This window comes from Bos grunniens, chromosome 1 (genome assembly GCF_055505025.1).
Source record: "Bos grunniens cultivar Pamir isolate PY7600 chromosome 1, Bosgru_T2T1.0, whole genome shotgun sequence".
NCBI lineage: Eukaryota > Metazoa > Chordata > Mammalia > Artiodactyla > Bovidae > Bos > Bos grunniens.
In genome coordinates this window covers 134,582,771-134,726,949 of record NC_141165.1, presented here as the reverse complement: position 1 = coordinate 134,726,949, position 144,179 = coordinate 134,582,771, and the positions used below count along the sequence as shown (strand labels likewise).

Genomic DNA, 144,179 nt, shown 5'->3' with positions numbered 1-144,179 from the left:
AGAGGAGAAGGGGACGACTGAGGATGAGATGGTTGGATGGCATCACCAACTCAATGGACATGAGTTTGAGTAAACTCCAGGAGTGATGGTGATGGACAGGGAGGCCTGGCATGCTGCAGTCCATGGCGTCGCCAAGAGTTGGACATGACTGAGCGACTGAACTGAACTGAATGATAAAGCCAAGTGTTAACAACCATGTGGTTCAATTAAAGCACTATATGGCATGGATAGGAGCATAAATTGGAGAAGGAAATGGCAAACCACTCCAGTATTCTTGCCTAGAGAATTCTGTGGACAGAGAAGTCTGGTGGGCTGCTGTCCATGGGTTCGCACAGAGTTGGACAGGACTAAGGCAACTAAGCATGCGTGCGTGCCTTGGAGAAGGAAATGGCAACCCACTCCAGTGTTCTTGCCTGGAGAATCCCAGGGACAGAGGAGCCTGGTGGGCTGCCTTTTATGGGGTTGCACAGAGCTGGACACCATTGAAGTGACTTAGCAGCAGCAGCAGGAGCATAAATTTGGTAAAATCACTCTAACAAACAATTTGAATTCATTTTATCAAGCCAGTGCAGTTCAATTCAGTTCAGTCACTCAGTCGTGTCCAACTCTTTGTGACCCCACGGACTGCAGCACCCCAGGTCTCCCTGTCCATCACCAACTCCTGAAGTTTACTCAAACTCATGTCCATTGAGTTGGTGATACCATCCAACCATCTCATCCTCTGTCATCCCCTTCTCCTCCCACCTTCAATCTTTCCCAGCATCAGGGTCTTTTCCAATCAGTCAGTTCGTCGCATCAGGTGGCCGAAGTACTGGAGTTTCAGCTTCAACATCAGTCCTTCCAATGAATATTCAGGACTGATTTCCTTTAGGATGTACTGGTTGGGTCTCCTTGCAGTTCAAGGGACTCTCAAGAGTCTTCTCCAACACCACAGTTCAAAATCAATGTAACACATGAATTTTTCATGAAGATAATTTGATTTATTCTCAAAGACTGTCTTTTATTATAATGGCATTTCTTTTCTTCTTTTTAATGCTGAAATAAATTCTTCCATTTACGGGGGAAAAAAAAGCATCAATTCTTCCGCGCTCAGCTTTCTTCACAGTCTGGCTCTCACATCCATACAAGACTACTGAAAAAAACCATAGCTTTGACTAGACGGACCTTTGCTGGCAATGTAATGTCTCTGCTTTTCAATATGCTATCTAGGTTGGTCAGAGCTTTTCTTTCAAGGAGCAAGCGTCTTTTAATTTCATGGCTTCAGTCACCATCTGGAGTGATTTTGGAGCCAAAAAAAATAAAGTCTGTCACTATTTCCATTGTTTCCCCATCTATTTGCCATGACGTGATGGGACTGGATGCCATAATCTTCGTTTTCTTAATGTTGAGTTTTAAGCCAACTTTTTCACTCTCCTCTTTTACTTTCATCAAGAGGCTCTTTAGTTCTTCTTCGCTTTCTGCCATAAGGGTGGTGTCATCCATGTATCTGAGGTTAATGATATTTTTCCCAGCAATCTTGATTCCAGCTTGTGCTTCATCCAGCCCAGCATTTCACATGATGTACTCTGCATATATATTAAATTAGCATGGTGACAATATACAACCTTGACATATTCCTTTCCCGATTTGGAACCAGTCCGTTGTTCCATGCTCAGTTCTAACAGTTGCTTCTTGACCTGCATATAGATTTCTTAGGAGGCAGGTAAGGTGGCCTGGTGTTCCCATCTCTTTATGAATTTTTCACAGTTTCTTGTGATCCACACAATTAAAGGCTTTGGTATAGCCAGTAAAGCAGAAGTAGATGTTTTTCTGGAACTCTCTTGCTTTTCCGATGATCCAGTGGATGTTGGCAATTTGATTTCTGGTTCCTCTGCCTTTTCTAAATCCAGCTTGAACATCTGGAAGTTCACGGTTTATGTACTGTTGAAGCCTGGCTTGGAGAATTTTGAGCATTACTCTACTAGCATTTGAGATGAGCGTAATTGAGTGGTAGTTTGAACATTCCTTGGCATTGCCTTTCTTTGGATTGGAATTAAAACTGACCTTTTCCAGTCCTGTGGCCACTGCTGAGTTTTCCTAATTTGCTGGCATATTGAGTGCAGGACTTTCACAGCATCATCTTTTAGGATTTGAAATAGCTCAACTGGAATTCCATCACCTCCACTAGCTTTGTTCCTTGTGATGCTTCCTAAGGCCCACTTGACTTCACATTCCAGGATGTCTAGTTCTAGTTGAGTGGTCACACCATCATGATTATCTTGGTCGTGAAGATCTGTTTTGTACAGTTCTTCTGTGTATTCTTGCCACCTCTTCTTAATATCTTCTGCTTCTGTTAGGTCCCTACCATTTCTGTCCTTTATTGTGCCCATCTTTGCATGAAATGTTCCCTTGGTATCTAATTTTCTTGAAGAGATCTCTAGTCTTTCCCATCTATTGTTTTCCCATATTTCTTTGCATTGACCACTGAGGATGGCTTTCTTACCTCTCCTTGCTATTCTTAGGAACTCTGCATTCAAATAGGTATATCTTTGTTTTCCTCCTTTGCCTTTCACTTCTCTTCTTTTCTCAGCTATTTGTAAGGCCTCCTCAGACAAACATTTTTGCCTTTTTCCATTTTTTTTTCTTGGCAGTGGTCTTGATCATTGCCTCCTGTACAGTGTCATGAACCTCCTTCCATAGTTCTTCAGGCACTCTATCTATAAGATCTAATCCCTTGAATATATTTGTCACTTCCACTGTATAATTGTAAGGGATTTTAGGTCATACCTGAATGGTCTAGTGGTTTTCCCTACTTTCTTCAATGATATATGAATAAATGGATTCATATATATAAATGAATTATAAACATTAACAAAGATTTTATCACTTATAAACATATAAATGCAAAAATAAAGCAACTATAATGTAATAATCTCCTATGAGATTAGCAAATGTTAATAATATGCAGCACTGGCCAGAAGGCAGGGAAGGGCTGGTGCTACTGTTAAGTCACTTCAGTCGTGTCCAACTCTGTGTGACCCCATAGATGGCAGCCCACCAGGCTCCTCCATCCCTGGGATTCTCCAGGCAAGCACACTGGAATGGGTTGCCATTTCCTTCTCCAACGCATGGATGCATGCTAAGTCGCTTCAGTCATGTCCGACTCTATGTGACCTTATGGACAGCAGCCCACCAGGCTCCTCTGTCCACAGGATTCTCTAGGCAAGAATACTGGAGTGGGTAGCCATTTCCTTCTCCAAGGGAAGGGCAGGAGCATATAAAAATTTATATACAGGAGGGTAAACTGGAACAGATTTTTGGAGGACAAACTAGAAACACCTATCAAAATACTTATTGAAAATTCAAGTTTTTAACTTCTAATAAGTGAAATGCAGAAATAATCATAGAAAAAGGGAATATAGATTCAGAAAGATTTCAGTGGAGAATTTTAAGAGCAGCAAGCTAGAAAAAACACAACCATCCAATAATACCCAAGGATCTGACTGATAAATTACAGAACATTAGTGTAGTAGATAATTACATAGCTTTAGACTGCAACAGAATTTGTATAACAACACAGAAAGATACTTAGTATACATTATTAAGGAAAATATGCAAAATTACTGAATAATATATATGATCAATCTGCTGTTTAAAAAATGTATAGTTATGTATGTCTGCAGAAAAAAATCAAGAAAATCTACCATTATGGGGAATTTGGATTGTTTGAAGGGGGAAAGTTTTCTAATTTTACATACTACTGCATTGTTTAATTTTGTTTTACAACAAGCTATAAGAAGAAAATATTTTCAGTTGGATTAAATTTAGAGAAAAAAATTTCACATAAAAAAATGAGAAATCTAGGGCAATAGTGTATTTCACCTAATCCTCTGAGCTCACCATTTTCATGAATAAAACAACTCATAGCTAACACTTGAAATTCTTAAATATATGGCACTGAAATAAGTTTAAATCTATTTCCTAGAATAGTGCAAAATAAATTTTTAGGAAAAGTGCAACTAATTTTGTTAAGAATATATTTAAAAGAGTCCTAAAGTTAGTCTAAAAAGAGTTCAACGTAGACTGCATACAAGTATTATTTTCTTTATAGAAATCTTGGCCCCTTAGCAACTACATCTGTCTTTTATTGCAGAAAGAAAATAAAAGGCTGAATCATTCCCTTTAATGCTTGGAAATAACAGTCAGGAAAAAAGGGCATAAAATATTATCTAAAATGTCCCCTTTCCATTAAGGTAAATCTGTCTCTGAAGCAGTTATCACACTTAAAATTTGTATGACTATTTTAGAAACTAGTTGTTAAATATCTGGGCTTCTCCAGCTAAGTTATAAGCTCCCTGACTTAAAGAATTCTTTCACCTTGGTTCCTTATTGTAAGAAATGGTAGATATAGAATAAATATTTTATTTAGAGAAAAGGTCAGAAAAGAGAAGGAAGGATGGAGGGAGAGGATTCAGGTACAACATTTTAGAAGAAAAGTGACTCTCCAAGGCCATCTCTGTGGGAAGAGATGTAATTAACCTCACAGAGCTGGCCCTGAAACTCTCTTCTAATACCTGGCCCAGAATAATTCCTGTTCTACCAGGCAACAGATGCTATTCTGTTTCAAGTTTATAGACTTAACCCCAGTCTGAACCAAAAGAGTATCTTGATATACTTAGTACAGCCAGTGCGGTAAAAATTAGACAAACCTTCCAACACTTATTACTAAAATCTCAGATAAGTTGTTGTTAAAAGATTTAAATCAGAAATTCTGAACATTTCACATCCCTTCCCTTCTCACCTCTGTCTTCAACCTCTATGTAGTTAAGGCTAGAATGCTATTTTGCACTTCTCTTAAATTTTTTTCTGTATGTCAGGTAAAAATTTAAGCCCCAAACTTTGTATTTTGTGTATGTGTGGGTGTGTGTGTGCTCAGTCTCTCAGTCGTGTTGCACTCTTTGTGACCCCATGGACTGTAGCCCACCAGGCTCCTCTGTCCATGAAATTTTCCAGTGGGTTTCCATTTCCTACTTCAAGGGCTCTTCACAACCCAGAGATAGAACCCACATCTCCTCCATCTCCAAATTTTTGTTATGGAAAACTAAATAAATTCTTTGTAAAAGACTATGCTTCTTAAGGTTTTCTTTGTTGAAAAAGAGAAAACTACCTGAAAATTGATATATGATTCTAGAATCCATATTAACTCCTTACTGAATGTTCCAGCTGTTGAAAATTATTTTTAACTATAAGGACATGGTTTTATTCATGTGCTTCAAAGCCATATCTAAAAGTTGATCTTGCTGTGGCTACATACTCTTGAGGGTTGAAGAACATTGAAGACGACAAAGAAGATTAGACTACTGAAGTGCCAAATCATAAAGCATAATATAATTTAGGAAGCCAAAGACAGTTTAGGTTTATAACTATCATCTGAATTCAGAAAATACTAGAAAGAATAAATAATGGATGTCATCTGCATTAAAAATAAGATATTAACTTACTCATACTTTGGAAACAAAAAATTGAAAACCATACAAGAACACAAATCTGTGTGACCATAACTTGTTTTTTGAAGATGGAAATCATTCATTAATTCAAAACATATTACTATGTGCCAGGGAGTTATTCACAGAATTATTAAATGTAGGTCACAAAGTAAATCACACCCAGAAGATGAGTAAAACTAAATGAAAAAAAGAACCTCAGGATGTTGAATCATTTCATTGTTATTTAAAAATTGTAACTGTAGTAACTGGGGGCTTTCTGTTAGCTCAGTAGTAAAGAATTCACCAGAAATGCAGGAGATGCTTGTTATATCCCTGGGTCAGGAAGATCTGGAAAAAGAAATGACAACCCACTCCGGTATTCTTGCCTGGGAAATTCCATGGACAGAGGAGCCTGTCAGGCTACAGTGCATGGGGTTGCAAAGAGTCAGACATGACTTAGCAACTAAACACCAACAAAAAACTACAACTGTAGTTAATTACAAAACTACATATTATAGTGTTTAATAACTGCCATGAATTGAGCTGTGTTCCACTGAAAGTCTTAAGTTGAAGCATTAACCCCCCATGTGACTTTACCTAGAGATAGGGTATTTAAGAGGTTAAGATTAAATGTGGTTAGAAGGGTGGGGCCCTAATCTAAAAGGACTGTGGTCTTAAAAGGAACAGAAAGATCTCTCTCACTCTCTCTCTCCACCCACCACTGCCTTCCCCCATCCCCCCGCTGCTTCCCAAGCATGTATGGATACAGTGAGAAGGCAACCATCTGCAACCCAGTATGAGAACACTCAACAGGAACTGAATTGGCTGGCACCTTGATCATAGACAACTGCCAGAACCACTATGCAAAAATACATTTCTATATAGATCAATGGAACAAAATAGAAAGCCCAGAGATAAATCCACGCACATATGGACACCTTATCTTTGACAAAGGAGGCAAGAATATACAATGGATTAAAGACAACCTCTTTAACAAGTGGTGCTGGGAAATCTGGTCAACCACTTGTAAAAGAATGAAACTAGAACACTTTCTAACACCATATACAAAAATAAACTCAAAATGGATTAAAGATCTCAATGTAAGACCAGAAACTATAAAACTCCTAGAGGAGAACATAGGCAAAACACTCTCTGACATACATCACAGCAGGATCCTCTATGATCCACCTCCCAGAATATTGGAAATAAAAGTAAAAATAAACAAATGGGACCTAATTAAACTTAAAAGCTTCTGCACATCAAAGGAAACTATTAGCAAGGTGAAAAGACAGCCTTCAGAATGGGAGAAAATAATAGCAAATGAAGCAACCGACAAACAACTAATCTCAAAAATATACAAGCAACTCCTACAGCTCAACTCCAGAAAAATAAATGACCCAATCAAAAAATGGGCCAAAGATCTAAATAGACATTTCTCCAAAGAAGACATACAGATGGCTAACAAACACATGAAAAGATGCTCAACATCACTCATTATCAGAGAAATGCAAATCAAAACCACTATGAGGTACCATTTCACACCAGTCAGAATGGCTGCGATCCAAAAGTCTACAAATAATAAATGCTGGAGAGGGTGTGGAGAAAAGGGAACCCTCTTACACTGTTGGTGGGAATCCAAACTAGTACAGCCACTATGGAGAACAGAGTGGAGATTCCTTAAAAAACTGGAAATAGAACTGCCTTATGATCCAGCAATCCCACTGCTGGGCATACACACTGAGGAAACCAGAAGGGAAAGAGACACGTGTACCCCAATGTTCATCGCAGCACTGTTTATAATAGCCAGGACATGGAAGCAACCTAGATGTCCATCAGCAGATGAATGGATAAGAAAGCTGTGGTACATATACACAATGGAGTATTACTCAGCCATTAAAAAGAATACATTTGAATCAGTTCTAATGAGGTGGATGAAACTGGAGCCTATTATACAGAGTGAAGTAAGCCAGAAGGAAAAACACCAATACAGTATACTAACGCATATATATGGAATTTAGAAAGATGGTAACGATAACCCTGTATACAAGACAGCAAAAGAGACACTGATGTATAGAACAGTCTTATGGACTCTGTGGGAGAGGGAGAGGGTGGGAAAAAGAAAAAAAAAAAAATACATTTCTATTGTATAAGCCACCCAGTCCATAGTATTTTTTAATAGCAGTCCAAACTGACTAAAATAAGATAGTTTCTTTGCTTACTTTCAGTAAGACAGACCTATCTTCAAATTCTGCCTTAGCTCTCTAAATCTTAGTTCCCTATCTTTAAAAAGTTGTTAACCTATCCCCAAATCAAGTTTTAGAAATGCAGCTTATAATACTATAAAGCAGTTATTATAGAATTAATGATAATTATTATTTTGATTTATAAATCATTTAAATAAATTGTTTAGCAAGTCAGACTGTTATAACTTTAAAAGACTTTAAATGATATATATTTACATACAAATTTATCGATAATGAATGGTTTTTCAGAAAAAAGTGATTTATTTCTCATGAGTAGAGTCACTTGTTTTGAATCTTTAAGTTCAAGGTAGTATAGTCTGACTGGCTTCATTGCAGAAGACACTAATGCTCAAGATAAAAGAGTAACATTATTTTATCAGGTTGTTGAATACACTGCTTATGTAGCATTTGGTGAAAAAAATTAAAGATATTATCTTATTGCTTGTACAAATTTTTATATTATTACTTTATAAAAGTAAAAATTGCCCTCAGTCTATGCAGAATTTGACAACAGATGGGCAATCGGTAAAATTTCATGGAATGAATGGATAAATCCAATTGTTTTATCAATGCTAAAAATATGTATGATGACCTTCTCCAACACACATTCAATCACTCACTCAAAAGCATCTAAAAATGAGGTATGGTATGCTGTGGAAATATGAACATAAGCCAGACATGATCATAGGCTGTAAGCAGTTGAGTGTTCCTAAAATTTAGTAAAAGGTCTTCAGTTCAGTTCAGTTCAGTCGCTCAGTCGTATCCGACTCTTTGCGACCCCATGAATCGCAGCACGCCAGGCTTCCCTGTCCATCACAAACTCCCGGAGTTCACTCAGACTCAAGTCCATCGAGTCGGTGATGCCATCCAGCCATCTCATCCTCTGACGTCCCCTTCTCCTCCTGCCCCCAATCCCTCCCAGCATCAGAGTCTTTTCCAATGAGTCAGCTCTTTGCATGAGGTGGCCAAAGTACTGGAGTTTCAGCTTCAGCGTCATTCTCTCCAAAGAAATCCCAGGGCTGATCTCCTTCAGAATGGACTGGTTGGATCTTACCTACATCCTATTATATCCACTCCATATTTACTACTTATTTACTTATTCATTCAGTTAATATATTTTAAGCAGCCACAACGTATTTAGCATTCACTGTTTAAGAAACTGGGAATACAACAGAGAACAAGGTATCATAGGCCCTTCTCTCATGGAGGTACCATTCATAGTCTCTACTGTAGGTTCTTTCCTTCCTTGTCTTCCTTTGTCTTGGGCACACATACCACCTACCAAAGTTAGTAGAACACAGTAATAAATAGTGCAATTAGATGTAGGACTAGCATGTGTGCCATACTCCCATATCCAGATCCATGGTAGAAACTGTTAAAGAATTATGGCCCTTATTACCCAAGAGTTTGAATGTGATGTCAAAATACTTTTCATCACAATATTCAAACCAGTCATGCCTCATCAGTTAGAGTTAACAAACAAACTAAAATATCTGTCTATTGAATCTGGTGAGTAGATTGCAGACTATAGATACAAGCCATAACCCCCATGTTAACCATGTTAACAAATGGGAAAAAATGCATTCACTGGTAAGTAAAATTTATAAAGACACCAGAGCAGTTAGGAAGCAAAGAAGAAAAGACTATTTCCAGAGTTGGAACATGTCTTCTCAGCAAGATGAGATCAGCAGTAATTATTCATTAGGACATTTGTCAAATCTGTGATTTGAAGATGCAATTAGACTTGAGTAGATGAACTCTACTAGGAGAAAAGAGAAACAAAGCTTTGGGTAGTCACTGGAAATGTAGCATGAGTGCTAGGGTGGTGTAAAAACTCTTGCTTTCAAGCAATACTTAGGAGACAAAGCCCTTCTAGGGATTTTCAAAAACAAAAGAAATGTCTCTACCTAAAATATATGAAACCCCCAAACCACTAAATTTATTTTAACCTACAATTCAGCCCCCATCAAGCTAAATTTCCAATTGAACTGAGGTAATCTGCCCTCGGTCCATGTGTATAACAGAAGAGCCAAATACTGACTGAGGAAAAATAAGGTCAACCTTTCTCTCTATGGTTTATGGCATGCTAAAACAAATATGAGAAATCTGAAAAAGCAGGAAAATGTAACTGAAAATAAAAATTAAAATAAAATGATATAAGATTCTCCATTCTTGCAATGTCATTGGAATAAACAGATAAGAGCTTTAAAATAAATAACAAGAATGATTTAAATAATGTACAAAAGGGAAAGAATAAAAAAAAGATTTCCAGTACACAATTAGAATCAATATAAAATTGAGACATTATAAAACTGAAAAAAATATATATATGAACTTAAGAAATTATGGAATGTGCTCGATAGCAGACGACACACAGTAAATAGCAGACTTACACAGCAAAGACAAATAGTGAGCATAAAAATAGAAAAAAAAATTCAAAGTGAAGAACTCATAGAAAGAATATGAAGAAAAACAGAATTTCATATTAGACTCTAGAACAGAAAATAATCAGGAATGAATATATGTGCAACTGGAATCTCCAAAGAAAAGGTAGAGACAATATTTGAAGAGATATGATGATTTTTCCAACCGTGATGGCAGGCATTAACCAGAGATCTAAGAATCTCTGTCAACCCAAGAAGGATAAATGCAAACAAACTGTACATGGAAAAACGCAGTTTAAATGCTCAAATTATCAAGAAAAAGAATGTTTTTATCAGGCAGAGGAAAAAAAAGACATTGCTGTCAAAAAGTAAAAATGAGATTTATGACTGACTTTCCAAAACAATAAGAGACAAAAGCAATGGAATGCCATTTTTAAGTCATTGAGAAGAAAAATTACAACTGCCAATTAAAATTCTATATTCAGTGAAAATATTCTTCAAAAATGAAGGTGAATTAAAGATGTTTTCAGCCTCTCTTTAAAATACCTAAAAGAATGTGTTACGAATGAACCAGCATTATAAGAAATATTAAAGAAATATTTTCAAGTTGAAATAGTCAAAGATGAAAGCATAAAAGAAATGAACACTATAAAAACTAAAGTTAAATCAAAAGCATATTAATGATGTAAAAATAGTAATAACTACTGTGGGGCTAACCACATACACTACATACCAAATATGACACAGCAATAGTTCAAGGATGGAAATGTAAAGAAACTCTAATCACATTTAAATAAATGTAAAGCAAAAGTGTAACATCTTCTTTTTGCCATCTAAGTGGAAATTGTTTGCTCTCCCAAAAATAATATGTTGAAATTCCAACTTTCAGTACCTCAGAGTGTGACCTTATCTGAGAGTAGGATTGTTGCACATATAATTAGGTAAGATGAGGTCACAATGGAGTAGAATGACTTCTCAATCCAATATTACTGATGTTCTTATAAGAAAATGACCATCTAAAGATACACTAAGACATAGAGAGAAATGTCATATGATGACAAAGGCATGAGCTAGCTGTTACTAAGAGTGGTATGCTAAAATGTTCATCTCTGGTTCTGGGTTTTAATGTTTTTCCTGTATGTGTTTTTTAAGCTATATCAGTTATAGCTTTATATATTTTAAAGCTTTGTTTAGGCATATGCAAATTTAAGATGGTTGTTATCCTTTATTATCATGAAATACTCATTGTTACATTTAATAATGCTTATTGCTTCAGAGTCTACTTTGTCAGAAGGCCAGAATCAGAGTGTAAAATTTAAGGAGACACTGGTCACTGATGCCAGCTCTTCACTTTCATTCTTATTTTCATTCTATTAATTGACTACTTATAGCTTTTATGGTTTTTTATTTAGGTTGCAAATATTTATATTTAGAGGAGCTCTCTGTTAAGTAAGGAAGTTAATCTTTTTTGTACAATGTGCAGGTTTAATATTTCCCCAGTTTAAAATCTGTCTTTTGACTTCATGTATATTTATATACGGTATACTCACAAGATGGTGGAGTAGAAGGAATGCTCATCTTCTGCGAGAACTCCAAAATTACAACTCTCTGCTGAACAATGATAGACAGGAGTATGTTGGATCTGCCCCAAAAAAGATACCTCATGGTAGAAAGATACCCTTCTAAAACTAATACCCCAAAAAGATGTCCTTTTCATCATAGGGGCAGGAATGCAAAAGTAGGAAGTCAAGAAACATCTGGACAAACAGGGAGGTTTGGCCTTGGAATATAAAATGAAGCAGGGCAAAGGCTAATAGAGTTTTGCCAAGAGAACACACTGGTCATAGAAAACACCCTCTTCCAACAACACAAGAGAAGACTCTACACATGGAAATCACTGAAATCAGTCAATGGTCAATACCGAAATCAGAGAGATTATATTCTTTGCAGTTGAAGATGCAGAAGCTCTATACAGTCAGCAAAAACAAGACGTGGAGCTGACTGTGGCTCAGATCATGAACTCCTTATTGAAAAATTCAGACTTAAAGAAAGTAAGGAAAACCACTAGACCATTCAGATATGACCGAAATCAAATCCCTAATGATTACACAGTGGAAGCGACAAATAGATTGAAGGGATAAGATCTGATAGACAGAGTGCCTGAAGAACTGTGGAAGGATGTTCATGACACTGTACAGAGGCAGTGATCGAGACCATCCCCCCAAAAAAAGAAATGCAAAAAGACAAAATGGTTGTCTGTGTAGGCCTTACAAATAGCTGAGAAAAGAGAAGTGAAAGGCAAAGGAGAAAAAGATATACCCATTTGAAGGCAGAGTTCCAAAGAATAGCAAGGAGAGGTAATAAGAAAGCCTTCCTCAGTGATCAACGCAAAGTAATAGAGGAAAACAATAGATGGGAAAGACTAGAGATCTCTTCAAGAAAATTAGATACCAAGGGAACATTTCATGCAAATGGTACATTAAGGGACAGAAATGGCATGGACCTAACAGAAGCAGAAGATATTAAGAAGAGGTGGCAAGAATACACAGAAGAACTACACAAAACAGATCTTCATGACCCACATAATCATGAAGGTGTGAACACTCACCTAGAGAAAGACATTCTGGAATGTGAAGTCAAGTGGGCCTTAGGAATCATCACAAGGAACAAAGCTAGTGGAGGTGATGGAATTCCAGTTGAGCTATTTCAAATCCTGAAAGATGATGTTGTGAAAGTGCTGCACTCAATATGCCAGCAAATTAGGAAAACTCAGCAGTGGCCACAGGACTGGAAAAAGTCAGTTTTCACTCCAATCCCAAAGCAAGGCAATGCCAAAGAAGGCTCAAACTACCACACAGTTGTACTCATCTTACACGCTAGCAAAGTAATGCTCAAAATTCTCCAAGCCAGGCTTCAACAATATATGAACCATGAACTTCCAGATGTTCAAGCTGGATTTAGAAAAGGCAGAGGAACCAGAAATCAAATTGCTAACATCCGTTGTATCATCAGAAAAGCAAGAGAGTTCCAGAGAAACATCTACTTCTGCTTTATTGGCTACACTAAAGCCTTTGATTGTGTGAATCACAATAAACTGTGGAAAATTCTTAAAGAGATAGTAATACCAGACCACCTTACTTGCCTCTTAAGAAATCTGTATGCAGGTCAAGATGCAACAGTTAGAACCAGACATGGAACAACAGACTGATTCCAAATTGGGAAAGGAGTATGTCAAGGTTGTATATTGTCATCCTGCTTATTTACCTCATGTGCAGAGTACACCATGTGAAATGCTGGGCTGGATGAGGCAAAAACTGGAATCAAGATTGCTGGGAGAAATATCAATAACCTCAGATATGCAGATGACACCACCCTTATGGCAGAAAGTAAAGAAGAACTAAAGAGCTTCTTGATGAAAGTGAAAGAGGAGAGTGAAAAGTTGGTTTAAAGATCAATATTCAGAAAACTAAGATCATGGCATCCAGTCCCATCACTTCATGGCAAATAGGTGGGGAAACAGTGACAGGCTTTTTTTTTTTTTCTCCAAAATCACTGCAGATGGTGTTTGCAGCCATGAAATTAAAAGATGCTTTCTCCTTGGAGGAAAAGCTCTGACCAAACTAGACAGCAAATTAAAAGGCAGAGACATTAATCTGCTGACAAAGGTCCATCTAGTCAAAGCTATGATTTTTCCAGTAGTCATGTGTTGGGGGCCAGAGTGAGGTACTCCGCCCGTGACAAAGGTCATGAGGAAGGAGGCTCGACATACGCAAAGGCGGGATCGAGCCTCAGGAGTCCCCCTGGAACTCCTCGAGCATCTACCCCCATAACCAGAGCCTGCCTACTTTACCACTTTGTGCTCTCACCTACATCTCTGACTTTACGGGGGGCTGTCCCCCACCACCTCTTTTGGAGAAGGAGTTAACCTAGAGCTCCAGTTAATAAAAACTCCTGGGTGTGACAAGAGTGTTTTAACCTACAAACTCCTCTGAAGGTTCTCTAGCCTGCCTGACAGGCTTGTCCGGCCACATGTGATTGCTCACAGCCTGCCAACCGTGAGAGGTACGAGATGCTTTAAACCTTCTAAAAACAGGTTCCTTAGAAAAGTTAGAAAACTATTAGTATAAGTATAATGGGCTGATTAGAAATTGTATTGGTGAAGGGTTTTTCATTTGTTGAGCCAATGTTTGTTGCTAAGTCTCCATATCCCCTGCCCTTACACACATTAATGAATATATAGAATTAACCTTTGATATTAATCACGTTAGACCTTAGGCTAAGTAAATTCTTTCCTTAACTAAAACCCACTACATCCTCACCCTGTAGGAATGTAACTTTATTTGGGTGGCGTCTGTTTTGAGAATAATCAGCCCTGGAGAAATAAGTGTCCTGGTTGACTGACCGCTGTCACAAGGAGAGGGTCGTAAATTGTCAGCAGGCCTCCCTGGCCAGAAGATGATGTAACACCCCTAAGACCTCTGTATACATTTGTGTGAAGCACCTGACTTTGATAAAAGTCAGGACTGCTGACCCCGCGTGACTTTTGCATAACATCTCAGTGTATAAAAGTAGACCATGGAAAATAAAGAATTGGGATCAGTTTCTCGAAATACTGGTCTCCCCATGTCGCTCTCTCTCTCACTCTGGCTGAGTCTCCATCTGGAGCGCGGAACCCACCATGCTTACTAATTATGCCTGGGCTTCTAAGATCCGACCGGGGAGGCCTCAGTGTCTCCTCTCCTTCGGGAGAACGGAAGGACGCCTGTGGCCTACGTAAGTGGTGCAAACTTCTTGTCTTGAAGTTTTATTGGTCTCCCGCGTAAACCAAGCCACTCAGCCTCTTTTCTCCACTGAATTTTCCTACTGAGCTATCCTCATCCTATTACTCTTTATATCTTTGATAAAATATTTAAATAAATAGGTCGCCGACGCCGTCCCCGCTTCGAATACCCTGGATCAGCCGGGGCAGGACCCCAGCAGTCATGTATGGATATGAGAGTTGGACTATAAAGATAGCCAAGCACCAAAGAACTGATGCTTGTGAACTATGGTGTTGGAGAAGAATCTTGAGAGTCCCTTGGACTGCAAGGAGATCAAATCAGTCAGTCCTAAAGGAAATCAGTCCTGAATATTCATTGGAAGGACTGATGCTGAAGCTGAAACTCCAATACTTTGCCCAACTGATGAGAGAACTGACTGATTGGAAAAGACCCTGATGCTGGGAAAGATTGAAAGCAGGAGTAGAAGAGGATGACAGAGGATGAGATGGTTGGATGGCATCACTGACTTCGATGGACATGAGTTTGAGCAAGCTCCGGGAGTTGGTGATGAACAGGGAAGCCTGGCTCATTTCATGGCATCGCAAAAAGCTGGACATTTCTGAGCAACTGAACTGAATTGATATTTATATATGAATAATTTTAAATTCTCTAAATCAAATTTCTCTCTTTTTTTGGTCATTTTCATTTTGCTTTATAATTACCGAGTTTTAATTTGAAATATCTCTTCCAACCTCAACTTAATGAAAAAAATTACATCTACTTTTTGAATTAAATCTTTCATCCAAGTCCAATTTATCTTAATGTTAAATATCTCTTTTTATGGTTAATGACATAAATAACCAATTGTTCCAATAAACCTTAATGTATAATCCATCTCTCCCTTTCCCCTCCTTTTAAAGGAAATGCCTCTTTCGTCTTTGGTCTATTTTGTATTTCCTCTGTAGTACAAATTTGTTTTGATTTTTGTAGATTTGTCATTTGTTTTAACATGTGGAAAGGTTATTTTCTCATTAAACTCTTATTCTTATATTCCAAATGACTTCCTTTCACTTTGTCAAGTTATAAAATATCCATCTAGCATTGTATTTGATATTTCATTGAAATTAAAAATATAAGAAGAACTGGCATCTTTAAGTAATAACCCCCTAGCACACAAGTTATGTCTCTATCAAATCCAAGCAAAAGGTGCAGGTATGGCTTGGAGGTATGACTAATAATTAGTATGGGGAAAAAATGAATAAGGGGATTCCGAGGCATCTTTTCAGAGCAAATAGCAAGGAAACAAGCAAAGCCTACTAGGGTTGTGTTAAAAACACTCAAGTATGAATTTTGAAGAGGCTGCCACTGAATACTAGTTATGTTCTTAATAGTAGAGAATTATTTTAATATTCAGGTATCCTCATGGCTCAGTGGTAAAGAATTCTCCTGCCAATGCAGGAGACGTGGGTTTGATTCCTGGGTTGGGAAGATCCCCTGGAGAAGGAAATGGCAACCCACTCCAGTATTAGTATTCTTGTTTGGTAAATCCCATGGACAGAGTAACCTGATGAGCGACAATCCATGGGGTCACAAAGAGTTGCACACAACATAGCGACTGAACAACAAAAATGACATTATTTTGTGTATATTTGAAAATTATTAATTTTTAAAGACACATTGAAATACTAGGGCTTCCCTGGTGGCTCAGACAGTAAAGAATTTGCCTGCAATGCAGGAGTCTGGAGTTCAATTCCTAGGATGGGAAGATCCCCTGGGGAAGGGAACAGCTAACCACTCCAGTATTCTTACCTGCAGAATTCCATGGACAGAGGAGCATTGAAATACTTAAAGATAAAACGATATATCTATCTCCTATATGCTTCAAGCTAATATGAGATGGGAAATGGGTGGAAACAGATATGAAACATGATTAGTCGCTAGCTGATAGTTACTGAAACTGGATGAGGTGTGTGTGTGTGCTTAGTTGTGTCCGACTCTTTGTGAGCCCATGGATCATACCCCACCAGGCTCCTCTGTCCATGAAATTTTCCAGGCAAGAATACTGGAGTGAGTTGCCACTTCTTACTCCAGTGGATCTGCCCAACTCATGGATCGAATTCACACGTCTTGTGTCTCCTACATTGGCAAGTGGATTCTTCACGACTAGTACCACCTGGGATGAGGTACATGATAATCAATTTATATATGTTTAAAATTTTCTATCATAAACTGATTGAGTTTTCCTGTCCAAGAAAGTACTGTCTTTTCATTTACTTAAATACACTGTTCTAGTCTTAGGGAAATTTGAAAGTTTCTCCTTTTATTTTTATTTTTTTTAATTTTATTTTATTTTTAAACTTTACAATATTGTATTGGTTTTGCCAAATATCAAAATGAATCCGCCACAGGTATACATGTGTTCTCCATCCTGAACCCTCCTCCCTCCTCCCCATACCATCCCTCTGGGTCGTCCCAGTGCACCAGCCCCAAGCATCCAGTATCGTGCATTGAACTTGGACTGGCGACTCATTTCATATATGATATTATTCGTATTTCAATGCCATTCTCCCAAATCATCCCACCCTCTCCCTCTCCCACAGAGTCCAAAAGACTATTCTATACATCAGTGTCTCTTTTGCTGTCTCGTATACAGAGTTATTGTTACCATCTTTCTAAACTCCATATATATGCGTTAGTGTACTGTATTGGTGTTTTTCTTTCTGGCTTACTTCACTCTGTATAATAGGCTCCAGTTTCATCCACCTCATTAGAACTGATTCAAATGTATTCTTTTTGATGGCTGAGTAATACTCCATTGTGTATATGTACCATAGCATTCTTATCCATTCATCTGCTGATGGACATCTAGGTTGCTTCCATGTCCTGGCTATTAGGATTTTATCTTTTTTTGTTTGTTTGTTTCTACTCTAACTGGGATCTTTCCTGCCATATTTTTCTAACTTGCTATTGTTTGCAAATAGAAAATGTATTTGTGTGCAATATTATTAAAGGGACCCACCTATTCAATTCCTATTATTTCACAGATATTTTTGGTGTGCTCATATATAATTGCTGTAAACTGAATGTTTGTCTTTGTGCACCACTCCCACCCATTCAAATATAGAAACTAAACCCCAGTGTGATGGTATTATGAAGTGGGACTTTAGGAGGTGATTAGATCTTCAGAATAGAATCCTTCTGAGTGGGGTTGAAAGTGAAAAAGTGAAAGTGAAAGTTTCTCAGTCATGTCCTACTTTTTGTGACCCTATGGACTATACAGTCTATAGAATTCTCTAGGCCAGAATACTGGAGTGTGTATCCTTTCCCTTCTCCAGGGTATCTTCCCAACCCAGGGATTTAACCCAGGTCTCCTACATTACGAGCAGATTCTTTACCAGCTGAGCCACAAGGGAAGTCCAAGTATACTGAAGTGGGCAGCCTATCCCTTTTCCAGGGGCTCTTCTCCACCCAGGTATTGAACCTGGGTCTCCTGCATTGCAGGCAGATTCTTTACCAACTGAGCTATCAGGGAAGCCTTAATACCCTTTAAAAGAGACTCTAGAGAGTTCCCTTGTCCCTTGCACTCTGTGTTAAGACAGGACAGCTGTCTATGAACCAGAAATCAGGCACTTTCCAGACATCAAATCTGCCAGTGCCTTGACCTTGGACTTCCCGGTCTCCAGAACTGTGAGAAATAAATTGTTTGAGTTAGCCAGTCTATGGTATTTTGTTAGAATGTCTAAATTAATACAATAGTTACATAATTAGAAAATAATCAGAAAGTTGCTTCTTTATTTTCTTCTCCCAACTTATATCTCTATTTTATTTTCTTGCACTAGCTGTTAACTCCAGAGCAATGCTCTATAATAGGTAATGGGTATGCTTGTCTCATTCTCAATTATACTGGTAATAATTCTAAGTCTTGAACTGATTTATTGTTTGGAATATATTTTTGATCATGTGAGAAGTATTAATGTGTTCTTATGCCTTTAAGTTTTTGTTACACTTTGCTTTACTCAGAAATGTATTTTTAAAAGGCAATATATTTATTACTTACTACAGACATATGTAACATATATTTCCACTTAAATTCATTTAAAACTTACAGCCAATATCCAGAATATGAGATATTTTAAAACTCATTAGGAAATATATTTATCCTTCAAAACTCATGAAGTATAATAATTAGATTCTTAGAAAAAAAAAACATTGGCATCAACTTTTTATTAATAGTTACAAACCAAATTTATTTCTTACCAATATCTCTACATGAAAAACCTTCATGTAATAAATTTTTAGTGCCCAGAAGATAGAAATAAATGGAACCATAACAGTATAGCACAAGGAAAAAAAGATATGCATACTCTGGTTCATTAAATGAGACTTGTCCTGTTAACAGCATACTTTTAACATAGGAATAATCTTTTATATTCAAATATTATAGTGTTTCATACAATGTAAAAATGTTATACACACTAGGTTGTAATTTCAATACACTTACTCTTTTAATAAATGTGCAGAGAACTGGATCGATTTTCCACTCAATGAATTTTTCTTATATAGATGAGGGGAGAGAGAAATAAGTATGGATTAAACAACAACAAGGGCTATTTGTCTTTTGAATTACATTGATATGTTGTAACAGTTTATTATTTGCAATGATTTTCCTAATGCACATTCATGAAGTAATAATGTGAATTATTGGGATATGTAGACAATTTTCACTCTACCTGCTGCTACTGCTGCTGCTAAGTCACTTCAGTCGTGTCCCACTCTGTGCGACCCCATAGACGGCAGCCCACCAGGTTCCCCCGTACCTGGGATTCTCCAGGAAAGAACACTGGAGTGGGTTGCCATTTCCTTCTCCAATACATGAAAGTGAAAAGTGAAAGTGAAGTCGCTCAATCGTGTCTGACTCTTAGTGACCCCATGGACCGCAGCCTACCAGGCTCCTCCATCCATGGGATTTTCCAGGCAACAGTACTGGAGTGGGGTGCCATTGCCGTTTCTGTTCACTCTACCTAGTATTTTTAAATAGTACCTACCTCTAATCACTAAATTGAAAGTGCGTTTAATTTATTAAGAGAACAAACACTAATTAAGAGCATAATTTTCTTGCCTTAGTTTGGCCTTTTATTTTTCTCTATAAATAAAGGGGTAGGTCCACATTGCCCTCTAGGATACTTTCAAGGTATGAACTTCATTTGGTTATCCACTTAAAAGTCTCTAATAACACAGACAACTGCATTCGCTAAAAAACTTACAATGTGACAATTTGGAAGTTTTTAGTCTATCTCATTTATATTTATAAATATAAAAACTGATCATAAATTTGCCATATTTTTTGGTTTTGCTGCTTCTTTTCTTGATATATTTTTAATACATGGATTTTAAAAGTTTAATTTTGATATATATTGACACTCCTTTATGAAAAACTAAAATAATGCATATTTTTATCTCACTTATTCTTAATAACCTATTTCTTTTTTATAAATGTTATTATTTTTTGGTCTCTCAGGAAGTTGCCTTCATGAACTTATATAATCTACTTATGCTTCTATTTCTTAAATTCTCCATTCTAAACAATACTTACTAACTCCCTGCTAGGAAAAATGAAGAAATCAGTATATCCACACTTCTTTCCATATTCCTGCCCTCATCTTTACTCTCCAACTCTGGTATTTTCTGTTATTAATAACATTACTATAACCCTGAGAATCAACCAGGTTAGTCTCACTGCTGCTGCTGAGTCGCATCAGTCATGTCCGACTCTGAGCGATGCCATAGACGGAAGCCCACCAGGCTCCTCTGTCCCTGGGATTCTCCAGGCAAGAACACTGGAGTGGGTTGCCATTTCCTTCTCCAATGCATGAAAGTGAAGAATGAAAGTGAAGTCGCTCAGTCGTGTCCAACTCTTAGCGACCCCATGGACTCTAGATAGTTCCTATTAGCATGGGTGTGTTGCAGGAAGAAGGCAATGACCAGTGCCTGCTGCAATTAATTAATCTTCCTGATTTGGTCTAATCTCTTGTCCTGTCTCTCAAACTTCCACCTGATGCTTTATGATCCAGCGGCTCTGATCTAGGGCTTCCCTGGTGGCTCAGACGGTAAAGAATCTGCCTGCAATGTGAGAGACCTGGGTTCAATCCCTGGATTGGGAAGATCCCCTGGAGGAGGAAATGGCAACCCACTCCAGTATTCTTGCCTGGAGAATCCCATGGACAGAGAACCTGGCAGGCTACAGTCCATGGGATCTCAAACTGTCGGACATGACTGAGAGGCTAAGCACACAGCACAGCTCTGATCTATGAGATTGCCTTCTGCTTCTACACTCTTGGTAATACAGTTCCCTCATCCTGAAATACCTCCAACCAACTGCTTCTTATTATCCCATCAACCTCTCCCAGCCCCTTTCACTCTTCAAAGTACTCTTAGGCATATTATCTTCCACTGTCTTCTCTTCAAGATAAAATTATACAGACTTTATTCAGTACTGTTTATCCCCTATGGCCATACCATAATTATGTTATATACCATAGTAAATTACATTTATGTATCTACCTTCTGTCTCTCCTTCTGATTGTTACCAGTGGCTAACATCGTGCTCAGTAAGTGTGAAGATGATCATTATACTTAATAATATTCATGGATTGTTTGAATTATGCATTCTTCGTAAGGAAATGGTAGTGAATACTACTCACTAAAAATACACATACTTTTTATTCTTTACATTACAAAAGATTTTTAAAATACCACCTAAGTGAAGAGAACATTATAATGAATCCCCATTAACCATAACATATTCAATAACCATCAACATTTTTTTTTTTTTTTTTTTTTTTTTTTATACTTCTGTGAGCGCCCCCAGGCATCTGCCGGAGCCCTCAGCAGCTTCACCCCGGGTAGCCTACAGAAGCCTGGCCACCGCCCATCAACATTTTCACATACATTTTTTAATCGGTTAGAAAGCTAGTTAGAAAGTCATTGGCCGATTATTCTCCTAGCAGGTTGACTTGCTGTCAACACGGATCGTCTGACTTACAACTAAGGTGAGGAAATAGAGTTCAATTCTCCAAGATCATAGTTCTGATGAATGTTAACATTAGTAACAGACAAAACAGTCTCTGAAGGAGCCATTATGTATAAGCAGTGACAAAGAAGGGAGAAAAATCGGGTTTATTGAAGACTAGAACCAGAAAAACACTTCACAAGGGTCCCAAATGGCCGTGGCATGTTATGGGATTTGTACATAAGAACAATTCCTGCCACTTAGGACTTAACTCAAGAGAACGTTAAGGTATCTTGTTTACATTTTTGTTTTTAACGTCCCTCGGTTTTAGCGATAGAGAAAACATATCCCTACTCCTTTGGTTAAATCGCACTGACTGAGGGTGCTCGAATACATTTTTTTCCCAAAAGAAAAGCAAAGGAGTGAGGTTCTTATCCGAGTTCCAAGGTAGCCCGCCCAGTCACCCTCTAGGCTTGCACTGTGACAGAGGCTCTTCTAAAGGATGCTGTGGGCGGGGAATGGGAGACATTTAAGAACCCACATCTGGAATCTAGATCCCAAGCAAAAAAGCACGTTTCAAAAGGTAGTAAGAACGAAATAACAAACGCTGGAACCTGGGCCTGGTTAGGGACATCATCCCAAAACGCCAAAACCAAACAGTCCTCACTCTCCCGTAGGCGAACGGGGAGTGAGAGGAACTACACCTCCCAGAATGCAGAGCGGCGAGGCGGTGCTAAAGAGATGGCCTTTTACCTCACGTTTGCTTAGAAACTCCAGTCCCTCTTCTTAGTACTCCGCCATCCCAGCGTAATTGGCTCTGTAGCCCGTGCGTGGGAGGGCGGCTCAGGCGTCACTGGCAGCGGTTGAATGGGGGCCCTAATCCCCGCCTCCTCACGGGAAATGAAGTCCTTTCTAATAGTTTCTCTGACCGAGTCAGAGCAATAGGACTACATTTCCCAGAAGAGCGCGGGTCTGCCAGGGGGCTTGGGGGCGGTGCCTCACGTATGTTACAGTCATCGCAAGCCTCTTCGGCGGGACTGTGATGGCCGGAGAGATGACGATCTTAGGTTAGTAACTAGGAGGGTTCTTTACGCTGTCGCGGGCACCGGAGCGGTTGAGGGAAGCAGGGATGGGTCGGGATCGTTGTTGCAACTGCTCGATCCCGCTGGCGTGGCGGGAAAGGCGTCAGAAAGGTGCCCTTGAGGCGGTTTAGGGCTGTTCCTGACGCCGGGTTGGGGGTCGCCTCTAGGAATGCCCCGGCCGCTGTAGGCCCGGGTAGGGCCGGCGGCGACCCTCTGCATACATTTCAAGGATGTTGGAACTCAGAAAGTGTTCTTATCCAAGGAATGTCGATTTTTGAATCCTTGGTTGAATCGGGGTCTTTGAGAGGCCTCTAGAATATGCATTCCCGAGACTCCTTTGTGGAGGAAGGGGGAGGAGCACTAGCAGCATCCCGACGTGTAGGCTCGTGGGATGCTGGATTTTGAGAGACCCAGGGCTCTTTAATGTGTAGGCCAGTGTTTCCACCAATCCGGGTAGGAATTACCCTCTCCAGACGAGAATGTGATAAAATGTTTCTGAAAATGAGTCTGTAAGAGCCAGTGGAAGGTGGGAATGGGAGTTGATTTCATTTCATTACGTGTTGATGAGGATTTTTGTTATTTCTTATTGAGTAATTAATTGTTACGAAGCTAAGAATTAGTAAAAGAGACTCCTTTAGATTGGCATTTTGAGTTGTATGTAACCTGAGTGGACACAGGTGTATAACACAGCCTCCTGAAACCAAGTAACAGATTAACTATAAATTCGAAGTGGCTTCTTTCTCCTTCACTTAAGTTTACAGGCAGTGTAACATTTGTACATATTTGTTTTTTTCATAATTAACATTTATTGGCAAGCTTCTGTTAGCTAGGAACCATTTGTGCAGGGGATGTTAGCATCAACTTACACACTTCTTTCTCCTAAATATCACCGCTGCAAGATGTCCTTCATTCATATTTAATACAGAAAAGGTTAAGTGTGTTCTGTTATGAAGTGACAGTTTAATATCTAAGCAACTTCCAAAACTGTTTCGTTCCAGTTTATCCATTTCATCCTTTTGAAAAGAAAAAGGAGAGGGGAGATAAAAGAGTTTCAGCATTACAATATCAGGGGTTTTGGTGTGGAAATGTTAATAATAGAATTTTGTTTTAATATTGATATCTAAAGCTAATTATAAAACTATAAAATCTAAATAGCAAACTTTGGACAATTCTGAAAGAGATGGGAATACTGGACCACCTGACCTGCCTCTTAAGAAACCTGTATGCAGGTCAGGAAGCAACAGTTAGAACTGGACATGGAACAACAGACTGGTTCCAGATAGGAAAAGGAGTATGTCAAGGCTGTATATTGTCACCTGCTTATTTAACTTATATGCACAGTACATCATGAGAAATGCTGGGCTGGAGGAAGCACTAGCTGGAATCAAGATTGCCAGGAGAAATATCAATAACCTCAGATGTGCAGATAACACCACCCTTATGGCAGCAAGTGAAGAAGAACTAAACAGCCTCTTGATGAAAGTGAAAGAGGAGAGTAAAAAAGTTGGCTTAAAGCTCAACATTCAGAAAACTAAGATCGTGGCCTCTAGTCCCATCACTTCATGGGAAATAGATGGGGAAACAGTGGAAACAGTGGTAGACTTTATTTTGGGGGGCTCCAAAATCACTGCAAATGGTGAATGCAGCCATGAAATTAAAAGACGATTACTCCTTGGAAGGGAAGTTATGCCCAACCTAGATAGCATATTAAAAAGCAGAGACATTACTTTGTCAACAAAGGTCTGTCTACTCAAGGCTATGGTTTTTCCAGTAGTCATGTAGGGATGTGAGAGTTGGACTATAAAGAAAGCTGAGTGCCGAAGAATTGATGGTTTTGAACTGTGGTGTTGGAGAAAGAGAGTCCCTTGGACTGCAAGGAGATTCAACCAATCCATCTAAAGGAGATTGGTCCTGGGTGTTCTGGAAGGACTGATGTTGAAAGTGAAACTCCAATACTTTGGCCACCTGATGTGAAGAGCTGACTCATTTGAAAAGACCCTGATGCTGGGAAAGATTGAGGGCAGGAGGAGAAGGGGATGACAGAGGATGAGATGGTTGGATGGCATCACTGACTCAACGGACATGGATTTCCGTAGACTCTGGCAGTTGATGATGGACAGGGAGGCCTGGCGTGCTGAGGTTCATGGGGTCACAAAGAGTCGGACATGACTGAGCCACTGAACTGAACTGGGTTACATTCTGACTTTTGCTCCAGATAAATGACTTTTCCTGTCAATATTAGTACAAGTATTACTGAAATGTTTCTTTTTCAGCCCTTTACTCATCCTTAAGTACACTAACATACAGGGTTTTTTTTTCTTTTTTGTTACTTCATTTTAATGGTATTATAGTCAGTTTGAATTGTGAAAAACATGATGTTTGAGAAATGTTATGAGTAAAAAAGAAAAAAATTTTGAGACTTTATAGTCTAGTATTGAAGAGTGATTTTAGTGTTGTAATTTATCAAATTATACTAGTTTAATAAGACATAACTTTTAATTTGCCTGTATTTCAGGATCAGCTGTTTTGACTCTCCTGTTGGCTGGCTATTTGGCACAACAGTATTTACCATTGCCTACTCCTAAAGTGATTGGAATTGACCTTGGCACTACGTATTGTTCAGTTGGGGTGTTTTTTCCTGGCACAGGAAAAGTAAAGGTCATTCCAGATGAAAATGGTCATATCAGCATACCCAGCATGGTATCCTTCACTGACGACGATGTTTATGTGGGGTATGAAAGCTTAGAGCTTGCAGATTCGAATCCTCAGAACACAATATATGATGCTAAAAGATTCATAGGCAAAGTTTTTACCCCGGAAGAACTGGAGGCTGAAATTGGGAGATACCCATTTAAGGTAAGTTAAGGTGAAATGTATTTTTAGTTCAGCACACTGTTTCAATTAGTTCTTTGGCTTCAAGTTACAAAAATTTATGTTTCAATGGACTCAGTTTGTATGGAAGTTATATTATCTCATTCAACAAGCAGTCCTACAGCGGCTCCTGGGTTGGTTAATTCGCTGGTCCCACAACACTGTTGAGGACTTAGGACACTACCATCTTCTCACTCTGCCATCTTCAAAATGCATTGTTCTTTTATTGTTCTTCTCACTCTGCCATCCTCAAACTGCATTGCTTTTTTTATAGAATGCATTGTAGCAGGTGGCTAATGAAGTCCCATATACCTATAGATAGGTGGATGGATAAATAGATACTCTCTTTGTGTGTGTGTGTATATGTATTTGTATATAGAAAAAGAGATCATACTAGGCATGCTGTGTTTTGACTTCTTTGAAACTCATCAATATATCATATATATAGTTTTACATCATTATCTTTCATGGTTGTGTGGAACAAGTGTTCTACCGTTTAATTGTCCAGTCTCTGTATGTTTTATTTTTTCCCTAGTTTTCCACTGTCATTGGAACTTCAGTGAATATCATTGTTTGTACATGTGTATTTTTACACTTGTTTGATAATTTCGTAAATTTTATAGGCCAAATGGTTGTATGTTTTTAAGGTTTCTGATTTGTATTGCCAACTTTGGGCACCGAAAAGTTTACATGCTCTTATCTGTTTTTCAGACTGCCTATGTCTTCAGTAGTTATTATTTTTCAGTCTTTGCCAGTAGATAAGTAAAAAATAGTAGTAATTTGCATTCCTGTGATTTCTAGTGAAGTCAGACTTTTAAAAAAATCAGTTTATTGCTTTTTTCTTCAGTGATCCATTTCTCACCCTTTGTCCTATTTTCTTTTGGGATGTTTATCTTTTTTGAATGACTATAAAAATACATTTGTGACATTTAAGTATCCCCCCCTTTTTTTTTTAACTAACTGATGTATAATTTTGTTTTTTAATTGTCTAGAGTATTAGATTTTTATGTGGTAAAATCATCTCAATAATTCCTTAAAAACGTTTTTAGAGTCTTATGCTACTTACAACAGCCTTTCCTATCCTATCCACTTGTATTTTTTTTCTAATGCTTTTATATAAGTATTTGTAGGTTTGGGTTTTGCTGGGCTTTTTCTCTTAAATATTTAGATATTTATGTAGGGTTTTTCTCCTTTTTTTTTGGTAAATTATGAAATAGGATTCTAATAGTTTTGAAGTTAGATGATTGTATCAGTGTTGCTTATTGAATAACCCATACATAAAAGCTCTGAAATTTTTATTCATCTTTCAGAGGAGAAAAAAATTTCTCCAGGTATGTATTTGGTTTATTTCTTTGCTTTTCTTTTAATTTTTTGTTTTCAGTTCAGTTCAGTCGCTCAGTCCGACTCTTTGCGACCCCATGAATCGCAGCACGCCAGGCCTCCCTGTCCATCACCAACTCCCAGAGTTCACTCAAACCCATGTCCATTGAGTCGGTGATGCCATCCAGCCATGTCATCCTTTGTCGTCCCCTTCTCCTCCTGCCCTCAATCTTTCCCAGCATCAGGGTCTTTTGTTAAGACCCTTTATTAATTTGTAATTTTTCTTTTGTAATGATAAAATTGTATAAAGCTATACATTTTCCTCTAAATTGCAGCTTTGGGTACATTACTTATTGATCCTAGAGTTATTTTAAGATTGTGTGTGTGTGTGTGTGTTTTAAGTTTCTCAGTGATCCAATTTTTTTGTTGTTTCTCTTATGATTACTCTGAACATACTGGAATTAATCTAATTTTTAAAAATGTACAAATATACATTTACATTAGCAAGGATAGTATACTAATATACGTTTTCATGGAAATAGGAATGTGAGTGATATTTGATTCTTAGCAAAAATAGTGAAGTATTAAAATTATTCTTGTTAATACGTACCAGCACATTCTTTCAATTATCTATTATGTTTGGAAATAAATTAGTTTTTTGAAAAAGAAGATCTTGAGTCACATACATGATTTAGCAACTGTTATTCCTTCTATTGGGCTTTCCTAGTAGCTCAAACAGTAAAGCATCTACCTGCAATGCAGGAGATCCAAGTTCCAATACCTGGGTCAGGAAGATGCCCTGGAGAAGGAAATGGCAACCCACTCTAGTATCCTTCTGAAAAGTTCCATGGACAGAGGAGCTTAGCAGTCTGCAGTCCCTGGGGCTGCAGACAGTCGGACACGACTGAGTGACTAAATTCGCTCTATCTCATCATTCATTTTTTTCTTACATTTGACATACGTATTGAGTTCTAGTTATATGCTGCTGCCAAGTCGTATCCGACTCTGTGCCACCCTATAGATGGCAGTGCACCAGGCTCCTCCGTCCCTGGGATTCTCCAGGCAGGAATACTGAAGTGGGCTGCCATTTCCTTCTCTAATGCATACTTAATGATAAATTTTATTTTTCTGCTATTATTAAAAACTAGAGTAGATTCATTTTATAATTTTAAAGTATATCTTTTAATAGCCTCTAATCTTTGTACATGCACTTGCTAGATAACAAATGAAATTTTATGACCTTTTCAGGGTAAGTTTTGATTGAATACATTCAGTGTGTGTGTGTATATATATATATATATATTTATGTGTATTAGTATATGTGTATGTATTATATGTATGTAGATATAAATACACACTCATATATAGTGTTTTCATCTTTGCAAATCTTATTCACAGGTTTTAAACAAAAATGGAATGGTTGAATTTTCTGTAACAAGTAATGAAACCATCACCGTTTCCCCAGAATATGTTGGCTCTAGACTGTTGTTAAAATTAAAAGAAATGGCAGAGGAGTATCTTGGAATGCCAGTTGCCAATGCTGTTATTTCCGTACCAGCAGAATTTGATCTAAAGCAGAGAAATTCAACAATTCAAGCTGCTAACCTTGCAGGTAATATCACTTGCCTGAGTTGCATTTTTCTCAAAATTTTCTTAGGCTGAAAATCTGTAATGAAGTGTATTATTTTGCCATCCACTTGATTAGGCGCCTAGACAAACTATATGGTAGATAAACAATTAAGAAGGCCCCATGGTACAATGTAAAATATGTATATTCTGACAGCAACCCCGCAGGTATATGACCAAGGCTGAGAAAGAACATGGACACATAACAGTGAGGAATTTGTTCTCCTGAACTTGTTTTAATGTGAAGATGAATATAATACAATGTTTTTTAAAAATCTGAGGTGGGAGAAAATTTATTTGATACCATTCAGCAAATACTCATTACCTAGGTAAACAGAACTGGTAAACCCTTTTTCTCATGGAGCTTATATTCTATTGGAGAAAAATCAGTATCGAAGATATAGTGTTCTTACCTTTAGCATTCTGTCATTTTTGAGGTTGTACCCAAGTCTGCATTTTGGACTCTTGTTGATTACAAGGGTTACTCCATTTCTTCTATGGAATTCTTGCCCACAGTAGTAGATACAATAATCATCTGAATTAAGTTCGCCCATTCCTGTCCATTTTAGTTCCCTGATTGCTAAGATGTTGATGTTTATTCTTACCATCTCCTACTTGACCACATCCAATTTACCTTGATTCATGGACCTAATATTCCAGGTTTGACGTCAGAGGTTGAGATGGCTGGATGACATCACTGATACAATGGATATGAACTTGGGCAAACTTCAGCAGATGATGAGGGACAGGGAGGCCTGGCGTGCTGCAGTCCATGGGGTCGCAAAGAGTCGGACATGACTTGGCGACTGAACAACAACCCTTAGCATTATCGACATGTTAGCCTGAATAATTCTTTGTTGGGGAACTATCCTATGTATCGTAGGACATTTTGCAGCATCCCGTAATCTGTACTCACTAGAAGCTAGCCAATAGTACCCTCTCTACCAAGTAGTGATAATTTTATGTCTCTGGACATTGCTAGATGGCTTTAGAGGAAGAAAATGATCTCTGGTTGAGAGCCTTGATACAGTATGTATCAGAAAGTAACATACTATGGGAGAGGAAGATGGGATAGAGTTTTAAGAGGAAGGGGATATATACATACATATGGCTGATTCACTTCGTTGTTCAGCAGAAATTAACACAACATTGTCAAGCAATTCTATGCCAAAAAAAAAAAAAAAGTAATATTCTCTGGCTATGACCAACCTAGATAGCATATTAAAAAGCAGAGCATTACTTGGTTGACAAAGGTCCGTCTAGTCAAAGCTATAGTTTTTCCAGTAGTCATGTATGGATGTGAGAGTTGGACCATAAAGAAAGTTGAGCACCGAAGAATTGATGCTTTTGAACTGTGGTGTTGGAGAAGACTCTTGAGAGTCCCTTGGACTGCAAGGAGATCCAGCCAGTCCATCCTAAAGGAGATCAGTCCTAAATATTGATTGGAAGGACTGATGCTAAAGCTGAAGCTCCAATACTTTGGTCACCTGATGGGAAGAACTGACTGATTGGAAAAGATCCTGATGCTGGGAAAGATTGAAGGTGGGAGGAGAAGTGGATGACAGGATGAGATGGTTGGATGTCATCACCAACTCGATGAACATGAGTTTGAGCAAGCTCTGGGAGTTGATAATGGACAGGGAAGCCTGGCGTGCTGCAGTCCATGGGTTGGAAAAGAGTCGGACACGAATAAGCAACTGAACTGAACATGTTATAGAAAAAAAGACAGGATAAAGGAATGGGCTTGCTAGGTGATCAGAGAGTAGGGGGACTTGCAGGTTTTGAAGAGAGTGATCAGATAGACCTCAGTGAGAAAGTGATATTTAAGCAGAGTTGAAGGAAGCCAGGTAGTGAGCCAAGCAGGTGCATGGAGGAAATATGTTGCAGGGGAGAGAGTGGCCAGTGTAGCGGCCATAAGATGAGAATTTAGAAAACAGAGGGTTGGCCAGTGTGACCAAAGGCGAGTGAGTGATGAAGTCAGAAAGCTAAGGGGAATAGTATTATGGTCTTTGAATAAATTCTTCAGAGTTTGACTAGTTTTTATGGCTCTTGATACAGAAAGTCATACTACTTTCAAGGCCACTCATTATATGTGGCAGTTAGTTTAAAGCAGAATTTTGTTCAAGGAAATTTTGATCTTTTGTCTGCACATCTACTGTTTAGCATTACCTTGAAATCAGATTTTGCTGTATATTTCAGAGTTGCTTTCAAGGATCTTGCATTTTAAGTTCTTTTTAAAAATATCATTGTAGCTATTAAAGCATATCTTCTAAGATTTTTCTTTTTATCATTTTTCTATCTATTCATCTGTTCTTTTACAAAAAAGTCATTTTTAAAAAATGAGCACCATAAGCTTATTTCTATAGCTATTTGTTATAGTATATGGTTAATGTTTCCTTTCCCAAGTAAAATATGAAATTTAGAAGAGGCTGAGGGATCTTTTAAAATTAAGTATTAAAAAGAATAGAGTGATGTATTTCACTGAATCTGAGCCTTTATTTCTTTATACTGTAGTCATCTTTTAGAAAAATTTTAATGATATCTATTCAGAAGAACCAATATTTGTCCTTCCCGTTTCATTGTTTTTATTTGGCTTGTGACTGTTCTTTCTTATTATTACTTAGTGGAGTTCATGTTGGAGAAGATACTAATATGTTGTAGGATTAAGTGAAAAAAAAATTCCTTAATCATGTCCTTTAATGATTGTTCTTCTCTCCAACCAATTTTACAGGACTGAAGATCTTAAGAGTAATAAATGAACCCACCGCAGCAGCTATGGCCTATGGTCTCCACAAAGCTGAAGTCTTTCACGTCTTGGTGATAGATTTGGGTGGAGGAACTCTCGATGTGTCATTGCTAAATAAACAAGGAGGAATGTTTTTAACTCGAGCCATGTCTGGTAAGAAAACTGTAGGGAGTGTTCATGAGATTCAGGCATGTTGACATATCTAATGTTTAAAGTGTTCATTTTTCAGTGTTTCAGTATTCTTCGCATTCATTTTGGTAATCTTCTGTACTTGTGATCTTAATGCCACCACCTATTTTATTTATAGCAAAAAGTTAAGTCTCAAAAAATGACTGGATATCCTGTAAGTCAGATATTGTAGCTCACTGAGCCAGTAGTTTTCACCTCCATTGTGAAGGGAACAGAAGGAAAGAAATCATTTAAAATGAAGGATGGTCAGTTTACTTCATTTAATAATCTATTTCACTAAATAGCTATGTTTAAGAAATCTAGTAATAGTATTTTGCATTCTAAGTTTTTTTACGGTTTTTGTTTTAGTTTAAGGAATTAAGCCTATGGAACTTAAGTTATAGGTAGTCTAACTGGACTCCATTTAGAAGCAAGTTCAGTGATGGGAATTTATATCACATTACTCTTTTCCTTATTAAATTATTTTTTCTACTTTTTAGCTCTTAATCATTTAAAATGAATTTTTTTTTAAAGATAAATGCTTACTGGTACTTTTTATTGTAAGAAACACGTCTTTCTTTTGAGACTAATGCTGCTTTTTGTTTCTGAATTGCTACTTAAAGCCCAGTCTGTGTTCTCAATTTCTTATTTTCCGAAAAAGTATTTGATATCACTGAGAGACTTCCTTTTACATCATTTGAACCCAGATGTGCACTGTATTTTAATAGTGTACTTTTGAATTAAACTGCTTTTAACCCAGTTATTTTTAATCAGTCTGTATATGAATAAAATCTTAATAATACATTAAATAAGTATTTAACATTCCCAGAATATCATTTATACATACATACTACACAGATACATGCATATGTAAACACATACATATAGTCATAATATAAACTTTTTTATTTTTAACTTAGGAAACAATAAACTTGGAGGACAAGACTTCAATCAAAGATTGCTTCAGTACTTATACAAACAGATCTATCAAACATATGGCTTCCTGCCCTCTAGGAAAGAGGAAATCCACCGATTAAGACAAGCTGTAGAAATGGTCAAGTTAAACCTGACACTTCATGAGACTGCCCAGATGTCAGTATTACTAACAGTGGAGGAAAATGACAGAAAGGGACCTCCGACTAGTGACAGTGAACTGCCAAAGGACAAATTTTCCCAAGCAAATGACCCCCATGTGGACAGCATGTTTGGAGCTAACCTATCTGAAAAGAAAAATGGAGAGGGTCAGGTTTTATTTGAAACAGAAATATCACGAAAGCTCTTTGACACCCTTAATGAAGATCTTTTCCAGAAAATACTTGTACCCATTCAGCAAGTGTTGAAAGAAGGCCACCTGGAAAAGACTGAGATTGATGAGGTGGTCTTGGTTGGGGGCTCAACTCGTATTCCTCGAATCCGCCAAGTCATCCAAGAGTTCTTTGGAAAGGACCCCAACACATCTGTAGACCCTGACCTGGCCGTGGTGACAGGAGTGGCTATCCAGGCAGGGATTGATGGAGGCTCTTGGCCTCTCCAAGTCAGTGCTTTAGAAATTCCCAATAAACATTTACAGAAGACCAACTTCAACTGAAGTACTAAAGGATGGCTGTTTGAGATCTTGTCTAATGATCTCTTCCTCTTTATCAGACCACCTCCATCAGCCAAATAAAGTCTCGAAAATGTCTCACACATTTACCTGAAAAATAACGTTTATATATATGAAATTTTGCATAACATTTTAAGATTGAATGTGACCAGATCGATCCTTCTTGATTTTGGAGAGATCCCATTCCAACAAGTACTTCTAAAATGATAGAATTGAGGTACAACTCTCTTACTGGATTATAGGTGACTGTATTTTCTGGATTCTGGAAGTAGACATCCATGTGCACTTAAAACTATATTCTGTAAACATTGCCTAGTGCCAATTATATGATTCCCAGTTCTTACTAAATTGTATTAGCAGGGGCTGGCAATTTATTTACTTGGTTATCAGATGTAATTCTTAATTTGAACTATACTTGAAGGACAGTGTTGATGTCATGTACTTATATTCACTAGGAGATAGCAGTGTTATTTATATAAGCTGCATATACAATGTTCAGTAACAGCCATATTATATGACAAAGTTAACCTTCACAAAGTCAGTGTCCTGTTATGTGTCCTATTCATGTAACCTGCATTCTCCAGAGTTTTAAAATATATTTATTGAATCAGTTTGTTTTCTTTCTAAAAAGCTACAAATTTATTCAAATATTTCATTACCAATTTATATTTTATTTCTTTAATCTGCTATCATTCTCTGCTTCGATTTCCATGATTCTGCATGGTTAGAAAACAAAAGAGAATTATTAATTACATTTTAAAAATGTGTTTGTGTCACAATATTTATTACTATAATTTTTTGGTTATTTAAGACCTTTGTAGATGTTGATAAGGGGCTTTCCTGGTGGCTCAGTGGTAAGGAATCTGCCTGTCAATGCAAGAGACACAGGTTCAAGCCCTGGGTTGGAAAGATACCCTGGAGAAGGAAATGGCAACCCTCTCCAGCATTCTTGCCTGGGAACTCCCATGGAGAGGAGCCTGGGGCTACGGTCAATGGGATTGCAAAGAGTCAGACACACAACTTAGCTATCAAACAACAAGACATTGATAAACAGCAGTAATTAGGTACAGTATTTATTTATTTTATGTTTTTTTTTTTTTCAGTGTTTATTGTCAGTAAGCCCTGGAGAATTTAGCTTGCGTTTGATTCAGTTTTACTGACGTTTTTCCCCATATTTAGTTGTGAATGAGGAAAATTGTACTCATTTGCAGAATCCTTGTTATTTGTTTCCTGCCGTCATTTAAAAATAATCAGACTTGGACTGTTTTAACCGTAAGGTTAGTTTGTGATAAGAACAAAAAATTCATGAATACTGGAAGTAATATGGAAATCTCATGGAAGGCAATGTTAAAAAATGTCCACAAATCAGCTTATAGTAACATTGGTATAGTGCAGTAGTTTTAGTTTGTTTCCTTTTAGAAAAGCTGCAGGAACCAAGAAAGGAAACATAGTGGTTTTATTTGTTATGCCCCTATTATTTGAAGATTTTCTTTTTCCTTAATAGAGGCTACTTCCTCTCAATATTCAAAAGTTATACTCTGGTCAACATTTTTGCTAATGTAAAATATGTCTCTTTACCCATTGCTGAATTTGAAAGGATGTTGAATTTCCAATCACTGAAAAAAAGAAATAAGCAAACGCATTTCAGCAACATCAAAACATTTCTGCTTCTCATAGTAAAATCTTAAGTGTTTTTGTAGATTATAAAGAAAATATTTCTTAGCAATGAAATTGCTGTTAAAACAATTTCAATCAGATACTTTTGTGAATAGAAAATGTCTGTAGTAGATAAGTAGAAAAATATAAAATGTCTGTTCACATGTTTTATTTTAGAACTGAATGGAGAAATGCCAAAGAGGAAGCCTTCACTGCATTATAAATATATTCAAGTGTTCTTTTGAACTTTATAAAAATTTTTACTAGACTTGAAAAAGATCTTTGTGCAAAGGTCTTTTAAGAGAAAAGTGTTCAATTTATCAAAATCTCTATATATAGTACCAGCTTTAACTAAAGCATTTTAAGATTTTTTTTTTAAAGTTCGAATTTCTCCGATATATGAGATAGTTCAGGACAGTCTGTTAAGAGTTCTTAGAGGAAACGATTTGCAAGACAGAATGGCTAATCTCATACTCTAAAATTGGAATTTAAAAAATTTGATTGTGTCTGAAAAATAGAATGGCAGTGTTGGAATTTGGAGCCAATAGTTCAGCATATTCTCTAGAATAATACACTTTAAAAAAAATTGTGTCTGTCTTCAATCATATTTAGGAGGCTATGTATAAATAGTCTTGAAGTCAATGTAGTTTATTTAAAAGGTAAAAATGCATTCTGAAAGGGATCATTTATATATAATAATCTGAAGACATTTTCCATAAAACTATATTTTGGTTGGTTGTACATCTTGCTAGTGTTTTTTGAAGTACATAACTTTTAAAATATTAGCTGTCTTCTATGATTAGAATATGTGAATGAATGTTTGGTGTCAGGAATGTTTCGGTACCACTGTTCTCACGGGAACCACTGATGTATCGGCAGATACTATTGTGTATGACGTGTTCTGAAGATCATAGTTGCTGTGCGTAACATTGTGCCTCTTAACTTTGTGTGCACACAGGTGGTTTACATTTTAATGTAAATAAATGCCACTTTGCAGTTTGTTTTTTAAACTGTGTCCTTTATTTTCTATTTGAGACTATACCAGAGTACATTATTTGATGTAAATAAGAAAGGAAGTGGGAATAGAGCTGATCTGATGCTTATAGCACATGACCTCAGCAGGTATGGCCTAATTTCCTGCATCCTGAATGTCCCTGAAATTGCTTACTTTTCTACTTATTTCTTTATTTTTTAATTAATGTTTATTGGAGTATAGTTTCTTTACAGTGTTTTGTTTCTTCTGCAGAGCTAAGTGAATCAGTGATACGTGTACATATATCCCCTCTCTTTTGGATTAGCTTCCCATTTAGGTCACTGTAGAGCACTGACTAGACTTCCCTGTGCTATATAGTAGTTTGTCATTAGTTATCCATTTTATGTATAGTATCAGTAGTGTATATATGTCAGTCCCAATCTCCCGATTCTTCCCTCCTCCCCGCTTATCATACATTTGTTCTCTCGGCCTGTGTCTCTGGTTTTGCTTTGAAAATAAGCTCATCTGTATCACTTTTATAGATTCCACTATAAGCAATATAATGTTTGTTTTTCTAGATTAGTTTTGGCTCCATTATAGTCAGAAGCCATGAATTGATATTTAGAATTCTGGGTATCCTATTCATGATACAGGAAATGTCTCTTCTAATTTAAAGAAATGACATATACCCAAAATTCTGAATACCAATATATGGCTTTTGACTAATGGAGACAAAACTAATTTAGATAGTTAATAACCCTGCTTAATAAACAACTGTAATCCTTTGGTTGGTGATTAATACTTGATAATTCTCTAATAAAGTTTTTATTATTCTTTGGACAAAAAAATTTAATATATATTTTTTAAAGAAGTTCATTCGATTCATGTAGTCTTTTCAAATGAGCCCTTAAAAACAGATGTGGCTTTCACTAGTTCCTGTGATTCTTTCATTGTTACTTTAACTACCATTGCTGGGAGATTCAAATATATGAGAAAATAGAGTGATATGTCCATATTTTATTTCACTAAACAGACATATACAGTGACCTATTCAGGTAGGCAGCTTCTAATGTAACTTCCAATACTCAGGCCTGGTATTCAAGTCTTCAAATGCTGTAGCCACAGTTCACATTTGAATGTAATCTTTTGAGAGACTCTTAAGGCAGAATCACTGAGCTAAGCAGTTTCCAGATTCCCGGTTCACAGAAACTAGTACCCTTTTTTCATTTGTTTTAAGCTTTGTTCAGTTGCTTAGTTGTGTCTGACTTTGCTACCCTGTGGACTGCAGCATGCCAGGCTTCCCCATCCTTCACTATCCCCTGGAGTTTACTCAAACTTGTCCATTGAGTCAATGATGCCATCCAACTATCTCATCCTCTATCACCCCCTTCTCCTGCCCTCAAACTTTACCAGCATCAGGGTCTTCATGGTTCAATTAACATCTCTACATGACTACTGGAAAAGCCACAGCTTTGACCATATGGACCTTTTTTAGCAATAGATGATACAGTGCTTACTATGTACCTGGAGTTTTCTAAGTGTTTTAATAGTACAAATTTTGTTCTAGCAGACTTATGAGTAGTTACTGTTACCCTGGGCTTCCAGGTGGTATTAGTGGTAAAGAACCCGCCTGCCAGTGCAGGAGACGTAAGAGACATGGGTTTGATCCCTGGGTGGAATAAATCCACTGGAAAAGTAAATGGCAACTGAATCCAGTATTCTTTCCTGGAAAATCCCATGGACAGAGTATTCTGGCAGATAGAGACACGACTGAAGCGACTTAGCATGCGCACACTGTTAACCCATTTTCAGGTATGTAAATTAAGGTACAGATGTGTTATGTAATTAATACAACATTACACAGCTACTTAAGTAGCAGAGTTATGATTCAAATCCAGTCCATGGACAGAGGAGCCTGGCGGGCTGTAGTCTATGGGGTCACAAAGAGTTGGACACGACTGAGTAACTGAGCACACACACATTTAATTCTTCACATTACTGAGAAATTTGAATTTACAGATTTTTCAGATACAAAATGAAGATAATAGTACCTAATTCATTGGGGTTTTGTAACTGCCTGGCACAGAAAGTGCCAAGTACTATGAATGGAGATGATACATAATTGACCATAAGAAACATTGAAACAAGTTGCAGTGACTTGCTAATTTTATAAGAATTATAAGAAAATGTCACAATAATGTAGGTTATTTTCCCTAGTATACTCAAAGCCCTAATTCTATGAGTCTAGAAGATAAATTTGCCATGGTAAAGCATTTATTTAATTTTGGAAAGAATTAATAGCTTGCCTCACCTCAAGTTATTTGGATGTTAAAAAAGTAACAAATGCAGTTTATTTTATACCTCATTGAATTAACTATGCTTTGGCTTACCTAAAAAGACATTTAAAATGTTTTAAATAGCTTACCTAAAATATGTAACACAACTTTGATGTGGACTTCTTTTTTTTTTTAAGTTATTGAATTTGTTACAATATTGCTTCTTAAAATCCTTAACCCAAGGGATCTTAGCTCCGTGACCAGGGATCGAATCCACACTCCTGCATTGGAAGGCAAATTATTAGTCACAACGTTATATATATATATATATGTATACATACATATATATATATATATAACAATGTAAATACATCTGTTAAGAGTTTATCCATTCACCTTAAATTGTTTGATGTGTCCTATGTAGTACTGGAAACTAGAAATTGGATCTTAGTTGTAAATACTACCCCTCCTTTGTCTCCCAAGTAACTAAGAACATTTTGTCAAGGTTGAAAAATATTAATACTTTGTAACACTCCAAAGAATTGATGCTTTCTAATTGTGGTGCTGGAGAAGACTCTTGAGAGTCCCTTGGACTGCAAGGAGATCAAACGAGTCAGTCTTAAAGGAAATCAACCCTGAATATTCACTGGAAGGAAAGATACTGAAGCTGACGCTCCAATACTTTAGCCACCTGATGTGAAGAGCCGACTCCTTGGAAAAGATTCTGATGTTGGGAAAGATTGAAGGCAGGAGGAGAAGGGGTCATCATCAACTCAATGAACATGAGTTTGAGCAAACTCCAGGAGATAGTGAAGGACAGGGAAGCCTGGCGTGCTGCAGTCCGTGGGTTCGAAAAGAGTCATACAATTTAGTGGCTAACAACAACAACAAAAAAAGTGGTCATGGCAGATCCTGCTAAATGCTACTACAATATCTTTTCTATTCATTCTTCAGAAGTGAGTTTTTTTGGAGAGGCGTGACTTCACTTTCACTTTTCACTTTCATGCATTGGAGAAGGAAATGGCAACCCACTCCAGTGTTCTTGCCTGGAGAATCCCAGGGATGGGGGAGCCTGGTGGGCTGCCGTCTCTGGGGCCGCACAGAGTTGGACACGACTGAAGCGACTTAGCAGCAGCAGCAGCGGCAGCAACATCCCCTACTTTAAAAATTATTTTCCAGCTTCCTCTGCAGCTAGGGATGAGTATGTGACATAACTCTGACCTGCTGCTGCTGCTAAGTCACTTCAGTTGTGTCCAACTCTGTGCAACCCCATAGACGGCAGCCCACCAGGCTCCCCCATCCCTGGGATTCTCCAGGCAAGAACACTGGAGTGGGTTGCCATTTCCTTCTCCAATGCATGAAAGTGAAAAGTGAAAGTGAAGTCGCGTCCGACTCCTAGCGACCCCATGGACGGCAGCCTACCAGGCTCCTCCATCCATGGGATTTTCCAGGCAAGAGTACTGAAGTGGGGTGCCATCGCCTTCTCTGTAACTCTGACCTACCTTCTTGAAATACAGACATGAGGCTGGAGATAAAGCAATGGGTTTGCAACTAACAATCAACAGACATGTAATGGGTGGTTGAGCCAAAGGCAGAAAGAAACAGCCAGTGGTGTCATGTAACTGCTCTGGCCATCTTTGTCCTTTCTACCTTGGGACCTATTTCTACCTAAGAAAAACAAGCCCTTAGTTGTTTACACTTCTTTGTTTTCCTTCTTTCTGTTTTTGAACCTTTGACCCTTAATTTATGGTTAAACATTTTGTCAAATTGTCATTTGTTGGACTTCTGCTTCTGGCCAAGATGGAATAAAAAGGAAGTGGTTTAAGTAAAAAGTAGAAGAAAATACATGAAACAGTTTTTTCAAGACCTTATGCATCATGGTTCACATTAATTCTTATCTGTTATTTCTGTAAAATCATGGCTCTGGCAATACAGAGAAAGTAGAATCTGTTGTGTAATACCTGGAGATTGTTGCACAAATGCTCAGAACAGAAAGCCAGAAGCAAATGTTCAGACAGAATTACTGTTGACTAAAGCTGGATTAATATTTATGCCTAGTTCCTGTGGTACTCCACTGTAACACATTCTCAATCATTCATTTAGTCTTATTCTCTGATGTTTTCTATTATGTCTATCAAGAGTTGAAAAATAGCAATAAGCCCATAATCATCCCCAAGTATATTAATGATAAGCTGAGTGCTATAAATATGAACTCAAAATCAACCCTGTATCCCTTCCTTTGACACACAAAAATGCATATGTGTCATTTTCCTTTTAAATGTTTTAGAAACATATTTTTCAAATTTTTCACAAATATCACAGATAATTTTTTAGTTAATGATATTATTTTTACATTTTGCTCATATGCCTATTCATTTTTATTTTTCTCTTGTGCTGCCCTCATGAGATAAAATGTTACTATCATTGATCAGCTATAACTAAGCACGGGTTCAATCTGGTCAGTATGTAAATAGCAAGTGAGCAAGCTTGGTTACCTAGTCAGCAATCATTAACAAGAGAAGCTGAAATGGAGCAGGACCCTATGGATCCTTGTCCCCCAAGTCCTCTGCCTGAATTTTGTCTGTGGAAAAACTTTTACCAAAGAATAAGCCTAATCAGAGATGTGAGAACATACAGATACAAAGGAAAACAGTCAAAGGAGACCAAATAATAAAATGTATTCATTAAGCATAGTCAAGGACTTTTAGTTTCTTCTCACATCCTGTGAGCTGTTTTATAGATACTTAAACCACCCCACCAGGTGGAGAAGTTAACTACATGATGATCTGGCTTTAGCCATGACATAAGCTGGCAATTCTGAGAACAGGTCTCAAGAAATGGAAACAAAATGGCCCTGGAATTGAAGATTAACTGTACTTAAAACAATCAAGATGATGCTGGTCAGACCACTGACCAATTTCAAAGTGACTGTCAGAGCTAGCTATGCTGTTTCTGTTATTTAGCCCCCTCCATCTATAAAAGCTCTTGCTCCCTGATTGTTGGAGCTGCGGGGAATTGGCCTTTGGACAGGAGTCTGTCCTCCCCCTGCCCCCAATTGTCCACATACAAAATAAAGCAAACTTTCCTTTACACCAACCTTGACACTTTATTGGCTTTTTGAGAGGTCTGCAGCCAGACCCCACTTTTGGTCACAAAACTAATCAGCCTTTAAAACCAGGTTTGTTACCCATTACCTTGGCACCATTAACCCAATAGCGTAGCAGTTGCCATGCAAACTACCGAGGTAGTCTTCCATTTTCATGAAAAAGATTTAGAGAAAAATGGCTCAGAATATTGCCGGAAGTCCTGATTTCTATATTCTACAGATGGTCTACTTGCTTGGAAAATGACAGCTAGAAAAGCAAGAGCTAGGATAACTGGAAGGACTAGAAAGAGATCTGCCCTGCTACTGCCTTCTCAATGTTGCTTGATCTCACCAAGATCATATTGTACACAACTGAGGACCGTATCTTATTTAAATATCGAATTATCCCCAAGTTGCTGTGTATACAATAGACTATCATAAATATTGGCTGTCTCACCCTTTTTGTTTAAAACTGTGTCCTATGTGATCTTGTTTGTAAACATGAGACTATGTATAACTACAAGAAACTATGAATGTTAATATTTAAGTGGTTATTAAATATTTCTACATTCCAGAAAGTGTTCTATCTGTCCTAATGTTATGTCATCTCATTTAATTTCCAAAAAAGAAACTTTTAAGGGGTAGATAAAATTCTTACACCCAAATAAGTTCAAAGAAATAAGTTAATTTGCCCAAGTTTGCACATCCAGAAAGTTGTGGAGTTGAGATTTTACATACATATTCTGTCTCTAGATTCTGAACTCTTTTAACTACAATAAAATTTTCTTATTTTAATTTTGTTGATTATTTTTCCCAGAATAAAAGCCCTCTAGATCAATTAGAACTATTTGTTATTTTCATGTGTATTAAAATACTTCATTACATCTCTTAACACTAACTTAGATATCAAAGTTAAATTGAAAACTATATGAAATTGCCTTTATTCAACCATTTTTTAACCTACAATGATAACAAATTCATTTTGGTTTAACTAATATTATATTTGAAGAAGAACCCTGACCCCAAGACAAATACCATTTATCTATTTCAAAGCTACTGGTTTAAAATTCTTCTCTCCTATTCTTTAATTATAGACTCTTTAAGTGGCTCTTCCAGAAATGAGACATATTATTAGAGAACTGAAAAGAGCATCAACACTTTTATAGTCACCTGGGTCTGGATTTTACAATTTGTTGGCTAAGATCCTCTTGGTATCTTATCATGTTTGGTAAAATAGGGTGGGTAGTAATACCTTCCTTATGTTCTTCAGTGAGAATTGAAAATAATAAATTATTCCAGTGCTTTGTACATCACTTGGCATATAGTGGGCTTTCAGTAATAAATATTCTTATCCTAAAATAATTCAACTTAATGCTGCTTAGAATTTTCCTTCTGTTAGCTAAGAAGGAACTGCATGTCAAAAATGATAATTATTCTCTTAATCCATTTTTTAAGTTACAATTTGAAATAAATCAATCATTCAATCAATGCAGGAGAGCCAGATTTCATCCCTGGATCAAGAAGATCCCCTGGAATAGGCAGTAGCTACCCACATCAGGATTCATGCCTGGAGAATTCTGTGGACAGAGGAACCTGGTGCACTACAGTCCATGGGATCACATAGATTGAGACAGGACTGAGCAAAATTTAAATTTACTACTTCTCTATAATCCAGTCTTTTAAATTTCTCTCATTTTGCTTCAAAGACCACTTAAGTAATTGAACAAACTTGATGGACATCGCAGAAATTAGAATGAAATATTAATTTTTTAAAAAACACAATATATTGAGTAATAATAGCAAGAAGGGATAAGCATTCCTCAGTGATCAATGCAAAGAAATAGAGGAAAACAACAGAATGGGAAAGACTAGAGATCTCTTCAAGAAAATTAGAGATACCAAGGGAATATTTCATGCAAAGATGGGCTCGATAAAGGACAGAAATGGTATGGACCTAACAGAAGCAGAAGATATTAAGAAGAGGTGGCAAGAATACACAGAAGAACTGTACAAAAAAGATCTTCATGACCAAGATAATCACAATAGTGTGATCACTCACCTATAGCCAGATATCCTGGAATGTGAAGTCAAGTGGGCCTTAGAAAGCATCACTATGAACAAAGCTAGTGGAGGTGATGGAATTCAAGTTGAGCTATTTCAAATCCTGAAAGATGATGCTGTGAAAGTGCTGCACTCAGTATGCCAGCACATTTGGAAAACTCAGCAGTGGCCACAGGACTGAAATAGGTCAGTTTTCATTCCAATCCCAAAGAAAGGCAATGCCAAAGAATGCTCATACTACCACACAATTGCACTCATCTTACATGCTAGTAAAGTAATGCTCAACATTCTCCAAGCCAGACGTCAGCAATATGTGAACCGTGAACTTCCTGATGTTCAAGCTGGTTTTAGAAAAGGCAGAGGAACCAGAGATCAAATTGCCAACATCCGCTGGATCATGCAAAAAGCAAGAGAGTTCCAGAAAAACATCTATTTCTGCTTTATTGACTATTCCAAAGCCTTTGACTTTGTGGATCACAACAAACTGTGGAAAATTCTGAAAGAGATGGGAATACCAGACCACCTGACTTGCCTCTTGAGAAATCTGTATGCAGGTCAGGAAGCAACAGTTAGAACTGGACATGGAACAACAGACTGGTTCCAAATAGGAAAAGGAGTACGTCAAGGCTGTATATTGTCACCCTGCTTATTTAAGTTCTATGCAGAGTACATCATGAGAAACGTTGGACTGGAAGAAACACAAGCTGGAATCAAGATTGCCAGGAGAAATATCAATAACCTCAGATATGCAGATGACACCACCTTTATGGCAGAAAGTGAAGAGGAACTAAAAAGCCTCTTGATGAAAGTGAAAGTGGACAGTGAAAAAGTTGGCTTAAAGCTCAACATTCAGAAAATGAAGATCATGGCATCCGGTCCCATCACTTCATGGGAAATAGATGGGGAAACAGTGGAAACAGTGTCAGACTTTGTATTTTGGGGCTCCCAAATCACTGCAGATGGTGACTGCAGCCATGAAATTAAAAGACGCTTACTCCTTGGAAGGAAAGTTATGACCAACCTAGATAGCATATTCAAAGCAGAGACATTACTTTGCCAACAAAGGTCCGTCTAGTCAAGTCTATGGTTTTTCCTGTGGTCATGTATGGATGTGAGAGTTGGACTGTGAAGAAGGCTGAGCGCCGAAGAACTGATGCTTTTGAACTGTGGTGTTGGAGAAGACTCCTGAGAGTCCCTTGGACTGCAAGGAGATCCAACCAGTCCATTCTGAAGGAGATCAGCCTTGGGATTTCTTTGGAAGGAATGATGCTAAAGCTGAAACTCCAGTACTTTGGCCACCTCATGCGAAGAGTTGACTCATTGGAAAAGACTCTGATGCTGGGAGGGATTGGGGGCAGGAGGAGAAGGGGACGACAGAGGATGAGATGGTTGGATGGCATCATTGACTCACTGGACGTGAGTCTGAGTGAACTCCAGAGTTGGTGATGGACAGGGAGGCCTGGCGTGCTGCGATTCATGGGGTCGCAAAGAGTCGGACACGACTGAGTGACTGAACTGAACTGAACTGAATGGCTTAGTCATTTAAAATTTTACTTTTTTATTCTTTAACTGTTTTATATAAATATAAATATATATGACATCAATATATAATAATATATGTATTATATAAATATATAGTTTATATTTATAATATAGTTTGTAATATAGTTATAAACTATATTATACATGCATGCTGCTACGTCACCTCAGTTGTGTCCGACTCTGTGCAACCCCATAGACAGCAGACCACCAGGCTCCCTGTCCCTGGGATTATCCAGGCAAGAACACTGGAGTTGGTTGCCATTTCCTTCTCTAATACATGAAAGTGAAGTTGCTCAGTCGTGTCTGACTCTAAGCAACCCCGTGGACTGCAGCCTACCAGGCTCCTCCATCCATGGGATTTTCCAGGCCAGAGTACTAGAGTGGGGTGCCATATGCATGTATACATACTAATGTCACGTCAGTCACCTCCAACTCTGCGATCCTATAGACTGCAGCCCAAAAGGCTCTTCTGTCCATGAGATTCTCCAGGCAAGAATACTGGAGTGAGTTGCCATGCTTTCCAGAGGATCTTCTCAATACAGGGATTGAAGCTGCATCTCTGATGTCTCCTGGATTGGCAGGTAGGTTCTTTACCACTAGCACCACCTGGAAAGCCCATACATGAGATAAATATATAAATCTATCTATCTACATTGTACAAACCCCAAGTATATGGCCTGATGATTTTCACAACCTGAACCAATACTCAGACACAGATCAAGAAACAGTACATAACCATTTTCTAGAAGCCCACCTTATTTACCCTTTCAATCATTACCCATCATTGGAAAAGACTCTGATGCTGGGAACGATTGAGGGCTGGAGGAGAAGGGGGCAACAGAAGATGAGATGGTTGGATGGCATCCTTGACTCAAAGGACATGAATTTGAGCAAACTCTGGGAGACAGTGAAGGACAGGGAAGCCTCGTGTGCTGCAGTTCATGGGGTCGCAAAGAACAGACACGACTGAGTGACGTTACAACACTGGCAACCAAGAGTAACCAGTATCCCAACTTCTAGGAGTATAATTGGCTTTTCCTTTTTTAAAAAACAAACTTTCATATCAATGGAATCGTGGATCATATAAGAGTATTCTTTGTGCTTTACTTCTGTCACTCCACCTTATGCATGTGAGATTCACTGGTGTTATTGTCCGTAGTGGTTGTCCATTCATTCTCACAGCTGTGTAGAATTCCATGGTGTGAAGATACCACAATATATCCAGGTGACTGTTGACATACCATTAGACTGTTAAATTATGCAGTGTCTCTGACTGACTTATTACAGATGTAAAGAAGCTAAGACACAAACTTTAACTGATGTTAATGAAATATACAACTCCTTTCTTAAGAGATTTCAACAAATATTTATTCAATGCCTACTGAACACAAAGCATAGTGGTAAGTACTACAGGAATTATAAAGACAAGACAACACTTTCAGTAGCTAATGTTTTAAGCAAGGAAACTTTATAGATAATGTAGGGTCTTAAAATGTAAGTTAACTTTTCATAAATACCTTTAGGGGATGAAGCAAGGTTATGCAAAGTTGTTAAGGAGAAAAAGAGGATAAAAGAAATGACTGATGAGTCTGAACAGGTTAAAGCATTTTATTAAAATAATCTTGAAAGGAAAATATAATTGAAGTTTGGAAACTTCAAATTTGAAGGGCAATTCAGAGAAATAATGTTGCTTAAAACTACCAAATGAAAAAGCCATTCAAAATATAATTAGTACCACAAATTAATAATTACTTGTGAATGTATACCATCTGATACATAACTCACTGAGCTTTTCAAGTCAAAAATGACATTCCATAGAAAATACTGGCTTTTTACTCAAATAGTAAAAATATTATAAAATATTATTTTTAAATAAAGCACATTATAAAATTCAGTTAACATATACTTTCTCTTTCAAAAAAGCAGCTGAATAACTCAAAGTTTTTTCTGTGATTCCTCCAAAAATTTATATACTGTACAGTAACTCAAAACTTTGTTCATATGTATATAGGTGCCTATACAGTATTACTCTAAAACGCCTAATGATTTATTCTACAAATGTTTGTTGAGTATCAACAATCTGAAAGCACTATGCTAGCAACCTAACATACAAAGATGATAAAACTAGGCACTTGCCTTCAAGTAGCTTTAAGGGGAGGCACACTAAAAATAATTTAAACAGATTTTGGTCCCTGCCATGATAAAGGTATGCAAATAAGGCCAGTCAGAGCATATCAAAAGGGCATATAGATAAGACAGGGGACCAAGGAGAGAAACCAAGAGATACTTTGTGCAGAAGATAACTCCTGAACAAAGTCTGAGACTTAAAGGATAAGTGGCATTTTGCACTTTGGGGAATCAATAAAAGGCAGATATTCAGGAGGGCATGACTGGAAGAAAGAAGGTTGGGCACAGCTCAGGATGGTTAGAACTATGGTGCTTATCTCTATTTGTGCCAACATAGGCCTACTTTTCGACATTTCTCTCCAGTCTTTATTTTTTTCAAATACTATTTTTTTTATTTGGTATAATCCATATATAACTATTTATTTTTCGCCCCCAAGTCTTGTGTTATTCCAGCTTCTGTTAGCATGTCAAAGAAAAGTCCTCTCTTGTGTATCAAATTCTGTGGTGTTTCAAATTCTGTAATTCTTCCAGAGTCTAGAACAAGTACCCTGCAATGTGAAAAGAATCCAGTCAGGTAAACTATAATCAGTATTTCAGTTCATCTTTCTTGTTCTTGCAACTGTAAAGTTTAAATTACTAGGTAAGTTCTGCCAGTACGAAATAAAAGTACAATTTGACTCAGGAAATATATCAAGTTTTCTAATATTCTCTTAGCATTAACGCTTTCCTCTAATTATTTTGTAAAGTATCTTCCATACTATTAGGGGACACTTTGTATCTCTCAGCACAGATAAAATCCATTATTAGTGGCAAGTAATTACTGTGTTTCAGACATGCAATCGCTATCTCTATAGAAATTGTTTTATTTCTGAAAACAAATAAAGCATACCTGTCTGAATCAATGATAGAATGCAGTCTGTGAGCAATTGTCAGGATGGTGCAATCAGAAAACTCCTTCCTGACTGTGGTCTGCACCAAGTTATCAGTCTCAAAATCGATAGAGGCTGTTGCCTCATCCAAGATGAGAATTTTTGTTTTTCTCAGCAAAGCACGAGCAAGACAGACTAGCTGTCGTTGTCCAACACTGTTATAAAAAATAGTAAAATGGTCTCAACAATGGATTTTATGGTCACACACTTCCTATTTTAAAATTCTGATGACATTGTTATTCTCTTCCTAAGCCACATTCATTCATTCTTTAAGAAGTATCCCCTGAGTGATTATACCAGACTCTGGTCCAAGTTCTGCAAATAGAACAATGAATTAAACAGACAAAAGTCTGTGGGTTTTCATGGGGAGACAAAAAATAAACAAGATAAATGATCAAAAGGCATAAGAAGAATTCGAATATACAGAAAGGCAGGATATAAAATGTGGGCATGGGGTGGACATTTTTGAGGAGCATGCCAAAGAAATCCTCAGAGACGACGCCTTTAAATTCAAGACCTGAGGAAAATGAAAAGTGAATCCTGCAGATTTCCAATGGGAACTTGCTCCTGGCAAGGTGATGGGCAGATGTAAAATTCCTGAGGCAGGCAGGAAGTGGCCTGGCATATTCAAGGAACTGTAAGAAGCCAAGGAGGCCAAGGTGGCAGAAACAGAGAGAGGGAGAGCGGGGAGTAAGCAAAGAAGAAGCTGAGTCATGCAGGCTGTGTCTCTTAGGTGCAGAGAGGGTGTAATTGCTTTTCCTTAGGTTTCTGGTCGGAGAAGGAAATGGTAACCCACTCCAGTACGCTTGCCTGGAAAATGCTATGGACTGAGGAGCCTACCTACGTCCATGGGGTCGCCAAGAGTCGGACACGACTGAGCAACTTCACTTTCACTTTTCATTTTCATGCACTGGAGAAGGAAATGGCAACCCACTCCAGTATTCTTGCCTGGAGAATCCCAGGGACAGAGGAGCCTGGTGGGCTGCCGTCTATGGGATCGCACAGAGTCGGACACGACTGAAGTGACTTAGCAGCAGCAGCAGGTTTCTGATCACATAAAGGGACTGTCCTAAGACAATAGTGGTGAAGATAAAGCAGCACTTTGTTGTTGTTCAGTCTTTCAGTCGTGTCTGACTCTTTGCAACCCAACGGACTGGAACATGCCAAGCTTCCCTCCCTTCCTATCTCCCAGAGTTTGCTCAAACATTTCTTTCCGGAAGAAAGCTATTCGGGTAGGAGTCTTTACTAAAGAGGAGTCAGTTAACTAATGACTTTCCACACTGCATTGTTGCTTTCTTTCCCCTTCATTTTCCTTCACCAGCAGTTTTCCAGCTGGTGGCTACCTTCTCTCTCTTCTCTAGAAGGAATCAGCCAATGATGTCCTTTGAACAACAAAACCCATGGTGGCTCAGGAGTGATTTCCCTCTGGGGCCAACTGGTTTCTAAAAAGCCTGGAACGAGTAACTCAGGCAAGCTCTGTTCTTCGCAGCTTACCTGAGGTTTTCACCACCCTCTGAAATCTCATGCAGCAGCTTCTTGGGAAGGGACTGCACAAACTCTTTTAAGTGACATAGTTCCAGCACCTCCCATAGCTCATGATCAGGATACTTGTCTAGGGGATCCAGGTTCATTTGAAGGGTTCCAGAAAATAGAACAGGATCCTAGAGAATAGAACAATCACTGGTAATCTTATTGTCACATGAGGCATGCATACTTTAAATAAGGAAAAAGCAAAATGATGAAAAGCTAAATAGTTACCAAATTCATTTTATATTGAAACCAAAAGCTGAAGGTCAGAATAAGCTGTGTTTGATTAAATCATTATAAACTTCCTGATACTACTTCTTTCTCTAGTTCATAATGTTGACGACAGCTTTCCAACCACAATAATAATGATGATAGTAGTCACCATTTAGTCAGAGATATAATATAATATGGGCTTCCCAGGTGGCTCAGTGGTAAAAGAATCCAGCTGCCAATGCAAGAGATGGGGGTTTGATCCCTGGGTCGGGAAGATCCACTGGAGAAGGAAATGGCAATCCACTCCAGTATTCTTACCTGGAGAATCCCAGGGACAGAGGAGCCTTGTTAGCCACAACCCAAGGGGTTGCAAAAGAGTCAGACATGAGCTAGCAACTAAACAACAATGTAATATATAATATAGAGAAGAATAGAATAAATGTATCTATAGTATGTATATAACATTATCAATTAGTCCACCAACCAGAAATAAGGAAGCAAACACTCTTGTTAGATAGCGAACTAGATGTTTCAAAAGCTCCTGTCCAAGGACACACAGAAAGTAAGTGCTTAAGCAGAATTCAAAGACAAGTCCATGCTTTTTCCAATACATTTACACATCTAGTGAAACTGCATTTTACTACACCTGTTTTGATTTATAAGAAAGGAATGACAGTTTTTTTCTCCACCAATTTTTTTCCCTTCCAAAATTTACTTAAATTTGTTCCAAAGTAAATTCATGAATGCCAGTATATGTTTAAACAATATGACAAAGAGATGATAGCATTTTTAGAAGCAAACATAAACATACTTCATAAATTCTCAGCTCAAATCTTTCAAACACAACTGAATGAGTCATATTTGGCTGTAGAAGCATATTATTGAGCCGATTTGCATACTTGTTAATGATCAAGTTCCTCTGATGCCACAGATGGAAAAATCAAAGGAGTTGGAAAAAAAGATCTAACTGAATTATGGTTCCTTTCATTTTTTAAAAAATACTTCTAAACCTCAAGTCAAAAAGTCAAAAAAATCAAAATTCAACAAAGTACCAACTAAGCAAAAGCCTCACTAATTGCTTTTTTCTTCTAAAATTTCTGGTAAGTGGGATCTAACTGCCAACTAGAGTAAACTTGACTATCGTGGAAGACTTAACGTGACTTTTTCAAACAGATAAATGCACTTAGAAAGAATGCATCAGGGTAGTTTCAGTATGATTTCTTCATTTTAATTTTATTTGTATTTACTATTATGAAGGAAACTTGCAAAGCAACATACTAGTTTTTCAAACAGATAAATGCACTTAGAAAGAATGCATCAGGGTAGAGTATTTAATAGGATTTAATTGCATAGTTATTTTTCACAATATATTTAAAATAATTTGGCTCTCAAATCCAAATGTATAGGCTTGAAAGGAATATATTCTTAAAAAAACAACAAAAAAGAAGAAGTTTACCAGAGGGAGTTAAGAAAGACTAGCAGTAAAACAGTCTTTACCTGTGGAATAATATTGAGTTTGCCACGAAGGTCATGAAGCCCAATAGTAGATATGTCAATTCCATCAATTATAATTTTACCTCCTGATCTTTCTACAATTCGAAAGAGGCAGTTTGATAGTGTTGATTTGCCTGCTCCAGTTCGTCCCACAATTCCAATCTATAATGAATGTATCATAAACAATTTACACCGTACTTTGTGTAAGGGAAGGAGACCTTTGTACTGACAAAAAATACATTATGTGTCTGGTAAATGGGATCTAACTGCCAACTAGAGTAAACTTGACTATCGTGGAAGACTTAACGTGACTTTCAAGGATCCATCTTTATCTAGATACCACTTACTCTGGTGGCTCAGAGGTACAGAACCTGCCTGCAGTGCGGAAGACCTGGGTTTGACCCCTGGATAGGGAAGATCCCTGAAGAAGGAAATGGCAACTCTTTTCAGTATTATTGGCTGGAGGATTCCATGGACAGAGGAGCCTGGTGGACTACGGTCCTGAGTTGCCAAGAGTTGGACCCAACTGAGCAACTAACGCTTTCACTTTACTCACTAGAAAGGCTTGGGCTAATTTGTGTGTTTCCTCTGGTTTTTGAATAGTTTAGTTATCACCCAGCAAAAACTGCCCCAGGCAGAGCAGATCATCCCTGAATCATCCCTGAAACAGCCATTAAATGCGGGGTTGAAAGAGAGACTGATAAAGCGGTTGATTCCATGAGACTTTCTGAATGAGGCTTCTCTACCATTCTTCCTCCAAAACAAACAAGCAAACAAAGGAGATGGGAACCCTTTGCTGAGATAGGCTAGAAAATCTAAAGGAAAGCCTGCAAAACAACTATTGCATCAAAACTACTAAGGGTGGTCACAGATCAAGTCTGGGGATTTTGGACTTTTGGACAAAAGTAATCGGCTTGTCATAAGCATCCAGTGATTGCAGTGTTCCTTTGGCCACGAGATCTGAAGCAACCTCTTCTGGGTGTTGGTTCGTGTCTTGGTGTTAATGGAAACACTGCATGGAGAGAACATTTGGTGCCTGGTTTGCCCTAATTAAAGATCTTAAATCTTAAATCTGACATACTACATCCGAAAAACCAGGAATACACTGAATGAAATAGAATGATTAAAATTCCACAATTATTTCCAAAAATTAATTTGTCCTTGAGGCCACCTCAGTGGACCTGGTTTAGAGGGTTAGAAAAGGAGAATTTGGGGTTATCTGAAACAAGTCTCAGGAAAGGGGAAAGTGGAATACTGCTGTTCATTAAATTTTTTTTATCTTTATTTATTTGTAAAATATCAATCTGATCAGGGAAATAATATATTTTCATAAAACAGTTTGAAAAAATATAGAGGTGAAAATCATCTAAAATCCCAACACCTGGAGAGAATCACTGTTTATATTTTGTAACCATTCTTTTTGCTATTAGTAATATGCCTATCTGTTTGCTTTTTTAAAACACAAAAATGATACACTGTCAAAAGATTTGTATATTGTTCTTATTAACTAAATTACATCTCAAGCATTTTCCCATTTCACTGATAGTCTTGGAAAACATAATGTCACTGACTATACAAATATTCTCACCTGTGTATTACTGGACAGTAACTATTATCTTACTGCCTTATTGTTGCACTTCACTTACTAGAGGAAGTAAAAATAAAATATACTAATAATACTGTATGTGTAGCCAAAGGAAATGAAATTTGTATGATGAGAAATATTCACTCCCAAGTTCATTGCAATATTACAGTAGCCAAGAAAATATCAAAACAACCTAAATATGTGCTATGGATGAATGGATAAAGAAAGTGTATATATATATACATATACATACATACACATATATAATTCTGCCATAAAAAATGTAGAAAATCCTACCATTTGTGGTAACATGGGTGAACCTGTAGGACATTATGCTGAGCAAAAGAAGCCAGACAGAGGAAAACATTTTATGATCTCACTTACATGTGTAATCGCAAAGTGTCAAACTCACAGTACCAGAAAGTAGATAGTGCTTACCAGGGGTTGAGTGGGAAAATGGGATATAAACTTTCAGTTATAAGACACATAAATTCTAGATATCTAAGACATAGCATGGTGACTATAGTTAATAACACAGAAATTTGCTAAGAGATCTTAAGTGCTTAAAATTATGATAATAATTTCACAATTTATTCATATCAAGCTATATACTCTATGTATACTGTACACTCTAAATATATACAATTTTCATTTGTTAATTATACCTCAATGTAGGTAAAAATAGTACAATCATGTTTCATAATAGATTATGAACAATTTAAAATATATATTTTTATTTGTAGAGGAAAAATTTATTCTTTACATACCAACGTCTTTACTATTTTTAAATGAAATTTGAACAAATGACCATTTTATACTCCATACCACAGTATATTTTGGCCTTGAGAATAAATATATTCAGATAAAAGGTAAAGTGAAACTTATGAAATATTTATGGTACCTTCTCTTCCCCATGAGTCTGGAAAGTGATATCTTGTAATGCTAAACCAAGATCATCTCGGTATCGAGCTCGATAATCAACAAACTCCACTATCCCTTTACTGGGCCATTGTGATGGAGGCCTCTTAGACGTTATCCAGGGTGCCTTAAAACAAATAAATACTTTTTAAACTGCAATTACAATAAAAATACCTTCCCTCCAAAAGAAAATAATTCTCAGGCATAAAAACAGAAGTGATGAAACAAAAATGAGGAAAGACAACATTTGTAAATATTATGATTTTTCTGAAAATAGTTTTAAATAATACCAACATAAAACTTCTCATCTAGTTATAAGAAGATTTTATAAATCAATTTTCACTCATAAAAAGGCTTCCCATCTTCTATTAAGTTATCAATAAAAGTCTTCTATAACTTTATAAAGGATATGAAAGTAACCTAGAATTTTAATTGACAGGGGACAGTTTGTCATTTATTTCCCACATACTGAGTGTTTACCGCACCAGTCAATGCTTTAGTTGTTGGAGATTTAGCAGTGAGAAAAACATAATAAATAATAAACATAAACTCTCCCTTCGGGAGAGTACTTGCTGGTGAGGAGAGACAGAAAGAATCATACAGTCTATGCAGAATATCGTTGCTGTTGTTGCTCAGTTGCTAAGTTGTATTCGACTCTTTTGTGACCTCATGGACCGTAGGTCACCAGGCTCCTCTGTCCATGGGATTATCCCGGCAAGAATACTGGAGTGGGTTGCTGTTTCCTCCTTCAGGGGATCTTTCTGACCCCGGGATCAAACCCGTGTTTCCTGCAGTGGCGGGTGGATTCTTTACCACTGGCCGCCAGGGAGGCCCATGCAGAATGTCAGTTGATGATAAAGTTTTGAAGGTCAGGAAATAGGCAGTGTTGGTGTAATTTTAAGTAGGGTGGTTAAGAAAGTCTTGATGGACCTGATTGGGAAACAAGCCATTTGGATATCAGAGGAAGGGCTTTCCAGGTAAAAGAAGCTAGGTGCATAATCTGAGGACCTGAGACACTGGAGGAAGAACAGGAGCTGGAATACAAAGAAGAGTGTGGTGCCTGGCCAGTGAGGGGAAGTGTTTTCATGAAGGGAAGTGATCACAAGCACCAGATGATAGGCTAGGTAGAGTGAAGACTGGGAGGCTGCCACTGGTGATGCTGACCAGGGCAGGCACGGTGCAGTGGGGAGTTAGAGCCTGTGTGAGGAGGTTCCAAAAAAGAAGGAGAAAAGGAGTTAGAGCAAGTACAGGAACTATTCCCAAGAATTTTGCTGTAAAGAGGAGCAGAGAAATGGGGCTATTTTAGAGTAAACATGGTTATTTGGACGTATTTACTTTTTTCCACATCAAGAGTTTTTGTAATGGTATCTCTCACCTTATAAGGCATCAAATTATATAAAGGTAATTTTTAAAAATGTGTGTGCACACACACATTTTATTCTTTTTTTTTGCAAAATAAAAAAATATATATTAATAGCAGAAGGTTTAGAAAATACAGAAAACAACTTATTTTTCCTTTATTTTGTCCATGGCACGTGGCATGTGGGATCTTGGTTTCTAGACCAAGGATCAAAACCGCATTCCCTGAATTGGAAGTGTGGAATCTTAACCACTGGGCTACTAGGGAAGTCCTGAGAATGATAAAATTTTTATATAGTCCTTACATAGCAGTAGGCTGAACAAACTAAATGCTGATAATTATGATTGTTTTTGTGAAGGTAGACTAATCTTTCAAGAAAGTTTTGGGAAAAATGAAGGTAAGACTCAGGCAAGAATCTGGAGGAAGAATCAACATTTAGGTAGAAGTTGGAGTATGCAGAAAATATTTTAGCATACTTGTAGGCTGAAAGGAGCCAAGGGGTTAGGGTGCTGAAGTTAGGACTTAGAGAAGATGGTTAATGGAACAAGGTCTGAGAAAAGACATGAAGAGATGCTACCAAAAATACAACTGGAAATCTGTAGGTTTTTATTTGGAGGAGGAATACACCTTCCTGAGTTATAAGCAAAGGAGGAATTTTTCATGAAGATTTAGATATCTTTATAGTCAGATTGAAGAAGATATAGAAATTCAACATATAACCTTTATCATCTGCCCTATTAATTCATGGAACTGGGAGACAGAAGTAACTGAAATTAACAAAATATGCAGATAATGCAACCATTATACTCGGTCAATAGTCTAATTCTTCTGTCCCTCAAATTATACTTAATTAAAGGGAAAAAAGCAGACTGATTTATTCTCCTCCTCCTTCCCATCCACAGAGATGCTAATGATGAGTAAATGGAACAGAAGGTATAAACAATAAAGGCGTACTTAATTTTTAAATTATACAATCAGACTGTAAATAATTAAGAGCTGACTATATTAAGATACTTCTCAATGTAAAATCTTTACAAAGTTGTAATCAGAGGTTGCATATTTTACTCTACATTGGTAGGGGACAAATCACTGTGCCTCTTAAAAACAGGTGATCATGTTTCATTTTTATAACAAATACAGGTTTGGTTCAGAATTGATTTTCAGAATGTCCATTCAAGGTGTACTGCAATATCTTAAATTCTGTATCTGCTTATTGGTTATTCATGAGTACTTACCTCTTTATCCATAGTTTCATATTCACAAACTCTTTCAATGGAAACTGCATTGGCTTCAATTTCACATGCTTTCCTTACCCAAAAATTCAGGGTTTGAGTAATCTGGGAGTGAAAAACCAAGAGCTTAATGAATAAGTATCAGTCTTTTACACAACGTTAATAATACTTTACAAAGCTTTTTTCCCAGAGTTTTAGTATATTTTATCCCTTTGAATTATTTAACAACTTAATTCAAAGTAAGCATTTTTATCTATAGACACACATATGTGCTGTTTTAGGTTTGTTAAATTCATTAATGCCATAAATAATGGTTATTTGGCAGAAGATAGACTGTTCACTATATATTAAAGGTGCCCATACTTGGTGTAAGGAAAGATGAAAACCAAGACTGATGGGATAGGCCCTAAGAAATGTACATCCTAAGTAGGGAAAAATTTGTGCATATTACCTTTGCCACACTTTACCATTTTCCACTAGAAGAAGGATTCTTCTAATTTTCTGACTACAAGTGTCTCCATTTTTTCCCCCAAATTTTACGTTCTTCACACTCACCTTTCCTCAAAATACACGTTCTCCATGGTTATAACCTCAAATGTAGCTCTGAAAGTCAAAAAGCCCTCACAATTCAAATTTTTCTTGAGTTTGTTGTTAAAAGATTTGATGGCCAACCTGACTTGAACTAAAGTGGGCCTCTTTAAAGTGTTGATTTAATTGACTCATGCTACACATTCACATGTTTCACTGCAGAACAAATAGTTTGATTACAGAGTTCTGCCCAGGCACCCCATATACTATATATATGCATGTGTGCATGCCAAGTTTCTTCAGTCATGTCCAGCTCTTTGCAACTGTATGGAATGTAGCCCGCCAGGTTCCTTTATCCATGGGATTCTCCAGGCAAGAATACTGGAGTGGATTGTCATGCCTTCAGCAGGGGATCTTCCCGATCCATGGATCGAACCCATGTCTCATGTCTCCTGCACTGGCCAGCAGGTGCTTCGCTACTAGTGCCACACCTGGGAAGCATGTATGTATGCCTCATCTGCTTTATTCACCTGCTCTCTCACCTGTCGACTACCACTTCTTCAAGCATCTCCAAAACTTTTTGCTGGGAAAATGCTTCCACAACCAGCGGGAGGCAGCAAATGCACTCCAAGAGTTCATCAGTCCTGAAGCATGGAGTTTTATCCAACAGGAATACACAAACTTATTTCCCATTGGCAAAAATGCATGGATTGTAAAGGTTCCTATTTTGATTAATAAAGATGTGTCAGAGCCTAGTTACAAAGATTTAAAATTCATGGTCTGAGACCACAGTTACGTTTGCCCCAACATAACAGATGGACAGGACATGGTAGAGAAAGGCCCTACTCTTGTTGTGTGCATGCATGCTAAGCTGCTTCAGTCTTGTCCGACTCTTTGTGACCCTATGAACTGTAGCCCTCCAGGCTCCTCTCTCCATGAGATTCTCCAGGCAGGAACACTGGAGTGGGTTGCCATACCACCAGGGGATCTTCCTGACCCATGGATTGAACCTGTATCTCTAACGTCTACCCTGTGTTGGCAGGCGGTTTCTTTACACCAGCACCACCTGGGAAGCCCCTACCCTTATTACACTTTATAATCTGTAAGGATAGGAGAGGATGAAATGTCTGGGTGATGATGCAACACTAGGATCCTGGTCCTCTAGCACTGAGCCTTGGGGATCGGCTTTCTTTCTGTGAACTACCTTAGAACGGCTGAGCCAGCTATTTTGCTAGTAGCAAAAGAGAAAAAGAAATGCGCCTCCAGGGTAATCCAGATTTGTCTCTCATTACTTAGTTACTACCATCTCTTATTCAGACAGGAAAAGAAGAGAGCTTAATTAATTGGATTATAAACATGTCATATACCACACAATCATTATTACTTACATTTAGGGCATAGGATATAGACAAACCAACTATTGCTGAATCTATAGAATTGCCAGCCAGCACAGTAAGCACTGCAGTGAAGAACACCATTAAGTTGCCAAGAAATTCAAGTCTAACAGACAGCCACCTGAAATAATGGAAAATATTCCTGAAATGAGATGCAAAAGCTTTGGCGCACTCAATATGAACTCTCCTCTGGGAAATGAAGACATAAACATCAATAGCTGCTTTCTACTTTTTTCTCACTTAGTTAGAACTCAATCAAACATAGGATGGTTGCAATGACAATAAAGAATTTATCTGCATAAAAACATGCTTTACTTTTGAAGAACTTTGCTTTTAAACTTCAGTTCAGTTCAGTCTCTCAGTCATGTCCGACTCTTTGCAACCCCATGAACCGCAGCATGCCAGGCCTCCTTGTCCATCAACAACTCCCGGAGTCCACCCAAACCCATGTCCATTGAGTTGGTGATGCCATCCAGCCATCTCATCCTCTGTCGTCCCCTTCTCCTCCTTCCCTCCATCTTTCCCAGCATCAGGGTCTTTCCAAATGAGTCAGCTCTTTGCATCAGGTGGCCAAAATATTGGAGTTTCAGCTTCAACATCAGTCCCTCCAATAAACACCCAGGACTGATCTCCCTTAGGATGGACTGGTTGGATCTCCTTGCAGTCCAAGGGACTCGAAAGAGTCTTCTCCACACCACAGTTCAAAAGCATCAATTCTTCTGCGCTGAGCTTTCTTCACAGTCCAACTCTCACATCTATACATGACCACTGGAAAAACCATAGCCTTGACTAGATGGACCTTTGTTGGCAAAGTAATGTCTTTGCTTTTTAATATGCTGTCCAGGTTGGTCATAACTTTCCTTCCAAGGAGTAAACTTAATCAGAATTAAAAAGAAAAAGGAAAGAACACCAGCTGAAATGATGCATTTATTTTAAAATCTCATTGGAAAATCACTTACCTTCCTGATTACATGCACATTTTATACAATAAAATTAATCTCTAAAAGTTAAAATGTGCCCAAGTACTATTTAACATCCCCCCCCTACTGGGTGAAATGTATAGCTTCAAATTCAAAATATTATAAATTGTTGTATGCAAATAAAATTTATGTGCACATACATAAATACAACATAGGGTCATATCTTTAGTAATTCTAATAGCATCCTATGTAACTTTAAAAAAACGTAGGATCTTATATTTACATAAGTAGCATGGACTGTTCATATGGATATAAATAGATGTACTTTAACTTAAATGTGTATTAAATACTAGAAATATTTAAGGTTTTAATATTTTTGATGAAATGTTACTAAAAATACCCTATTTAGAGGTCAATAAACAAAACATCCAGGAAGGGACTAGTCCTGAATTAGGTATGTGGATATGACTTACCTGTTTGAAATCACGTTGTTGTAGAAACAGACCAAGTTCTCATTCACCACCTCTTTGTTTTGCTGGATGAACCTCTGTTCATGTCCAAATGCCCTGATAGTGGACACTCCCAGCAGAGTCTCGCAAAAATGGGAAATAACTGGAGAGTGAGATGCTCCTGCCAATCGTCGAATCTGCCGAGAGCTCGCCATGTAGTATCTCTAACAGGAAAACAGAAGGAGGTGGTCTTGCAGATATAGCCAAAATTTCTTCAGCAGTTTGAAACTGGCAAGATTCGTGTGTAGTGGGCTAATGAGCAGCTCCCAAAATTTAAGTTCAAGTTCTAATCTGCATCGCCTGTGAATATGACCTTATTTGGAAAGAGGATATTAGCAGATGTCATTAATGTCTTGAGATGAGATCCTTAGGGTTGGCCTGAAATCCAGACTGAGTGTTATAAAAAATAGAAAAGGAGAAGACACAGACATAGGGAGAAACCCATGGAGGACAAGATTGGAGTGATGTACCTGGGAGCCAAGGAAAATGCCAGGGGTCACTGACAGTCACCAGAAGCTAGGACAGAAGCATACAACGGAGGCCTACTCCTGGATTTTGCACTTGGGGCCTCTAGGACTGTGAAAGAATACAATTTCTTTACTTATGTAAAGTAACACCAAGTTTGTTATAGGAGCCCCAGGAAAGGAATGTACCTTTGTAACAGTGAAAGTGAAAGTGTTAGTAACAGTAAAAGGCCCAAATTCTGGACAGCACAACTCTAACATAAGTGGGCAAAATTTCACCTTGGTAATGTTCTCAAACAACCATTATTGAGTACCTACTGTGGAAAAAGCTCTATGTTAAATAGTTGAAAGCATGGCCAGGTGGTTAACCTATTAAATGAAGGAAGCCTACCAAGTGCACAAACAATAATATTTTTGTGATAGCAAATGTGTTCAGTCGCTCAGTCATTTCCAACTCTTTGCAATCCCATGGACTATAGCCCACCAGGCTCCTCTGTCCATGGAGTTTTCCAGGCAACAACACTGGGGAAGGTTGCCATTCGCTTCTCCAGGAGATCTTCCTGACCCAAGGATCAAACCCATGTCTCTTGCATTGTAGGCAAATTCTTTACCATCTGAGCTATCTATACCTAACTATAATTATGGAAAATTTTTTCCACTAAAAAATTTCAATATGACCACAGTTATAATTGGTGCTTCCCCTCTGGACAGTTGGGATGAGTAGACTGTGGAGAGCTAGAAGGAGTAAGCCTGAGTTAATTGGACCATCATTCATCAACCCCAAATAGTTGTTATAAACCAGAAATGAAAATAAACAGTTGCCAAATCTTGAAATTTTTTTTCAGGAAAATCTTTTATGTAAAATTCCTGACTTTAAAAATGTCTTCATTTTAGTAAAAAACATTGAGCTAGCTAAATGAAAACATATCTGAAGCCACATGTGGTCTATCATCTTGGAGTTTACAAGCTCTGCTCTATGCTAAGTGCTCTGGAGAATACAAAGGAAGATGGCATTCTGAGCCTGCCAGGGGACTTAAGAGATTGTCCCAAAGAGAGTTTCATAACAGTTCAATGAATTGTTGAAGCCCTGGAGTCTCTCCATAAAATTATAGAGAGCTCTGAGCTTAAGTACCTTTGATCTGGATTAATGCTTGTCATACTTCAGCAAAAATTACCAAAGGATTATAAAAACACAGATTTCTGGGGCCCAATCTGAGAGATTTTTCATCCCCCCACCCCAGCTCTATTAGGGTATGATAAATAAAAATTATACATATTTACTTGCAAAATATGATATTTTTAAAAGAAGAGGTACAATTGGAGATTCTGATTCAATAGGTCCATGGGTCCAGGGACCACACTTTGAGTAGCACTGATCTAAAGCAAACTTCTTATCCTACAGGTGAAAGAAATGAAGGTTGGAAAGGGATGTGATGTACCAAGCACAGGAGTCAAGAAAGTGACTAGAATTTGAGGCTCCTGAATCTATGTCCTGGGTTCAACCTATTAAGTTCCCCTTCACAAAACATGGTTTCTAGACTCTTTTCCATTCCTAGTCACCCTATTATAGTGCACCAACCACAAAATTTTCATTTGTGATACACTTTGTTGTTTTTGGTTTTTTAAGCAGATACAACTGATTCTCAACATCATTCATCAATTTTTTTGGTTATTCTTTTAAACTATAAGACATAGCGTCTGTCCCAGAGCACTTACAATCTTATTGAGGAGACAATTTTAGGTCCACTAAAAAATAAGACAACAACAAAACAGCCTACAAAATAATATAGCATAATATAATAATATACTGTAATAATATAGTTTAATAAGTCCATAATACCTTCACAAGTCATATCTTTGCACTATATTGGTAGAGAATGCTTCACACAGAAAGTAGAATATAACCTATGCATAAAGAGTAAGATCCAGGTGACAGAGAGAAGAGGGGCATCATAAGAAATAGGAACAATAATGATAGTAGACATGTAGAAATGAGCAAATGATTAACAGCTTGGTTTGGAAAAGTTGGTGGCAAGAATACACAGAAGAACTGTACAAAAAAGATCTTCACGACCCAGATAATCACGATGGTGTGATCACTCACCTAGAGCCAGACATCCTGGAATGTGAAGTCAAATGGGCCTTAGAAAGCATCACTACGAACAAAGCTAGTGGAGGTGATGAAATTCCAGTTGAGCTATTTCAAATCCTGAAAGATGATGCTGTGAAAGTGCTGCACTCAATATGCCAGCAAATTTGGAAAACTCAGCAGTGGCCACAGGACTGGACAAGGTCAGTTTTCATTCCAATCCCTAAGAAAGGCAATGCCAAAGAATGCTCAAACTACCGCACAATTGCACTCATCTCACATGCTAGTAAAGTAATGCTCAAAATTCTCCAAGCCAAGCTTCAGCAATATGTGAACTGTGAACTTTCAGATGCTCAAGCTAGTTTTAGAAAAGGCAGAGGAACCAGAGATCAAATTGCCAACATCCGCTGGATCATCAAAAAAGCAAGAGAGTTCCAGAAAAAACATCTATTTCTGCTTTATTGACTATGCCAAAGCTTTTGATTGTGTGGATCACCACAAACTGTGGAAAATTCTGAAAGAGATGGAAATACCAGACCACCTGACTTGCCTCTTGAGAAACCTGTATGCAGGTCAGGAAGCAACAGTTAGAACTGGACATGGAACAACAGACTGGTTCCAAATAGGAAAAGGAGTACATCAAGGCTGTATATTGTCACCCTGCTTATTTAACTTATATGCAGAGTACATCATGAAAAACAATGGGCTTGAGGAATCAAGCTGGAATCAAGATTGCCAGGAGAAATATCAATCACCTCAGATATGCAGATGACACCACACTTATGGCAGAAAGTGAAGAGGAACTAAAAGCCTCTTGATGAAAGTGAAAGAGGAGAGTGAAAAAGTTGGCTTAAAGCTCAACATTCAGAAAGTGAAGATCATGGAATCTGGTCCCATCACTTCATGGGAAATAGATGGGGAAACAGTGGAAACAGTGTCAGACCTTATTTTGGGGGGCTCCAAAGTCACTGCAGATGGTGATTGCAGCCATGAAATTAAAAGACGCTTACTCCTTGAAAGGAAAGTTATGACCAACCTAGATAGCATATTGAAAAGCAGAGACATTACTTTGCCAACAAAGGTTCATCTAGTCAAGGCTATGGTTTTTCCAGTAGTCATGTATGGATGTGAAAGTTGGACTGTGAAGAAAGCTGAGCGCTGAAGAATTGATGCTTTTAAACTGTGGTGTTGGAGAAGACTCTTGAGAGTCCCTTGGACTGCAAGGAGATCCAACCAGTCCACTCTAAAGGAGATTAGTCCTGGGTGTTCTTTGGAAGGAATGATGCTAAAGCTGAAACTGCAGTACTTTGGCCACCTCATGCGAAGAGTTGACTCATTGGAAAAGACTCTGATGCTGGGAGGGATTGGGGGCAGGAGGAGAAGGGGACGACAGAGGATGAGATGGCTGGATGGCACCACCGACTCGATGGACGTGAGTCTGAGTGAACTCCAGGAGTTGGTGATGGACAGGGAGGCCTGGCGTGCTGCGGTTTATGGTGTCGCAAAGAGTTGGACATGACTGAGCGACTGAACTGAACTAGGAATAACTGAACTCCAATAAGAATTTTAAAATTAGGATTTTGAGAAAACATTAAATTACAAGAACTGCATCCTTTCATATAAAGAACTTCAAAACACTATTATATTTAATTCAAACAAGAGTTAAGAAATTTTGTTTTTACACTAGAGCCTCCCCGTGACATTATCTTGGAATTCAAATTGGCTGACTGCATTTTAATTAGAATATAAATGTATACACCTATCATGAGATCTGTTTAGTACTTCTAGCAATGGTTTCTTGATAGTAGGGTAACAGGGCAAAAGGGAATATTTGTTTCTCTCTTGAATCTTCAGGCAAATTGCCTTTCTGATAGAATGTAAATAACACCCGGGTTTTGTGGTGGCCATGAAAATGCACAACTCAGTTCTCTTGTTGCCGGGCACATCGCTGACTGACAGCGAGGCTGCTGCCTTTCCAAATCCACTCCTATTTTAGAATGGAGGCCACTTGTCCCTCAGGTGGCTCCCAGGAAATGACTCAGCAGGGAAGGGGTGTTAAAACAGACTCATTCAGAGGTCACGTGGGAGTATCAATGGGCAGTATTGGTTGTGGATTTTCCCTTCATTCAACCAAACCTCTTATGAAACTGTTCTGCAGTCCGAGACTTCCTACCCAATCCTCTTCGTTTCCCTTCTTCCTCAGACTCCTAACCATCTGAGCCATTAGGGAAGCCCAACTAGTATTTGACTGTGAACTTGGAAGTTATTAAAACATAAAAATCCATGAACTTACCTGTATAGTGAAATAGAGGAAAACCAAGGGAATAACCCCCAGAATGAAGAGTGGTAAAGCTCCCACAATGACCAAAACTGTTCCAATAACATCCAGTGTACAATTCACCCAGGTCCGTATGTAGTAATGGAAACGCATATCAATTATAAACATGTCCTGAAAAATTTGACATCAGATCACTTTATTTTTAACTTTTTATGGTTTAAAATGAGGGGAGGAAGACATATATCAGTCAGTGCAAAAATAAAAATATTTACCCAGAAGTGACAATCTGAATCTTAAATGATTTTTGCCCTCCTCAACTCACCCCCACATATTTTTCAGTTATAACAATTAAGAGGGTTTTATAGTCCCAAGATGTCAATGATCAAGCAATCTGCATTTCCCAATCACAACTACATGACACTTGGTTTATACGGCTGCCGTATTTTAAGGTTATGGCTATGCACAGTCTAATACAGGAGCCACTAGCAAATATATGGCTATTGAGTACTTGAAATGTGGCTACTGCAAATTGAGATATAACCCAAGTCTATAACACAAATCAGATTCTGGAGATTTTGTAAGAATAAAAAATCAAAATATGCAATTAATATTTTTACATTTATTACACTTTAATGTTTCAGATATTCAGATATTCTGTGTCAGATACTCTACACATTAAGATATATTATTATAAATAACAATTTCAACTGTTTCTTTTTAATTTTCTGTTGTTGCTACTAGAAAATTTTAAATTACCTATGTGGTTTGCATAATATTTTACTGGACAATACAATTAAAAGTACTTAGCTGTAAATACGATGGGTAAAACCCTATAGGTAAGCAGAGACATTCTGGGAACCTCTAGCCATTCCTCATTTGTTACTAGTGAGTTGATAGTTTTTTTAAAAGCTTTTTAAAAAGTTTTTTTTTTTAAGTCTTTAAGCAGGCTTAGGGACTTTCCTGGTGGTCCAGTGGTTAAGAATTCACTTTGCAATGCAGGGGATGTGGGTTCAATCCCTGGTCAGGGAACTAAGATCCCACATGCCATGGAGCAAATAAGCCTGTGTGCCATAACTAGGGAGCCCACTTGCCACAACTAGAGAGTCTGTGGGCTGCAGTGAAAAATCTTGCACAATGCAACTTAGACCCAATGCAAAAGAAACAAAGAAAAGAAACAAAGAAAGATATTTTTTAAAAGGTACAATGCTTAAAATCCAGATATCTCAATATAGACTTACATATTTTTCCCCTTCTCTGTCTGATTCTCAAACTCTATGTGTGTAAGAATTGGAGCTATAGACACCAGAGCACATGCACTTCTTGGATTCTTTCAACAATTTTTTAAGAGTTTTAATTATGTGTGTTAGATGTGACTCTGTTATACATCAATTATGAATGTCTCAAGAATTAGAAATTAAACAATGAAATCTACACTGAACATAATCTCGTTTTTTGAGAATGATACTTTTCATAAACGAGATTATAAAGTACTAAATGTGGATCATCATTTATTTACGTATGCCCTCTAATAAGATAGGGTTTCCTTACCTTGGTGAACCTATTGATGACCTGGCCTATGGGATTGGTTTCAAAAAACTGGAGCGGGAGATGCAGCACATTGTCCAACAGCTGAGCATGCAAAACTCGAGAGGCAGCCAAGGATCCCCTGGTGACTACATAGGCTCCAGAGCACACAAAGAGACCTAAACACAAACTGCTATCAGGGACATGTTAACAGCTTAAACTTCAAATTTTAACACTCAAGAAATTGCATATAATAGAACTTATTTTTAATGGAAAACTCAAGTATCAAATTTTAGAATGTGTAACTCTGGACCAAACTAAGTATAAACATACATGGCACACTGAAAATAAATACAGATGCTCTGATGGGGTATCAGAGCAAGGCTCTCTTATTTTTGAGCATAGCTTCTAGAGAAACGCTCTGAAGATAACAGATCAACCAGGTGGATAGAATGTTAGCAACCTATTAACTTTATAACATCCTGAGGGACAATGGTAGTCACTGGTGGTACTAGGCAAACAGTTTCAGTTCTCCTAGCTTCTAGGTCCATGGTAGAATTGTGCTTTTTGGCCCCTTTGTGATTGGAGAGAACAAAGAAATAGTTCTGAACTATTGAGGGAGAAACAACACAGGACACTTCCAGATTAGAGCATTTAATTGTTGGTGTCAGATCTGCTAAAGCTCCTACTCCCTTTGCACGGTGCCTGCCAAAGTTTAAAAAAAAAAAAAAAAAGTTGAGTTGCTTTTTCAACTTGGGCTCTAGAATCAGAAAAATCCCCTTCCCAATCAACAATGCACAAGTGGTGTGAGTGACGAATAAACTTTTTTGGTCTGTCAAGCTGCAGAGATGTGGTTGGTGGAAGGGTTGTTCTTGACGAACTAAAAAGTCAGAAAACATAATCAACATGTTGCTTTAGTGGAAAAGGTTAAAAAACTGTTAACAGCATCTATTGACAACTGTGAGCTGTGTTTGACAAAATACTGAATATAACAAGAAAGAGGCAAGCTCAGAAAAGAGCTTTCCAGGTGTGCAAGAAGAAATGAAAGCACAAAGAATCGCCAACTTGGGGAACTTGTAAGGTTGGAAAAAGAGAATGTTTGGTTATAATGATTGATTCAAAGATGGATAAGTAAGTTGTTTCAAGGAGAGTAATTTCCTGGGTTTCTATGGAGGGAAATTCTTTGAAAGATAACATTTCCATCACCATGTGAAGCTTAAGGATTAAGCCAATGAGGAAAACGAGTAGAACTGATAAATAAAGAGTAGTGGATACTTAGTTTGAGCCCCCTCGATCAAGTGAGTTTAAAGACTTGTGCCTGGACTTCTCCGTTTGAGGCATCAATAAACTTTCATGTTATCTGAGACAATTGCTTTTGAGTATTCTGGGATACACAATTACTTTGTTGATCTCTACTACATAAAATTGTTAATAAAAGTGTGTTGGCAACATGATTCTTGTAGGTATAATGTGTAAAACAAAGCAAAACAAAAATAGTTGACCCTGACCACTTCAAATTATTTTAGCTAGTTCTATTTTAAATAATATCACACACGACTGTTTAATAATGTCTTACTCTTAAATATTTATTATTATTTTCCTACCTCAGTCCCCCTTACTTTCTTCTAGCCCTTCTAAAAATAGGTTGTTGCCCATTTTTCCCTCAAATATTCAGTGTTTACATTACTACTAAACATAATATTCATGAAGTTCACTACATTTACAATGCTTGTACCACTATTTTTCTATGCCATAAGAACTCATCTATTCCCAAACAATTCAGTAGTCAGAAAAATTCTTTTGAATATATTTGAACTCTTCAGATATTCTATTATTTCTTTTATCCTCTTTTGCCCCCTCCTCTTGCAACACAAACTACTATCTTGGAACCCCCTGTATTTCTGCTCTAAACTGGAACATTTGTGGGGACAGACTTCAATTTTCTTCAATTACAGAAAATGTTGTTAAATATTATATAGTTGATAATTTCTATCTGCATTTACTGAAAGTCTTACTATAGGGATGGTGAGCATCCTGGATTGTTACTCAATTTTTCCTTATTTATCATTTACCATCTGTTTCTGGTATTGTACATCTGGGACTCTCTCCTCCAATTTATCTCTTCAAACTTGTACAATCTCTTTAAATTTTTTTAAGAACTTTCTTGCTCTTAGACTGACCTTATTTCAGCAGATTCTGCACTTGCTTTGCTTCTGCCATTTGAATATCTAAAGATACTAATTAGATATTTTAAGCTTCTCTTATATACCAAGTATGAGTATTTTACTTCTTGGTTCCACTGTTCTGTTTGTTAGCTCTTATTTATACTGTTCACTTAATTAAAACGCATGACCATCCATCATGACCAATTTAAACATGCAAGATAAAGATATGGTTAATCAAGAGGTACTTGGTGTGCCCTTCTTCTGCCAGTGTATACATTAATTTCCCCCAACATTTCTCTCCTCTGAATGGAAGTTCCACGTAAGTGGGTGTGACCCTGCAAGTCTTATATGGTGATTTATATGCAGGCTGGAACTTCTTCAAAAGCCACACAAGGAGGCCATCTTTAATATATGTCACACACACTAGTAACCTTCATTCTCTTTTTAAGCATCAGCTCCTAGTTTTCATTGTATTATTACTGTGCCAGTTGGTATATAATAATACATAGCTAGTGCTGGGGATGGGGCTGAGCTTGTAGGAGAGGCTGACAGGCCAGGACAAAGCTCTAGTGAGCCACTTTGATTAATTCTGTGCTACTTAATCTTACTCCCTGTACTTGTGTTTCTCCAGTGGATAGACTGGACCACTTACTATGCTTTTACAGCTTCATCTAGTATTTGTTACAGGTTCTTCTACCCTTGATTATCACTATAATCACTTATGCAGAAATTCATCACTGTGAAATTCCCTGAACCCTTTACTTTTGGATTTGTTCACTGTCATTTCAGTGGAATTTTGTGAGGTAAGTAAAGTAAATGATCCACTCATTCATCTCAAACAGGGAGTAGAAGTGTACTCCTTAAACACCACACGTTGAAAATAAGGTGTCTATATTTTACACACTGGGTTGGAAAAGGAAGTTTCTAACAAGGAGGCATAAAACACAACAGATTAGGGATGTCCAGAGTGTTCCAGAGATTCAGCACATAGCTGAGAACCAGAAATAAAATGTTTAGGGCTATTTCTTTTTCAGAAGATAAGGTAGGATCGTTATTATTGTTATAAAATATAGATGCAGTATTTTCTGCTTCAGTTCTCCAGTTTTGTTTGAATGTCAGCCTTCTATATTATTCATAGCAGGCCTCTGGTATTAACATGTGAAAGTGCTATTTATGCTTTAAAGCTCAAAAATTAATGTAAGCTTTTATGATATCAGTGAATACAGCCTGCTTTTGATTGGATCAGGTTCCAGAGGATGCAGCTGTGGACCACTAATACAACCAGAAATTATAGAGTTTCATTTCTTATGAAATAATTTAAAATTTATAACATAATTACATTTAATAATAAGTCAAAACTTTAAATTTTTAAATGTAAAAAATAAAAATCCAGTCATGAAAAAATCTTTTTGATTAAATTGTATATAATCTGTTACTTTCATTACAAAATACTTTTTATACCTCCTGACAGTTAGTTAAAGTAAACGAGTAAAATTTTGAATACTAAACTTGCATACCTTGCCTAGTATAGGAAAATAACAGTATTTGGTCACTTAAAATATTCTCCAAAGGATACTGAATCTCCCTTAAAACTGCAACATGAGCTCACTAGGTTGGTAAGAGTTTAACTCTCCTATATATGATGATAGACACTGGTATAGAGATGTATATGGGATATTTCTTTTGCTGCTCAGCATTCTATCGATATATCTCTAAATCTACCTTCACCTCATTGAGTTTCAAACCACAAGCCAATAAACTTGACTCACTGGTTTAGAACCAAGCACATTCTAAGTTCCTGAATCTCATTTTAGTTATTAACATAAAAACTCTTTCCCCAATGAGTGTAACAGAATGACAAAACAAGCATAAATTTGCCTCAAAATATTTGTTTACTTTCTGATGGACATACTTATAGGTAGTACTAAGGTGGTCCAACCAGTCCATCCTAAAGGAGATCAGTCCTGGGTGTTCATTGCAAGGACTGGTGCTAAAGCTGAAACTCCCAATACTTTGGCCACCTCATGCGAAGAGTTGACTCACTGAAAAAGACCCTGATGCTGGGAGGGATTTGGGGGCAGGAGGAGAAGGGGACGACAGAAGATGAGATGGCTGGACGGCATCACTGACTCGATGGACATGGTTTTGGGTGGACTCCGGGAGTTGGTGACGGACAAGGAGGCCTGGCGTGCTGAGATTCATGAAGTCGCAAAGAGTCGGACACAACTGAACGACTGAACTGAACTGATGGTGACATAATAAAAGATAAGATGGGAGAGGAGAAAACAAAGCAAGGCCTTGAGTCACATACTTTTAAATGTTATCCTCATTTTCTGTTACCATAAGTATGTATTCTTTCTGTTTTCCCTTATGCACATCCTTAGATGTGCAAGGGAAGCAAGACTTCCATGTAGCTGATTTGTTTTCTTATTTAACTTTATCACTCTCCTTCACGTTATCTTTTCTCCTTATAAATACACAAAGATTGTCTCTAATTTAAAAGACCTTTCCTTTAATGGTTCTGTACTTTTGAGTACTGTACTTTTGAGAATCTTTCTTCTTACTCTTTCAAATCACTTAACTTCTTTGAAGGACAGTGTGAATCTACTTTGCTTACTGGGGGGAAAAACAACAGCAAAATATATCCACACTTCCCACTAAATGTGTTCCAAACTGAATTCATAATTTCTCTGTTCTATCACTTAAGACTCTTCCCCACTGGTTTCTTTATTTTTGTCTTCATTGTTTTCCCAATTACTCGAACTTCAAAATCTCAAGTGATGCTCTCTTCTCACCCACAACAAATTTTATATATCTTTTCACTGCAGTGTCTTTCCTATCCATCCCTTTTCTGCAACCCCACTGCAGTTCTCTGACCCTGCCTCCATTCGTACTTTATTCAGCCTTATTCCATTCACTGCCCATTGGTTAGCACTGGACTAGATGCTTTGGGTGACAAGGAGATGGATCAGATATCTTTTTTACTTGGTTATTTTTATCCCTACCAATCCCAACTTCTCCCTGGTCTCTGACTTTAGTCCCTCCAATAAAAATCCATCTGTTTTTTCATCACACCAAGTTTATTCATATTCTGAAAAATAACTATAAATTCTGTCATTTCTTTTTCCCCCAATTCTCAAAGTTTTCCACTTGCCTTTCCAACCATCGTCTTTAACACATTTCCAAACTACCTTTCTACCTCCAGTTCCCCTCCTGCCCCATCAGTTACCTGAAGATGACTCAGATTGGCATCCTCAGCTATGCCTAGAGCCCCCTCAACTTTCCTATCCATCTTTATGAACATCTTTCTCTGCATGTCTCACCTTCCCTTCTCTGTGATCTCTGACAAAACTCAATCCGTCTTTTCAGTGTCGTCTCAAATGCCAACTATGCCTTGGGAATTATCTTAATCTCTCAACCAAATATAGCTTTCCCCTACTCTAAATCCTTCCAGTGTCATCTTTTACTATTATACAAATATTGCTTGCCATGTAGTATCAAACTTTACTTACAATGCAGTTTTTAACAGACTCACTCACTGATCTTCACATCAGTCACAAGCCTCCCACATAGTGTGACTAGCCATGTCGTCAAGACTTTGAGTCCTGAATGACTTAACAGATAAACCTCCATTTTCTCAGCTGTAAAATGGGGATAATGATACCTTTCTAAATACTTATTGCTAAGATTAAATGAGACAAATTTTTTAGTATGGGTCGTGTAGTTGACACATACAAGTTTCTGTTTATTCTCTCAAATATGGTGAATTAAAAATATATGTATTTGAATTATCAAAGTACATGAATATTATGACGTAGATTAAAAAAAAATGCCTTATGCTTGCATCCAGATCAGTTAGGTTAGAAAAAGAAAAGCAACTGAAAAAAAAAAAGCTAGACTTTTTTTTTAACCTTGCATTAATCCCAGTAATCCATAGATGCTTAATTTCTTGCTTCTTATTTGCTTCCATTCTGTGAAATCATTCATGTGTTTTGCTTCTTTTGCCCAGGTACTAAGCCAGAGATTCTGTCCAGTTCCCACCAAATTCTGCCCCAGGCAAGTGGCCACATTCAGCCACACCCAGAGCCAGCCGAAGGCGTGAAGATACTTCAGAATGACTGAAAACTTCACCTAAAAGCAAAATTGTTTTTAAAAAATGATAAATTACTGTAATTAAAAGTCACACTAAAAGCTAGATTTAAACCTACTGTGATATATTCTAAGCTTTATGACCTTGATTCAAGTTACCAACTCCTCTAATCCTCAGATTACTCATTTATAAATTGGAATAATAATAGTAGCCACCTTATAAGTACAAGCAAAGTACATGCACAGTTCTGAGGACTTTAAAATAAGTGCTCAAATAATGTTAGTTACTATCATTAACAAGAATATACATAGTGAAATATACACAGCTAAATATCTTTAGTAAATAAGAGTATATGCAGCTAAATATACATAGCTAAATAATTAAACATCACTCTAATGTCCGATAGCTCATTTGCTTTAATTTCTTCAAAATATTATATAGCAACTCCCTTCAAATTCAGTAAAAAATAGATGGTATTTGTTAATAATACTTACATGGGAATGGTTAGTAACAAATAACACTAGTTATTTTAGTACTCACCCCACCAACAGGAATCTTTTCTTTTCTCACTGAGAACTGTTTCCTTTGATCCAATAAGGGCCTGATAAAACAAGACAACGTCCTTTTTTTCCTTTAGAGTTTTAGATCAACCAAACATTTTTTAAAAGTTATATATTTTCAATCCCTTTTTTTGCATATTCATCTGCTTCATTAACAGCAACCTGACTTGCCTTGACAATAACTTTGTTTCTTTAATCTTCTGGCAGGGAAATTGTTTATTCTTCCATATCCCACATATTTTAGAGCCAGGGCATACTGCCTGATTTTTTCACCGTTTCTTCTAGAAAATTGCCCTTCAAACTTGAGCCGAACTCCTAGATTGTTTGAGCTATTCCATCTGGCTGGACCATAATCTGTGCCTCCTCAGGTCTTTGCCTCCTGTCCTACCAGAAGACTAGCATCAAGCTAATTCATGCCACCTCAGTCTGCCACCATTCTGGGGGATGGCATAGCTGACAAGGACAACTGTATTAAACTCAATCTCTTCTCAACTTCATGACCTTGATACTTTTAGAGTCTGTCAGCTGCATGCTACATTGGCCATCAGCTTTCATGACCATAAACCATGAATCTTATTACCTGGAACTAATCCACCTTTGAAAACCCAACTCTAATTATTCCAGCCTCTGGCCATAATGTAACCTCTTCTATTTCTAAATCGTACATTCAGTTAGTCTCACTATATTTGGTTCTTATTCTATCGAGACTCTCAGTTTAAAAATGCAACTTTCTATCATCCATGCTCCCTAGGATGATCAATGATCCTGGTTTACCTGGGATCTTCCTGGTTTTAGAATCAATGGTCCCACGTTCAGGAAAACTCTCAGGACTAAGCACATCTATGTCCTGTCTTGAATCTTTTCATTATTCAGCCTGTACTCCATGATTACATTTCGCCCAAATGGTGGTGATATTCTAAACTTTAGTAGTTTTCCTTTTCCTTCTATTAAGCTTCAACATTAGAACTCACAAGTCAGTCCTGATCATACTTGCTCCCTATCTGTGGAGTGCTACTTCAAAAGATCATAAAGCCCTGCAAACTGGCTCCACCATAAATTAGTATCTTCCTTCCATGTGGGTTTTCATAGTGCCTAGAAATTCTTGCATCTCTCAGAAGGGGCCTTGACATCCTATCTGATGGAGAAAGTCAACACAGACAGGGAAGTCAGTTGCCACACTTCCACATTCCTGCATCTCCACTCTGCCTTTTCTGACTCTCTCCTATAAAAAGCAAAGATAGTTCTCTCCTCAGATCCAAGGATAACCTTATGATCCGAATCACATTCTGCCCATTGCCTCAAAATACATTTATTAACTATAATTGTTTCCATACTTTCCTGCTGATGAGTCACTTAACAGTGCTTGATAAAAATGCAGATTGTAAGATTCCCGTCTGGAAACCTATCTTTAAAGGAATGATGCAAGGGATCATTTTATCGTAAGGCAAATTTGAAGATCCTCAATTGTTCTCTCTTTTTTAATCTTCATCTTCCTTTCAAGCATCTCTTTCCCATCAGCCCACAGAGAACTACACATTTTTCTCATCTTATAATTAATACCATCACCACAAAAATGATTTCACCCTCATTCCGGTGTTCAGTTATCCTCTTACTTCCTGCCTTCCTTCTGTAGCCAAATATTTTTCTGCCAAACCACCTTTTTTTTCTCCTTGAACTTTCCAACACCTGGCTGAAAGGGTTTCCAACAGTGGGGCCTTGATAAAGAAAGTACAATACTTACTGCTGTATTCTTGGGATACTTTGAAGATTATCTCACCTAAACTCTTCATAGAAATTAACATCATTGATCATCCCCTTGTTTAAGACATGTTTCCTTTTACTCCCTTACCATCATACCTTTGTGTTTTCTTCCACCTGTCTGGGTTTCCATTAGTTTCTTTGTCTTCTTTTAACATGTATATTTCATGACACTCAGCTCTAGTCATTATTCCTTTCGTATGCTCCTTTTCTGAGCAATCTCCTCCACCCTCAGTTTCAACAAACTTCTTCTCTGTTGGTGACTCTCAAATGGATTTCTCAAGTCCAAACCTCTTTTCTGAGCTCCAGATACATACAGTAAAAAGCCTACTTGCCATCTGCTTCATCTCTACTTGTTTATCTCAATCACCCTGCACTGAACCAGTTATTTCTTACCTCTTCTAAAGCTTACTCTGGCCAAAACACTTCCTCTGTCTCAATCTTGACACATTTCCAACCATCACCATGGAGCTGTCAACTCTTCTGGAATTGTATTGCTGAAGAAATATTTGGAAAATACCGAATAGCACAAAGAAGAACAAGGACAAAGGAGGAGAGAGAAGAAAGAAAACAGAGGAGGAATAGAAGCTGAAGAAAAATACTCATAATGCTAATATTCCAGAGATATCTGGTGCTAAGGTGCTTGTGAGTACTGCTAGAGTCTTTATATGTGTGGTGTGTGTATGTGAGTCTCTCAGTCATGTCCAACTCTTTGTGACCCCATGGACTGTAGCCTGCTAGTCTCCTCTGTCCAAGAGCTTCTCCAGAAAAGAACACTGGAGTGGGTTTCTATTTCCTTCTCCAATATGTGTGGTGTCATAATTCAAATGTTGCTCCATAACCAGTCTTACTTTTTTTTTTAATGTACACATGGTCTTTGCAACTCAATATAAAATGCAGAGACATTTGCCAACAAAGGTCTGTACAGTCAAAGCTATGGTATTTCCAGTAGTCATGTATGAATGTGAAAGTTGGACCATAAAGAAGGCTGAGGGCCAAAATATTGATGTTTTTGAACTGTGGTATTGGAGAAGACTCTTGAGAGTCCCTTGGACAGCAAGAAGATCAAATCAGTCAATCCTGAAGGAAATCAACCCTGAATATTCATTGGAAGCACTGATGCTGAAGCTGAAGCTCCCATACTGTGGCCACCTGATGTGAAGAGCTGACTCATTAGAAAAGACCCTGATGCTGGGAAAGATTGAAGGCAGGAGTAGAAGGGGATGACAGAGGATGAGATGATTGGATGGCATCACCGACTCAGTGGAAATGAGTTTAATCAAGTTCTGGGAGATGGTGAAGGACAGGGAAGCCTGGCATGCTGTAGTCCATGGCGTTGCAAAAAGTTGGACACGAGTGAGTGACTGAACAACAACAAATATAATCAACCTCAAATATCATTCTATAATAACATTTTATTCTGTCATATGGCAACATAAGATTTTATCTTTTTACTAAATTAAGACTTGTTCAACAAAATCAAAAGTTATGCCTGTTGCAGATTTTTCCTACTTTATTATTGTCACAATGCTCATTCTGTTTATACATCTCTCATGGTCCCTTGTAGGGACATAGGAACTTGAGACACGCTAAATTTTAAGTCATTTGATATATGAAATATCAAACTGACCTCTAGAAATTCTTAGCTGAGGTACATGCATGCCCCCATTTCTCCATGCTTCCCATTCTGTTTATCAGAATAAGAAATGGCTATTTGATCAGTTCAGTAGTTGTTCCCTGCCCATCTTTGGCGTTTCTGTCAGGAAACATTCTGTGGAGGTCTTGGTACATGCCCTTTGCCGGATCAGTTTCACCATCAAAAAAAAAGATACACTATTTAACAGACACTTTCATTGGAATAGCTCCTGGTATATGATTTGGGTTAATTACTGTCATCATCCTTCAAGCCCTTGGCATGGCTTCTGTTTGGATAAGCAAATTTAGCATTGGTGTCAAGCCAAAAAATTAATTCTTAATGTAGTGGGATATAAACTGCTATGAAACCCAACTGTTAAAAGGGAATTAAAGCATCCTAATTAGACATAACTAACAAAGACCAATAATTTAATGAACACTACACAAAAAGTTTCAGTTTTTCCAAACTACAATGTTAATTATTCTTTTTCCACAAAAATACTGCATGTGATCCTGGGCATTTTGTTGTGAATAACAGGTTTTATTTGAATTTTAAAAGAGCAAATTATTTTGTGCTGGTAGAGAAGTTTTAAAAATGAGTCTTGTTCTGTCCTTCAGAAACCCTTGGGAAAGTTGGCACAATACCTGTCTGCATATTTTTGTATAAAATATATAAAATTAACATACTGAAACCATTATCCCTGATCTGAGCATACAGTTGTAAAGTATGGAGTATGTATGGGAGGATTAAAGTGATTAATAGAGCCTGACATGAAAGCCAGAAGGGGGCAGTCTAGATGCTAAAATGGCATTTTCAGTTTATTTTATTCAAGGAAGATAGAAATAAGGATTTTAAGGAAATAAAATAATTAATATATACCATACAAAATTAAACCACAAAATGAAGAATAAAATGTTGAAACAGTTCCAATTATTTTAGTCCCTATTTGAAAACAAAACTAACACTAGTAAAGTAATGCTCAAAATTCTCCAAGCCAGGCTTCAGCAATATGTGAACCGTGAACTTCCTGATGTTCAAGCTGGTTTTAGAAAAGGCAGAGGAACCAGAGATCAAATTGCCAACATCCGCTGGATCATGGAAAAAGCAAGAGAGTTCCAGAAAAACATCTATTTCTGCTTTAATGACTATGCCAAAGCCTTTGACTGTGTGGATCACAATAAACTGTGGAAAATTCTTCAAGAGATGGGAATACAAAACCACCTGACCTGCCTCTTGAGAAATTTGTATGCAGGTCAGGAAGCAACAGTTAGAACTGGACATGGAACAACAGACTGGTTCCAGATAGGAAAATGAGTACGTCAAGGCTGTATCGGAGAAGGCAATGGCTCCCCACTCCAGGACTCTTGCCTGGAAAATCCCATGGACGGAGGAGCCTGGTGGGCTGCAGTCCATGAGGTTGCTAAGAGTCGGACGCGACTGAGCGACTTCACTTTGACTTTTCAGTTTCATGCATTGGAGAAAGAAATGGCACCCCACTCCAGTATTCTTGCCTGGAGAATCCCAGGGATGGCGGAGCCTGGCGGGCTGCCTTCTATGGGGTCGCACAGAATCGGACACGACTGACGTGACTTAGCAGCAGCAGCAGCAAGGCTGTATATTGTCACCCTGTTTATTTAACTTATATGCAGAGTACATCATGAGAAACGTTGGACTGGAAGAAACACAAGCTGGAATCAAGATTGCCAGGAGAAGTATCAATCACCTCAGATATGCAGATGACACCACCCTAATGGCAGAAAGTGAAGAGGAACTAAAAAGCCTCTTGATGAAAGTGAAAGTGGAGAGTGAAAAAGTTGGCTTAAAGCTCAACATTCAGAAAACGAAGATCATGGCATCCAGTCCCATCACTTCATGGGAAATAGACGGGGAAACAGTGGAAACAGTGTCAGACTTTATTTTTCTGGGCTCCAAAATCACTGCAGATGGTGATTGCAGCCATGAAATTAAAAGACGCTTACTCCTTGAAAGAAAAGTTATGATCTACCTAGATAGCATATTCAAAAGCAGAGACATTACTTTGCCAACAAAGGTCTGTCTAGTCAAGGCTATGGTTTTTCCTGTGGTCATGTATGGATGTGAGAGTTGGACTGTGAAGAAGGCTGAGCGCTGAAGAATTGATGCTTTTGAACTGTGGTGTTGGAGAAAACTCTTGAGAGTCCCTTGGACTGCAAGGAGATACAACGAGTCCATTCTGAAGGAGATCAGCCTGGGATTTCTTTGGAAGGAATGATGCTAAAGCTTAAACTCCAGTACTTTCGCCACCTCATGCGAAGAGTTGACTCAATAGAAAAGACTCTGATGCTGGGAGGGATTGGGGGCAGGAGGAGAAGGGGACAACAGAAGATGAGATGGCTGGATGGCATCACTGACTCGATGGACGTGAGTCTGGGTGAACTCCAGGAGTTGGTGATGGACAGGGAGGCCTGGCGTGCTGCGATTCATGGGGTTGCAAAGAGTCGGACATGACTGAGCAACTGATCTGATCTGATCTGAACGTCATAAAGTAATTCTAATTCTTAAATTTCAAAGGGAGAGACTCTCAAACATTATTTGGTCCATATTCATTTCCACCTTTTCTCTTGATGGGTAGTCAGTTTTCCTGAGAATCCTTCCACAAGGAAGATTCATTGTTCTATCTCAGTATATCCCCCTGTAGAGAGTATTTGTTGTCGCGATTACTTCCTTGTATCTTCCAATCTCTAGTCTATCTTAATTCTGCACAAATTGGAAAAAATTGAGTATGTTTAAGAAATACAAGTTAGGTTGAAAGTCAGGAAAATTTTCTCCGTATCATGTTGTCTTACCAAAAAGTAAAGCAGATTAAAAAAACAAAAGCTAGACTAGTGATCATATAGAAAGTCATAAAGTAGGAAATACATGGACGTATGTAAAGAAATGCACATATTTTGGAGAAATGAAAATAAGTCTCTGATCTTTCATAGACAACATAAAAATGGTATGGAGGATTCAGGGACCTCCAATAACACTTTTATCACTTTTAATTACTTTTAGTAATTAAAAAGTAAGTTTGAGGCCAGACTGTGTTGACATGAATGTACCATAGTAGAATGAGGTAATCTTTTTGATGTGATCTTTACTGAAGAAGTAACTTTCGGCAAGCTGGTTTCTGTTTGAGCCTCCATAACTTGATAAATGTTTAGAAACCATATCTGTAAACAAACCTCCATAAGGACTAGGGTTCTTTTTTTAAGGAAAAATTTTGCAAAAGTGGTCCACCTGAAACTTTGAGAGGTTCCATTTAGATATAACTAAAGATGACTTTTAAACAAGGAAAATTATTTATTATAGAGGAGAGGGTATGGTTATGTTTACAACAATAATTATGACTTTTTCACTTTTAAGCTTTAAAGCAAGCTACTCATTGAGTGTATGGTGAGACTATATACAAATGAAAACTTTGATCCAGAGATGTGTACAAATGCCACAGCACACAAATTTCAAAGTCTGCTTCAGTGTTTCTGCTTCAGTGGATTTGCTTTTCTTGGATACCCTTAAAAATTGCACTCATATAAATGAAACACTGTTATAATGGTAAGAAAAAATAAAATGATAGTTTAAAGTTCCCTGGGTGTTCTTTCAGTCTCTAGTTATTTATTCATCCGTTCACAATGCTTATTGAACACTAGGTTACAAGCTATTGAGTGTTTAGTTGAAATGTGTTATTTAGATGGCAGTAACAGAGAACAAAAAGACAAAAATTCCTGCTCTTATAAAGCTTAAAACCTAGAGGTGAGAGAAAGACAAAATACAAGCAAATACATTTTCTACTATGCAGGTAATTAATAAAAATTATGGGGAGGAAAGCACAGAAGGGATATTGTGATATAAAATAGGGTGGTTGAACAAGTCTTCATTGATGAGGTGACACTTGAGGAAAGACTTGCAGAAGTTGGGAGAACATAAGCCATATGGATATCTGGGAGAAAAATGCCCTAACTAGCGGGATCCCAGGGAAGGAGCATGTCTGATTGCCCAGGAATAGCAGAGTCAGGGCTGCTGGAATAGAATAGTGAAATGAGCTTTAGGAGGTTCTGAGATTAAAAAGATAAACAGGTTCAGGTCCTCCAAGGCTTTAAGCATATGTGCGTGCTAAACTGCTTCAGTTGTGTCTGACTCTTCGTGACCCCGTGGACTGTAGCTTGCCAAGCTCCTCTGTCTGTGGGATTCTCCAGGCAAGAATACTGGAGTGGGTTGCCATGCTCTCCTCCAGGGGATCTTTCTGACCCAGGAGGGAACCCACATCTCTTAATCTACCTGCATTGGCAGGTGGCTTATTTACCACTAGCACCACCTGGGAAGCCCTTAACAGGCCCTTGTAAAGACTTGGGATTTCACTCTGAGATGTGAACCTTTGGAGATTTGGGACATAAGACTGATATGATCTGACTCATATCTGTGAAACAAACAACTTGATGTATGTTGTGAACAGACAGTACAGGGACAGGCTGTTGGCAGGAAGACTCATAAGAAGACAATTTTGTGATTTGGACAAAGGGCAGCTGTGAAATTGATGAGTAGTGTTTGAATTCTGGGTTATTTGATATATTTTGAAGATAGAGCCAATGGGGATTTGATGATGAATTGGATGTGGAAAAAGAGAGAGGTCAAGGGTGATTGCAAGATATTTTTATCTAAGTAACTGGAAGAACAGTGTTGCCATGAGCTGAGATTAGATGTCAAAGAGGAGGGTCCACCTCTGGGGTTCAGAGGACAAGTTGGGCTGGAGATATAAACTTGGAGTAAAGGTAACTAAAGTCAAGAGACTGGATGACAATACCTAGCCAAAAAAAAAAAAAAAGAAGCAGTCCAAGATCTTTAGGATCAAAGAGGAATAATTTAGTTTACCTACTCATCTAAACCTGGTATACACACAAAGCTCCAATCTGCAGCATCTGTATCATACACACATTCATAGGACTATCAATCCTTTAAAATAATTCAAGGTTGAAACTACAAAATCCTGAGCTATTAGATTCTAAAGTATTCATGTCTCTGTAGTTCATTCCAGCTCTCAACATTAGCAACTTGGACACAAGGCAGCTTTCAGTAATTCTAGCTGCTTATTTTTAAATGACTCATTACTATTATTTCTTTCTTACTTTCAATCTTCTCTTTGCAACTGTTGGGGGTAGATTAGGTTAATTTTCTTTAATCACTGCTCATTTTAGTTACTTATAAAAAGGAAAAATAAGTATAATATAACAATTCAGAGTCAGAGTTTTATTATTTTTTTGTCTCTTTCACTTTCTCATATTCTTTCCTCTCTCCTTCCGCCTCTCCCTTCCTTCCTCTCGTTTTTCTAAATAGATTCATTTGGGGGATATTTTTAGCACTTACACACACAAATCAGAGTAGATTTCTTCTGGTAGAATTTGACTAGAAATTACTAAGACTTACTATGTTTCCCAAACTAAGTCACATACATCTCACTTAAAAACTTCGACACAACCATGTAACTTATAGTTTAAAATTTGGAAACCACTAAGTACATTTTATATCCATCATAACATATAGATCCTTTTTTATAGGATACATTTTAAATGCTAAAAATGTAATTAATTAGTCTGTAATCCCCAAGAGTCGAGTATCGTCCTAATACTCACCTATCATTTTGCACCAGGATTTGGTCTTTCAGTACAGTTCTGGAGTTGATTACACTGACTTGCTTTAAAGCATGAGCTGGGAAGAAGATGGTGAGTGCTTTTATATCCATAAAGGCAACCAATGCACAAAATAGAAATATCATGAAAGATTATACAAATCATTCTTTGTGTTTTGGATTCGCAGGTATACTGGGAGCCCTTCCATTTCCCCCAGTATTTCCCCCTCATCTAAAATGCCCTGTAATGTCTTGATAAAACTAAAATTCTATAATGAAAAAGCCTACAGAAAATTCTTTTTTAGACATTAGAGAGAGTGCTAAGTTGTTTTGGATCTTCCACAGAAGGGTTTAATATTTGCCAAAGTGGAATGATTTTCTTTATTTAAAAGAAACATGGAATATCATCAAGTCTTATTATTGTAAAATGCTATTATGGTGAAAATTGTTAAGGAAATACAATGTAAATTCCCCAAATCTCTGTCTTGTTCTTACTAATTTCAGTAATATTAATAACAGCTTCCTATCTGTCAGCAATATTCTAAATGTTTTACATATTTTAACTCTAATGTTTCAAAATAACCCTGTGAGGAAGATCCTACATTATCCTTATTTTACAGATAAAAAGTACAGAGAAAGCAGGTTACACAAATCAAAGCAGGTTACACAAATCAAAGTCACACATCTAGAACTACAAGAATAAGGTTCAAGTTGTGTGTGTATGAATGTGCACTCAATCGTGTCCAACTCTTTAACACTCAATGGACTGTAGCCTGCCAGGCTCCTCTGTCCATGGGATTTCCCAGGCAGTAATACTGGAGGGAGTTGCCCCTTCCTTCTCTAGAGGATCATCCTAACCCAGGTATCTGTCCCTTGTCTCTTGCATCTCCTAAACTCCAGGCAGGTTTTTTATGAGCTGAGCCACTGAAGAAGCCCTGAGGTTCAAACTTCTGTTAGTGAATTCCATGGGAAACATCTCAGAGTTCGGCAGATTTTTGTCTTTTTTTTCACAGTATAATACTTGAATTTCAGACTTCTTATTTTTAAAAGGAAGAAATTGGAGATTTCTGAGCTCTCTACATGCGTTCTATGCTTTTTGTTTCTAGAAGTAAACATTTGGCCCTTAAAGGAAGCATCTGATTTGCATCAAGTGTCTCTGTGAAACACAGGATTCTATGTCTCACAGAATGAAAATTTGGGGATGTTGTAGCCTCTTCTGCCTAGGGCACATTTTCATCTTCATAGCTGATAATGATAAACATTTACATTTATGTATTTACAATTTACAGAATATGTTCACATACATTGTACAATTTGAGCATCAGAATGACCTGATAAGATAAAGAGAATAAAATAGGTAAGCTTATCCATATTTTTCAGGGAAAAGTAAAATTCAGGACAAGTGACTTGCCTAAAGCCCAAAGTTGTCAAAGAGACAAAGAGGGAGGGGGAGAGAGAGAGAGAGAGAGAGAAAGATTGACACACTCCTTCCTGTCTTTCATTCTAAGTCAGTGGGCTTGTTCCTACAAATTTGATATAATGTATAAGAGCTTGATTGGCCTCTGGCATGAAACAGAGGCAGCGAAGGATTTAAATTCTGCAATTTATCACCTGTCTTAACTTGTGCAAGATACATATTCTTTTTGTAAAATCAGGACCATGCAGCCTCAGGAGGTTTTGGGAGAGATTTAAGCAAAACATTTGTGAATATACTGACAAAATTAATACCCAAGATATCCTAGCTATCATAAGTATTATTAGTATGGATAAGAGCCTAAACTTCTAAATATAAATATGTAAATTCACCTTTGTATTTCACATCTTTTTTGATAAAGTCTTCTCTAACTCTTGATTGATTCTGTTTTATAATATTCCCATGAGGTGACACTTGTAGATTTTTCAGAGCTGGATGGATTTTTAGAGATCTGATGTATCCAAGCCAAATAATAATATAAATTCTACTTGAAAGAAAGTGAAAGTCGCTCAGTTGTGTCCAACTCTTCGTGACCCCATGGACTATACAGTCTATGGAATTCTCCAGGCCAGAATATTGGAGTGGGTAGCCTTTCCCTTCTCTAGGGGATCTTCCCAACCCAGGGATTGAACCCAGGTCTCCCACATTGCAGGCAGTTTCTTTACCAGCTGATTCACAAGGGAAGTCCAAGAATATTGGAGTGGGTAGCCTATCCCTTCTCCAGTGGATCTTCTTGTCTCAGGATTGAACTGGGGTCTCCTGCATTGCAGGCAGATTCTTTCACCAGCTGAGCTATGAGGGAAGCCCATAGATTCTACTTATCTGTCATCAGCTCTGGTAGTGAGAGGGTGAATGATAGGAAAAGAAGAACAAGTGTGTGAGTCATCAGCAGGGAGGAAAGGCAGAGCAGGGACATAGTACAGGACTGGACACAGCTGGCCCAAGTCCAAGGGAAATAACTGCAGGAATGTGACACTAACTGTAACTAGATTTGAAGTTGTTTGGTGGGATGTTTTATTATCAATTTTATATCAGTTAATCTATTTTTTGCCCTGTTCTGTGTAATCAGTAATAAAATGACAATATATATGGCTGACCTTTTACATATATCTATCTAGCATTATCATGAGTAATATTTTGCCTGCTTTTTAAAAGCTTTCATATATTTTTTACTCAGCATCCAAAAAATCAAAATCCCAGAAATATTCACTTTAGAAAACATATTCTATTTCCAGTATAAAAATGATCTCTACTCACCACCTTTCTGAATTGTAACAGAGAAGACACGATACTGAAGTAATTAGAAAACAGTTCCATTTACATTTTTCTAATTATGGCAAATTTCTGATGGTGAAATTGTAACATCTATTAATGTCAGCCCAGCTTCAAGAAAATTTTCCACTTGTTACCGCAGAGGACTGGTGTACTTAAGTTTTATCAGTGCTGGGAAGGAATGATGTTTTTTTCCAAAACTGGAGACTTAAACAAGAGCCACAGCTTTCAAAAGTGTGTTCCATATTTTATGGTAAAGTAAATATTGAACTTAAAACTTACATATTACCTGCTTTTAAAGCTGTATTTCCCAAGGTAATGTAACTTATATTTCATGTGATCTTTAAAATAAATAGCAATACTGGCTCATAGCAATAAATAGCAATACTGGCTCATTACAAATCATTCCATTAACTCTGAAGAGACATACTTTTGGTAGAAGCAATGGAGGCAGATTCATCTGTTTAACAGTTATGGCGTGCCTAGCATGAGGCTACCTAAGTGCTAGGGACAGAGACAATAACAGACTGCATCCTCATTCTAGCCCCTGACCAAGTAGGCAAGGGCTCATTTCCAAAATTGCTAGCCCTTAAGAAAAGATAAGGTGCTTCTCTTACTAAGAATGACCACAGCCATCTGATGATGCATCAGATATTTCTGAATGCATCTACATGTAGAACATTTCAATTTGAGAAAGGAGTGTAAACAAGGAATAAAAAAAAAAGTAGTGCATACCTAATGTATTAGCGTAGAAAAAAAATCAGCAAAATGGCTTTGTTTTTTTTTTATTTCATGGCATTCAACTACTAAATTGCACTGATCCTATTATGAACTGGTTTCATATCTTTCTGACTTTTACATCCAGGTAAAATGTAAAGTGAATTAATAGATAACAGTTCATGCAGAAAATACTAAGACATAACTCTATGTTTCTTTTTAGCCTGGAATTTTGAAATAGTCCACTGATTTTATAGTCATTTCTCAGTGGTGTTCCAGAAAGGGATAGCACAAGGATCCCGATGGTGGTCTGTATGAGAAACCATCCATAGCTGGGAAGAGAGACGATGGCACATCCAGCTTTCCGAGTGAGAGAATGATCGGTCTCTAGAAATAAACCAATGCTAGATTTCAAACATCCTTGTGTCCTAATTACATAAAGATCAAACAGCTTCATTTATACAAACATCTTTGGATCTTAATTTAAAATGCTAACACTATAGAAATAAAAATTAGTAGTAAATAAACTCCGTTGTTGTTTTGTAAAAGTTAGACAACAATTATTCCCCTTTGTCATTCTTCAGATTTTCTTTTCGTTTGTCTCTCTCCCACAACATGCAATAATACATTTTGCAGATTTATTATTTATTTGATATGAATCTAATTTAAAAGAAAGCAGAATGTTTAGATTCATTATATTCTAAACTTGCAGTAGAGTTTATAAATTATCTAATCTCTTATTTCATAGATGAACAAACTGATCCTGGGGAATAACATTTTGCTTAAAAATCGTATGTGAGGTTGATTTTTAGCTGATGTGTCCCAAAGTATTTGTTTCTTTTCTAGAGAAAGGAAGATGTTCAGCTCCTGACTTAATAATCATGAATGAATAAAAATGCAGAGTAAGAAATCAGACAATCAATGGGCTTTCAGAATGGGTTAGCACACTGTATCTTAGGCTTATTTTTAATTGTGTCCTCACCTGTTTCTTGTTCACTGAAGGCCTGAAGCAAATTCGTGAGATTTTTGGTTTTAGCCAGAATTTCCTGGTATGTTCCCATTTGTGCTACTCTGCCACTTTCCATTACAACAATGAGATCCATCTGTGGTAGAAGTGTGAGGTTGTGTGTCACTAAAATTCGAGTCTGAAAAAGAGTATTTTATTCCTTGGGTTACAAAGGATGGTCAAAATGCCTATTTTAAAGAGAGCTTCAGGGCGTCTCTGGTGGCTCAGTGGTAAAGAATCCACCTGACCGTGTAGGGCACGGGTTCGATCCCTGGTCGGGGAAGAGCAACTAAGCCCATGTGCCGTAACTACTGAGCCTGTGATCTAGAGCTGGGGACCACAACTATTGCACTCACACGCCGCGACTACTAAAGCCTGATCACCCTAGAGTCTGTGCTCCACAAGAGAGGCCACCACAGTAAGAAGGCCCGTGCACTGCAGCTAGAGAAAAGACCGCACAGCGATGAAGGCCTAGCACAACTAAAAATAAATACAATTAAAAAAAAGAGAGCTGCAATCATTATTTTTTGTCTTTACTATTTTAGAGTATACTTCTTGGGAGGCACCCATTTAAAATAGCACATAAATATCTCACAGTGAATGATGATACACTACTTGACAGAAACAAAAAAAGTCAGCAAATGTTTTACCCCATTAGTTCAGGTAATCTTCATTCATTAAGAATGAATCAAATTTATGACAAATTAACAACAGTCTTATAACTGTCATTCTTGCGTCCTTTTCTGAAGGTCCTATACTGTTACAAGGGGCTTCCCAGGTGTTGCTACTGGTGAAGAACTGGCCTACCAATGCAGGAGATGCAACAGACCTGGGTTCAAGCCCTGGGAAGATCCCTTGGAGAAGGGCATGGCAACCCACTCTAGTGGGTTCTCTTGCCTGGAGAATCCCAAGAACAGAGAAGCCTGGCAGGCTACAGTCCATGGCATGGCAAAGAGTTGGACACAACTGAAGCAACTTAGCATGCATGCAGTGTTACAAAAACATGTTTAAGTTATAACACGTAGTCTTTATTTTTAAATCTTTCCATATTATTATATAATATACATTAAATTGAATGAGAAGATTTATCTTGGGTTCATTTCAATAAGTAAAGACATTTGTTTATACTTATTATAAATTATATTTATATATAATGTATATAATGTATATTAATGTATAATATATGTTTATATTTATTATAAATTATAAATATTTATTTTGCCATCTTATACATTTACTTTTTCCAGAATTCTCTGTATAAATAAATCTATAAGCACACAATGTGAATACATGCATATGGCTCTGCAGTCAGAGAGACTTTTAAAAATCTCTGCGGTTCTTGGGGTTTCCCTGGCGGCTCAGTGGTAAACAATCCACCTGCCAATGCAGGAGACATGGGTTGCATCCCTAATTCGGGAAGACCCCACATGCTGTGGAGCAGCTAAGCCTGTGCGTACCACAGCTACTGAGCCTGTGCCCTAGAGCTGAGAACCACAACCATTAGCTCATGTGCTGTAACTACGGAAACTCTGCCACAGAGCCTTTGCTCTGCAATAAGAGAAACCACCGTAATGAGAGGTCCGTGCACTGCAGCTAGAGAGTAGACCCTGCTCTCCACCACTAGAGAAAGCCTGCACAGCAGTGAAGACCCAGCACAGCCAAAAAAAAAAAAATTTCTGTGGTTCTTAAATTGGGCAAGCTATATCAAGTCATTATGAGTTCCAAGTTTCTTCATATATAAAACAGGAGTATTGATAACGCTTATCTCAGACTTGCTATAAGAACTAAATGAACTAATTTAGTGTCAAATTAGTCATATTTAACTATGTCAAATATGATATGCACTTGGTAAATATTAATTCCTTTTTCCTTTGTTCCTTCACAGAACAATTGGATTGTTATTAAGGTTATATTTAAAATATCTAATTTTAAGTAAAAAATAATAAATACTATTTTCCATAAAAGTGCTATACAACAAAATTCCATTTTTCCAAAAAAATGGTCAGCTAAACTTAAAACACTCATTTTGATGTGTAAATCACCTTTGAACACAGTATGAGTCAATGAGGTAATAATCACAGAAGTAGAGTAAACTTGTAAAGATTTTAAAATGTTCATTAAAGTCTGTGAAAGAGCAATACACCATCCCATTCTTTATGTGAAATTTGACTACTCTGCATCAACAAATAAAGTATTAGAATCTGGGGCCCAGTGCTACGTAGATTATTCTCCCCTTCCCTCACAAAAGCGTATGTGATGCTATGGCCACCTTGTTCCTTAACATGCCAGAGGATCCGATCACTTTTTCAAAAAGTTGCTTTGCAACATGAGCATCAACTGCAGACAAGGGATCATCTAGGAGGTAGATGTCAGCCCCACTGTAGACAGCTCTGGCCAGACACACTCGATGCTTCTGTCCACCACTTATATTCACACCCTGAAAATGAAGCAGGAGAAAAAAAAATAGGGAAAATGTGTAAATGTCAAAGAACATACGCATGCATGAGTGTGTGCTCAGTCGCTCCAGTCATGTCTGACTCTGCGACACTAAAGACTATTGCCTACCAGGCTCCTCTGTCCATGGGATTCTCCAGGCAAGGATACTGGAGTGGGTAGCCATTCCCTTCTATAGGGGACCGTTCTGACCCAGGGATCTAACCCAGGTCTCCTCCATTGGCAAGTAGGTTCTTTACCATGGAGCCAACTGGGAGGCCCCAAAGAACACATTAGTTATGTCCAAATTCTCTTCTGTAGCAGGGAAAGGTAATAACTCAGGATTGATAGTTCAACCTTTCTTTATCCTGAAATTCCAAAAGCCTCTATTTCCTAGTGCCATTAATTTGTGTAAATTAACAGATATATCTGCTTTCTCTTAATTGCTTGCTTTTAAAAAGTAGATACTAACAGTTATGGAGGAAAAAAATGTCCAATTCCTTACCTCTGAAAGGTTGTGCCTGTGGAATATTAAAGGAAACTTTTGGCTGTCATTTGTATACTGACACTGCTGATTATTTTTAAATTGACATATAGGAAATTGAGAATAATAGCTAAATTATCAAAGCAGTAATCAACATGTCTTATTTTCTTCTGTAGAAAGATTACTACAAGTCTTGTTGGCAAAAGTACAACTCTAAGAAGCAAGAATAAGGAATATACATCACTCTATGTGAGAATTAGAATCGACATGTACAGCCATGTATGGAGAATTATGTGGCCAGGCCCAATTTACTTGATTTATTTTATATTTAGTATTTACAGATCTGGTTTAAAAGCTCTCCATGCAGCACAGAACTTAACCAGTGCCCTATAATTGTAAAATGCCTTTGCTTCTTTGCCTTTCTCATCTTCCCTCTACTCAACAAATATCTCCTATATTCTGCTGCTGCTGCTGCTGCTGCTAAGTTGCTTCAGTCGTGTCCGACCTTGTGCGACCCCATAGATGGCAGCCCACCAGGCTCCCCTGTCCCTGGGATTCTCCAGGCAAGAACACTGGAGTGGGTTGCCATTTCCTTCTCCAATGCATTAAAGTGAAAAGTGAAAATGAAGTTGCTCAATCGTGTCTGACCCTCAGTGACCCCATGGACTGCAGCCTTCCAGGCTCCTCCATCCATGGGATTTTCCAGGCAAGAGTACTGGAGTGGGGTGCCATCGCCTTCTCCATATATTCTGAGAGCTGTTAAAGAATATGAAAGTGCTAGTCTCTCAGTCATGTCCGACTCTTTGCGACCCCACGGACTGTAGCCTGCTTTCCTCCGTGGAATTCCCCAGAAAGAATACTGAAGTATGTTGCCATTCCTTCTCCGGGTGGAGAGCTGTGCTAGCACTTGGGATTTAATGATAAATGAAACTGAGCCTCTGTCATGGGGAGGTCATATTTTAGCAAAGGAGCCAAGAGCAAAAAAAATATATACAAAGTAATATAATACATAAATACAACAAAGTAATATGATACATATATCTGTGAGTATGTGTGATTGTAACAGTCTCCAACTCATGGGTTTGTCATGAGCATTTAATGAGCTTAAAATATCTAGGATGAATCCAATACTGAGTACAGATATAACACACATTGGCTATCGTCACTCAATCACTTCTCTCTCTAATCCATCCTCTGACCTGTCATCGTGTATCCAGCAAAAATGTCATCTTGCTTAGAAATCTTGGATAGCCACATCTTTCTCTTCTCATTATTCATGAGCAACAGCAAATTCCTTAATAGAAATCCAAGACACTTAGATTTTGGCATTAACTCATCTTTCAACCACTCTCCCAATGCTGCCCTCAAGTGACTGACTGACAATCAGACTAGCCTGCCTTTTCCTATCTGCACAGAGAGTGTTCACTCTGCTTGGGTACCCACGCCCTCCCTTTGCAATTCAAAAGCTACACACTGCAAGTACTCTTTGAAATCAATCTTCTACCCAGAGTTTCAGGTAAAGCAATTCCTTCCCTCCCTTCTTGTCTTATAGTTTTCTGTTTACTCATCCATTGCTAGAAATAGCAATACTCATGTCAGCATCTCATTCTCCTACCCACTCCTACCTAGTTTATTCTTGCACTCCCAGCACATAGTGTCCAAATAAATACTGGTAAAGGCAATTGATAACATCACTGGCAGAGATCCAGTTGATTCCAATCCCTTGAAGACAAAGTGATAGCTTTCTTGCTCACCCTTATGTACTCCATTGTAGAAAACAGGCAAATAACAGATTAATAAATATTTGTGTTCAACTGAATTATGTCAAAGAAAAAGATAATAAAGGTGAAGAAAATCCTACATTCATTATCTTTGTCATCTCATTGTTTTAGTTGGTAGTCGAGTCTGACTCTTTGCGAACTCATGGACCATAAACAGCTGTAAACAGATTTCCTTCTGAAATACTCAATTACATTTGTAAGGTACATCATTAGATTGGGAGAAATTTAATTATAAAATATAAAAATCAGAATTTATAAGTGGTAATAACACTTAAGGACTATATTAAATCTATATTTCACATTTTGAATTTTCCACTTTAATTTTTTAGTTACATACGATTAGCTATTTCCATCTTCACAGGTGGCATTAGTGGTAAAGAACCTGCCTGCCAATGTAAGAGACATAAATGATGCTGGTTTGATCCCTGGATAGGGAAGATCCCCCAGAGAAGGGCATGGCAACATACTCCAGTATTGTTGCCTGGAGAATCCCATGGACAGAGGAGCCTGGTGGGCTACAGTAGGGTCGCAAAGAGTCAGACATGACTGAAGCAACTGAGCACGCATGCATGCGTTAGCTATTTCATATTATTAAAGATTGGCTTTATCAGCAAAACGCTCAACATGTATTAACAAGTTTGAAGAAGTCGCATTTCTGTATAATTTTAGCTATGGTGCTATTGCCTAGAGGGATAGTGAAGATGCCAGAAAAAACACAGAGGTTGCAAAAAATTAAATCTACTTAACACTTTGAAAACATACCCCCGCAGAATAACAGGTTATGAATAAAAACAATGTAAGTCTAGTTAAAAGGTAAGATCTACCTTGTCCTAGATTTTATATTTTATTGAAATATAGATGATTTACAACATTGTGTTAGTTTCAGATGTACAGCAAAGTGTACATCCTAGATTTTAAATACTGTCACTTTCTACAATTTCGTTTATAGTTTTCAATTTATATAACAAGACAAATAATAGGAGGCCAGGGTAAAAACGCTTAACAACGTTATGCTAACTCTCTTCTCAGAAATTCAAAACACTAAGGATTATTTACTTATCTTCATAGTATATATGAATTGTAGGCAGAGGCTGCTTTTGCATTCATGTTTAATTAATGGAGATTTTAGTCAAGGGTTGGGGATAATCTCTCGGGGTTCATTATTTGACTTGTGATATATTATTTTGTTTTGTTTTTAACTACAATACACTGGGTAGCATGATACCTATTCATTAACTCGATGAAAATAAATAGAACAAAGAATATGACCTCTGGGAAACAAGCTCCTCCTAAGGAAGCATGTGTGAGCATGGAACAGGTACATGATGACAGCATCGTCTCAGAGTGTTGTTGGAACCTGGTCTTGGTGCCGCCACTGGAGACGGGGGCTCTGCTGCTACTCTCCTAGGCTTGACTTCGTGCACAAGAGATTCACAAGAAACAAAACTACTACTCCCTCATTAGACAGTGAACAGCATTACACCAGAAACCAAGCAAAGCGTTGATGATCCACTTGGTGGGCTTTCACTCCCTGTATAGACACTAACAACAGAATTTCCTGCTGATTTTTAATCTGCTTTCCAAGTAGTCAATAAAAAATAATTATTCATCTTTAATACTGCCATCTCTTTCATAGGACTTCTACAATAACTTTTAAAAATTATGGTTGTGTAGCTCTTCAAGACCTCAGGAAAAGGGCTATAGATGTTTTATTAGTGTAGCTGACTGGAATGTTATTCCTACATAGGATAAAATATATTTTCCTTACTTTTTCTCCAATCTCAGTTTGATCTCCATTTGGTAACTGCTCCAAATCAGGAAGGAGAGCACAGGCTTCCAAAACTCTCTCATAAAGCTGCTTCTGCATGACAGAGCCGAAGAGAATGTTTTCTTGCAAAATGCAATTCTGAATCCAGGCCTGCTGGGAAACATAAGCCACGGAGCCCTAAAAAAGAAATAAATAAAAGAAATACTCTTAACAGGGGAAAAGGAGAACTTGCATGTGCCAGATAAAGGGAACATATTTGTCTGTGGTTTTGCTCCCCTTAAATTGAATTAAAAAAAAATAGATTATTTCTTAAATGTAAATATATTCCATATATATTTTAATCTTATGTCCTATTTTAATCTTATGTATTTTTATTAGAGGCCCCTTCAAATGAATTACTTTGTGTTTTTTATTTCCTTTCAAGTAGCTTCTACCAAGACTTCCCTGGTGGCTCAGACAGTAAAAGCATCTGCCTACAATGCAGGAGACCCAGGTTCGATCCCTGGGTCGGGAAGATCCCCTGGAGAAAGAAAAGGCAACCCATTTCCTTTCTATCAAAGGTCCCTGTGAGATTTTTGGCAGACACCGAGTTTACTAGTCAGCTCTTCCTACCTCACAAGGTACCATGAACTGAGTGGCTTAAACAATAGAATTTTTTTTTTTTCTCACAATTCTGAGATCAAGGTGTTGGCACATGTGAGGAGAGAGTAAATTAGCCAAGATGGTGTGTTCAGACTCTCTCACCCCACATTTTGTAAATAATGATTATGTAACAGCTGAGATCATTTATAGCACTGCACATGCACATCATGAGGTACTTGACTGGTCACAAGCTGTTTGTGCTGTAGGGATATGTGAGCTCCACCTAGAAAGTGGCGGCATTACTGCTATGTCACGGCTGTGTCTGTTGGGTCAGCCGTGAGAGGAGAGAAAATAGCGTGTCTACTGCCACGGCTGCTGTGCCAGCCAGGAGAGAATAAACATGTCTGCAGTTCCTACAGCTCTTTGCATCTTCTTCCAGCCTCTTAGCTTGCACCTTGCCTACCCTGGGTTAAACGAACAGTGTGCACAATGTGAATGGTAAGACAACTGGCATCATGACCAGGACAGCATGGTTGGTTTCTCCTAAGACCTATCTCCTTAGCTTGAAGATGGCTGTCTTCTCCCCAGTCTTCACATGGTCTTTCCTTTGTGTATGTGTCTTAATTTCTTCTCCTAAGATATCAGCCAAAGGGCCCACCCTATTAACCTTATTTTAACTTATGGCCCCCTTGAAGACCCTGTCTCCAAATACAATCACATTCTTAGGTATTGGGGGTTAGAACTTTGACATATGAATATGGGGAGAAGACAATTCGGCCCATAACACTGAAATTGGGGTGCAAGTTGTTTTGGAGGGATGAATTCCTGTGGACTTCTTATGGAAAGGAAATGGAGAAGCAGGATTGGATAGAGGGGCAGGTCACATGGTGACCCAGATCCAAGAAAGATTTGGTCAATCTTCCAGAGAGCTGTGGAAATGTATTACCCAGCAGAGGGATTCTGTTGTTAGGCTGAACTGGCCTGGCCTTTAAGGTTGGAGCCCAGCAGGCCATCACGAAGGTGCTAATGTGTTTGATGTACTCCCAAAGCTGGTGGCAAGCCCCCTAGAAGGGGGCTCTGGACACCACATTCCTTTGTCTTCCATGAACTCACTGCTCTTAAATTCATTTTCTGATAATCTGATGTCTTGACATTATTCCTGAATATCTCTGATGCATGAAATATTCTTTTAACTAACCTTTGTCTTCTAAAGGACTCCCAGTATTTGAACTAGAGACTCACGTTTCAATCTACCCCATGGACTCTAACCAAACACCAACTTGAGTATTCTGATTATTCCTCACTCTAACAATACTGCACATTTAAAGTACTTTCTGACATAGACCTGTAAATAACTACCAGTCTTTTGATTTCTACCAACTGCTTTCAAGAACAAAGATTAACTTTTAATTCTTCTTTGTTGAGCAAGTAAGACACAGAATGGATTTTGAGCCAAAATAATATAATTCGATCTGACTTGATCTTGAACACAAAAGTAATTGCTCTTGAACTACCTCGCTTAGTGAATAACCTTTGATTAGGATAGCATAATAAATCAGTCCTCAGGTGATGGAGATTCTGAATACTTGATATACATCAGGCAAGATAAGGAGAACAGAGGGTGAAGAACACAGGAAAGAAGAATGCAGAACAGGGGGAAACGGTGTATAATATAAAATAGGAACTAAATACTACATTGAGAAATATGGACTTGAGGTATTGGTGTAACAGGAGCTGAAAAAGAGTTGATAAATTTTCACAGAGATGTAAAACTTTCCATGTATTATCATTACATCTCACATACAAATGAAAATGTGTATTTGTTTCATTTCATTCTTAATAATATAACTACAATAGAAGTTTGGTTAATTCAAAAATGGACTCTAAATCTCTGATGTTCCATCAAAGAACACTGAATATTGGATATGCTGCATGAATGATGTCTGATATAAACCTTTGATACTGGGAATAGGGGATCTTAGAATTTGAACACTGTAATGATATGCATCAAACAATTGAGAATGTGAAACCTTGAGAAACAGAAAGATGTAAACAAAAGCACCTTATAAATACTAAATGTTAGGTTGGCCATGCCATTATTATGATTGAAAGTGAAAGCATCAGTCACTCAGTGGTGTCTGTCTTTTTGTGACCCCATCCATGGACTGTAGCCCTCCAGCCTCCTCTGTTCATGGAATTCTCCATGGAAGAATTCTGGAGTAGGTTGCCATTCCCTTCTCCAGGAGATCTTCCTAACACATGGATTGAATCTGGGTTTCCCACATTGCTGGCAGACTTTTTTTTTTACCATCAGAGCCACCAGGGAAGCCCATTACTATTAAATTAGAGATAATCAGATAATATAAATTTAGGATTAGACATGTTTTAGGAAATAACTGAGAGTATGGAATGTGGAATAATTCAGAATGTTAAATAATTAAAATCTTGCCACTGATCCAGACTAATAAGCTTCCTAAAGAACAAAGTGGCCAGTTATATAGACAGATAATATTGTCTCTCTTTCACATCCCTAGCTTAATATAAACAAAGTGAGTCCTCTCTACTTTATGATTAGTAATAGCAGTGTTATTGTTTCTATTATCACCATGAACACTTTCCTAACTATGAATCCTCAAAAGTATCAGAAATAATCTTTAAGTCTTACCACGAGCCCCTCAACAATCATAATGAAGATAACAATAACCATAAAAACTCTCAGGGAGCCAGCTGACTCTGTGCCAAGAACTAGTCTAGGTCTTCGCACATCATCTTATTCAATCTGATCCTTAAAATTTAAGTTTATTATTATCATGTATGTATCATGTGAAACTTAAAATTGATATTGGTTTCATCTTGATCAACTCCTAATCATTTTTCAAGATTAAATAAAAGGCTACCTATTTTGATTATTTTTTTAACTCTTAAAAGCAGAATTTGTTGCTTTTTATACTGTTTCATTTCAAAAATCAAAATATTTATTGTAAATGATCTTAGTATCTCCCTCACTTGACTATGAACTCTTTAATAAAAGTAGCATATCCTATTCATGTTTATTTCCTTGGTACTATGCCAGGCGCATAGTATATGCTCAATTGTTGCTTTGTGAAAATTAAAGAAACTGAATGAAAATAAAATCAATATGTCAATAAAATCATATATCCCACTATTATATTTTTAAAGGATACTTACTGGCCATGTGGGGCCACCCAAGATGGGTGGGTCATGGTGGAGAGATTTGACAGAATGTGGTCCACTGGAGAAGGGAATGGCAAACCACTTCAGTATTCTTGCCTTGAGAACCCCATGAACAGTATGAAAAGGCAAAAAGATAGGACACTGAAAGAGGAACTCCCCAGGTCAGTAGGTGCCCAATATGCTACTGGAGATCAGTGGAGAAATAACTCCAGAAAGAATGAAGGGATGGAGCCAAAGCAAAAACAACACCCAGTTGTGAATGGGACTGGTGATGGAAGCAGGGTTTGATGCTGTAAAGAGCAATATTGCATAGGAACCTGGAATGTTAGGTCCATGAATCAAGGCAAATTGGAAGTGGTCAAACAGGAGATGGCAAGAGTAAACATCGATATTCTAGGAATCAGTGAACTAAGATGGATTGAAATGGGTGAATTTAACTTAGATGACCATTATATCTACTACTGTGGACAGGAATCCCTCAGAAGAAATGGAGTAGCCATCATGGTCAACAAAAGAGTCTGAAATGCAGTCCTTGGATGCAATCTCAAAAATGACAGAATGATCTCTATAATCATTCAATATCACAGTAATCCAAGTCCATACCCCAAACAGTAACACTGAAGAAGCTGAAGTTGAGTGGTTCTATGAAGACCTAAAGACCTTCTAGAATTAACACCCAAAAAAGATGTCCTTTTCATTATAGGGGATTGGAATGCAAAAGTAGGAAGTCAAGAAACACCTGGAGTAACAGGCAAATTTGGCCTTGGAGTATGGGATGAAGCAGGGCAAAGGCTAATAGAGTTCTGCCAAGAGAACACACTGGTCATAGCAAACACCCTCTTCCAATAACACAAGAGAAGACTCTACACATGGACATCACCAGATGGTCAACACTGATACCAGATTGATTATATTCTTTGCAGCCAAAGATGGAGATGCTTTATACAGTCAGCAAAAACAAGACTGGTAGGTGACTGTGATTCAGATCATGAACTCCTTATTGCCAAATTCATTCTGAAATTGAAGAAAGTGGAGAAAATCACTACACCATTCAGGTATGACATAAATCAAATCCCCTATGACGATACAGTGGAAGTGAGAAATAGATTTAAGGGACTAGATCTGATAGACAGAGTGCCTGATGAACTATGGATGGAGGTTCGTGGACATTGTACAGGAGACACGAATCAAGACCATCCCCAATAAAAAGAAATGCAAAAAAAAAAAAAAAAAAAACATGGCTATCTGAGGAGGCCTTACAAATAGCTGTGGAAAGAAGGGAAGCAAAAAGCAAAGGAGAAAAGGAAAGATATGCCCATTTGAACACAGAGTTCCAAAGAATAGCAAGGAGAGATAAGAAATCCTTCCTCAGCAATCAATGCAAAGAAATAGAGAGAAACAACAAAATGGGAAAGACAAGAGGTCTCTTCAAGAAAATTAGAGATACCAAGGGAATATTTCATGCAAAGATGGGCTCAATAAAGGACAGAAATAGTAGGGACCTAACAGAAGCAGAGGCTATTAAGAAGAGGTGGCAAGAATACACAGAAGAACTGTACAAAAAAGATCTTCACAACCCATATAATCACGATGGTGTGATCACTCACCTAGAGCCAGACATCCTGGGATGTGAAGTCAAGTGGGCCTTAGGAAGCATCACTATGAACAAAGCTAGTGGAGGTGATGGAATTCAAGTTGAGCTATTTCAAATCCTGAAAAATGATTCTGTGAAAGTGCTGCACTCAATATACCAGAACATTTGGAAAATTCAGCAGTGGCCACAGGACTGGAAAAGGGCAGTTTGCATTCCAGTCCCTAAGAAAGGCAATGCCAAAGAATGCTCAAACTACTGCACAATTGCACTCATCTCGCATGCTAGTAAAGTAATGCTTAAAATTCTCCAAGCCAGGCTTCAGCAATACGTGAACCGTGAACTTCCAGATGTTCAAGCTGGTTTTAGAAAAGGCAGAGGAACCAGAAATCAAATTGCCAACATCTGCTGGATCATGGAAAAAGAAAGAGAGTTCCAGAAAAACATCTATTTTTGCTTTATTGACTATGCCAAAGCCTTTGACTGTGTGGATCACAATAAACTGTGGAAAATTCTGAAAGAGATGGGAATACCAGACCACCTGATCTGCCTCTTGAGAAATTTGTATGCAGGTCAGGAAGCAACAGTTAGAACTGGACATGGAACAACAGACTGGTTCCAAATAGGAAAAGGAGTACATCAAGGCTGTATATTGTCACACTGCTTATTTAACTTATACGCAGAGTTCATCATGGAAAATGCTGGGCTGGAGGAAGCACAAGCTGGAATCAAGGTTGCTGGGAAAAATATCAATAACCTCAGACATGCAGATGACACCACCCTTATGGCAGAAAGTGAAAAAGAACTAAAGACCCTCTTGATGAAAGGGAAAGAGGAGAGTGAAAAAGTTGGTTTAAAGCTCAACATTCAGAAAACGAAGATCATGGCATCTGGGCCCATCACTTCATGGCAAATAGATGGGGAAAGAGTGACAGACTTTATTTTTTTGGGCTCCAAAATCACTGTAGATGGTGACTGCAGCCATGAAATTAAAAGACACTTACTCCTTGGAAGGAAAGTTATGCCCAACCTAGACAGCATATTAAAGAGCAGAGACATTACTTTGCCAACAAAGGTCCGTCTAGTCAAGGCTATGGTTTTTCCAGTTGTCATGTTGAGTGTTGGACTATAAAGAAAGCTGAGCGCTGAAGAATTGATGCTTTTGAACTGTGGTGTTGGAGAAGACTCTTGAGAGTCCCTTGGACTGCAAGGAGATCCGCCCAGTCTATCCTAAAGGAGATCAGTCCTGGGTGTTCATTGGAAGGACTTTGTTGAAGCTGAAATTCCAATACTTTGGCCACCTGGTGCAAAGAGCTGACTCATTGGAAAAGATCCTGATGCTGGGAAAGTTTGAGGGCCAGAGAAGAAGGGGATGACAGAGGATGAGATGGTTGGATGGCATCACCGACTCGATGGACATGGATTTGGGTGGACTCTGGGAGTTGGTGATGAACAGGGAGGCCTGGCATGCTGTGGTTCATGGGGTCGCAAAGAGTTGGACACGACTGAGTGACTGAACTGAACTGATATGGGCTAGGAAAATGTATAGCCATCTTGATCACCAGAGAAATGGCTGATTGTTGTCATTAAAGAGAACATAAGGAGAAAAGATAGTATATTTTAAGTTAAAAGTAGTGGTATTTATTAAGTGTAATCTTGTCAAAGAAAAAGTCCTTGAAAGTATGCTTGATTCCAAACTAAGAAACTGTATCGATGAGAGAAAAATAAATAAAAAATTAATCACTAAAAACCTGGAATCAGGAAAGATATAAAGACATGAAATTGAACTTGAACTTGGAAGTCGCTCAGTTGTGTCTGACTACAAAGCCCATGGAATTCTCCAGGCCAGAATACTGGAGCAGGTTGCCATTCCCTTCTCTAGCGGATCTTCCCAACTCAGGGATGGAACCCAAATACAACTCCTGCAATGTAAATGGATTCTTTACCAATTAATCACTAAAGACCTAGAATGACTCTTTGCAACCCCATGGAATGTAGCCCACCAGGTTCCTCTGTCCATGGGATTTTCAAGGCGAGAATACTGGAGGGGGCTGAGGTTTCCTTCTCCAGAGGAGAATAAATATAGACACAAGGAAATGATATATCATGAACAAAAATAAAAAGATCTGGAGTTGATTTTTCCTAGAGAAAAAAAATAAAAAACTGTGAAGACGCTAGTTTCATATCCATAGAGCCTCTCCATCTTGTCAGAAGTGAGAAGGAGTGATTAGGTAATATTTTACCTTCTTAGATAGTTAGGTCTAAGGAAAAATTCATTGGTAGCCTAGTACTTCAAAAAAGAAATAGCTGATGAAGAACTTGTTGAATTCTTATTCCTATTGACCTTTAAGAATAGAACAAATGGCTGGAAGTAGACCTCTCCATAGTCCAAAAGCTGAAATTTAAATGTAAGCTATTCATAATTATTATTTTCCTGAGGTTTTCCTAGGTCAGAGATCCTTCTTGTGAGCAACTACACCATTTCTTAGAAATGGAATGGCCGTAATTACTTAGGAAACATTGCAATGAATGATAATTAGAAACCTAATCAAATTATATTATAAACTACATTCGTTTCTCCATAATTGGTTGCAATTTAGTTAATATCATCAAACAATTACCATAAGCATTCCTAAATGATTTGCTGAAGTATATGGATGACAGAATGCTCTGACTAATCCATCCATAGCTAATCAATTTCTGTGGAAATTTAAATGTTTGTTACAAACTAGAAATGCTCATTAAATACTTCGTTCTTCAATTCAACTTGATAAATTCTTATTGACACTAACGATGTGCTGGCTGCAGTCCATTACACTAGGAGATGTGCAAAGAATGCATTGTTGACTTTACCTTTCTTTGGACTATTCCTTTTAGTTTCTCCATTTCCCCCAGAATTGCAGAAAGCACAGATGATTTTCCAGACCCAACTTGCCCTACAACAGCCACTAAAGCTCCTTCTGGAATCTTTATGTTCAAGCTGCACAACAAATAAAGAAAGAGATGATATAGGAAGTTCTGTTATAATTGTTTTTAATGTATATTCCCAGAAAAGTCACTGTATCACAAGTCACTATATACAGGGCATCATCCTTGAAATTGCTGCTATTCACATTGTCCTACATTATTCTACAAACACCCAACCTTTCAAAATGCAAGCAGTAAATGCTGCAAAGAAAATAGAGGAAATGAACAGGGGGTAAAAAGATTGTAAAACAATCATAAAGATGAAAGATGCAGTGAGAGGTTTTTAAAAAAATCTTACAAATTCCAATAGATTCATCTTCTGCTTAAAACCTCTAAAAAATAAACACATGAAGTATGATAGAATCTATGCTAATTTTTTTGTTTTGTTTTTAATTTTCCCCAAATCATGACTTACTCTTTTAATACTGGAATCCCTGTTTTATCCCAGGAAAAGGAAGCATTTATAAAACCAATGGCATGATCTAGGAAGAAAAATAAATACAGAAATGTATTTTAGAATCAATTGTCTTTAGCCCAGAAGTCAAATAAATATTAAGCACAAAAAAGAACTGCTAACCTCCTATGTAGTTTGCTTCAATACTATGTGGAAGAAGTTCCTCAGTGTTGAGAAAGTCTTCCAAATGGACCAGTGATATTCTTGTCTATCAAAATAAACGCAGATGGAATTTTTGGGTTTCAAGAAGAAGTTAAACTAAAAAACATTTTCAAGTTTTTGATGTAAACTGGAGATATTGATATAACTATTCAGCAAGCATGATTTGCATTGTTTTAATGTTTATAAATAAGTCCATCGATAAAGAAAAAGAAGTTTCAAGAATCAAAAATCACAACAAATATATGTATGCAGGAAAACACGAGAAGTTAGAAACCAAAAATTCTCCTTAACATTCTAGCAAAAACATGATAACTGATTAATTAATAATCATAGAATAATTAGTTTTTAAGAGCAACCTCAGGTTGGTTGAATGAAATCTGCTTGTGAGCATAAACAAAATAGCAGTTTTGGCAATGGTAACATTTAACTAATAGAATAGCTATAAATGTTTTGCTACAGATAGGATAAATAGAATCATTTTTCTCCTGACACTCACTTGCATGAAACCTCTAGTACGTTTTTATTCACTTTCTGTTAGGATGTGTCTACTGTTAATGGATAAGATATAATTAAAAGCTGTGATTTTGTTTACCAAGTGTGTCATATCAGTATGCAAGGTTGTTTTCTTTTCTTTTCTTTTTTGACAATTGTTCTCATCTGTTTAGTGACAGTAGTAGCATACCACTAGGAACTGGAAAACACTCTGGGATACCAGACCTTTAGCTAGAATATAATTTCAAAAGCAAAACAGAACTATTATTCTAAGAATTTTTTTTTAAGAGAAGTGTGCTGTGAAATGTGTTAAAAGCATCAATAGTACTTCTATGCCCTCTGCTGGTGATTATTAGCAAAAGAATATAAAAACAGTATTATGGAACAAAAATAGCTTAAGTGCTATTTATTATAGAATTATGTTACTCTTCAGATATAATTTCTATATCTCAATTTATATAAATTAAAAGGAAAAGTTCTTAGATCAAAGAGCTAGTTCCAGTAAGCAAAAATTCACTTTGTTTATGAAACCAGACTTGAAAAAGTTTTGATGGGTGAATATCCAAACTTGATATTGAAAATTTTTAATTGAGAAAATCTAGGGGTAAAGGCAATGGCACCCCACTCCAGTACTTTGCCTAGAAAATCCCATGGACAGAGGAGCCTGGTAGGCTGCAGTCCATGGGGTCGCTAAGAGTCAGACACGACTGAGCGACTTCACTTTCACTTTTCACTTTCGTGCATTGGAGAAGGAAATGGAAACCCACTCCAGTGTTCTTGCCTGGAGAATCCCAGGGACAGTAGGGCCTGGTGGGCTGCCGTCTATGGGGTCGCACAGAGTCGGACACAACTGAAGTGACTTAGCAGCAGCAGCAGGGGTAAAGGGATAAAAGAACTCACTTCTTTGGATTTCCTATGGTTTTAGCTGCCTTCTACTCATCATAGCATCTAAAGAGGCTTCAGTCATTGGAGATTACAATAAAAGCAGGCTAAACCAGATACCTCATACAAGGTTGGTTGGCAGACTGACATTATCAGTGCACTTTTTTCCCTAGTTTATTCTTTCAGCACAGATGAAGTTTTGCTGAACCCTGGGAAAATTCAGACCTAGTACTGTACAAATCACTTACTTAAAATTTTTCAATTGAAACAGAAAATAAACCCTTTGGTGGCATAGTGTCAAACACCAAATTTTAAAAAGCTAAACAAGAGAACTAACACTTAGCAAAGAAAACAATGTCACATGTTGAAATGCTTAAAAGTCATTTTTATAGATGAAAAGCACAGGCAGAGAAGACATGATTCTTTTCATTCTATCATATTCTCTGCTGCTGCTGCTGCTGCTAAGTCACTTCAGTCATGTCCGACTCTGTGTGACCCCATAGACGGCAGCCCACCAGGCTCCCCCGTCCCTGGGATTCTCCAGGCAAGAACACTGGAGTGGGTTGCCATTTCCTTCTCCAATGCACGAAAGTGAAAATTGAAAGTGAAGTCTCTCAGTCATGTCTGACTCTTAGCGACCCCATGGACTGCAGCCTACCAGGATCCTCCATCCCTGGGATTTTTCAGGCAAGAGTACTGGAGTGGGGTGCCATTGCCTTCTCCGATTATATTCTCTATTGCTCATTAATTTAGGGAAATTTTGAAAGCAGCATAAAACAACTACAGAAAACAAAATTAAAAAAAGATTAAGAAATGAAATATGCAAAACTAAAGATTTCAGTAGAGGAATGATTCTCAGTTTAAGGATAATTTGGATGTACCTGGACCACAGCTGAGATCACCATCGGTAAATCAAACAGAGGAAGCCTCAAGATATTAAACAAAGACATAGACGTGAACACTTTAGTGGCTGTTAAAATGTTTTCTTCATCCAGTAAGAAATAGACACCAAATGTTGCCAGGGACACCTTAAAAGCAGACATGTAATTTTCTCCAATGTGCAATTATTAATACAGACTCAAAATTAGGAAAGAAATCTTCAATAACCTTTATTGTTGTTGTTTACCAAAATTTGGTACTATTTAGTACTATTGCTGAAGAATATGAAATAAATGTTTAGTACAGATCATACAATTAAGTATCTTAGATAATGACATCCTACGAACATGTGGTCCAGTGCCCTTCTTTGACATGGCACATTTTCACTGAAGTAATTATCACCATTTAAAACATACAGCAGTTCATTTTTTCCTTCAAAATGGAGTTTTATGTAAATTTTTTCCAGTGATGCATGCATACCTATTGTCTCATATGCAGAAATTTTACTCTCTGTGTCTTAATATTAACTGAAGAAGGTATAAATAAATCATGCTTAGTAAGATTTATATTTACTTGCATAAGTTTCATTTAGAAAAGGCAGAAAAATTCATTTATGCATGAGACTGTATTGACTATTTATCATGTACATAAGACTGTCTTAAGCAAATGCTTCCTGGCTATTTTTACTAAAGTATTCCAAATGTAAATATTGCTTTTACTTTCATAATATCCACATGTTTGTTTAAATAAAAAATAATAATATTTTAAATTAACAACAGGGGAGACATATAGAATGTTTCCTGATCCCATCACTACTGAGAGTGGCTAAAATTGATCCTTCAGTTATACATAGTTTTCTTATTCTTTGGCTTCCAGCCACTGCTTCAATATCTCAAGGCAATTTATACTCTTTAAATAGCATGAGATTCCCAATATTTGCATGAAGTGACAGAAAGAAAGAGACTTCAATTTGTATCAATTCACCTACAAATACTAGTTCTATAACTTTGAGGATATTTCCAAACTATTTCCATTTCCTCTTGTGAAATGAGAAAAGTAATATCTTATTATTGCAAGAAAGAAATAAAATGCATATAACTTGTCTGATACACAGTAGAAACGCTTAATAAATGTAACGTCCCTTTCCAACTCTACGTAGTGTGCCTTTCAGTCTTGCTTAAAAGGGGTTAATCAAGAAAAATAATTGAGCTGAAAAGGAACTCTGAAATATAGGTTATATTTTTTAAGATTGAGGATGGCATGTGTTCAATCTATGAAAATTTTACAAAGATGTAAAATCTGATTAAATACAAAAAATACAGACCAATGAAAATGCACCAAAAATTTTTCCCCATCTTTAAAACTTTCATTCTCTCATCTCTACAGATTAATGACTGCATTTTTTGAACATTTAAATTTAGATATAGAAGACTTCACTTTGGAAACCTTAATTCCAGGGAATTTGAAGGCAAATATGCAAATCAAATTTGAAAATCAAAACAGGAAATAATATACACACTCACCAAGAATGGAATACAAGTTAAAGTTAGCATGGAAAATACAGCAAGATACCCAGCTGATTTTTGAACTTCCAATTCCTGTTCTCGAATTTCAATAATCTTCTTTTTATAGGAGGGTTCCCATGCATAAAGTTTGAGAATCTGTAAAGAAGTCAGATGATGACAATCAATATCATAGAAGGAATAAAAAAACAGGCACACGTACAAATACACACACTGTAACACACACACTCGTAACTGTGAAGGTGAAAACGGTACCCATGAAGTAAATTACTCCTGTTTTCAACTGAGTCAAAATATTTCCTGTGGTGTTTTTCTAGGGTGAGTGGGAGGAGGAAATCACCATTTCCCTACTCATGTCTCTCTTACCCACTACTAGCTTATTCCTGAGCCAGACTTTGACAACATCCCAGCTCCTGGCATGAGCTCCATAGCAGTTTCTGTCTAGCTTGAAAGTGAAAGTGAGAGTCGCTCAGGTATGTTTGACTCTTTGTCCATGGATGCATTATGGACATGTCTGAGCCACCAGGGAAGCCCTCTGTCTAGTTTAATCCTGACAATTTTTCCACTGGTCCAACTCTCAATTCTATTCTTTTCACATCTTTTAATCGTTAAGCTTCTCCCCCGGCCTCCCAATTTCTTGAAAACTTATGTCTTGGGATGTCAAGCCATTTTCTGAAAGGTTACAGGTGTTTTGAGATTGCAAACTATTTTCTGAGATGGAGAATCATGCAGTGGCTTACCACATACTTTTTAGAGATAGACAGACCAACATTCAAATTCCAGGTCTCTTTTGTTGTTCAATCTCCAGGTCTCAGTTGTTCATTCGCTCAGTCACGTCCAACTCTTTGTGACCCCATGGATAGTAGCACACCAGGCCTTCACTGTCTCCTGGAGTTTGCTCAAGCTTTTATCCATTGACTTGATAAAGCAATCCAACCATTTCATCCTGTCATCCCCTTCTCCTCCAGTCTTCAATCTTTCCTAGCATCAGGATCTTTTCAGATGAGTCAGTTCTTCCCATCAGGTGGCCAAAGTATTGGAGCTTCAGCTTCAGCATCAGTCCTTCCAATGAATATTCAGGGTTGATTTCCTTTAGGATTGACTGGTTTGATCTCCTTGCTTTCCAAGGAACTCTCAAGAGTCTTCTCCAACATCACAGTTCAAAAGCATTAATTCTTCAGTACTCAGCTTTCTTTATGGTCCAACTCTCACATCCACACATGACTACTATAAAAACCATACCTTTGACTATGTGGACCTTTGCCAGTAAAATGATGTCTCTACTTTTTAATATGCTGTCTAGATTTATCATAGTTTTCTTTCCAAGGAACAAGCATCTTTTAATTTCCTGGCTGCAGTCACTGACCACAGTGATTCTGGAGCCCAAGAAAATAAAATCTGTCACTGTTTCCACTGTTTTCCCATCTATTTGCCATAAACTGATTGGACTGGATGCCATGATCTTAGTTTTTTGTGATAGTTTTATGTGTAAATTTGGCTAGGTTATGTTGCCCAGTTATTTTATCAAATACCAGTAGATGTTACTGTGAAGGTAATTTTTAGATCTGATTCACCTTTTAACCATTAAACTTTAAATAAAGAAGATTTCTCTCCATTAAATGGGTGGTAACAAGCTACGTTGCTTAAGTTGTATTCAACTGTTTGTGACCCTATGGACTGCAGCCTGTCAGGCTCCTCTGTCTAAGGGATTTTCCAGGCAAGAATACTGCAGTGGGTTGCCATTTGCTTTTCCAGGGGATCTTCCTGACCTAGGAATCAACCTGCATCTCTTACGTGTCTTGCATTGGCATTGACAGACAAGTTCCTTACCACTAAAGCCACCTGGGAAGCCCCTTAGATGGGTGAGCCCAATCTAATCAGTTGAAGCCCTCAAGAGAAAAAACTAAGGTTCTCTGAGATGGAAGGGGTTTTGCCTCCAGACTCAAGGCTGTTGCATCAAGTCCTGCAGGAATTTCCAGCCTGCTCAACAGATTTTAGACATGTCACTGCCTATACTCATAAGCCAGTTGCTTAAAATAAATCTTTGTTTATCTATTAATCTATCTATCTATATGTCTATGAATCCTCTGGAAATCTCTAATAATCTCTTACCAGCTCTGTGAACTCAGGCATGACCCTCAACTGCTCACTTTGTTTCCTTATTTGTAAAACAAAGATGAGAAATCTTTTTCTTTAGGTTTATAAGAATTATATGAGGAAACAGATATAGTGATAAGTACAGTGTGTGACATACAGAAAATGTTTGATAAATGCTAAGCCACTACCATTGTTAGAGAGAGGCTTTATGACACCTGTTTTCAAACACCATGGATGCAAACTGCCCCGACTTTTAAACTGTCCTAACTGATTTCCATTTGGACCTCTTCCAATATTCTAGTGTATTTACTGCTGGGACTGCTATTTTAAATCTTGAACTTTGCTTAGATCTTGAGGAAATTTCTTTTATCTACATTGTCTTAGTCCTACTGATAAAACAAATTTCATTTTATCAATATCAATACTTAACAGCACATAAACATACATCACTGTTTTCTAATGGATGCTGGGGGTCTCAGTTAACCCACAAAGAGGTGCAAGGTGCATCTGGATCATATACTTCGAGGATGTGTGACTTTATAGAATAATCTGAGTTAAATTTCAGTTCAGTTCAGTTACTCAGTCGTGTCCGACTCTTTGAGACCCCATGAATCCCAGCACGCCAGGCCTCCCTGTCCATCACCAACTCCCGGAGTTCACCCAAACTCAAGTCCATTGAGTCGGTGATGCCATCCAGCCATCTCATCCTCTGTCATCCCCTTCTCCTCCTGCCCCCAATCCCTCCCAGCATCAGGGTCTTTTCCAATGAGTCAACTCTTCGCATGAGGTGGCCAAAGTATGGGAGTTTCAGCCTCAGCATCAGTCCCTCCAATGAACACCCAGCACTGGTCTCCTTTAGGATGGACTGCTTAGATCTCCTTGCAGTCCAAGGGACTCTCAAGAGTCTTCTTCAAAACACTGCTCTATACAAAGCCTCCAATTAAAATAAATTTAAATTTAAAAAAATAAAGGGGAAATGATGAAAAAAAAAAAAAAAGTGTTCTCCAGCACCACAGTTCAAAACATCAATTCTTCTGCCCTCAGCTTTCTTCACAGTCCAACTCTCACATCCATACATGACCACTAGAAAAACCATAGCCTTGACTAGATGGACCTTTGTTGGCAAAGTAATGTCTCTGCTTTTGAATATGCTATCTAGGTTGGTCATAACTTTCCTTCCAAGGAGTAAGCGTCTTTTAATTTCATGGCTGCAGTCACCATCTGCAGTGATTTTGGAGCCCCCCAAAATAAAGTCTGACACTGTTTCCACTGTTTCCCCATCTATTTCCCATGAAGTGATGGGACCAGATGCCATGATCTTCGTTTTCTGAATGCTGAGCTTTAAGCCAACTTTTTCCTCTCACCTCTTTCACTTTCATCAAAAGGCTTTTTAGTTCCTCTTCACTTTCTGCCATAAGGGTGGTGTCGTCTGCATATCTAAGGTTATTGATATTTCTCCCGGCAATCTTATTGCTATTCATGGATATCAGTCTCCTTTCAAGGTATCTTCAATTTAACAGTCTTTCACTTCAGTAATTTATATTTTTATAAAAATGTTATACAGCACAATGCAGCATATCATTTACTGATTCTAAGGTGAATCAGTATGTACATACAATGGGTTTATTCTGTGGATTTATTTATACACAATTTATTTATACACAAATACACAAATAATTTATTTGTGTATAAAGAAAGCTGAGTGCTGAAGAATTGATGCTTTTGAACTGTGGTGTTGGAAAAGACTCTTGAGACTGGACTGCAAGGAGGTCAAACCAGTCAATGGCAAAGGAAATCACTCCTGAATATTCATTGGAAGGACTGACACTGAAGCTGAAATCCAATACTTAGGCCACCGGATGCAAAGAACTGACTCATGTGAAAAGACCGTGATGCTGGGAAAGATAGAGGGCGGAGGAGAAGGGGACGATAGAGGATAAGATGGTTAGATGCCATCAGCAACTCAATGGACATGAATTTAAGCAAGCTCCAGGAGTTGGTGACGGACAGGGAAGCTTGGAGTGAGGCAGTCCATGGGATTGCAGAGAGTAGGACATGACTGAGAGACTGAACTGCACTGTAGTTAGTTGCTCAGTTGTGTCCATCTCTTTGTGACCCCATGGACTACAGCCTGCTAGGCTCCTCTGTCCATGGGGATTCTCCAGGCAAGAATAATGGAGTCAGTTGCCATGCCCTCCTCCAGGGGATCTTCCCAACCCAGGGATCAAACCCAGGTCTCCCACATTGCAGGTGGATGGAAATGTCCGATGGAGTTTTAAATGTCAGAAGGAAATTCGATGTGAACTTTGCAAATTTTGTGCTTTAGAAAAATCTGATGAGCTATAATCCAAGTGCAATAGGATTTGAAATTATACACAGATGATCTCTGATATACAGTGATTCAATTTAGGATTTTTCAGCTTTAGGACGGTGTGAAAGCAATATTCATTCAGTAGAAATTGCACTTCCAATTTCAAATTTTGATGTTTTTCCCAGGTTACTTCTATGTGATATAATACTCTGCCATGGTGCTGGGCAACCAGACAATCTAGAGGATAAATGGCCAATATACTACCAACCATTCTGCAACCATATTACCAGTCTGTTTTTCACTTTCAGTACAGTATTCAATAAATTAGTGAACTTTTCAATGCTTTCCCTGGTGGCTCAGATGGTAAAGTGTCTGCCCGCAATGCAGGAGACGCGGGTTCAATCCCTGGGTTGGGAAGATCCCTTCGAGATGGAAATGACAACCCACTCCAGTATTCTGGCCTGGAAAATCCCACAGACAGAGGACCCTGGTAGTCTACAGTTCATGGGGTTGCAAAGAGTCAGACACAACTGAGCAACTTCACTTTCATTTTTATTATAAAATAGGCTCTGTGTCAGATAATTTTGCCCAACTGTAGTCTAATGTAAGTGATGTAAATATATGTTAAACTATGGTAATAAGTATGTTAGGTATATTCAATGCATTTTCGACAACGGTATTTTCAGCTTATGATGGGTATATCAGGATACAAAGCCATTATAAATTGAGGAATGTGGTGGTGGTTTAGTCTTAAGTTGAGTCCTCCTCTTGCAACCTCATGGACTGTAGCCTGTCAGGCTCCTCTGTCCATGGGATTTCCCAGGCATGAACACTGGATGGATTGTCATTTCCTTCTCCAAAATTGAGGAGTATCTCTATGCAAAATTTACAAAGCTTCACTCATTTTATCACAGAGAAAATGTCAGTGGTGTGGAGTGGAGGTAGTTTTTATAGGAAACAAATAATCGGTAACGTACTTTTTATAGAATAGCCAGATAAGTGGCTCAGACAGTAAAGAATCCGCCTGCAATGCAGGAGACCTGGGTTCGATCCCTTGGTCAGGAAGATCCCTTGGTGAAGGGAATGGTAACCCACTCCAGTATTCTTGCCCAGAAAATTCCATGAACAGAAGCACCTTGCGGGCTCTAGTCCATGGGGTGACAAAGCGTTGGACGTGACTGAGCGATGAACACTTTCACTCTTTTTCATAAAATACACTTGTATGACGGCTTCTCTTCTGTATAAAAGAAACAGAATGGCCTCTCCTCACTTTCCCCATGTGTCTACCTCCACACTGATGACAGTGTTCCTGCCACTCTTCCCTGCTTCATTCCAAACTTTCTGTTTTAAAAACGAGTAATATTTTGTGTCTTTTGAGATATTTGTGTTTAGTTGTTGGTTGAGAACAACAAAAAAACACCTTACATTTTATTTGGCTTTATTTAAATGCTATTTCAATGTAAGAAATCTTATACATCTGAAATCTAAATTACTCTCTCAAAATTATACATATTTCATTATTTTGATATTGAGAATGCTAAAAGATTCATTTATTGGTTAACTTATTGCTGTATTCTAAATAGATAAATTAAATGCATATCCTTTTTTTATTACCTTAATTCCATGTAAGATTTCATTGAGCAGTTTTATCTGTTTGTCTTTGTTCTTCCTTTGATTTTTCTATATAATGGAAAGAAAATGACAGTATATTTGATAAAAGTTGCTAATACTTTAATTTACATAACTATTTTTAAAAATGCAATCTACTTCCTCTATTTTATATAATATTCAGTTGATAAAAACTATATTATAACATCTATACATTATTCTGTTAATGTTGGATAACAGTTATAAATACTTTAAAACTTAAAAGTAGCCAGCAGTAAAATAAAAACAAGTTGTACACTTTCCAAAAGAGTAGAAAATATAATATTTATTCAGAAAAATTTTGTTATAAATGGAATAAAAGTATCTATATTCAATCAAAATGGGAAAAATTCCCCAAACTCTATCAATTATATGTATGTAAATCTTTATTCCTGTGGTACTTCTATTATCACAAATATATATACACACACACACACACACATATATATATATATACACATACCAGCTTTTTTTGCAAATATTATGTATTATATAACTTACTATTTATAATGTAAAACTTTATTTATAATACTTATTATCATTTGGTCATTTGGTCTTAAGGATTTTCTCCAATAATATTGCCACAATTATGTTATATGCAATAATAGGTACTTGTATATCTAACAAAGTACACATTTACAAGCTAACATCCTTTATATCGTTTGTGTGATTAAAGCATATTTTTTATTTAGAATACTTGTACCTAATATTGGAGTCTCTTGGATGTTTTAGGGCTCTAGATAAATTCCCGATAATGTAATTCCATTCCTAAAAATTTAACTTACAATTATTTAATATCCAGAATATTAAAAAACATATTTTAAAATTATTCATTTAAAAATCTGTTATTCTAAATACCCATATGTTTAATAATTCATAATTATTTTATAATTATATGTTATTTCCTAGTTCGTATCTTTAAAAACTAGGCTTTTGGGTAATTATTTGAAAAATTCAGAAAAAAGTAAAAGAAGGTATAAATTCTTAGCTTCTAAATGTATTAAAGTAATAAGTAAAAAAATCTTCCCTCCTTCCATTTAATTTCACTTTACAGGTAACTACTCTTAAAAGACTAGTGTTTTATCTCTAGGTTATTTCTATGTTCATACAAATACATTAAAACCTATATTTAGATATCTTTATCACTATATAGTGATATAAATATATCACTTTATATATATTTTTATCATATCCGTGTGCAAGGTATATTCACATTTTAAAAACTGGATCATTATACATATATATATAAATATATATATATACACACACATATATACATATATATACACACCATATAAATTCATGGCATACATATTACACATTTTTGTTGTTTAGTCACTAAGTCATTTCCAACACTTTTTCAACCCCACTGACTGTAGCCCACCAGGCTCTTCTGTCCATGAGATTTCCCAGGCAAGAATACTAGAGAGGGTTGCCATTTCCTTCTCCAGGGCATCTTCCCAATCCAGGGATCGAACCTGCGTCTCCTGCATCTCATGCATCGGCAGGCAGATTCTTTATACTTATATATGTGTGTGTGTGTGTGTTTCTCTTGTTTACGTTTTCCTAATAGTGATTGATTCATTTCCATGTCCATACATAAGATGTTGTTTACCCTTTATTCATTTAAAAAAATAAAATAATTGTCCTAAGCAACACATCTGCATCTATCTTTGTTACTTTAACATGGGAAACCATCTATTTCTCCCATTACAGTGTGATCTCCTTCAGAGAAGTGAACTCTGTCTTGGTCCTGTTCCCCCATTCCTACAGTACAGCATAGTACACACTGTTTTGGAAATAGCAGATGTCAAAAATATATTGACAGTAAGATGACTGACGGAATGTAGAAGAATAATATTAAAATTAATTCAGTTAGGCATTTACTGTCCACTGGCTGCACGCAGCCACTCCTTGCACATTTTAGCTCACTAGCCTTCTTGCTACTTAAGGCAGACCTAGCATATCCCCACCTCTCGGCTGTGCACACACCATTCCGTTTGCTTGATATCTTTTTCTTAGACATCCACATGGATTGGTGCCTTACTCAGCTGATACATCATATCTTTCCTCAGGATGTTCCAGACTTTGTTTGTGAAATGAAATGCTTTGTTACTCTATCACTTTATCCTAATTATCTCTCTTCATACACAAATTAACACCAGGCATTATGCTATCTACCTATTTTATTTATTTGTTTGTTGCCTTTCTTCCCCAATAACCCAAGGAGAGCTGGAACTTGTCAGTTCTCTTCACTGCTATACTTTATGTGCCTGGCACAGTGACTGACAGGATAGATGCTCAATCAATACTGGTTCAATAAATGATTAATTCATATTGTATCCATTTTAAGCCTCTATTTTCTATATTCAGAGAATTAGCTAGGTGTTTAGTATCAAGTCTGGAAACTCAGCTTCTGTTTGACACAGGTAACATGAGGCAATTATTTTCTTACCTTCAGCTTTTTCATTCTATTTGCAACTAAAGCATTCATTGGTATAACAAACACAAGGACTGCCACCCCTGCTAACACGGCTGGACCCAGCTCTTGCCAAAGGAGTGATACGGCCATCAGGATTTGAAAAGGAGCTGACCAAAGAAGATTGATGTTTGTCATCAAGTCCATGAGCTGCTGGGTATCTGTTGCCATCAAGTTAATAATTTCCCCGGTAGAAAACTGTTTTCTAGAAACATTAGATAGAAGCAGGGCCTGGGAAAAGAGAAGCAGAATATTTACAGTTCTGTAGATCATGCAGGATCTTTACAGTCAAACAATGACAACTTTTAACTATAAATAAAAAGTTTTCTAGAACTGAGCTTCCTTTCTGTTCTTTTGCACCCCTACTAAATCATCTAAAGTTCATCAATACAGAGTACACAGGCGAATCAATGAAAATCTAAAGAAAGTATTTTATTAATGATATAGTTTCAATCTTAAAGAGATTTCAGTCTAGTAGTGGAGTACACTCCCCTACTACACACACATCCTACACACAGGCTAATTATAAGGGCTTCCAAGGACTCAAATAGTAAAGAATCTGCCTGCAATGCAGGAGACCAGGGTTCAATCCCTGGGTTGGGAAGATCCCCTGGAAAAGGAAATGGCTACCCACTCCAGTATTCTTGCCTGGGGAATTCATGGACAGAGGAGCCTGGCCAGCAACAGCCCATGGGGTCGCAAAGAGTTAGACACAACTGAGGGACTAACACACACACACACACACACAAGTCTAACAGTAGCTAAGAAGGGCCATGGGTATTTACAGAGGTAAGAGTATTGTTCCATCTTCTCTGTTCTTCCAAGGCCTAATTCTCCCTTTCCTTCTGTATATGTCATTTAATATTTGTATATTGAATTCAATATACCGAAGAATTGATGCTTTTGAACTGTGGTGTTGGAGAAGACTCTTGAGAGTCCCTTGGACTGCAAGGAGATCCAACCAGTCCATTCTAAAGGAGATCAGTCCTGGGTGTTCTTTGGAAGGACTGATGCTAAAGCTGAAACTCCAGTACTTTGGCCACCTCATGCGAAGAGTTGACTCATTGGAAAAGACTCTGATGCTGGGAGGGATTGGGGGCAGGAGGAGAAGGTGATGACAGACAATGAGATGGCTGGATGGCATCACCGACTCAATGGACGTGCGTCTGAGTGAACCCCGGGAGTTGGTGATGGACAGGGAGGCCTGGAGTGCTGCGATTCATGGGGTCGCAAAGAGTCGGACACGACTGAGCGACTAAACTGAACTGAACTGAACTGAAGGTTAAGTATTGGTAATTTCTTACTAAGGCTAATATTAGAAATTCATTTATTTAATTTCCCACTCATTTAAAATTCCCATAAAAATGCATGAAAGTGAAAGCGAAAGTTAGCTGCAGAGTCGTCTCCAACTCTTTGTGATTCCATGGCTGCAGCCTGTCCTGCTCTTCTCTCTGTGGAATTCCCCAGGCAAGAGTACTGGAGTGGGTTGCCATGTCCTTTCCCAGGGGATCTTTCCAGTGGGGATTGAACCCAGGTCTCCCACATTGCCGGCAGATTCTTTACCAGCTGAACCACAAGGGAAGCCCAGAAAGCCCAGAAAAATGCATAAATAACTGTAAAATAAGCAGGAAATTGATATTTATACCAGAAATTAGGTGAAAGTCCCACCATATGCCAAAAGTTTTAAGGAACTCCTACCACACTGATTTAAAGAGAGACAGGATTGAGAACTAGATCTAACAATGATAAATAGGATACAGGGGACACTCAAGTTCTCTTCACTCAATAAATGACTAATAGAAAGCCCAGAGAAAAAGCCCCTCTGGAAAATGAGTAGGCAGGGCCTTCAGTGGGACACTTCTAACATTCCCTAGCTTAAAACCCACGGGCTCAGTGCATATGGCAGTCTATGGGGCCAGCAGAGGAAAGGCACAACCCTCAGAGGTTCACAAGGGATCAGGATCCTCCTAAGCTTGATGGCTGCTGCAATGCTAAATCCTTTAATTTTCTGCTCCTTCCTTCCAAGGTACGGTGCTGATGATACGACAGAATAAATACTGCTCCCATAAGAGTAAATAAAAAAGGAAAAAAATACACTACGATAGTTAAGCTTCTAGCCATGTCTCCTCCAAAGGCAGCTTTTTAATCTCCCCTAATAAGTTACTGACCATTTAATGTGCTCAAGAAAAACAATGGAAATCCAAGAACAGTTGTTCTCATTTCATTAAGACTACACCATTTTTTAAGTGAGATCCATTGATCTCTAATAGCATCCACCTCCAACATACTATTATAAACAAATACAAACATGTTATCCTACTTTTCTAGAAGGAAAATATAAACTGACTTATGTAAAAACTAAAAGACTGGGTAGTTCAAAATAATCAAATTACCCAAGGAATCAAATAAATGCCCCTCCTTTAGGAAAACACACAAAGCACAACTGTCACTAGCAAAGGCCATTAACAATTCTCAGGGAATTCCATAATAAAATTAAGTCTTGCCTTGTTTCCACCACCCCCCCCCCCGCCCCCGCATTTTCCCTAGCACTTAGTCTATTCCCCTTTGCTCACAGGGAGGCCATGTGCAGAGCCTTGCATCTGGCCCTTCACACCAGGGTTCCTCCTGTGAAAGAAAACGGCTGAGCCTACACCTCAGCTGGGCGTCCATGTGCAGAAGCCGTGCGTGACACAAAATCCAAGATGGTAGCTGCAGGCCACGTGCAGAGACGCTGCTCCAGGAACTGCCGTCTGGAGCCTAAGCAGCCCAGCTGCCCCTGCTCCAACTCCACAAGAACCTCACTTTGAGAGATCCTTATAAAGCAGCCCTACCTACTGCCTATTGGGAGAGTGGGTGCTCAAGAAAACAGGCCCACACCTCTTCGTTATCTGATCAAAGAATAAAACCTTCCTTTGCTTCTGACCAGAACTCAGATGCTCAAAGGGCACTGGGCTGAAGGACCCTTGTTGGAGCCCCACTCAGGAAGACAGGTAACACAACCTTGTGACTCCTTAATTTTGAAACTTCATTCATTTCATTGATTGCATTTGCTCTAAAAAATGTGTTAGTTGCTCAATCGTGTTCGACTTTGTGAAAACATGGACCATAGCCCACCAGGCTCCTCTGTCCATGGAATTATCTGGGCAAGAATACTGGAATGGGTAACCATTTCCTTCTCCAGGAGATCTTCCTGACCCAGGGACTGAACCTGAGTCTCTTGTGTCTCCTGTATTGCAGGAAGATTCTTTACCATCTGAGCCACCAGGGAAGCCATAAAAAGACCCAGATAAATCATATGTGGCTCCCAGCCTCAAGAATCCTTTTTACAGACTGGAAATATCTTGTTTATTACTGACCTCAATTCAGTAATGGTTCATTTTGTCATATGATTATGAAATTTGCTTTGCGATTTCACATTCTCCTTCAAATATTTGTTCTTTGCTGATTTTTTTTTGCCACAGCCCTGGTCCATATATTTATTTCTTGAACTATTTTTCCTGACCACCCTAGCTCTGAGTCATAGACATTATATTATTTAGAGCTGGAAGAACCCTAAACATTTTTATCCCAGTGATTCTCAGCAGTTACCATACTTCTAATGAGTCAGGGTGTATGTAAAGGTGAATCCTCATAAATCTATGAGAAATCATTTTCTTCAGCTCTTTTGGATGCAAAAAAGTATGCCAGGATTCTCTTTCTCTCTTCTCCTTCTAATCACATTTAAGTATCTCTATTTTAAAGAATGGAAAAATAATTTTATCAATTTTCTTTATACTGCATTCTTCCCACAATTAAGGAAAGAATATCCTTTAGGCGCAAATGTAGACAGTCTAGATATGGATATTAAATTTAATTAAAATTAAAGATTTACTTCCTTGCTCTTACTTGCCAAGTTTTCAGTTTCAACAGTCATATGTGATTAGTAGCTACCATACTGCATAATGTGGATATAGAATAATTTAAAAATCACAAAAACTTCTACTGGATGGCATTTGTCAGAATGCCCACAGGCTGCCCACATTAAGCACAGGACTAACTGATGCTGCTTTTGAAACATATCTTATTATTAGTCCTCAAAAACTCTCATGGAGCCTGTAATTGGGAGCGAAGGGATAACAAAACTGAGTTTTAAGACCCAAAGACTCATGAAGTGGTCAAGTAGAAAGAGGTCCGTGTTCTTCCCCACAAACCTTAAAAATGAAGTCTCTTGAACTTTACTAGAGTAGCAACAGTCATGCGATTGGGTAGAGATAAAGAGCTTTCTAACACATCCCCTCCTCACCAGGAAAAGGATGTAAGACTAGCTTTACCCAAGTCTAGTAATGAATTCCTGATGAAGGAGTGCCAGTGTCAGATGAATATGAGTTATCTGGTCATCTATGAGAGCTGAAGTTATCGAAACATGATAAACATCAGAATCCTAAAATCTGTAAAGGAGACAAGAGATCTAATAACCACAATTAGTCCCTTTGGAAAGCAGATATAGGATAAGAGATTCAGAAGAAAGACTCCCTTATATTAGTGTCACCTGCATAGGCTACCAAGGGCATCTGAACACTACAGGTCACTAAGTAATGTCTTCTGCTGCTTGTCTGATGGACTAAGAATTAAATCTTAATCCATACTGCAGGACCCACTGAACCCCTCTGATCTTAGAATGCTCTCTGTTGTTAAATAATCTCTAAGGACCCACATAGTCTCACTCCTGTAGATGCTATTCCCTGTTACATTAATTATCTCCAGGGTCTCTTTGCCCTTGTTGTAATGTACTCACCCACGAGACTTGACTTTCCTTTTTATTTCTGATGGTTTGCTTCAATTTCTACTGCTATCTATTCTTTTATGCTTATCAGTTCAGTTCAGTTCAGTCTCTCAGTCGTGTCTGACTCTTTGCAACCCCATGAATCGCAGCACTCCAGGCCTCCCTGTCCATCACCAACTCCCGAAGTTCACTCAGACCCACATCCATTGAGTCGGTGATGCCATCCAGCCATCTCATCGTCTGTCATCCCCTTCTCCTCCTGCCCCCAATCCCTCCCAGCATCAGAGTCTTTTCCAATGAGTCAACTCTTCACATGAGGTGGCCAAAGTACTGCAGTTTCAGCTTTAGCATCAGTCCTTCCAAAGAACACCCAGGACTGATCTCCTTTAGAATGAACTGGTTAGATCTCCTTGCAGTCCAAGGGACTCTCAAGAGTCTTCTCCAACACCACAGTTCAAAAGCATCAATTCTTCGGTGCTCAGCTTTCTTCACAGTCCAACTCTCACATCCATACATGACCACTGGAAAAACCATAGCCTGGACTAGACAGACCTTCGTTGGCAAAGTAATGTCTCTGCTTTTCAATATGCTATCTAGGTTGGTCATAACTTTCCTGCCAAGGAGTAACCATCTTTTAGTTTCATGGCTGCAATCACCATCTGTAGTGATTTGGGAGCCCCCCAAAATAAAGTCTGACACTGTTTCCACTGTTTCCCCATCTATTTCCCATGAAGTGATGGGACCGGATGCCATGATCTTCATTTTCTGAATGTTGAGCTTTAAGCCAACTTTTTCACTCTCCTCTTTCACTTTCATCAAGAAGCTTTTTAGTTCCTCTTCACTTTCTGCCATAAGGGTGGTGTCATCTGCATATCTGAGGTTATTGATATTTATCCCAGCAATCTTGATTCCAGCTTATGCTTCTTCCAGCCCAGCATTTCTCATGATGTACTCTGCATATAAGTTAAATAAGCAGGGTGACAATATACAGCCTTGACATACTCCTTTTCCTATTTGGAACCAGTCTGTTGTTCCATGTCCAGTTCTAACTGTTGCTTCCTGATCTGCATACAGGTTTCTCAAGAGGCAGGTCAGGTGGTCTGGTATTCCCATCTCTTTCAGAATTTCCCACAGTTTATTGTGATCCACACAGTCAAAGGCTTTGGAATAGTGAATAAAGCAGAAATAGATGTTTTTCTGGAACTCTCTTGCTTTTTCCAGCAGATGTTGGCAATTTGATCTCTGGTTCCTCTGCCTTTTCTAAAACCAGCTTTTATAAATCTACCCAAATCCTATACCTAAACTCCAGTGCTTTAATCAATGAATGAAGACCTGTTCCATATGGGCCATATATGGGAAAAAAATGTTAGCATTTAAAGTGATTCCTAGACTCTTTAATATTTGTATTTCATATCTTTTCTCCACATTTGTATTTCTCAGAAGTTACAACCTGTAAAATTACAAACAGCCTATCTGACCCTGTATCTGGGGTGTGTTACACAGAGCTAGTTATACAGGACTTCCCTGGTGGATCAGGTGGTAAAGAATCTGCCTGCAATGCGGGAGACCCAGGTTCAATGCCTAGGTTGGGAAGATCTACTGGAGAAGGAAATGGCAACACACTCCAGTATTTTTGCCTGGAAAATTCCATGGATGGAGGAGCCTGGCAGGCTACAGTCCAAAGGGTCGCAAAGAGGTGAACACAACTGAGCAACTAACACTTTCAGTTTCACACAGAGCTAGGTTTACTGCAAGTTTAGTTATATTCTGGCTCAGTTGGGCTTGGAGCATTCTAGAATCTCTAAAATCACTTGCTGCCTCCATTTTGGCCTAATATGGCCAAATGGTCTGTGACATTTCATATCCAGGTCAACAAATCCTACACTTCTCCCAAAGATTATTTCAAGGCTCCTTTCTATGTGAAACCTTCCTCTGCTGCTGCTGCTGCTAAGTCGCTTCAGTCGTGTCCGACTCTGTGCAACCCCATAGACAGCAGCTCACCGTCCTGGGATTCTCCAGGCAAGAACACTGGAGTGGGTTGCCATTTCCTTCTCCAATGCAGGAAAGTGAAAAGTGAAAGTGAAGTCACTCAGTCGTGTCCGACCCTCAGCGACCCCATGGACTGCAGCCCACCAGGCTCCTCCGTCCATAGGATTTTCCAGGCAAGAGTACTGGAGTGGGGTGCCATTGCCTTCTCCAGAAACCTTCCTCAACTGCCTTCAAATATTGTACATTTCCTGCTCATCTGAATCTTAAAACATCTGCATTTATTGATAGTTTCACACATTTATTATGTATGCTTAATAGTTTCCTAGTTTTGAAGGTAATGGCTCATTTATTCATTTACTCAGTCTTCCAAGTTTTATAAAAATATGTGAAAGCCACTGTCTTAGATGATAAAGGTATAATAGGTAAGTTAAGTTCCTATTCCAAATCTGAAGAACACAGATTGACAGAGGACTACAGAATAAGAAGGCAAAATATACTTTTGACTGAATAACTCAGTAATAACAACAGAAGGGAGAAAGGTTTTTAACTGTTTATAATTATGATGTAAATAGGCTCTGAATGGTAAAGAGGTGATGTTTAAAACTGCATTTTCAAGAAAGGACCAATTAAACTTTAGAGTTATGCTAGGTATAAGGGTCAACCAGCTCTTCGGATGGATAGGAAGGGGCTTAGACTCAAACAGAAATAGATAACAACTCTATAAAGAAGTATGGCTTTGTTTTATGAAAAAGTAGAGTGAGCAGAGGAAGAAGTAAAAGGTATTATGTAGAAGGAAAATGACCATGGAAATTAATTTATTGATACATAAATAGGGACAACCATGAAATAGTCAATTCCATTCATTTTCTGAGGAGGAGTTAAGTGACATTAAGAGTGGACAAAGAACATCATTTAGTTTCAGGCATTAGGGCTGACTAGAAGTTTCAGGAAATATAGAGAGAGGACCCTGTAAAGAAATTGATGTAACTAATATTGATGAGTCAAAGTTATTTTTCAGCAAAATACATGTATATTCAAAGTGCATAATGGAAATTTTTTAAATACTACTTCTATTTTTCCAGATCCCTTATTTTAAAGCATGCACTGGACAGAGTCTATTTAGAAACTTGGAATTTTTTTAATCTTTTACCTTTTTGTAGATCAGTCCAATTACAGCTGTCTTAATTTTTGCTGAAGTGAGCATTTTAAAACGCTGGTATTGCTGAAGGATCAGGGTTTGCAAAAAGACTACAACAAAAAGCGCCAAAGCATAGCCATAACCACTCCAGCCAAAATCCGGGCGTTGTTCACAGAAAAGGATCATTTGCCTGAAGGTCATATACAAATCGAGAAAAGGGAAGAAGTGTTAAACATCCAAAGTAATAAAATACATGTGTGAACTAAGTACTGTCAAAATGTTACACACACACACATACACACACACATTCTTGCCTGCTCTTTTTATCCACTTGCCCAATTTTGCATTCTCGCTCTCTCTATTTTTACTCAAGCTTTATATAAATAAGGCCAGATACAGGAGACCTGAGTTCTGTTCTAGGAGGAAACGGCAACCCACTCCAGTATTCTTGCCTGGCAAATCCTATTCACAGAGGAGCCTGGCAGGCTACAATCCATGGGGTCACAAAAGAATCGGACACGACTGAATAACTGAGCACACACTCACACACAGTCAACACTTAGTTTCTCAGGCTTCTGGGTAGAAAGGTATTTTCTAGTTTTCCTACAGTAATCTCATCAATATTGTACAGGAGGCAATGACCAAAACCATCCCAAAGACAAAGAAATTCCAGAAAGCGAAGTGGTTGTATGAAGAGGACTTACAAATAGCTGAGAAAAGAAGAGAAGCAAAAGGCAAAGGAGAAAAGGAAAGATATATCCACCTGAACACAGAGTCCCAGAGAATAGCATGGAGAGATAAGAAAGCCTTCTTAAGTGAATAGTGCAAAGAAATAGAGGAAAACAATAGAATGAGAAAGGTTAAAGATCTCTTCAAGAAAAATGGAGATACCAAGGGAATATTTCGTGCAAAGATGGGCACAATAAAGGACAGAAATGGTATGGACATAACAGAAGCAGAAGATATTAAGAAGAGGTGGCAAGAATACACAGAAGAACTCTACAAAAAAAGTCTTAATGACCCAGATATCCATGATAGTGTGGTCACTTCCCTAAAGCCACCTCACTGGAAAAGACCCGGATGCTCGGAAGGATTGAGGGCAGGGCGAGAAGTGGGCGACAGAAGATGAGATGGTTGGATGGCATCACCAAGTCTGAGCAAATTCCAGGAGATAGTGAAAGACAAGGAAGACTTGCATGCTGCGGTTCATGGGTTTGCAAAGATTCAGACATGACTTAGTGACTGAACAAAAACAAGGAAGCCCCTTAAAGACTCAGCATCCAGGGTACCCTCTTTCTAACACAGGCTGAAATTCCAAACTCTCAGAAAAAAAAGGAGGAATTCAGCATGGATCATGTATAAAACATGTATAAAACAGTCTGGCCACATCGAACCACTCTTATCAGCTAGGGTAAGTGAGAACTCTCCTGAAATTCAAGTTCTAATTGCCAGCCTGAGGCCAGCCATATAAACAGTCTTTCCAAAGGATGGCAGTCAGGTCTGTTAATTTAATTCTGCAGAAAATCTAATGCATATTTCAAATTTAGCAAATTGTACGCCTTACTCTTTTCTGAGCCTTCTGTATGTCAGTAAATGGTAACTCATTCATCTTGTGACAAACAAAAACTCTGAAGGCACCAGGACTCCTTTTTTCTTCTCTCAACCTACATTCAACTATCAAGGTATAATGTTGACTCTACTTTTAAAATAAAGCCAAAGTCTAACTGCTTATCACCTTCATTGCCACAATCTTGAGGCTGCTATGGACTTCTGCCTGGATTATCAGAGTTGGCCAGTAGCTGCTGCTTCTTCCAGTCTTGCTCCTCTGTACTTCATTTCCTACATAGCTACTAGAGTGATTCCTATGAAACTGCAGTCTAATCATATCATTCTATGCTCACAGTCTTCCAAAGGTTTCCTTTCTAACATGAAATGAAAGCCTGTATCATCACATTCTCTGCGTGTGTGCTGAATGTCTCAGCTGTGTCCAGCTCGTTGCAGTCCCATGGACTGCAGCCTGCCAGGCTCCTCTGTCTATGGAATTCTCCAGGAAAGAGTACTGGAGTGGATTGCCAATTCCTATTCCGGAGATCTTCTTGACCCAGGAATCGAACCCGAGTTTCCTGCATCTCCTGTATTACAGACAGATTCTTTATTGCTGAACCACTGGGGAAGCTCCCCTCACATTCTGTAAGGCCCAGCTAAAAATCTTTTTAGCTGCCCAAACTCTCTGACCTCAACCTTTTTGTCTCCCCATCCCCACAATGTCTCTATTTTTTTTTAATTGGAATATACTTGCTTTACAAGGTTGTGTTGGTTTATGCTTTGCAGCAACACAAATCAGCTATGAGTACACATTTATTAACCTCCCTCTTGAGCTTCCCTCCCAGCGCCCAATCCCATCCCTCTAGCTCATCACAGAGCTGAGCTCCTTGTGCTAAACAGCGGCTTTGCACTAGCTGTCTATGTTACATATGAAGGTGAAAGTGAAAGTTAAGTCACTCAACCGAGTCCGACTCTCTGCGATCCCATGGACTATAGCCCACCAGGCTCCTCCATCCACGGGATTCTCCAGGCAAGAATACTGGAGTGGGTTGCCATTTCCTTCTCCAGGGGATCTTCCGAACCCAGGGATCGAACCCAGGTCTCCGGCATTGCAGGCAGACGCTTTAACCTCTGAGCCACCAGGGAAGCCACACATGTTACACAGGGTAGTGTGTATATCTGACCTCAGTCTTACCACTTTTCCTCTCAGCTTCCCTGCTCCACTCACTTGCCTCCTATGAGTCTTCAAAAATACCAAATATGCTGCTGCCTCATGGCTTTAGCCCTCTTTGTTCTTCCTATTTGCAACAGATATATCTCGGCTTCCTCCCTAACTTCATTCAGAACTGTGTTCAAGTTTCACCATTATAACCAATGTCTTCCCTAATCACCTCACAGAAAACAGCAACTTCCAGTTCCTCAGACCAGTATGCTGTGCCCCACTACCTCACCATACTGTTTTCCTTAGCAGTAATTACCTCTTAATAAAATTTATACGTATTCATTTATTGTTTATCTCTCCCTTCTAGGTGTCATCAGAGCAGGGACTTTTTGATTTTTGGTCAATCCCCATGGTCTACTTAGAACAGTTTGGCATATAGTAAGTGCTTAATAAATATGGGCGAAATATGTGCCTGGATGTGATTTGGGATCTGGCAACTCAGAATTAATTTTATTTTCATGAATTAAATTGTTCTTAAAAACTCCAACTTGAAAACATATTCAAAACAAAAAATATATAATAATTGGTTAATAAAAAAAACTTTCCTTGTACCCTTGGAGGCATACAATCAAAGACTCAGTGTTACTGTCTGCTCATGAATCCTTGCATATGGCCACTATTAGAAATAGAAATTACTTAGATAGTTTCTCTATGCTGCTGCTGCTAAGTTGCTTCAGTCGTGTTGGACTCTGTGCAACCCCAGAGATGGGAGCCCACCAGGTTCCCCAGTCCCTGGGATTCTCCAGGCAAGAACACTGGAGTGGGTTGCCATTTCCTTCTCCAAAGCATGAAAGTGAAAATTGAAAGTGAAGTCGCTCAGTCGTGTCCGACTCTTAGCGACCCCATGGACTGCAGCCTACCAGGCTCCTCCGTCCATGGGATTTTCCAGGCAAGAGTACTGAAGTGGGGTGCCATTGTGCATTATTATGTATTATTATTTGCTTGGCTGATAAAGTTCAATTCCAAAAAGTCACTCAGTTGTGTCCAACTCTTTGCAACCCCATGGACTATAAAGTCTATGGAATTCTCCAGGCCAGAATACTGGAGTGGATAGCCGTTCCCTTCTCCAAGAGATCTTCCCAACCCAGGAATTGAACTCAATACAGGTCTCCTGTTCTACGGGTGGATTCTTTACCAGCTGAGCCACCAAGGAAGCCCACACATAAATACATGCATAAATATATTTATATAGTATTACCTTGGCTGATAAAGTTCAATTCCAAAAAGGTCACAGCAAAGAAAAATAGTAAAGGTATGTGTCATTTCATTTCCTAAACATATAAACTCAAGCCAGATTTCCCAGATTTGTGTTGTGACTCTTGTATTTTCTAGTTGTATGGTCTTAGGCAAATTACAGAGATTTCTTTGTTTCTACATTGTGCTAGTGAGTACAATATTACTTCCTACATTGTAGGATTGTTGTAAAGATTAGATTAGATAATTAATATAAAGATTTTAGAATAGTGCTTAATACATGGTTGTTTCAATAATTACTATATTATCATAATTCACATTCATATCACAAGCAAACTTAATGGAATGCTTGTATCTAAATAAAATCTGTAATATGAACCCACCCCACTCTTTTTTAGTACATTTTTAAAGTGAAACAGTAAACTTCCTTATCAAGTACTTGTGGGAAAGGGAAAAAAAAAAAACAACTTCAACTTACTTCATTATGAGTGGGCTAGTGAAGGACAAAACATCAGCCAATACTTTGAATAATGCAACCTGAATCAGGGCAAACTTAAAAGTGTTCCACAATGCCCGGAGTAGAGATGGCTTCCTGGTGTGTGCCTCTTTATGAAAAGATGACTACATAATTAAAGAAAACAAAAACAATGAGAAAAGAGAACAGAACTAATCCATAAAATATACATAATCATAAAATTAGTAATGTACTCCAAAGATGAAAAAGCAACATGAAAGGAATAAGTTCAATTAAACTTGAAAACAAGGTCCCTGTTATTGGTATAGAATGGTACCAAACCACATGGTGTTATTCATACCATGTGGCATAAACAGGAAAGGAAACCATTTTTTAAATCACTGTTGTGGGTTTTGAAACTGTTTCACTAATACAGTTTTTATCTTCAAATTATATTTTCTTTTTGAGAAGTCTAAAGACTATATACATACATTGTATATATATTCATGTGTGTATGTATGTGTGTGTGCGTGAGGCTACATCTGAAGAGCCTACTCTTGCCCCCTGTAAGTCTTAGCCTTGGCCACTATATGACTTACTTTGACCAATAGATATGATGCTCTGAGATATGGAAACTATCTTTGCTACAATGGATGAGGAAGGATACTGGTGAGAAGCCCCAAATTATATACATATAACACACTTGCTCCTGAGCTTTAAACAGATGCTGAATAATTTGATGACAGAAATTAGCTTTAATAACAGCTAGTATTGTTAGGGAAATGACATGTTTTATAACATATTTAAGGGATTTTCCATATTAACAATAGTATCTCATATTTGGAACAAGTTATGCAGTTAAGTACTAAGGATTTAATAGTTACCTTTACTTTTTGCCTCTCTTGAGTCCTTAAAACTTCCTTCCTCCACTGTTTCTCAAAGATGGGACACACAATATAGGAGGAATCGCCTTCATTAAGTTCAAAAAGATCCTCTCTTTCCAAAGGTTTCTTATAGCCTAAAATAATTATTCTAAAAATGAAAGAGCAAGGAAAACAATTCATCAAAACCAACAATCGTTAAAACAAAACTGCATACATTCGTTTCACTTCTTGATTCATTTTATTGATCAGGTTGGACTCACTAGAATGTGTGTTCGAAAAATCACACAACTCTATCCTGAAGTTCAACAATATATAATAATCCTTTGTAGCTTTTAAAAGGGCTGTTTAGATATCCAATTATTCAGTGAAAACACTAATTGCATTTACTCACCTCATATTGGAGACACCCACCTACTCTATTTCCCTTTACTGTTGTTTAGTTGCTTCAGTCATGTCCAACTCGTTTGCAACCCCATGGACTGTAGCTCACCAGGCTCCTCTGTCCATGGAATTTCCCAGGCCAGAATCCTGAAGTGGGTTTCCATTTCCTTCTCCAGGGAATTCTTCAGACCCAGGGACTGAACGGCATCTTCTGCATTGGCAGGCTGATTCTTTACCACTGCTGCTGCTGCTGCTGCTGCTAAGTTGCTTCAGTCATGTCCAACTCTCTGCGACCCCATAGACGGCAGCCCACCAGGCTCCCCCGTCCCTGGGATTCTCCAGGCAAGAACACTGGAGTGGGTTGCCATTTCCTTCTCCAATGCATGAAAGTGAAAAGTGAAAGTGAAGTCGCTCAGTCGTGTCCGACTCTTAGTGACCCCATGAACTGCAGCCCACCAGGCTCCTCCATCCGTGGGATTTTCCAGGCAAGAGTACTGGAGTGGGGTGCCATTGCCTGTACCACTGAGCCACCAGCAAAACCCACTCTTACCTCCCTTGCTGCTGCTCCTGCTGCTGCGTCGCTTCAGTCGTGTCCGACTCTGTGTGACCCCATAGATGGCAGCCCACCAGGCTCTCCTGTCCCTGGGATTCTCCAGGCAAGAACACTGGAATGGGTTGCCATTTTCTTCTCCACTTACCTCCCTTACTGGAACTTAAATAGCTAATATTCACAGTAAGATATTCACGCCAAAACCCACATTTGATTTTTAAGCTTGTGTGAAAATAGAAATGAATCTGTCCTCTGCTGGGACTATATAGACCCTTTGACACTTGACTTCACAGAGTGTCCAAGTGGAGGACCTGTATCTGCTGCATAAACTTGGGTCTTGGTCACATATGACCTACTTGACCAATAGAACATGAGTCATTATCACAGAGCCGCTTTGGAGCTGAAGCCTTAAGATACTGTCAGCCTCTTAGTACTTCCACATTTCTTCACTCAAAGAGCTTGCTCCAGAGTACATTGTGAGTAATTATGCAAGAACAATAGGTCTAAACTGGGCTTGTCCCAGGAGAACTAAAGTGCATGGTCTAGTTATACCACAGACGTTATTGTTGCAGACAATGATTTATATTTACCTTACATCCCTTCCTTCTGCCTCATCATCTTCCTACTGACTAGAATTTGATATTTATTCAGTTGAAAATCTCTTGAACTCAGAGTAAGTCCATATTCCAACCATAGAGTTATGAACTATGATTGGTCTAAATCAGTCCCTGTAGTTCAGTTCAGTTGCTCAGTCATGTCCGACTCTTTTCGACCCCTGGACTACAGCACGCCAGGCCTCCCTGTCCATCACCAACTCCCAGCATTTACCCAAGCTCATGTTCATTGAGTTGGTGATGCCATCCAACCATCTCATCCTCTGTCATCCCCTTATCTTCCCACCTTCAATCTTTCCCAGCATCAGGGTCTTTTCCAATGAGTCAGCTCTTGGCATTAGGTGACCAAAGTATTAGAGTTTCAGCTTCAACATCAGTCCTTTCAATGAATATTCAGGACTGATTTCCTTTAGGATGGACTGGCTGGATCTCCTTACAGTCCAAGGGACTCTCAAGAGTCTTCTCCAATACCAATTGAAGTTCTTCTCCAATTGATGTTCAAAACCACCAATTCTTCGGCGCTCAGCTTTCTTTACACTCCAACTCTCACATCCATACATGACCACTGGAAAAACCATAGCCTTGACTGGACGGACCTTTGTTAGCAAAGTAATGTGTCCCTGTAATCTCATTACTATTTGCTTGACATTAATAAGTCAGTTAAGGCTGTGGCTCAGACTGAAGAATCTGCCTGCAATGTGGGAGACCTGGGTTCAATCCCTGGGTCGGGAAGATCCCCTAGAAAAGGGAATGGCTACCACTCCAGTATTCTTGCCTGGAGAATTCCATGAACAGAGCCTATAATCCATGGGGTCGTAAAGAGTCGGACATGACTGCGTAACTAATATTTTCACTTCAAAGCTAAAATATCTATTAAAAAAATCTACTGAAGAGACCTCTCTATTTCAAAAGACGACACAAAACAGGGAGTCCCCTGATGTCCTAGTGGTTAGGATTCCAGGCTTTCACTACTGTGACCAGGTTCAACCCCTGATGGGGGAACTGAGATTCCCACCAGCCTCACAAAAAATTTTAAAAGTAAAAAGAAAAGGAGACACAAAACTTCAAAAGGAGAAAAATGTTTGCCTCCCTTTTCCTAAGCTTTTCTCCTTCCTCCCTGTACTGAAGACATGGTGGTCTGAAATGGAGAAGCCATCTTTGCCACCAAGGGTAAATAGCCAAATACTAAGGATGGAGTGGAAAGGTAGAAGAAGCCTGGATAGAAGAAGCAGGGTCAAGGCTGGTGTATTACCCAATAACATAAAAAAGTTTTTTTTAATCTATCTGTTTAAGCTATTATTATTTGAGTATTCCGTTATGTGAAGCACTCCTGAGTCATATAGTTGAGATACACTCCGTTTTGAGCCTGATGACATGACTTGTTCAGTGAGAAATTAAACTTCCATTTAAACCCGGGCCTTCTGACTCTATAGATTCAGTTCTTTTCATTATAAAGTATATTAGTCCAAGTGACCATAACAAAGTATTACACTGCCCCAAACTGGAACTGCTTTCATTGTCATTGTTACTGAACAATCTGAATTGATTGACCCCAGAATGGATTTAAATCCCATGGTAACCAGTCTCCACGGGATTCAATTTCACTTTTATTACACACTACCTAATATCATATTACAATTCATATTTAACAAAAAAGCTTAAATGTACTAAGAAAGGACCTTTTGTAATCATGTTTCTGTTGGCTCAATATGCTGGACATTTTTCTGCAGTGCACTTTTAAAAACATATTAAGCAATAAACTACTTCAATGTCATATTAACTTATTCTATCCCATTCCACAAAATAAATATTCGTTTTCAAAATAAGATTGCATTGATTTTCACAAAAGCATTTTTAATAACATTTACTGCCTCAGCATTTTGAGGTAGAACTATGCAAAACTCAGCAGTTTTGGTTCATGGGGATAAGTGACCCCTGGCTTTCATGCTGAGTCTCCAAATAAAGAACCATCTAAAAGTGACACTTAAGCCGAATTGACTGTGGTGTACTTGGGCTCAGCTGTGACTTCCTTTTACCAGGTGTGTGCTTCTTCCACCTCTTTTGCTCTCTTCTGTGTCTAACTTTTACACATATGAATCCAGGAGAAGAGGAAGTGGTGCTTCTTTAAATCAATTCATAAAGCAGCTTTGGGGAAGCTTCTTGGACCAATAGTTGACCCTCCCAACAATGAAATGCACCAGATCCTACAAACTTGTGGACTTTAGTCCTTAAGCAATAATAAAGGTACATACAAGCATCTTGGTTTTTTATAGACTGATATACTTTTTTCAAAGGACAACTCTCTAAAGCATATAGAGCAATCATTTTTATTGGCTGTTAAACAGCAGGAACTCTAGGGACTGGTCACAGGTTTTTAAACGTGATATACACCAGTACTTACTTACCCAAAGGCATACAATGTCATTAAATGTAATATTTCCACTGTATATTCATTTTTGTTATGTTAGAGAGAATCTTGAGTGTATTTAACATTAACAAGTGTGCATAATATCTTATCCAACTGATAGTAATGGTAGTAGACCAGTGGCAGTTGGCTAACAGGGTGAGATGAAATATACATTTTGCAGATGAGTAATAATCGAAATACTTGGAAAGTATAGATATATGGCAGCACCGTCAATTTCATTATTGCTGTGCTGTGTGTGCTAAGTCACTTCAGTCGTGTCTTTTTTGCGACCCTATGGACTGCAGCCCATCAGGCTGCTCTGTCCAGGAGAGTCTGCAGGCAAGAATACTGGAATGGGTAGCCATTCCCTTCTCCAGGGGATAACTTTCTGACCCAGGGATTGAACCTGGGTCTCCCATATTGCAGGCAGATTCTTTACCATCTGAGCCACCAGGGAAGCCCTTATTATTGCTAATCATCTGTTTAAACATTTCTGGAAAGGGGTGATTATGTAATGGGAAAAGGCAAGGTGTCAGTTGGTACAAAAATCTTAGGATGAGACAAAGTCAGGTAATGTACAAATTTTACTAATACATGAGGAAAAGGTAGGACAGATTGAATAGTGTATCCCCAGTTAAAATAATTCAATTGTGAACTATAAAAATTTTAACTAGATTTTTCCATGTATGTCAAGGGGATCATTCTATGACCATGATTATTATACACTGATGACAGATTATATTTGCTAATAAAACCTTCATAATTATTAATCATCAACATGATTTAGACAGCTACTGCCTTAGGAATTAAGGCTCATAAGCATATAATTTCCTAATCATTTGCATCATCTGAGCACATTTTAATCAAATTATTCATATAATTAGGGGAGCTTGAATTTGGCCTAGGAAATAATTTCTGACTTCATTCTGTAACTCAAAGAACAGATCTGAGAACACAATTAACCAGTGTCTTGAAAGAGACATTCTCTTAACAATAGCTATGATTCAGCTGCAATTGTTTCAGCACCAGATAAGCAACCACATTAGTTTAATGCCAATGATAGCTTCAGATAATGCATGCCATGAAAATATTTCCTATCTAGTTCCGACATGTGAGAGTTAAACAGAAAATAAATGAGATATTAAAAAAGTATAACTTATTGGTTGTTTGATCTAAAATATAGACTTCAAGATATTGAGTTGCTATATTTTAAATTCTGCTGTTTTATTTGATATTAAATTTAATTTCAGCTTCATACTCCATGCCTCCTAAAATTGTGTTTGTAATATTTAACATAAATGCATATTGTTTTCATTTGTCAAAATGCATATAGTTTGATAATAAAAGTTTTTAAAGTACATTTACTTAAAATTATTTGCATCATTTAAATTCTGTTAGCTTGTGACTTAAAAACGACAGTCTGAAAATTTTAAAGCCAGTGTAGACATCACTCTTATTCTCAATTCATGGATGAGACAGAACTCAGGTTTGAAAAACATATCTAAACATACACAAATTTGAAAAACCAAAATCATTAACTGTAAATAGTCCACATTTACATAGTTTCCATTTAAACTTTATTTTTTCTAGTGCATAATTTAATATAGCATATTGTCATAAAATTTCTGCAATCCTCTTTAAGTGATTCATAGATTTGTATAACTTAGAATTTTTGTCATAATTCAACATCTGCCCAATTATTTGCTTATCAAGTATATCAGTTTTCTACTTCAACAACTTTTATAAAGATCACCAATAATTTTTACGTTGCCAAATTCAATGGAGAGTGTTCATTTCTTACTTTAATTTTCAGTATTTGGTCCTATTGGTCACTTAACTTTTTTTTCCTTTTTTGACAGTTTCCCTAGTTTCCAATCACACTGTTTCTTTGGTTTGTCTGTTACATTCTGAATACTTAGCTTCCTTTGTAGACTCTCCCTCCTCTTACTGTTTAAATACTGAGGATTCCCAATACACTGCTTGTTAAATAGATTCTCCTACTTGATTTCAATGACGTTCATGACTACAGATCTACAGTCATTGAGCCTCAAATCCACAACTGTAAGCCTAAGATCTACATCTCCAACACGTGTAAGTTTTTTTTTTAATGGGGATGAGTCAGGCACCAGAAATTGAAACTTTGCTAAACTGAATTCACAAATTTTCACAATATCTGAAACTCTCAGTTATCTGACCCAGAAACCCAACGTTATTCAACGCTTTCCCCAGTTCTTCAATCTCCTCTTCCAATCAACTCTTTCTCTTAAATGTATTCCTTCCTGTTCATCATCTTTATCATTATTATGGTTCAGGTGGTAATCATAAATCTACCAAGATATCCAAAGAGCCTCCTAACCAGTCTCTCTCCATTTTCATCTCTTACATGTATCCACAGAATTGAACAGGTGATTTTCTGAAGTGCAAATCATATGTCACTCTCTGTTTAAAATCCTTCAGGGGCTTCTCACTATCTTCAGGATATCCTAGAGAACTCTTACTGATCTGTCCTTTCAACCTGATCTCTTGACATACCAATGTGGAAGGGTCAGTTCTCCCCTACCTCCATGATTTGTATATGGTGTTTGCTCAACTGGGAATGCCACTTTGGCTCACCCCTATACTTTTTAAATGTTGGGTTAAGGCATTAATCACTTGTGAAACATTCCCAATTGTGCAGACTTGGTTAAATGACATTTCTGAAAATTGTGTTTCTCCATCATGCTTAGACTGCCTTTTTGTGTAATTGATAGTGTACTTTTTAATCTTTTTAATTCTATTATGAATTCCTGGAAGACAAGATCTAGATCATTTATCTCTGCATTTTTAAAGGTTAGCATAATGTAGGACATCTAGCATGCAAAAAACTTTTTTTTTAAAGCATTCATCTACTCTTAAAAACACATTGGGTTAGCCAAAAAGTTCATTCGGATTTTTCCATACTATCTTACAGAAAAATCCAAATGAACTTTTTGCCTAACCTAATATTTGTAGATCAAATTGGGCAATTTTGTTTCTACCAACTATAGAGCAAGGGGCATTAAGTTAGAATGATACATTTAGTTTCACATTATCATAAACTTTCTGTTATAGGAGAAAACATAAAGTTGTTGAATGTATAAAATTAGAAAAAATGAACTCTTCTCATTCAATATGATTTAATTCTTGTGTTAAAGCCCTCATCACATATTATAAATTATTCTGTAAGATAAACCACATTATATGCCTTACAAAATGATGTCTGTGTGTTTTAATAGGAGTATAAATAATTATAAATGAGAAACTTTTCAGCAAAAAGCACAATAGGTGGCTCAGATGGTAAGGAATCTGCCTGCAAGGCCAGAGACCTGGGTTTGATCCCTGGGTCAGGAAATCCTCTGAAGAAGGAAATGGCAACCCACTCCAATATTCTTGCTATTTCCTTCTTCAGAGGATTTCCTGATTCAGGGATCAAATCCAGGTCTCCTGCATTGCAGGTAGATTCCTTACCATCTGAGCAACCCACTGCAGTATTTTTGAGTTTCCCTTGTAGCTCAGTCAATAAAGAATCTGGCTGCAATGCAGGAGACCTGGGTTTGAGTCCTGGGTCGGGAAGATTCCCTGGAGAAGGAAATGGCAACCCATTCCAGTATTCTTGCCTGGAGAATCCCATGGACAGAGAAGCCTGGTAGGTTCTCAGTCCATGGGGATCACAAGAGTTGGACATGACTTAGAGACTAAACCACCACCACTGGTATTCTTGCCTGGAGAATTCTATGGATAGAGGAACCTGGTGAGATACAGTCCATGGGGTCGCAAGAGTCACACACGACTGAGTGACTAATGCTGCACTACATAGATAAGTATAAATGAGAGCATTTCCAGTAAAAAGTAAAATAACAAAACAGAACAAAGAAAGCTTGAAATGTGAACTCAAACTCACTTCTAACATCAGGTCAGTCTGCTCCTCCTACCTAGGTACCTCCTACTTGGATATCAAGCCTACCTGGCTTCCCTCTCCTTGAGCCTCAAATGTCCTCTCTGTAAATGCCTATCTCATAGGGGAAAATTACATGAAATAAAATATATAAAATGGGTAAAAGTAAATAGCAGATACATGATGATTAAACATATATGTGTATATACACGTCTGCTGCTGCTGCTTAGTCGCTTCAGACGTGTCCAATTGTGTGTGGCCCCATGGACTGTAGCCCACCAGGCTCCTCTGTCCATGCAATTCTCCAGTCAAGAGTACTAGAGTGGGTTGCTATGCCCTCCTCCAGGAGATCTTCCCAACCCAGGGATTGAACCCAGGTCTCTTGCACTGCAGGCAGATTCTATACCACTGAGCCACCAGGGAAGCCCCATGTATATGTACATATATATGCATATGTATAAAATATGTATATGTATATGTATATGTTGGAGAAGGCAATGGCACCCCACTCCAATACTCTTGCCTGGAAAATCCCATGGACGGAGGAGACTGGTAGGCTGCAGTCCATGGAGTCACTAAGAGTCCGACACGACTGAGCAACTTCACTTTCACTTTTCACTTTCATGCATTGGAGAAGGAAATGGCAACCCACTCCAGTGTTCTTGCCTGGAGACTCCCAGGGATGGGGCAGCCTGCTGGGCTGCCGTCTATGGGGTCGCACAGAGTTGGACACGACTAAAGCGACTTAGCAGATGTATATGTATATGTTCATTTTCACTTCCTAGTGCTAACAGAGATAGAAATAGTATAAATGGGCAGCCATATTGCAGGAGTATTAACAGTCGTATCTGTGGACCTAATTTGTATGTTACTATTTGTGATATTTTTGGAATAAATCACATGAGAAGAAAACCTTTGCAAAGTTATTTTGTAAAAATATACATGCTTAGATTAAAGGAATAACATGTAAATGTCATTTCACTCAGAATTTTCTCAATGTGTTACACTACAGATAAATTAGTAAAATTCTTACCTACTAAACCAGGAATAGGTCATCTTACTGAAGAATGAAGCACTTTTCTCTGGACTGCATCTCTAAAATAAATAAATAAATAACAGCTAGTGTATGAAGAAAATGCCTTTATTTTACATTTGAAATATCTTTGTCAGCAAGTGGAAAGTAAACATGAAATAATTTATATTTCAGCTATGTTGATAACATAATCTTTAATTAATACAATTATATCCTTGGACAATGCATTAGAGGAAAATTAAGATTTCTTCTAATATTATGGCTTTTACATAGCAAGAAACCATGTAGAAAAGGAAAACTATTCCTAAATTTCCTATTATTTCTTCTTTTTCTCTCTGTGCCTCTCTATATATGAATAACCACACATGTATATATATATAGCCTCTCAAACTAAAATGACTGTGTATATATGTATGTATATACATGCATATATAAATACATAATTTAGCTTACATATATGCACAATAAAAGCTAAATTTAAAATATTATTTGCTAAGTGAAAAACAGTTTTATCTTTCTTCTGATAAGTAGGAAAACAATAGACTATAATAGGCATTTGGTTTACTCACTTCTGTGTAAATGTTTAATTACATAATTTGTATAAATGCATATATACATACATAATTATATATTATCACAATTATATATTATTTGGGAAGATTTATAGTATTTCCATAATTCTCTTTCCATTGACCTGATAAATTTGACCAAAAGAAGAGGGGTTTAAAAGAGAAGGTCTCAGAGGCAATATTCTTACATTTTTTTAAGGTCAGCATCAATCTCTATTTTTACAAAGTTACACTAACCACAAAATTAAATTTCATTGTTAGAAACTGTCCCATATTTAACAATTTTGCATTAATCCTCTCTAATCCAGTTCTGATTTCATATTTACAAACTGTTTACCACATTAAAAAAAATTCTTATTCTAGAAGAATGAAACAATATTTCATCCTGAACAGCAAAATATTCTTGGAGTAGGAAATGGCAACCTACTCCCGTATCCTTGCCTGGGAAATCCCATGGACAGAGGAGCTTGGTGGGCTACAGTCCATGGGGTCACAAAAAGTCAGAGAAGACTTAGCGACTAAAGAATCCACCTGCAATGCAGGAGACCCCAGATTGATTCCTGGGTTGGGAAGAGCCACTGGAGAAGAGATAGGCTACTCACTCCAGTATTCTTGGACTTCCCTGTTGGCTCAGACAGTAAAGAATCCATCTGCAATGTTGGAGACCTGGATCCGATCCTTGGGTTTGAAAGATCCCCTGGAGAAGGGAACAGCTACCCACTCCAGTATTCTTGCCTGGAGAATTCCATGGACAGAGGAACCTGGCAGGCCACAGTCAATGGGGTTGCAAAATGTGGGAGACAACTGAGAGATTTTCATTTTTCACAGCAAAATATCCTGATTCAAGATAAGAAAGCACTCACTCCAAATCTGTTCTCTGAGTTATAGCAAATGATACACTATAAATCATTGCATATATATGTGTGTGTGTGTATATATATATACATATATATATGAAGAAGGAAATGACAACCCACTCCAGCATTCTTGCTTGGAAAATCCCATGGACAGAGGAGCCTGGCAGGTTATAATCCATGGGATCGAAAAGAGTCAGATACAACTTATCAACTAAACAACAACTATATATATATAGAGAGAGTTGACCCTTGAAGAACATGGTTTGAACTGCATGGGTCCACTTATATTTGGACTTTTTTTTCTTACCACACAATCATGGATTGGTTGAACCCATGGATGAGGAACTTTAGAAACGGAGGAACCACATATGTGGAATGAGCACGTGTGTGTGCTCAGTCGTGTCTGGTTCTTTGCAACCCCATGGACTGTAGCCCTCTAGGCTCCTCTGTCCATGAGACTTCCCTGGAAAGAATACTGAAGTGGGTTGACATTTCTTTATCCAGGGAACTTCCTGACCCAGGGACCAAACCTGCATCTCCTGTGTCTCTTGCACTGACAGACGAATTCTTTACCACTGAGACACCTGGGAATCCCACATACGTGAAAGGCTGACTATAAATTACATGCAGATTTTTTAGTTTGAGGAGATTTGGCACCTTTAACCTCTGTTATTCAAGGGTCAACTGTATTTTAACAAATTGCTATATATCCTTACACTGTTGTTTCAAGAAATAAATGCTATGACAAATGTAAAACATTTATCACACGGTGGCCCAAAACAACCATGCCAAGAAGTGAACGATGATGTTGTCATAAATCTTGCTATCAAACACATTATTTGGAAAATTAGTACATATATCAGTGAGGAGAATGTGTGAAAACTCTCTGATTAACTCAGTGGTCACATTTTATTTTATAGGGAGTTGCCAATTTGATAATTGGCCACCAATGTGAAGATCATATTCATATAAAAAATACACATATTTCTGTGCCCAAATGCAAATGGCTGCAAATACTTTGCAGCTTTTCCCATCCAGAGACTGATTCTATTTCCCACTCCTTGAATCTGGGCTAGCATTGTTTCTTCTTTTGATTATGAGAATGCAACAGGAGTGATGTTAAGAGAACTCCAACTCTAAACTTCAAAAGGCTTGCTATGCTTGGAACCCTGAGTGCACCATGTGACTGAGCCCAAGCTAGCCTCCTGAAGGGAGGCTACATGGAGTAGAAATGACTTCTCATCTGACAGCCCATCATCCTGACCAACAGCTTGAAGACTGCCCAACATATGAGGACATTGGTCTTACATTATCCAGCCACCAGCCAACTCTCCAGCTGACAGTACATGTCTGAAAGAGCTCAGCAGAGATTGGCCAAGCTAACCAATTGAGGCCATGATCCAGCTGGGCCAGGGAATCATCAGCTAAATAAAAGAATTTCAGGGCCAAAGTCTTGCAGAGTTAGTAGACAAGGTTACTTTAGCAGGCCAAGGACTGGGTATTTGACATCTGCTCTAGGTCCACTTTTCATGTGAAAGCATCTTATACAAGGTTGTTTGAGTACTCTGGTAAATAAACAGCCTCATTAGATGAAGGCCAGGCATCTTATACTGAAGTTATTACAGTGAATTCCAAGCATATTTACCTTCCAGAAGAAGTATCAGGCAGGCAAAATATCTAGTAGAGGTAATTAAATCTTACCAAGTACCAGGCTGGGAGGGATTGGGGGCAGGAGGAGAAGGGGACGACAGAGGATGAGACGGCTGGATGGCATCACTGACTCAATGGATGTGAGTCTGAATGAACTCCGGGAGTTAGTGATGGACAAGGAGGCCTGGCGTGCTGTGATTCACAGGGTCGCAAAGAGTCGGACACGACTGAGCGACTGAACTGAACTGAACTGAACTGAAGTACCAAGAATGTACACATAGCTTCTCAGTAAATAACTACTGAATTCATAGCATGGGTCTCACTGAGTATATTATCAACATATTGCTGCAAAGCAACATCTGTGTTGAAAACAAGGGTATGACAATTCTGTGAGTTTCCTTCAGTGTTTGAATTCACTCCCATCCTCTCCACTGGACATTCTGTAGTCCTTGCAACTCACCTGTTCTCGCTGACACCACTTCCTCTGCAGACCTGATATCAAATGATTTCTCACTTCTTTCATCTTCCCAAGCCTATTAAAGGCTTTTGTTTTCTAAAAAGCCTGTTTTCTTTTTATTATCTTTGTACTTATCTAGCACTGGGTATATACTAGGCATCCTGTAATATTAATGTCGTGTTGCTGGCTGTGCTAAGTCACTTAAGTCATGTCTGACTCTGTGCCACCCCATGGACTGTAGCCCACCAGGCTCTTCTGTCCATGGGATTCTCCAGGCAAGAATAGTGGAGTGGGTTGCCATTCCCTCCTCCAGGAGGTCTTATGGGCAATTTTCATTTGAATGGTGATCCTGTTATTTTTGTATTGTGATGGAGGAGCAGGAAGGTTAGCCCACAGCATAACCTGGGTCCAGGATTTAATGAAACATGTTGCTGGCGATCTTCTTTGCGTTCAACCTTTAGATGTAGCCTCCTGAGGATGTGGTTTGTGTGACTGCTACTGTTAATAATATCTAATAACCCCTAACTTCAGGAACTTCCTTTGTGGGTATTAGAGAATGATCCTGGGAAGAGTGAAGGAAGATATGGAAAAATGCCTATACAGGAAGTCTTACAGAGAAGGAAAACCATCTAGAAAGCAAAAGGGATTTATGCTTTTTAGAACTTAGGCTTTCCAATCGCTTATTATGTGTCAGATTCTGTTGTAAATACATGTATTATTAGATATAATGTGTCTTAGTGGTGGGAATATCTTTGTCAACCCAATTTTACAGAAGAGAAAACAAAGGCCCAGAGTTTAAAAAATAAACTTGGCCAAGGTCCTCCAACCGAGAAGCATAAGACATTGAACTGAACCCAGTAACTTCATTCTATTTTTAAGTCATAATTCTACACCCTCAGCTCTACCCGTTATGTGCTGTTACTGTCTGCTGCTACTTAGAAACCCCTTTCTTCTTGTCCACTTCCTTGTACTTCACTTCTGCTGGCTAAATCTTATTTGTGCTTGGATCATCTGGAGGATGTATTACCATTAGTGATTCCTCTCCTCCCATCCCTACCTCCAAGTCTCAATTTCTTGTTCTGGGTTACCAAGGCAAACTCAACAAATTCCTTACGTGAGATGTAAAGGCTCTTCAGACTTGTCCTCCCTGAACTTACCCTCACTCTTACCTGACTATCCAATAATTTGCCTACAGGTACTTTTTCCTTCCAAACTTATCTTCTCTGGAGGGTAGAAAATACTATGCTTCAGTTCAGTTCAGTTCAATCGCTCAGTCATGTCCAACTCTTTGCAACCCCATGGACTGTAGCACGCCAGGCCTCCTTGTCCATCATCAGTTCCCGGAGTTTACTCAAACTCATGTTCATTGAGTTGGTGATGCCATCCAACCATCTCATCCTCTGTCATCCCCTTCTCTTCTTGCCTTCAATCTTTCCCAGCATCAGGGTCTTTTCCAATCAGTCAGTTCTTCACATCAGGTGGCCAAAGTATTGGAGTTTCAGCTTCAACATCAGTCCTTCCAATGAATATTCAGGACTGATTTCCTTTAGGATGGACTGGTTGGATCTTCTTGCAGTCCAAGGGACTCTCAAGAGTCTTCTCCAACACCACAATTCAAAAGCATCAATTCTTCAGTGCTCAGCTTTCTTTATAGTCCAACTCTCACATCCATACATGACTACTTGAAAAACCACAGCTGTGACTAGATGGACCTTTATTAGCAAATTAATGTCTCTGCTCTTTAATATTTAATATTTCCAGGGTCCAGCTCATAAAATGTTTTACATGAATAAATATGTGAATGAATTAATGCTAATCACCACCAATAAAATTTTTAAGAGGTTTTCTATTTATACGTCACTATGCCAGCCCTAGAAACTCAATCAGAAAGTCATGTTCTTGGCTTATAGATTAGGCTGGGATTTTTATCTGAGCTCTACTATGCCAAAAATATAGTCTAAGTAGTAAAATATAACCATACAAGGTTTTCAACATGCCTGAAAGCCATCAACTTAAAAAAACAAAAAAACTTGGTGTCATAGAAGTAACAAACAGAAAATGCTATTTAAATTAGTATTTTCAATCTTTTCTAAATGGATTCTTGGTCCAAAAAGCTATTGACGTTGAGTAACACCTGATGCAAAGACCTGACTCATTTGAAAAGACCCTGATGTTGGCAAAGATTGAAGGCAGGAGGAGAAGGGGATGACAGAGGATGAGATGGCTGGATGGCATCACTGACTCAATAGACATGAGTTTGGGTAAACTCTGGGAGTTGGTGATAGACAGGGGGGCCTGGCATGCTGCGGTTCATGGGGTCGCAAAGAGTTGGACAGGACTGAGCGACTGAACTGAATTGAATAGCCAAGGAAATAAACATAGTTGGAATCTTAAAGGAAGAGTCCACTTGAATTTGGAGTGAAGAAATTGTTTGAGTTTATAATTTCCCACCACACCTGTTTGTAGTTCACTGCCTTTGGCCACCTTTGAGGTTAGACTGATGATGTTAAACCAGTTTGCCTGACTAAGCCTGACATGTCTCAAGTTAAACAAACAAACAAACCGAAAGGTATATTGTCCTAGTGGAGCTCTTGCACATTTTAAGGGACTTATTCAATTCCTATACTTTATAGATTTAAAAAGAGTACATATAATTTGTCCTACTTTTAAAGAAACTTATAGTTTCATATGTAATTAATAGACTCTTATTTATTTGACACTTTAAGTTACTAACAAAAGCCAGGATGAGAACAAGATCCTCTGAATCTGAAATTTTTTTTCTTCCTTTTTAAGTACTACAGATCTAAGTGTGTTAGGCCTATTTCTAAGACCTATCTTGTGTAGTGATGAGAAGTAAAACAAGTAAGATATTTTTAGGAAATCGGACTTCCCAGGTGGGGCTAGTGGTAAAGAACCAGCCTGCCAATGTAGGAGATGCAAGAGAGGTGGGTTCCATCCCTGGGTCGGGAAGCTCCCTTGGAGAAGGAAATGGCAACCCACTCCAGTATTCTTGCCTGGAGAATTCCATGGACAGAGGAGCCTTGCAGGTTACAGTCTATGGGGTCTCAAAGAGTCAGAGGACACGGCTGAAGCGGCTTAGTACACATGCCGGCATACAACAGCAGAGTTCACGGCACATGACTTCCACTGTAGAAGAAGCACGCGTTACCACAGCGTGGGGGTAGGGATAGGGTGCCCGGGGGAGCAAGGCACAGTCAAATGTCCGCAGTTTCTGGGTTTGCTCCAGGCCTCGGGTTCTCAATATCATGTCAGTTGACGGAGTTTATTTACCCCGGGTCTCTTCCTGGGGTTTTATTGGGCTCTACCACTGGTTGTAGAATTCCATCCCACCCTCTACTCCTGCAGCGGAAGCCAGGTCCATTCATTCTTTTCTCAAATGCTTGTTTCTGTTTACAGGGGGGGCCACTTATCCCTGCAAAGATGCCTCTTTCTCTCCTCCAGCAGCCACCTTGACTGAGATCTTGCTCGGTGAAGTTTCACACCATCCCATGGACAGATCTTAGCTCTTAAGACTGTGTGTGTGTGTGTGTGTGTGTCTGTGTGTGTGTCTGTGTGTCTGTGTGTGTATGTTTGACTACTACGTATACAGGCATCTAAGACATCAGTTCATGTTTCAGGGTCTGCACAGTCAGCTCTCCCCACTCCCCTTCGTCCCCAGATTGGCCGGAAAACCGCCCCGCCTCTCCCACCTCCACCAAAGAGCTTTACCTGTGCCTCGGTGACCCGCTGGTAGAAGCCGCTCGCGCCCCATCTCCCCAGGATGGAAAACATGGTCCACGCGGACTCCCGACGACGGGAAGCGGAGAAAGGTCCGGGCTGTCAGCTCTGTTTCTGGGGGGACTGTCAATCGGCGTCTGTGAGGTGGAAGGACGCGAGCGCCCTGCCCGGGCGTGTCGGCAGTCGCCCAGCCCTTCCCCAGCCCTTCCCGCCCCCGCGCCTGGGAGGCGGCTGGAAAGAGGGAGGGGCCCGGTGGGAAGTGGGACCTTCCTTAGAATCCAAATAACTCTGCCTTTTGGGGGACTTGTACTGCACTCAGTAATTCTCACTCCTCAGTTTCCAGGGTTGCACTGTTAGAAAATGTGTCCCTTTATAATAGAAACTCAATGCTCTTTCCTCCCTGGGGTGACATTTATGTGTTTGCAAGCAGAATGTTAATATCTGTCCCGTATAGAAAACTGTTAAGGAGAACAGGTGTCAGTAGAATTTTACAGAGAGAATTTAACTGCAAGGGCTTTAAGATTAGAAAATTAAAAAAAAAAAAAAAAAACTAATGAAATACTTCTCATAGTATTAAGAAACAATGACAGTATAGAGAATCTTAATTTTACTTTTCAAATTAATCATAAGGCTATGTAATAAATGGAGTAACTTCGTAGTAACTAAGGTTAGCAAAGAACTAAGTGAAATATGATACATGACATATAAAGGGGGATATGAAAATTAAGGATAGCATTTTGACATTTAATAAATACTCATGGATCATGAACCTTGTGTAAAGAAGTATTAGTTTATGCAACAAATCCCTTTCCATG

The 144,179-nt window shown here is 38.1% G+C and overlaps 2 protein-coding genes across 5 annotated transcripts; one reads left to right on the top strand and one right to left on the bottom strand.

Annotated features, from left to right (window-relative positions):
- Nucleotides 1–22,894: 22,894 nt before the first annotated feature.
- HSPA13 (heat shock protein family A (Hsp70) member 13) lies at nucleotides 22,895–35,943 on the top strand. Its single transcript, XM_086411752.1, has 5 exons — nucleotides 22,895–22,928; nucleotides 25,459–25,799; nucleotides 28,533–28,746; nucleotides 31,492–31,659; nucleotides 32,595–35,943. Exons 1-5 carry the CDS (start codon nucleotides 22,904–22,906, stop codon nucleotides 33,260–33,262), a joined length of 1,416 nt encoding a protein of 471 aa, XP_086267878.1. The 5' UTR covers nucleotides 22,895–22,903; the 3' UTR covers nucleotides 33,263–35,943.
- Nucleotides 35,944–47,362: 11,419 nt separating this feature from the next.
- LOC147380223 (multidrug resistance-associated protein 1-like) lies at nucleotides 47,363–143,564 on the bottom strand. 4 transcript variants are annotated; one of them, XM_086411736.1, is made up of 29 exons: nucleotides 143,356–143,564; nucleotides 136,094–136,155; nucleotides 127,196–127,343; nucleotides 126,336–126,478; nucleotides 121,909–122,086; nucleotides 113,984–114,238; nucleotides 111,496–111,561; nucleotides 105,474–105,611; nucleotides 103,953–104,099; nucleotides 101,659–101,743; nucleotides 101,497–101,563; nucleotides 100,968–101,094; nucleotides 92,747–92,923; nucleotides 88,550–88,717; nucleotides 86,257–86,419; nucleotides 81,816–81,891; nucleotides 72,757–72,817; nucleotides 72,038–72,257; nucleotides 71,666–71,767; nucleotides 65,986–66,140; nucleotides 64,453–64,608; nucleotides 59,571–59,770; nucleotides 58,172–58,298; nucleotides 56,259–56,360; nucleotides 53,647–53,790; nucleotides 51,164–51,322; nucleotides 49,421–49,587; nucleotides 47,887–48,081; nucleotides 47,363–47,545 (listed from the first exon to the last, which is right to left on the bottom strand). In XM_086411736.1, exons 1-29 carry the CDS (start codon nucleotides 143,416–143,418, stop codon nucleotides 47,413–47,415), a joined length of 3,984 nt encoding a protein of 1,327 aa, XP_086267862.1. In that variant the 5' UTR covers nucleotides 143,419–143,564; the 3' UTR covers nucleotides 47,363–47,412. The 4 variants fall into 4 exon arrangements, with proteins under 4 accessions (XP_086267862.1, XP_086267829.1, XP_086267840.1 ...); XM_086411703.1 differs by lacking the exon at nucleotides 71,666–71,767; XM_086411714.1 differs by lacking the exons at nucleotides 71,666–71,767; nucleotides 136,094–136,155; nucleotides 143,356–143,564 and adding an exon at nucleotides 127,607–128,226.
- Between the last annotated feature and the right edge of the window lie 615 nt (nucleotides 143,565–144,179).

Bases quoted from the DNA above. Each gene is read 5' to 3' on its own strand.
- HSPA13 (XM_086411752.1), top strand. From the start codon at position 22,904: ATGGCCGGAGAGATGACGATCTTAG. The intron at 22,929-25,458 runs GTTAGTAACTAG...CCTGTATTTCAG, and splicing joins CGGAGAGATGACGATCTTAG to GATCAGCTGTTTTGACTCTC. The intron at 28,747-31,491 runs GTAATATCACTT...CCAATTTTACAG, and splicing joins TCAAGCTGCTAACCTTGCAG to GACTGAAGATCTTAAGAGTA.
- LOC147380223 (XM_086411736.1), bottom strand. From the start codon at position 143,418: ATGTTTTCCATCCTGGGGAGATGGGGCGCGAGCGGCTTCTACCAGCGG. The intron at 72,258-72,756 runs GTGAGTACTAAA...TTTTGCTTTTAG, and splicing joins AAAAGATTCCTGTTGGTGGG to GTGAAGTTTTCAGTCATTCT. The intron at 47,546-47,886 runs GTATGCTTTATT...TTCACATTGCAG, and splicing joins TCTATCATTGATTCAGACAG to GGTACTTGTTCTAGACTCTG.